Source organism: Jaculus jaculus, chromosome X (genome assembly GCF_020740685.1).
Source record: "Jaculus jaculus isolate mJacJac1 chromosome X, mJacJac1.mat.Y.cur, whole genome shotgun sequence".
Taxonomy (NCBI): Eukaryota; Metazoa; Chordata; class Mammalia; order Rodentia; family Dipodidae; genus Jaculus; species Jaculus jaculus.
In genome coordinates, this window is record NC_059125.1 from 64,488,230 (window position 1) to 64,632,408 (window position 144,179).

Sequence of the window (144,179 nt, forward strand, 5' to 3'; positions counted from 1 at the left end):
CGTTTTCTGTTCTTCCACCCACAAATTTAAGTCCTTTTGCATGAATTTCTTCTTTCTTCACAGTTTCATAGATAGATTTGTTGTTACCATAGTCTTAGCAACCTTGGCATACAGTGTTTCCTTTCCTCATTAAGCTGAGAACTTTTCACCTTTTCACTTGAAGGAAGCACTTTATGGATTTTCTTTGGCACATCTGAATTAAGTAGCTGGTTAGACTTCAGCGAGATTAGAGAACATGAGGGGTGGACCACTCCCTTATGATCAACAGCTTGTAAAACCAAGTGCTGGAACTGTAGGACTCTGATGACTGGTCAAAGGAAAGGGATTTGTGTCTTATCTGTGGCCCTGGGAGGAGCTGTGACATCCTGAACTGCCCCAAAGGTCATTAATTGAAACTATCTAAACTTGGTTCCAGGAGTTCTGAACCATAAAAGATTACTGTATAGTAAATGGCTTCCTGATACAAAACAAGGATTTACCATTGCCTCCTCCTTGACGAATAAATCCAAATTGGCCTATCACATGGATAGGAAAATGCTCCTCAGGAAAGCTGTCAGTTCCAGAGATTTTACAAATATTATAAAGCTTGCATAAGATGTAATTTGACACAGTGGTTTCTCTCACCATTACTGATCCTCACCCCTTGGGAGCATGCCCTGTATAATTGTCTCTTTGGCCATTGTTCTCTCTCACCCTTGAGAGTGTGCTGTTCTCCACTGGACAGTAAACACTACCTGTCTTCTGTACCACTCTCATCTGCATTGTTCCATAGAGATTTCAAGGGCTGAGTAGCCAAGGTGAGTCTACAGCAAGATCCCAGTGACAGAATTGCCACTATCACTACTATTAGGCTTTTTTTGGGGGGGTAATAATAAGTAAAATAAGGGTTGCATGAACACAAGTGCTGTGTACCAAGACAGTTGATTGGATAACTGAAGTGGCTACTAAGTGACTAACATGTGGGCAGAACATACAGTATATGGACAAAAGGATGGTTTAAGTCACCAGTGGGATGGAGTGGGATGGTGTGAGATTTTACCATACTAATCACAATGAGGCATAATCTGAAACTTATGAATTGTGTATTTCTAAAATTTTCCATTTAATATTTGGACCTTGATTGACCATGGGCAACTGAAACTTCAGAAAGCAAAATTAGAATAAGGGAAGAACACTATAGCTTATAAGTTATTTCTTTCTTATTTTCTTTCTTTTGAGGTGGGGTTGCTGACCTGCAATTCAATATATAGTCTTAGGGTGGCCTTGAACTCATGGCAATACTATTTCTACCTCCTGAGTGGGATTGAAGTCTGGCTTTAATTATTTGAGAGAGAGAGAGAGAATGGGCATGCCAGGGCCTCTAGCCACTTCCAGACACATGTGCCATTTTATACATCTAGCTTTCATGGGTACTGGGGAAATTGAACCTGGGTCCTTAGGCTTCAAAGGCAAGCACCTTAACTGCTATGCCATCTATCCAGCCCTAATTTGGGTATTTCTATTACCTACCCACTGTACAGATGAGGAAAATGAAGGCCCAGGAGGTTAAGTAACTTACAAAAAGGTTATTCAAGTAGAAATAGAAGCATGAGGATTTGAATCCAGGTTTCTCTGACCTTACCTTTGTTGCATTACTATAGAGTGATAAATCATAAGGACAATGTAGAGATAAAATAGCCCAAACTGAAGGGGAAGAGGGATTTGTGTCCTGGAAATAGCCAGAAGGCAAGGGGGTCATGTAATGCAGGTTCTGGCTATAAGCTAGAGAGCATGAACTTGATGCTTTAGGCAAGAGATCAATAGAAGATTCTAAACCATGAAGTGGTATGAAGTATGATTTGGTTGGGTTTTTCAATGCTCACTCTTGCTGCTGTGTGAGGAACAGAGTATGGGATACAGGAGTAGAAGCAAAGAGCACAAGGATGAAGTCTGTTGCTGTGATCCAGAAGCAGGATTATGGATGGCTGGGACCAAGGTGAGAGAAGTGGATGTGGAAGGCTGATGGGAAAAGGACTAGGAGAGTAGTTGAGAGGCTGTGGATGCACGTGGTGAGAAGCATAGAAACCTGTCTGGGGTGTGGGCAGAGAGAAGCGAGGAAGAGCAGACCTTGGTGGTGAGGAAGAGTGAGAACTGACATCGTCCTTCCTCAAGTTATGGAAGAAGAGCAGTGTGGGTGTGGACTGGGAGGACAGAGATGGGCTCTGAGAAGTGCTCAGATTTGTCATAGTTTCTACAGAAAAATTACAATGCTCAATGAGTAGATGAGAAGAGATTGCAATGGGAATTTTGAGGTTCCTTGCCAATATGCCAAGGCACCAAAAAATGTAGGGTACCACAAAGGGTAAGGTTGAGAGAGACTATATTAGATTAAGAGAAGGAAAAAGGAAAAATTGCAAAGAGCTCCTGCCATGAGGAGGGCAGGATCAGGTAGAGAGCCCATGTGGAAGTAAGGGGGGGCTCTCCCCTCATCTCAGTGCAGAGGGAAGATTTCCCAGAACCTGGAAGTTCAGGAGAGATGATCAGGCAACCAAGAGAGCTTGTCCCCTGGTAAGGGTCTATTTATAACCTTATTGTGATGGACTTCACCTTCAGGATCAAGTGAGCCACAAGGAGGGCTGATTGGTCTGGGCTAGGGCCTAGTTCCGGAAGAGGCCAGCCATGATGCTGAGTTCCGAGAGCTGAGCTTGACCAACCACAATGTCAGGATTAGATTAAAATTCTAGGAAAGGGAAACTCCTTTCCAAGAGAAGCTCAGGTTCTTTGTGGAAAAACAGATCTAGGGAACTCCTTTAGTCAAGAGAGAAAGAGAAGCCAGATTCTCTGATCTCAAACAAAGTGGAGACAGCAAGGGCATACTTAAGGACATTCCCGCCTTTACTTTCAGGGGCCCAGTCACCCTAACTGCCTCAATATGACAGTGTTAAAGGTTTCTGAAAATATTCCCTGCCTACTTTATATGATAAAGAATGCTGTGATAGGGTAAGTACTAAATTTGGGATTATATTGCCAGGGATCTTGTGTTAGTCAGCTTTTTGTCACCATGACAAAACAACAACACACCTGAGATCATTTATAAAGAGGAAAGATTTCAGCTCACGTTTTTGGAGTTTCTAGTCCATTGATTCAAGCATCTTCACTTCATATAATCTAGGGTCTCATGTGCACAATCCAATCAAATTTTGTTCTGTTTGGACTTTCCGAGTGTCCCATATATTTTAGAATCATCTCTAGATATCATGGCTACCATTCCTGGTTGTTCTAAGCTTTATTTCAGTCCATATTTATAACCTTGAGCCTACCAAGACTCCTACCTAGGATCTGTCACAAAGAGATAAAAAAGCCAAATGTTCCCCCAACTTGCTATTCACTTGTTATTCACCTTCAAGAATTTTTTTTTTAATTTTGGTTTTTCAAGGTAGTGTCTCACTCTAGCCCAGGCTGACCTGGAATTCACTATGTAGTCTCAGGGTGGCCTCAAACTCATGGTGATCCTCCTGCCTCTGCCTCCCAAGTGCTCAGATTAAAGGCATGTGCCATCATACCCTGTGACTGTCAAGGTATTCTTTTGTTGTTGTTGTTGGTGGTGGTGGTTTTTCAAGGTAGGGTTTCACTCTAGTCCAGGCTGACCTGGAATGCACTATTTAGGCTCAGGGTGTCCTCGAACTCACAGTGATCCTCCTACCTCTGCCTCCCGAGTGCTGGGATCAAATGTGTTAGCCACCATGCCCAGCGACCTTCAAGATTTTTGCCTGGTCCATGCATCTCCACAATTTTTCACAATATTCATAAATCAATTTTTCCCAAGATACTCACTTCTGGTGCTTACCACTTGCTCTGGGACTAAGTGCTCTGCTTTGGTCTCAACTTGATCCCTTTAGAGGCCAACTGCCACATTCCACAGTGAGTTGCAATGTCCAAGTAGGGGTTCCACCATCCTGCAGTTTCTCTGAAATTTCTCCCTCATTAGGCTAGGAGAGCTGAAGTTCGTAATTCAAGGAACATTTATGGAATTGTTGAAAATTGAGGGGACCCTTGACATCTGGAGACCCAGCCGGAAGAATCTAGTTGGGCTATCATTCCAGGGAGTATGCCCTTCTCTTTTCTATGTGTGGCCCACTCTTCAACCTGCATGACCTAGTTCAAATGTCACTTCCTCTTGAAGTACTTCCAGCCCTTCCAAACTGAGCCAACCTGATATTACCTCAACATTGTTGACCCTTCTTGTATTGTCATGGTCTGTGGATGTCTCAGTCACTCTCCTAGATGATGGCTTATACCCCTCGTCCCCAACACTAGCACAGGACCTGGCCAGAGCAGATCCATGGGAGCTATTGACAGAATGCCTAAATGGCAGGTGGAATGTAGGGGGCGGGTAGGTGAATATATAGATGGACGGATTTCACTTTAGACCTCTTGTCCCAAAGCCGGAAAGCTGTGCCCCACACTCACAGTGCTCGATAGCTGTGATTTTGACAGGTCCTTTATCCCTGTGTCCCATATCATCAGCACTAAGCAATGCTATGACTTTCCTAAGTAAGTGAAGTTACTCAAGGCTGTCTGGCTCCCAGAGTTGATTCCAGGAGCCAGAGTCCTAGCTCACTGTTAGGCTGTCAGGGCTGGAACAGGCTGCTGAGCTAGCACCACCTGCCCCATGTCACTTATCCCACAGGGCTGCAGCACTCGTGGCAAGCTGCTGCGTATGCGTGTGAGAGAGCCCGCGCATGCGGCGCGCGCATGGATTTTCGGTGGGACTTGAAAGGATCCCTCTCATTGGCTGCCGAGGGTCCCAGTTGCAGTCTGTGAATCTCTAGGCTGCTAGCTCTGCCCTCCCCTGGGAGGCAAAGCAGGTGAGGGAGGGGAGAGTGGAGTGAGGCTTCAGGTGTGTCTGCCCAGGAAGCAGGTACGCCTGGTGGCCACATTGGACATTCCAGAGGCATGTGGCTGGGCTAGCGCCAAGCCTGCATCCCAGCAGTCTTGAGCTCTGCCCAAATTTCCTCAGGTTTCTCTTAGGACTAGAGCCCAGACCCCACTGGCTACGGTCACTTACAGGACTGAATCCATCCCCCAGTGGAACAGGGAGCTGTATCACTTAGAATTCCTGGGTAGCACATTCCTTCACTGGTCCCTGTAACACTCCCGGATAAGGCTCTGTTATTGGCCCCCTCGTTCCTGCAAGCGTCTGCAGATCCAGAGAGTGAGCAGCAGCAGGAATGACAGCACTGAGAGCAGAGGCAGCCAGGGGCAGTAAGGGTGGGCGGGCAAGTGGGGTCTCGGAGGGTGCCGGGGCTGGCCCCATGCGCAAACGCAGATGAGATGGGGGCTGCACTCATGGCTCGCTAGGGTTTCTTTTAGGAACCTGGGCTGCTCGACCTGAGAAGAGCGCAGAGCAAAGGGGAGGGGGAAGACAGAGAGGGAGGGAGATAGGCAGGCAGGGAGGGAGGGTGGGAGGGAAGGAGAGAGAGAGAGAGAGAGAGAGAGAGAGAGAGAGAGAGAGAGAGAGAGGGAGGGAGAGAGGAGCCAGTTTCCTAGCAGGCTGTAGTCCAAGTGAGAGGGTCAGATCTGGACAATAGTGTGCCAAGGGCACAAGTGAGATTTGGAAGAGCCATGTGTGTGAGAAGCAAAGCTGAGGTGATGTAAGCACCTGGGGAGGAGCACAAGCCCAGGAGGAGGAGGAAGAGGAGGAGGAGGAGGAGGAGGAGGAGGAGGAGGAGGAGGAGGAGGAGGAGGTGGTGGTGGTGGTAGTGGTGGTGGTGGTGGCGGCGGCGGCGGTGGTGGCGGCGGCAGCGCGTCAGCGGCCACGGTGGCTGCCAGTCCAGAACAGAATGATGGGCAACTCTCACCACAAGCAACCGAGGAGTAAGAGCCAAAGCAGGATGCATTCAGCAACAGGTACTTTTTTTTTCCCTTCCCTCCCTTTTTCCCGGGCTCCTCCAGCCAGGGCCTCCGGGGCTCACAAGGCCCCTGACCCTAGGCGTGACTTGCAGGGGCTGGTAGGGGGGCGGGGAGAAAGGCTGAAAGAGATGCCGGTGAACTCCCAGCTCCCCTGCTCCAGTGGCAGGCTGAATTGCATAAGTCTGAGCTCCCTGTGCAGGCCGGGGCTGAATCCTTCACCAGAAACCCCGTGCAGCCTCTGGAGGGTGGCTGGAGTGTCTGGGAAGTGAGCAATGTGCAAGTGACTGAAGTTTATTGCTAGCACTGTGCTTTCTCAGTGGAACCATGCATGGCTTACCCTTCAGGAGTCTCCTTTGTTATTCAAACCTCCTGTTCCCCTCAGCCCCCAGCCCCACCTCACACGTGTACACCTACACCTCTCCTGGCTGTACTTCCAAGGCTGCCTGTTCTGAGTGAGCCAGATGAATCTGTTTCTTGCTGTGTAATGCCCTGCCCCCCACCTCCCTGCCCCAGCCCTCACTGATCTTCGCTCCCTGAGTGGACTGAGAGGAACCTTGGGCAGCCTTAACTTTGTGCTCTGCTTTACCCCTTATGCCCCTCTAGACGTGGACTCAAGTGTTGCTGGCATAGTTTTCTCCAACACCTTCTTCATAGATGTCCACGTTATGGAGATCAGAGTCTGGAGACAACTTTTCTTAGCTTGCCTTTGCAAAGCAGTATAAGAAAAATGTGGAAGAAAGCAGCTGCTCTTGTTCCATTCACACCCCCACCAACTTTTCTTTCTTTTTTTATTGAGATCCTGGGGCTGGAACCTGGAAATCACAGGTTCTAGGCAAGCATTCTACCACTGTGCTGCACCCCCAGCACAGGGTGGTAGCACCCTCCTTTTTTAGTGCCCCCTTGCACATGTCTAAGAGGAGCCCCTAGTTTCCTCTGTGCTCATTTGGGAGACTAATTCACCATCTAGGCCAGGAGGAAAGGAAGGAAAATTTCTGGCAAGTTTAACTCAAGTTTACCATAAAAAGTAGTAGATGAGTTGATGCTATTCTGAAAGCATGAGATGTTCAGGCCGAGAGAGTTACCTCTGCCTGTCCCTGGAGACATAGCTGGCCATGCACTAGAGGGTCCTAGTGGCATTCTTAGAAGAGAGGAGTCTCACAGTGTGTTTTTGTGGGCATCTACAAGAAAGCATTTGAAATGTGCTGGTAGACCAGGTAACCATGTCTGGGGCCTGCCAGGTAGGATAGGTGTTTGTATGAAGTCCTGGGAAGGCTGAATTTGGTTGAACTCCTATGGTGGTTAAGTCAAGGTTAAACATTCAGGTTATTGGAGTCTCTTTGGAATCTTCTGGGAACACACTTTTCTAAAGCCATTATTAGCAGATAAATGGTCCCATATCACCTCAGAGAACCTGTTTCTCTGCCATGGAACTGGAGGCTCACAACCTGTAAGTGGTACTGAGTGATGCTCTGGACTTCCTGATCTAAGAACCTGAAGGTAACTTTCCACTTCCTGGTGCTCCAGATCCAGAAGTTACTGGCTGTTGTTCCATTGCTTAGAAGATGTTTTGCATGTTCAATGCATGCTTCAATCCAGGGTCATCTGGGAGTTATGGGAGCAGTCCTTGGCAACTTAAAGAAGTGTCCTTATGACCACTTCTCCTCCCTGTCCCTTCCACCTCTTAGCCCTTACCTTCCCCCAGTATCATGCTCAAGTATTATCCCCAAGCAATCCCAGAAGCCTGAAGGAACACTGGTTCCTATTGGGCTGACCTACAGAAAAACAGTGTTTAGTCCCTGTCATCATCTTTGGCTACTCTTGCCTATTCTAGATCTACTTCCTGACCCATTTGACCTCCTCCTAGCCACAATAGTAATTTTTCCTAGCACTCTCTTGCTGTGCTAATTTGGGGATAGATCAAGAGTGTCCCTCAGATGTCCAGGTAGATTCCAGGTGACCTAGAGTATTATTGTGGGTGGTAGAGATAAAACATATGTATAAATATAAATATATATATGTATATATATTTATTTATTTAATGTGTATTAGAAAAGTGTAAGTTTTATATCAAACTTATGTTTTCTAATTGTTTTATTAGGGCATGATTAAGTGTTTTAAAGGAAGTTCTTTTAGATAAAAATGATTAAAAATAGACAATAAGTTATAATGCTGCATGCAAATAGCAAAAGTTGATAAACTGGAAAAAGGGTGCTTGAGGTTAATTTCGAGGATAAAATGTATATTCCTTAACTTAACTTAGTGACCTTCCATAATTGGGCCCCACCCACTTTACCTACCTTTTCTGCTGTCACTTCTCACCTTGAACTTGATAATCCAGTCATGTTGAACAATTTGTCCTTTTCCAAATTCATTCATTCATCATTTCTATGTTTTGTGAAATGTGTTTTCCTTTACCTGTCTTCTCCTGGCAATTTCCCAGTCATCCTTCAGAAGCCTCATCCAATGTCACCTCTTGTTTGAAATCTGACTGGTCTCCTTCCTCCATACAAAATTAATAACAGAACTCATCACTCTCTCCTTATACTATCTTTGCTACTGCTGTCATTTTGTACCTATTTATTTATTTAATTTTGAAACACAATCTCACCATGTAGCCCAGGTTGGCCTTGAACTCAGTATAAAGTCATGAGTGACACTGAACTCATGCTTTTTTTGCTTCAGTCTCCCTAGTGCCAGGATTACAAGTGTGTGCTGCTACTCCTGACATTGTATCATTTATCTATCTATCTATCTATCTATTATTTATTTATTTCAGTGCTGGGGGATACAAACATCCTTCCAGGAACCCAAACTAGGAACCTGGGAGTTACCCTTCATTGTACTCTCTCCTTCAGTTCTTGCTTAAATTTTTCACTAATGCATCTATCTAACCATCCACCCAATAGTTATTCATTGTTGAGGTTTCCTCTGAGGCACAGCCATTCATCATTTTGCCCCACTGTTAATATCTGAGCTCTGTTGGGAATACTGAAAGTTGAACACAGGACCTCTTACATTGCTAGGCAAGTGGCTCTATCACTGAGCTACACTCCTAGTGCTATAGTTGTTGTTGAGTGTTTACCTCCTTTAATCACACACAAACTTTTAAATGACTATAACCTGAAAGAATGGGAGAAAGCTATTGATTAGGACTCTGAAGGCTTGATTGGAATTTCTTGCCTATGAATAAGCAAGGTTATCTTAGGCAAGTTCTTACCTTTGTTACCTTCATGATTAGGCTGAAAAAAAAATCTAGGAATCCTTAGAGGAGACAGACCTTTATTAACACTCACAGGATGGTTGGGAGAATGTGGTATAAGCTAAGTAGGAATGCTTTTCAAAAGTTAAAGTTGCTTTTCAAATGGAGAAAGGTGATGATAATAACAGAAGGGGGGCACTGTGGGTCTTTGCTCCTAAGCTGGAAGCATTAGTGGGCCCTGCATGTTTGAGAGACACCAGGAGAAGCCAGGTGAGCCGTCTCAGCAGCTTGTGCAACTGGATGAGAGAAACCAGCTGCTTAGCAGGAAGGGTGGGGGCAGGGAGAGACAGTCACAGCATATGGAAGGAACTCCAGTCCTTAGAGCATAGGTTTGCTTTATGGAGGGAAAGCCTTATCTGATAACCTCATAATATGGAATTGATTTCTCACCAGCTTTCCAGCCTGTCACCTCTGCCACTCTGTGATTCTGTGCTTGGTGTGTGTGTGGTGGTGGGGGGATATATGCTAATGAAAATGTGACTACTCAGCATATGCATACAAAAGCCATTCATTTGAACTAGTATCCCACAGAGAAGTGAAAGGGGACTGGTATTCATAGCACGCCCATTACAGACCAACACTTTACATCCACCATTTAGCCTTCAGAATAACTACCAGGCAGGGATTATTGATGCCATATTACAGATGAGCAAACTGAGACCCAGAGGGAGGGCTGCCACACAGTCTGATAACAAGGAAGTTGTATAAATGGGTTTTGAGCCTGAGTATGGCTGCTTGTTAAGCCTGTACCTATTGAGGTATGCCATGTGCTCAGTATCTTTGCAGCTGTGGCAGGAGTTAGTAACCCTGGAGACAGGGTGTGGTGAAGGGAGGGAACCATGGCTCCGTTCTGGTAGGATGAGCAAATCTCTATAGCAACAAAGACTGCAATGCCCAGCTTGATAGAAGCCCCATCATATGTCTGTTTGATGATACGTTTGTCTTGTTGGAATAATTGAACTCACTAGAGGCCCTGTGATGGTTCCAGAACCTTGAGTGAGGTTGCCTGAGCTAGCAGGAGGGTGAGATTCTTGGATTTAAACCTAAACCAGGTGATGAAAGAGCTTTCAGTTCCAGAGACAGCCAGTTTCAAGCTGGTTTCCATGATCCCCTCCCCCAAGCAGATGTACAGTGCTGTGATCAAGGTGACCTGTGCTTCAAGATGAAAATGAGTCCACTGTTATCTTCTCTGTACCTAAACAAAATAAGATCTTCTGCTTACATTACAAGGTATTTTTTAACAGTTGACCTGGCCCTTTCATCTTCACAAACTCATTTAATTTTTACCAGCCTTGATATCAGTATGATGGAAACTAAATGGCAAAGGCTTAAAAGGAAGTCCATTGACCCCTCCCCCCACCACGCACTTCTCTGAGAGCCTTTTTCCTAAAGGCATATTTTCAAACTAGACTAAATTAGTCCATTGGAAGGTATGGAAGGAGTTAAAGTTCTAGGTCAATGAAGAAAATATCCTGATGCTCCTTGCCTCCCACACCTGGCAGATATTGTTGCAGCAGAGACATGGGCACTAGGGGATGGGGTCAATTATGATACACTATAGTTGCTTTTGCATATATATACATAACCAAATACCTGACAGTACAAATTATTTTTCCCCTATTTCATCCTCATCTTCTATCTTGAAAGAACAACTTAAAAGAGGAAAGATTTGGGCTGGAGAGATGGCTTAGTGGTTAAGACACTTGCCTACAAAGCCTAAGAACTCATGTTCGACTCTCCAGGTTTCACATAAGCCAAACACACAGTGACGCAAGCATACAGGGTTGCACATGTGCACAAGAGGGTGAATGCATCTGGAGTTTGATTGTAGTGGCTGGAGGCCCTGGCATTCCAATTCTGTCTCTCCCCCACCCCCCGCTTGCTTATAAAAGGCAGTCTGCAGGGCTTGCCTAAATTAAAAAAAAAAAGAGAGAGAGAGAGAGAGAAGAAAGATTTATTTTGTCTCCTGGTTTCAGAGGATTCAGTCCATGGTCACCACACCCTATGTGCTTAGGTCAAATAACATGGTGATGGGAGCATGTTGGGAGCAGGCTTGTCTCTGTGGTCGACAGGAAGCAGAAACTAAGAAAGGGACTGACCAGGTATAACCCACGAAGGCACTCTCTTCCTCAACCCCTGCCACTAACTTCCTGCAGCTAAGTCCCACCTCCTAAAGTTCCTACCACCTCCCCAAATAGCACAACTAGCTAGGAATTAAGCATTCAAAACCTAAACTTATGGGGGCCATTTCATGTTCAAAACATAACACCCACATTTCCTGAGCCAGAAGTAGAAGGAAACAAAAAGAACGTGTAAAAAAAAACAGTATAGGGCTGGAGAGATAGCTTAGTGGTTAAAGGCACTTGCTTGCAAAGCCTAATGGCCTGGGTTCAATTTCCCATTACTCATGTAAAGCCAGATTGACAAAGTGGTGCATGTGTCTGGAGTTTGTTTGCAGTGGCAGGAGGCCCTGGCGTGCCCATACTCTCTCTCTCTCTCAAATAAATAAAAACATTTTTTAAAGTTTTGTGGCTGTGCTTGCTTGCAAAGCCTGATGGCCTGGGTTCAATTCCCCAGTACCCACATAAAGCCAGATGCACAAAATGGCACATGCATCTTGAGTTAATTTGGCAAAAGGCCCTGGAGTGCCCATTCCTTCCCTCTATAATTCTCTCTCTGCTTGCAAATAAATAAAAATGTTAAGTACAATGGCCAGGCATGGTGGTGCTTGCCTTTAATCCCAGCACTTGGAAGGCAGATGTAGGAGGATTGCTGTGAGTTCAAGGCCACCCTGGAACTACATAGTGAGTTAGTTGCAGATCAGACCAGGCTAGAGCAAGACCCTACCTTGAAAAACCAAAATAAACAAAGCATAGCAGCCACTGTAGTGTCAAATGACAGCAGAATGGCTAAGTAAATAGGGAGCATCCTTCCAGACTGAAATATAGTTGAGCCATATGAGAGCTGATTATGAAAATTGCTGAACAGCATAGGCAATGCTTATAAGAACATATCACATACGAGAGGTACAATACAAAACTTTCTCTATGCTATGAAAAGTATATCTGCACATGGTTAGGAATAGGAAAAGAATTGTGGAAAAATTAAAACTTTCTATTAATACTGTTATAATATTATTTGTGCAAAGAATAATAAAAACCATTAACCTATAGAGCAATTATGCTGATAAATCTTCTGTCAAAACAAAAGACCAAATCATACCATTTCTCTGAGCCAGAAAAAAAACACCTGCACTTCTTTAATCCCAGCCATTGGGAGGCTGAGGTAGGAGCATTGCTGTGAGTTCGAGGCCAACCTGGGACTACATGGGGAACTCCAGGTCAAGACCCTACCTCGAGAGAGGAAAAAAAAAAAAAAAAAAAAAAAACACCTGAAATACGTCATTACAAAACTAGGTGTTTTTCTTTGGAAAAGCGGCAGCCACAAGGAATGGGAAGATGCAGTGGAATTAGTATAGGAAGCCTCATGTTTGAATATAAACTCAGGTCTTTACATTGGATCCTTGGAGGAACTTATTTCATCCCTTATTTTCAGTTTCTTTATCGACAATGTGAAGATAATAATAGCCATAACTTACAGAGCTGTAGTCAAGAGCAAATGATCCGAGATGCTTTAAAGGATCTTGTGAAGTGTAAAATACTGCTTAGTTGAAAGCCTTACCATAGTATGTATACAAGTACTTTGAAGCAAAAGTATTAGGTAATGCTATGGTTAGGATATGGTTTAACTATGTCTCCTAAAGGTTCATGTGCTGGAAGCTTGGTCTTTAATGTGGTAGTGTTGAGGTGATGGAACTTTCAAACAGTAAGAGCTAGTGGAAGGTATTTCAGTCACTGGGGGTATGCTCCTATAAGAGATTTATGTACTTCTCATGAGACCCCAGTTAGTTCTCACAGAAACATGTTGTTATAAAAGAGCAAGCCTGGTCTCAGAATCCTTCTGGCTCCCTCTCTCACCCGTGAGCTATCCTTCTAATACATGTTATTATGTAGCTAAAGAATTCCTTACAAGAAACACAACAGATAAGGCCACTCAATCTTGGGCTTTCAGCCTCCAAAAGTGTTAACTAAATAAACCACTTCTTTTATGCAGCACCCAGCCATGGGTATTCTGTGTTAGCAACAAAAAATGGACTAATATAGGTACTGTTATCCATTGTTTCCCTCCATTGACAAGAAAGCCATCCTGGTCCTATGCTGTTGTTGGCTTCAGGTAGAAGCTATCTTCTTTTATTCCTGATATATTATTTATTTATTTATTTGAGAGACCAAAAAAAAAAAAAAAAGAAAGAGGCAGATAGAGAGAGAGAATGGGTTCATCAGGGCCTCTATCCACTGCAGACAAACTCCAGATGCATGTGCCACTGGTTTGCGTGGGTCCTGGGGAATTGAACCTGGGTCCTTAGGCTTCACAGGCAAGCGCCTTAACCACTAAGCAATCTCTCCAGCCTGGCAGCTGTCTTCTTAAGCACTGGGTTTCATAGATTAATTAAGCAAGTGAAAGGTTTTTTTAAAAATATTTATTTATTTATTTGACAGAGAAAGTGGGGGGGGGGAGAAAGAGAGAGAGAGAGAGAGAGAGAGAGAGAGAACGAGAATGGGCGTGCCAGGGCCTCCAGTCATGCAAATGAACTCCAGATGTGTGTGCCCCCTTGTGCATCTGGCTAACGTGGGTCCTGGGGAATCGAACCTAGGTCCCTTGGCTTTGCAGGCAAACACCTTAACCACTAAGCCATTCCTGCAGCCTTTTTTTTTTTCAAGGTAGGATCTCACTCTAGTCCAGGCTGATATGGAATTCACTATGTAGTCTCAGGGTGGCCTTGAACTCATGGCGATCCTCCTACCTGTGCCTCCCAAGTGCTGAGATTAAAGGCCTGCACTACTACACCTGGCTGAAAGTTTGTTTTTAACCTTGGAAGGAAATACTCTGGAAATGTTCTGGGTTGTTTTCTTTTTTCTCAATTTTCTCAAATGGTCAGTGCCTCATTCATAGGATGATCATGAGGATGAAATGAGGTGCTGCATATAAACTGCTTGCTGTGTAGTAAGCAAGTAGTGTGCATGAGCTGCCATCATCATCACCCAAGACTCTCAGTGGTTAAAGGCACTTGTTTGCAAAGCGTGCAAACCTTGCTTCAATTCCGCAGTACTCATGTAAGCCAAACACAAAAAGGGGCACACAAGTATTTGGTGTTCATTTGCAGTGGCAAGAGGCCCTGGTACACCTGTCTGCATGCATGTGCATGCACATACAAATAATTTTTAAGAAGACACAGAGTAAGAAGGTTCTAGGGGCAATCTGATTTCAACAGAGGAGTCTTCAGGAAGCATAATGTGTATACATAACAATGACTACATTTTTTTAAAAAGTAGGGGATAGAGAGAGATGGCTCAGCAGTTAAAGATGCTTGCTTGCAAAGTCTGCTTAACTGGGTTTGATTCCCTGGTACCTACATAAAGCCAGATGCACAAAGTGGCATGTGCACCTGCAGTTCTTTGCTAGTGGTAAGAGACCCTGGTGTCTCTCTCAAATAAATAAATAAAAATATTTTAAAAATAGAAATTTAAAAAAAATTGAGCCAGGTGTGGTGACACACATCTTTATCCCAGCACTTGGGAGGCAGAGGTAGGAGGATCACTATGTGTTTAAGGCCACTCTGAGACTGCATATGAAATCTAGGTCAACCTGGGCTAGAGACCCTACCTCAACGCCCCCCAAATGGTGTTAGAGATGGAACCCAGGGCCTTGTACATGCTCAGCAAGCACTTTATCACTGAGGCATATCCCTAACCCCATGATTATCATTATTTTTGCATGTCAATATTGAAACATTCCATGGAAAACTCAGATATTTTGTCTCTATCGTGTTGGAACCCAGGGATTTAATGTAATTTAACTTAATTTAATTTAATTTACAATACTAGGAAATCCAGGTATTTTAACAAAGGTGTGATGTGTGTTTGGAAACCACTCATCTTCCATAAGCCTTTCATTTTATAAACTCACAGAAGTAAGATGACGTTCCCAAAGTTACCCAGCTATAGAGATTAATGTGAGCAATAGTTCAGCTGCTCTCCTACCACTTCCAGTATTGCTCTGGAGTCATCCTTGTGACCTCTGGGATTTTATTAGTACCATGGTGCAGACACTGGCCCATGTGGCTATGGCATGTAACCATTACCCAACTGAGACTGAAAGAAACTCAACAGGCCTCTCACATTGACAATAGCTCATAATGATACAGGAGCCTGGCGTGGTGACACACACCTTTAATCTCAGCACTCCGAAGGCAGAGGTAGGAAGATCACTGTGATTTCAAGGCCAGCCTCACACTACATAGTGAATTCCAGATCCGCCTGGGCTAGAGTGAGACCCTACCTCAAAAAACTAAGAGAGAGAGAGAGAGAGAGAGAGAGAGAGAGAGAGAGAGGAGAAAACGATGCTAGAGATGACAAAGATGCCTCTACCATGAGGTCTTACGCATGGCTTTCAGATGATCTGGGCTAGTGCAGCCTTCAAAATGCCACCAGTGTCCCTATGGAGTAGATAGGCTTGGATTAAACCCTCATTTCTCACTACAGCACATTTTCTATTTCAGATGATATATGTAGGTATGGGGTCCTAGGAGCATGATGAGGCTCCCTGTTACTCCCTGTCATTTGGGTGGAGTTTGTTCTTTGAGTCCAGTTTCCAGAATTGAGGGGGGTAGCACAGACCCACACCATTGAATTCCTTCTGGGGCCAGGATGGGGATGGGAAGTGCTATTCTGGCTCCATCAGCTTGTGTCAGAGACAATGTGCTATAGCCATCTGACCACATAGGAGATGAAAGATGTATACATGGCTTTGTTTTTTTTACAATATTCTGACCCACCAACAAGGAAGTAAGGACTCATGTGGGAACTGCCGTCTTTCTTGCTGAAGGCCTTTTGGGCATTGGGGTCCTTACTCCTGCTTCTGGGACCTGGCCTTGGGGACTTCTGTCTTGCCAGGCCTTGCTTCTCATGTCTTCTTGGACATCTGCCACAAACGTTGGTTCTGTAACCAGTTCCCATCTGTTCCCTGGGGGGCTTCAGGATCTGGCTTGAGAAATGGGCCATGGGCTGGAGAAATGGTGCAGTGGATTAGGCACTTGCTTGCAAAGCCTGGAAGCATGGGTTCTGTTCCCCAATACCCACGTAAAGCCAGATGCACAAGGTGGCACATTCACCTGGAGTACGTTTGCAGTGGCAAAAGGCCCTGGTGCTAGCTCTCTCTCTCTCTCTCTCTTCTCTTCCTGCTTGCAAATAAATTAAAAAGTACATTTCTTTTTCAAAAGAGAAAGAAACAGGGTCCATGTCCAAAATAAGGAGCAAAATTACAAGGGTTGGTTGAGTTCTCTTTTGGTAACTACCCAAATGATAGTTATACTCCACAGAGCTGAAGAGAGTACTGCTGGGTCTGGAGATAAAGATGGTTCTCCAATTCCCACCCCCAGCACACAAAGTCTGTTATATGGAAACACCAACTGTTTCTCTGCCCAGAGGCAGTAGTTTACCTTTACCCTGACACCAGCCAAAACCTGAGGTAGGGGAACAAAAAGCAAAGATTGACTGGGAATCTAACTGGTAGAGTTTTCAAGTCTCTAATACTGCCACTCTGGATACATGTAATGTCAGCTCTCGTCACACCAACTGTAGCCAACACCAGCCCATGGAGGCCTGGAGTAAGAAGCAGCTGCAGGCAGGGAGGAGGGTGACAAACTGGACCATGCAAGGCTGGCCAGAGGTCATATAAAGTGGGAGACCCAAGTCAAGAGTAAGACCAACATTTTAGAAGAAAGGGCTTCCTAAGTCTTGAGTGGAGGCTCAGGGTACAGGTCGGAGAAGGTTCTAGGAGGGACACTGGAAAACATAGGCCATCTCTAGCTAAGCTTTCATTGAGCCAGGTAGTCATTTTGCACATACTAATGCCTTCAGTTCACATAACACCTATATAGTATATGTGCTTTTATTATAACCTAAAGGGGATATAGAGATATGAAACTGAAGATTATGTAACTGATCTATAGATCTGAGACTTAGAAAGGTTAGGAGGTTTGCCAAAAGGCCTGCCACCAGTCACCAGTCAAGTATGAGGCTGGTATCTAAGTCTGGGCTTCTGCGTCTGTTGTTTTAGCTCCTATGCTAATCTGTCAATGTGAGGGAGGTAAGATGGTCAGGCTCTCTTTGCCTTCTGCAGTAGATAGGTATTAACACTAGATTTCAGTATATTCCAAGAATTTATGTAGCTGGGCATGGTGGCACAAGCTTATAATAACTGGCACTTAGAAGATGGATCATGAATTTGAATCCAGTCTGGGGTACATAGTGAGACTATCTCAAAAACCCAAAATTATACATCGTTCTTAACCTGAGAAGACATAAAACAACACCGAATGCCTGAGACCCCACCCTTCAAAAGTTCTGGTTTCACTGGCCTCAGATAAAGTGCAGCCTGTAGGGAACAGAGAGTAGAGTAGACTGATGGGGTTCACAGTAGCACCTCAACTTGAAAACACAGATTACTTCCATCCTGACAAACATCTGATGCCCATTTATAGCTCTGCCTATCTTTCTAGATCTAGCTCCTTCCTCTCTATCCATGACAAAACTTCCTGAGAGGTGTCCCCAACTCCTTGGCATTTTCTGCTTAACCTGCTTCTTGACAAAGTCATCTTTGCCAATATCACTCCTTCGGTGTTACTGGAGTGAACATCACTTCTTGGGTATCAGCCGGTGACATTCTTGAATGCAGTCTCTCATTCTCCAGTAGCTTTTCTACCATAATGTAGAAATTGGCCCTGAGGGTGGGAGACTGATGCTTGGCCCTGTGCTGATATCAATTCAGGTGAATTCCCTCAGGGGAGGCCTCCAGCTGTTTCCCAATCTCTGTATTCCTGGCAGAGACAGGCTCTTTCTACTCTACAAGCAAGAACCCGTCATGGCTCTCTTCTGATTAGAAGATAGTAGCTGCGACACAGGCTCCAATCTCTGGCCCATGCTCAGTTCACCAGGGGAGCCATTTAATGCTGAGTAACAAAGGACTCCCTTTGTAATCAGCTTCAGGCCCACATGTCTTGTTTCTGGGTCCTTGCTGTTCCAAACATACAGAAACAAATTTGAACAATGTGTTTTCAGTGTTTTATTTTATTGTATTGGTTTTTTTGAGGTAGGGTCTTGCTATAGCCCAAGCTGACCTGGAATTCACTATGTCGTCTCAGGGTAGCCTCAAACTCACGGCGTTCCTCCTACCTCTGCCTCCCAGAGTGCTGGAATTAAAGGTGTGCACCACCATGCCCAGCTATTTTCAGTGTTTTAAAGTCAGTAATTCTCTCATGTCTTGTACTTTGGGAAATAGACTTTGCTAGAATCTTTGATCTGCTGCCTGGAATGCAGGTGGGAGAAGCAGTAAGGACAGTCAGCAGCCTTCTCCTGGTATCATGGGGTTCAAGGCTGGACTCAAGTCTCATTATTCTCTAGCACTTGGGCCTTAAGAGAGCCCCTCTCCCTTGCTGATCCTCAGTTTTTCCCCTGTTAGATGGGACTGGTCATCTAGTTTCTTTGTCCATAGTGAGGATGATAGATGATACGTGCCCAGGTAGGAGCTGGGGAAATTGAACTGAGTTATATCCAGACATAATTCACAGACTTGTTCCAGACCAAGAGAGAAAGTGTGTGTGCAAAAGAGACTTGTAAAAAACAAGGCCTATCTCTGTGCATGTCTCTCCTCTGGGAAGGAAGGGGCCCACACAGTGACAATAGACTAGGGGCGCTGACTCAGACAGCCAGTTCCTGTTCATTTCCCCTCTCAGCAGGACAGCCGCTGAGCCTGAGTGGGAGGTCAGCCCTCCATGCAGCTGGAACTCAGGTCTATGGTTGAGACCTAAGAACCTTTCCTAGAAAAAGACTAGAGCAACTCACAGATAGCGCCCCTCCCTGGTTATTAAGGGAAATGGGATAAGTGGGGCTATGGGTGGAGGACAAGGTGCCAGAACAGAGAGAGAGAGAGGAAACTCCCTTTTTGCTTTTCCTGGGCTTGGCTGCCCAGGAACTTCCCTGGGCAAAGGAGCATGTGATTGATGAGGCCAAACTGACCCAGTCAGAGTACTGGGAAACAGCTCAGGAAGAGACCCTGGGCGCTCTACTGAGGAGCCTGAGGATAGGGTTCGGAACAGCAGCTCCTGGTGTGGGCCTGCCACACACTTCTCTGTTGCATGAGGATTGGTTGAAGGTGGATCCTTGGGTATCCACACCGCCAGGATGGAGAGAGCCGAGCCTCTCACCCTCTTCTGGAGCCGGGGAGGTGAGTCTTTGGGGAAAGAGTGAGCAGTGCGTGCCTACCATGCTGAGGAAGGAAGGAAAGAAACTGGGGCTTTGGTTAAGGAGGAGCTGTGCCTCAGCGCCATTGGACTTCCTGGGAGGGAGTGGGTCCCTTAGTACTAGACATGTGCAAGGAAGGGCAGGAGTGCCATTCGGAAGAAATGCTATACATGGGTCTACAATTGGGTGACTCTGCATGTAGAGTGGGTGATGTGATCATATTCCAACTCTGATATTCTGGGACCCTAAAAACGTAAATAAGGAATTGTGTCTGTGCATGCTTGGGCATCCCTTATTTTTTTTAAGTCAGCTTATTGATTCTGAGGCTTTATCCCTTAGTTCAATTTCAGTCAATCTTGGAGCTTAGCCCACCTCTGAGACTCTTACTAAAGTGACGGATTTGTTTTTGCAATCCTAAGGCACAGTCTCTGAGAGAAGCAGGAAAGCGGTGCCTATTCCTAGTCATTTCCACACACAGTTCCTTCCAAGGGATCAAGTGCTTTCTAGGGATCAGTTCAACCCAGACCTCCTGGCACTAAGAAAGAATGAAGTTCAGGGTCCTGTGTCAAACTGGGGGCACTCTCTGGCTTCTGCAAAGAGGTTCAGCCAGGGTGGGGTATGTGAAGTTACGGTTGTGGTGGCATAGGCAGCCAGCAGGACAGACTGTGAGTCCATGGGACATCTCTGGGGTTCTAGCCAGCCATTTATAGCTGGAGTATGTTCAAAAAGTATTTATGAGCTAGTGATTCAAAAAGCAAAGTGATGCAATCAAAAGTTGTGTGAAGACCTTATGTGCAGCTAGACATGGAGAGGAATCAAAGGAAACTGGTGTTTAGTCTTCAGATATTTAAGAGGCTGTTACAGGGTAAAGTGACTAGATGGAATCTGCATGGGGGTCTCAGGTGATACAGTTGAGTCCTGTGGACAGGGAGGAATTTCCTAACAGACTCCCCATGGCTGTAATGGGGAGCCTTAAAGAAGAGCAAAGACTCCATACCCTTGAGCACAGTGCTTTCTCCTGAGTCAGGGCATGAGTCCTTGAGCAAAGGGCGTGTGCCTCAAAGTGAGAGGGAGGAAGGGGTAGCCCTCACCTATAATGTAGGCTCATCACACACTGAGGTTGGCTCCCTCCTCCCCCCCACAGCTGCTTCCCTCGTCTAGGCCCCCTCATTTCCCTCCCTCGCACTGTACTCCCTGCTTCCACTCTCCAGCACCTTCTCCACTGCAGCCAAGCAAGTCTTTAAAAAACAGACCCGGCTGCTCAAAATCCTCCAGCAGCCTCCCATCACCCACTGGTGCAAGTCCCCATTTCTTTCTCTTCTCTGTTGTCTCCTTTCTACTCTAAAAACAGAACAGAGATAAGATCATTTCTCTAATACGGCTCTGACATTTCATAAATCTATGTCCTAGACAACTGGAAAGGGCTATATTTAACCTTCTGTCATGTAGCTTTTAATGGAGGGACTTGCTGAAGGCCCTCCCTTCTAACGCCACAGGAGACCTGAGGCTTGCCTTTGTTCTGCAGCAGCAGAGCCTAGCCAGCAACCTGGAAAGACAGAACAGGCCCATCCCTCCAAAGAGCCAGTGAGACAGCCAACTCTCTGCCCCCCAGGATTCACCTACCCCTCTGTTACTAGATGAAGGAAGACCTGTTCTACCCTCTGAAGTGTGCCCCTTAGCTTTAAAAAATAATGGTAGATTTTGCTTTTATTTATTTAAGAGAGGGAATGGGCACGCCAGGGCCTCTAGCCACTGTAAACGAACTCCAGATGCGTGTGCCACTTTGTGCATCTGGCTTACGTGGATCCTGGGGAATCAAACCTAGGTCCTTTGGCTTTGTAGGCAAGCACCTTAACCACTAAGCCATCTTTCCAGGCCCCTCCCAGCTTTCTTATCTGCAGATACTTGACAGGCTCCTCATTGACCCTGTGCTGGACCAACAGAGCCTGGAGGTAGGGACTGTAAACCTGAGCTGGGGGAAGGGGCTAAGAGATAAGAAAATGTGTTGTCATGGATCTTGTTCTATCACAGGAGGTTTGGAAAAAGTGATGCTAAGTACTAGAACATTGTATATGTTGCCTCGTATGGCCCTCACAACAGTCTTCTAGAGTAAGCCCGGGTTATACTTCTGTGAGGAGGCTAGGGCTTACATGAGTTAAGGACTTGCCCAAGGTCACACCTAGAAAGAAAATACCAGAAATGGGAGCAAACCTAGACCTGTCAAAATCCAAAGTCTATCACCTTTGTGCAAGCCCAAGTTGTCCCTGGTTGAATTGGCTCTGCCCTTTGGAGCAATTCTTATGGAGTCCCTTGCAAGCTTTTGCTATGTAACCCATCACCCAGGCCCAGGCTCACCTCAACCTCTGCCCCTAGCCAAGAAACCCAGGTCAGCAGTTTGGGGATTTTTGTTGCTGTTTTGTGGGCTTTGATTGGTTGGTTTTTGAAAGAGGAATCTCACTCAAACATAAGGTCCTCCTGCCTCAGCCTTTTCAGTGCTGGGACAGGTATGTGCCATCAAGCATGTCAGTGTGAGGTTCGTGATTGTTTCCCTGCTCTCAAGCCTCCTGGGGTTGGCTTCTCCCACACTGTTCTCTTATCCCTTGCTCCTGGGACCAGTACTGAAGTAGTAAGTTATTCTTTTTTCCGCATCTGCCCCCTAGACTGTTAATACTAACACCTTCTGTGGTCTGTGACAAATTTTGTCCCAGTTTCCCAGTTGCAATGTAGGGAGGAGATTCTCTAAGGGCATTTCCAGTTCCAAGAGTCTAGGATGTCCAGGGCCCTGCCCCTGACCAGCATCTCCTCCCCCAACTTGCTGCCTTCTCCTCAGTACTGTGTTGGGATGAGGGTCACCACAAGCTCAGGTTTGGAAACATTTGCTGAATCAAGTGATTGTACCAGAGCCAACAGGCAAAATGACAGCATGATAATAATGACCATGTGTACAAGGCTCTTTAATGTTTACCAACTTTTCACAGTGGGCAGAGTGGTATGGAGGGGGCTTCAAGGTGATCTTAATAATACACAGAAGAACTGCAAAGAACACTGAATTACATGGTGAGAAAATGATTCTCTTTCCTGCATTCTGATTACCTTAAGGAGAAAGTCTCAGTATGCTGCTGTTCTTAATTTCTAGAATACTCACAAATCTTCTGCCCTAACAAAGCAAGGCCTACCTCAGACTCAAAGACAGGAACAGGGACAGTGTTTTTCTTTTTTAATTTTATTTATTTGAGAGAGAGAGAGATAAAAAGAGGCAGATAGACAGAAAGGGCACACCAAGGCCTTCAGCCACTGTAAAAAACTCCAGACACATGCACCACCTTGTGCATATGGCTTTAGTGGGTCCTGGGGAATTGAACCTGGGTCCTTTCATTTGGCAAGCAAACACTTTAACCACTAAGCCATCTCTCCAGCCCCTCTACTTGGAGTTTTAATTACTGTGTTCTATTTATCTTATTTCTTTTTACAGTTAATTTCTTTTTTCTTTTATTTTTTAATATTTTACTTATTTATTTACTTGAGAAAGAGAGAGCAAGAGAATGGGCATGCCAGGGCCTCTAGCCACTGCAAACAAACTCCAGATGCATGTGCCACCTTGTGTATCTGGGTACTAGGGAATTGAACCTGGGTCCTTGGGCTTCCCAGGCAAGGTCTTAAGTGCTAAACCATCTCTCCAGCCCTTATTTTTATTTTTATTTTTGGTTTTCCATGGTAGCATCTCACTCTATCCCAGGCTGACCTGGAACTCACTGTGTAGTCTCAGGGTGGCCTTGAACTCACAGTGATCCTCCTACCTCAGCTTCGCTTCCTGAATTCTGGGATTAAAGGTGTGTGCCACCATGCCCAGTTTACAGTTACTTTCTAGTTATAGTAAGTGGTTCTCCTTTGTCTTTTTTTAAAATAAGATACTTTTATTTATTTATTTGCAAGCAGAGAGAGATAGAGAGAAGAGAGATAGAGAGAATGGGTGTGCCTGGGCCTCTAGCCCTTGCAAATAAACTCAAGATGCATGGGCCACTTGTTGCATCTGGCTTTACATTGGTACTGGGGGATCAAACAGAGTTGTTAGATTTTGCAGGCAAGTGCCTCAACTGCTGAGCTATCTCTCCATCTGTTGTTTGTTTGGGCAGGGCTGAAAATTAACCCAGGGCCTAGCACTTTCATGAACTCTACCTCTTCAGCTCTTTGGTTTGGTTGCCACTTAAAATTTCTCTTATTATAAATGTGTTTATTTGTTTCTTCATTTTGAGATAGTTTCATGTAGCCCAGACTGTCCTCAAACTTGCTATGTAGCTGAGAAGACTTTGAATTCCTCATCCTCGTTCCTCCATCTCCATATTACTGGGGTTACAGTCATGAGCCATCACACTCAGCTCTATATAAATGTATTTAAGCAAAAAGAAATCATTTAGGGTCCAGAGGGAGGACTCAGTAGTTAAAGGCATATAGTTATAAAGCCTGGGTTTGATTCCCCAATACCCATACAAAGCCAGACACACAAAGTGACACATCTGTCTGGAGTTTGTTTGCAGTGGCAGGAGGCTCTGGCATGTGCATTCTCTCCCTCTCTCACCCCACTCAAATAAATAAAAATATTTTTAAAAACCATTTAGAGAGGAGCCGGGCATGGTGGCACATGCCTTTAATCCCAGCACTCAGGAGGCAGAGATAGGAGGATCGCCATGAGTTCGAGGCCATCCTGAGAATGAAGAGTGAATTCCAGGTCAGCCTGAGCTAGAGTGAGAGCCTATCTTGAAAATTTAAAAAAAAAATCATTTAGAGAAAAAGGAAGTAAGTCTTCCTCCAGATTTCCAGGTCGAATTCCCTTATCACCACATCCATGTCTCTATTGTAGGCCACCTCATATGCTGTACTCATTTATTTATTTGTTTGTTTGTTTGTTTGTTTATCTAAGACAGAGAGAAAGAGACAGAGAGGGAGTTTGGGCACACCAGGCCTTCCTGCCACTGTAAACAAACTCCAGACACATGCACCGCTTTATGCATCTGGCTTTATGTGCATACTGAGGACTCAAACCCAGGCTATCAGGCTTTGCAACAAATGCCTTTAACCTCTGAGCCATTTGTTTAAATCTTCCATCTTTCAGGTTACAAAAGTTCAGAAGGAAAATTTGAAGAGGAAGGGATGAGAATAAAAATGTAATTACGAGTGAGGCCTATGACAGTGACTGGGCCCTCGGGACTGTCCAGCTCTTGTGATCATTTGAAACTAACGCATCCCATATTCAGAGCTAGAACTTACACAAGCCACAGACCCAGCCTAGTGACTGAATGCCTTTGAGGGGCTGTGGCAGTTCACAGATAGGAAGTTCATTGGAGTGCCTTTAGGAATCCGTAACTGGAGTATAAGAGAAAGATGCAGGATTGGTTTGAGAGACAAGTTGGGTCAGTATGGCATATTAATGCCAGCCTCAGCTGACCCCTTGGAACCTCTACAGCTGTGTTGGCCAGTCAGAGTTCTTCCAAATTAGGCTGAGGGGATCATTTATCTGCTCTCCTCTCCTTTCCTCTCCTTTCTGAGGGACACCCCTGGCACAGGCAGCACTATCTGAAGAGGGGACCATGCACTTCCAAATAAGGATTAGCAACCCGCATCAATCTTGCTGACCAAAGAAATAAGGCCTTCAATCATGAAGAGGAATTTGAGTGGCATGTCACAGCACCCTCCACAGAGGCCTTGTAGTTACCTTTTTGTTGCTGGAATAAAACATCTGACCAAAAGCAGCTGATGGAAGAAAAGTTGTTTATTTTGGCTAACAGTCACAAGGGAAAGCTTTATGGTGGCAGGGGCAAGATGATAGAGCAGAGTCTGGACATTACCTCCTTGCCACAGCAGGTTGACAACAACAGCAGGAGAGTGAGCCAAGTTCTGTGAAGGGAGAGCTGGCTATAACATCCCTAAGCCTGCTCCCAACAACACACCTCCTCTAGCAAGATTCCATCTCCCAAATTATTATCAGGTGGGGATCAAGAATTCAAAACACATGAATTCTGGGGAAATCCCTAACTCAAACCACCACAAGCCTGGTCAGAGTCCCTAGGGCTTTGGTGCTACAGGGCCGGGGTGTGTGGGGGGGTGTTGAAAGAGAACAGTGGTTTGGAAGACAAAATATAGCTAATCAAGAGTTGGTAGACAGCTGAACCTGATGACACAGGCCTATAATCCCAGTTACTTGGGAGGCTGAGACAGGAAGATTAGAAATTCAAGGCAAGCCTGGAAAGCCAAGAGAGTTCTAGTACAGCCTAAGCAACTTATTGAGAGCCTCATCTCAAAATCAAAAGTAATTTTTTTAAAAAGTCAGAGATATAGCTCAGTGGTAGAGAACTTGACTACCATGCGTGATGCCCTAGGGTGAATCCTTAGTACTAGAAAGAAAGAAAAAAAAAAAAGACTCAGTGCCTGGCAGAGCCCAGTAACTGTAAAGTGAATGAGTGGGCATGATATTCCCATCTCTGTTCTTATAAGCCACAGAGGCAAACAAGCCACGGGAATTTCTGGTATTATTAGGGCAATAAATATGTAAAGAGACTGTTCTAGAGCCTTGTGCTAAGTGCTATTCCTGTGGTGTGTACCAAAGACCAAGCTACTGCAGCACTTTGTTCTTACTTCTCTCCTGGAGGCCTTTCCCTTAAGGCATGATTATTGGTCTCAATCGATACATATAAGTATTAACATATAGAGATTTACTTCAGATCTCAATAGAGGTCAGATCCCTCAAGGTGGGATAGCCACCAGTACAGTGTGCCATCATAGCCTGTGCCCGTCCCCTGCACTGTCTGCTCCTCCCAAACACATGCATGCACTCACGCACACACAGTCCTTTGCAGTTGGCAAAGTGCTTGTTACATATATTTCATCTTGACACAGGCCTACAATATAGCAGCATAGCAGTGACAGAAGAAAGAAGGTTTCAACCTTTATTTTCTTTAACCTGCCTGGGATGCAGTTCAGAAATAGATGTATTCAAATCATATGTATATCAGTGACACTTTTTTATTCTGGTTTTCTTTTTCCTATACATTCTTAGCCACCTGTGAAATTTTTCCATTGCATTCATCTGTTCTTCCATATCTTGTGAAAAATTGTGACCAAAATCAAGTTAATTCCTTTTATGCTATGGGGGTGTATAGAGGTTTTATATTTTTTTCAGCCTTAAAAAAAGCAGGTGTTCTTGCCTTGAAACATGAAAAATGTATGGAATCAAGAATATATCTAATTTTTGTCTGATTTTATGTGTGGCTACACATGAGAGAGCTTTCTTATTGAGGCAGTGGTGATATAGTGTGAAGAAAAGGCCACTTAGAGAAGTTGGATCCTGGGCAGTTCCTTCTCCTCAGCTGTTCTCTCCCCGTACCTTGTGTCTCCCCTTCTCCCCAAACCCAGTTCAAGTACCTTTCTTTCTCTTTATTCCCTACTAAAAGATTCCTAGGACCTCTCCTCTCAAGTGCCAGTGAGTACAAACTTTGGGGGTGGAATAAAGAGAATTCTTCCATCTCTCCTCATGGGTCCTGTTAGGGTGGCCTTGTCTCAAGAGTTTACTGAAAGCAAAGCTTTTCTCTAGAATTTTCCTAGCAGATACTCACACTGTAGACCTAACAGCTTTTCTATACTCAGAGGAGAAAAATCTCCACGTGTTCCCAGCAGAACAAAAATGCACATATTCTGTGCCTATGCCTGTGACTCATATGACTTCATTTCCTATCACAGGCACCTTACCCTAATTTGAATTTCCTTTCTCTTTGAAACTCCCATAATACCTTGTTGGCTTCATTGGTTAAGTAAAGGGGGAGGTCATTTCTACTCATTTCCTTTACTTCCTTGTAGGGAGCATGCAATAAGTAATGAGGGCCAAAAGTGGAAATCAAGGTTCCGATTTGGGCTTTAAGGATTAGCAAAGTAAATAAATCACCCTTATCAAAGTGTAATATTCAAAGAATCAAAAACATGAATCATATTTAAATATGTAATGATCAGCTATCAAAGATTTAGCTCATTGATGTAGGAACCAGCATTGTGGTAAAACTAACTTTTAAAAAATTTGACAGTTAAACACAGAATTACCTCAAAAGTTAATGTAGCAATTCCACTTGTAGGTATATATGCCAAAGAATTGAAAATTGACTTAAGCAGATACCTGAACGTGAATGTTAATAATAATGAAAAGTTTAAAATAACCCAAATGTAGCCGAGCGTGGTGGCACATGCCTTTAATCCCAGCACTTGGGAGGCAGAGATAGGAGGATCACCATGAGTTCAAGGCCGCCCTGAGACTACATGGTGAATTCCAGGTCAGCCTGGACCAGAGTGAGACCTTACCTTGAAAAAAAAAGTCTATTAATAAATGAATAGATAAACAATATGCTGTACTCATACAATAGAGCATTATCTGACCATAAAAACAAAGTTCTGACAAAGCTATGGTTCAGATAAATCTTGAAGACATTCTGCTAACTTAAAGAAGCGAGACACAAAGAACAAGTGGCCTGATTCCCCTTAAATGAAGTATATAGAATAGGCGAAGTCATAGGGGAAGAAGGTAGAATTAGAAATCACCAGGGTATAGAAGGAGGAAGAAATGCGAAATGACTACTTAATGAGCACAGAGCTTAAGACGATGAAAACTGTTGGATATGTATCATAATGATCATTTGCAACATTGTGAATATAATTAATGTCATTGAATTTCACACTTAGAAATGCTAAAAATGAGGACTAGGTTATAGCTCAGTGGTAGAGAGTCATGCCTAGTATGTGCAAGCCCTGGGCTCCATTCCCAGTGCACATACCCCCAAAAAAGAAATCCTTGAAAAGTTTACCTTATGGATATTTGACCTCAGTAAAAAATAGTAGGGCCTGAGGAGATGGCTCAGCAGTTAAAGGCATTTGTTTGAAAAGCCAAATAGCACTGGGTTTGATTCCCCAGTATCAATGTAAAGCTCTGGCACACCCATGCTCTCTCTCTCTCTCATAAATAAATAAAATATTTTAAAACAAAAAATACTAAAAATATGGGCTGCTATGATGGTTTAAGGATTAAAGGTGCTTCCTTGCAAAGCCTGCTGTCTCAGGTTCATTCCCCAGTACCCACATAAAGCCAGATACACAAAGTGTCACATGCAGAAGTAGATTGCCATGAGTTCAAGGCCACCATGAGACTACGTAGTGAATTCCAGGTCAGCCTGAACTAGAGTGTGATCTTACCTTGAGCCCCCAAAACTATATAAATAAAATTTTAAAAAAGAAACCAGGCATGGTGGCACACACCTTTAATCCCAGAACTCAAGAGGTTGAGGTAAGAAGATGACCAAAGTTCAAGGACCCAGGTTAGCCTAGCCAGAGTGAAACCATGCCTCAAAATTAAAAAAAAAAAAAAGTAAGCTGGAGCTGGGCATGGTGGCACACGCCTTAGCACTCTAGTGGCAGAGGCAGGAGAATCATTGTAATCACTGTGAGTTTGAGACCAGCCTTGAAATGCAGTGTGAGTTCCAAGTCAGCCTGGAGTGAGACCCTACCTCGAAAAAAAAAAATGTGTCATATGCATCTGGAGTTCATTTGCAGCAGTGGCAAGAGGCCCTAGTGCACCCATTCTTTCATTTCTTCTTTTGCTCATAAATAAGCAAATATAATTAAAAAGTAGTAAAAGGGGCTGGAGAGATGGCTTAGCAGTTATAGTGCTTGCCTGTGAAGCCTAAGAACCCAGGTTCAATTCCCCAGTGCCCACATAAGCCACATGCACAAGGTGGAACATGTGTCTGGAATTCATTTGCAGTGGCTAGAGGCTCTGGCATGCCCTTTCTCTCTATAGCTATCTGCTTCTTTCTCTGTATGTCCAATATAAATAAATAAATGAAATTAATAAATGTAGTAAAAGTGTTTAAAAGACTACAAAAAGAGGGCTGGAGAGATGGCTTAGCGGTTAAGCGCTTGCCTGTGAAGCCTAAGGACCCCAGTTCGAGGCTTGATTCCCCAGGACCCACATTAGCCAGATGCACAAAGGGGCGCACGTGTCTGGAGTTCGTTTGCAGTGGCTGGAGGCCCTGGCGTGCCCATTCTCTCTCTCTCTATCTGCCTCTTTCTCTCTCTGTGTCACTCTCAAATAAATAAATTAAAATGAACAAAAAAATACTTTAAAAAAAAGACTACAAAAAGAATGTTAACTAAAAACAGAATAAATATAAGAAAGGAAAGAAAGGTGGACAGCCAATATTGGTATTGGAATGGCCACTGGTTAGAGGATTTTAATCTTTCTACCAAGTGTTTTGGTCCTGATTCAGTTTTGTTCCTTTTTTTGTTGTTCATTATCTTGTTTGTAATAGGAAATAAACTTTATCTCTTCCTCTGACAAAAAAGAATGTTGAAATAAGATGAAAAAGATAAATACAAAAGTGCTACAACATAATATAACTAATATTTGAGGATACTTTTCCTGTTGAATAGAATTAGGTTTTTTATTTCTACTACACAAAGATCACTTTTTTTGTTTTTGTTTCTTTGTTTTTGTTTTTCGAGGTAGGGTCTCACTCTAGCCCACGCTGACCTGAAATTCACAATGTAGTCTCAGGGTGGCCTTGAACTCACGGTGATCCTCCTACCTCTGCCTCCCGAGTGCAGGGATTAAAGGCGTGCACCACCACGCCCGGCCACAAAAATCATTTTTTAGGGGCTGGAGAGATGGCATAGTGGTTAAAGCAGTTACCTGCAAAGTCAAAGGACCCAGGTTTGATTCCCTAGGTCCCACATATTTCAGATCACAGGGGGCACATGCGTCTGAAGTTCATTTGCAGTGGCTAGAGGCCCTGGCGTGCCCATTCTCTGTTTGTCTTCTATCTCTCTCTGCTTGAAAACAAAAATTAATCATTTTTATTTTATCACTCTTGTACAAGTTAACTTGTAATTTCAGAGTCTTGGTCTTAATCAGCAATGAATAATAATCAAGCAGCCATGTGGATCTTAGCTTCCTTTCCTCCTGAAAGGCTACTTAGTGATTTTTCTCTGCTTTTTTGTCAAACTTCAGTTCTTTTTAATTTTTTAAATTTTTGTTTATTTATTTGAGAGGAAGAGAAAGAGATACAGAGGGAGTGACTATGGGTATAACAGGGCCTCCTGCCACTGAAAATGAACTCCAGACACATATGCCACTTTCTGCATCTAGCTTTATGTGGGTACTGGAGAATCAAACCCAGGCCTTCAGGCTTTGCAAGTAGGCACCTTTAAATGCTGAGCCATCGTTCTAGCCCTAATATATTTTATTTTATTTTTTATTTATTTGTGTGTGTGTATGAAAGGGAGAGAGAGAGGGAATACAAGCACACATATGGGCACATGGGGACCACTTGCCACTATAAATGAACTCCAGACACATGCACCACTTTGTGCAGCTACTGTGGAGTCAAATCCAGACCTTCAGGCTTTATAAGCAAACATCTTTTTTTTTTTTTTTGGTTTTTCGAGGTAGGGTCTCACTCTGGTCCAGGCTGACCTGGAATTAACTCTGTAGTCTCAGGGTGGCCTTGAACTCACAGCGATCCTCCTACCTCTGCCTCCCAAGTGCTGGGATTAAAGGCATGCACCACCACGCCCGGCTTAAGCAAACATTTTTAACCACAGAGTCATTTCCCCAGCCCAAACCTTTTTTCTTAGTATTTTAAATAATGCACAACATCCATGTGTATCACCATAAAAAAGCCTTAACTTGAGCTAAAAGGACTGACTCTTGTGGACATTAGCATCTTGGTGACATCTGGGGTCACTTCTCAGACCCACTTGGATCCATATTGTATGTAATTACCAGGCTGACTTTCAAAGTGTTGTTTCCAGTATATTCTTCCTCCGCATAAGAATTGAAATGACTCCTGATATAGCCCACATTTCCCAGACAGGCATGCAGAAGAATCTGTCTAGAGATTTAAAAGGAAACTCTCAAGTGTCCTCCCACTTGGTGCCAGCCCAAGGATGGCAGCCCATATTGACCCCCTGGCTATACTGCCATTGCCTACACACTTTTACAGACATGCCCACTCTAATTGCTGTTGGCCATCTCTTAGCCTCCCTGGTTATGGCTGTGTCTCGTGAATTTCAGCAATACATGCATTGCTGTTATAAACTTTATTTGTTATTTATACTACTTTATTTTTTTATTTCTTTTTAGAGAGAGAGAGAGAATTGGCATGCCAGGGCTTCAGCCACTGAAATTCAACTCCAGATGCTTGTGCCACCTAGTGCACATGTGCAACCTTGTGCTTGCCTCACCTTTGTGCATCTGGCTCATATGGGATCTGGAGAGAGATCAAACATGGGTCCTTAGGCTTCACAGGCAAGCACTTTAACTGCTAAACCATCTCTTCAGTCTTCAGCCCTCTTTTTTTTTTCTTTTTCTTTTCTTTTTTTTTTTTTTTTTTTTTTTTGAGGTAGGGCCTCACTCTATCCCAGGCTGACCTGGAATTCTATCAATCCTTCTACCTCTGCCTTCTGAGTGCTGGGATTAAAGGTGTATGCCACCACACCCAGTTTGTCCTACTTGTTTGTGGTCTTTTTTGATGTTTTGTTTTTGAAATCGATCCCCACTATATCGCCATGACTTGCCTGGAACTCACCATGTTGACCACACTGGCTTTTAACTTGCAGCGTTCCTTCTGACTGGGATCAGAGGCTTGATCTACCATGCCCAGTTTATTTGTTTGTTTTATTTTTTATTTTTTATTTTTGTTTATTTTTATTTATTTGACAGCAACAGGCAGAGAGAGAAAGAGGCAGATAGAGAGAGACAGAGAATGGGCGCGTCAGGGCCTCCAGCCCCTGCAAACGAACTCCAGATGCGTGCGCCCCCTTGTTCATCTGGCTAACGTGGGTCTTGTGGAATTGAGCCTGGAACCAGGGTTCTTAGGCTTCTCAGGCAAGCGCTTAACCTCTAAGCCATCTCTCCAGCCCTGTATTGTTTTCTAACTTTGAAAACTTTCTTCCCTTTTCACTTTTCACAAGCTTTTCACTTGCTCAAAGCTGCAAGATTAACATGCTAAAGAAAAGAGTTCTTCAGTATACCACCTCAAGCAGCCTTCATTTCCTGCTTAAATCTGTTCTAATTCTTTGCTACCGTTGGCCTCACATGGAGATGATGGCTTTTGTCTCCCTCCAGCATGAAGCCTCATGACTTATTCTTTGGTTGACTGTCTTTTCTTAAGAAGCTGATGGCTTCTTGTTTGTCCCTCTAGTGTGCACGGAAGCACTGAAAACACACATCCTGTCCACTGAGGATTTATAGTTTGGCTAGGAGAACAAAAGATGGGATTCTAGATGTGTCCGGAGCATATAGGACCTCTTAACTGCTTTCCACTTCAGACACCTTAAACAAGAATCCTCAGTACCATTCAGTTTCCTTGCTAATGAAATAATAATGATAAAACCTGACCTTGCCTACTTCAAGAAATGAAGGAAATTCAAAGGAAGCCTTATTGTGCAAGTATTTTGTAAACAGTAAAATGATGTCCATAATAGTCAGATGATTCATTAAAGTTAAATAATGCAAAAAGCAAAGTATGGTGGTTCACACCTATAATCTTGGCATTTGGAGGCTGAGGCAGGAGGATCAATGCCAAACTGGGCTACACAGCAAAACCCTGACTCAAAAGGCAAAAAGGTAGGTGTGGTGGTGCATGCAATCCCAGCGCTTGGAAGATAGAGGTAGGAGTATTGCCACAAGTTTGAGGCCACCCCGAGACTACATAGTAAATTCCAGGTCAGCCTGAGCTAGAGCAAGACCCTACCTCAAAAAAGAAAACCAAAAAATAAAAAAAAATAACAACAAAAAAAAATTAAGGGGCTGGAGAGATGGCTGAGAGGTTAAGGTGCTAGCTTGCAAAGCCTAAGGACCAGGCTTCAGTACCCCAATACCCATGTAAAGCCAGATGCACAAAGGAGGCCATGTGTCTGGAATTTGTTGATAATGGCTAGAGGCCCTGGCATCCCCATTCTCTCTCTTTCTATCTGCTTCTTTCTCAGTCTCTCTCTCAAATAAATAAGCAATGAAAGATGGTATAATAGAATATGTTACAATGCACTTTCTCAGCTCTTAATAGTCCTTGCAGTACTCAAGTTCAGAAGTGCAAGGAGGTGCCTGTTAAGCAGTTCTAAAGGGGCTGGGTTTTGCAGTTGCAGATGGCCTGTATTTCTTTTTTGTTGTGCTGGGGATGGAAACCAAGTCCTTACACATGCTAAGCAAGTGCTCCACCACAGACCCTGTATATGGTCTCTGTCAGATTGCAAGACCAAGGGTGTGATAAGGTTTCTTTGGGAGGCAGGATGTGAATGTAAGGATCCATGCACAATGAAGGAGAAGAAGCTGTCCCAAGAAGTCAAATGTCTTTACAATTGATGTCCCAAGAGTGCTAGACAAGACAAGCACAGTTACTGCCACTTCCACCACTCCACTTCTCAATCAGAGCCTCTCTTACTGCTTCCCATGACCTTGTTTTCCCCACTCCATGTGGCTTTGTTTAGTTTGTCTCCCTGGGCACACCCTGGCTTCTGGAACCCCTTCCTGAATGTATGCATCACATCCATGTTCCCTAAGAGAAGGGCTTTCAGCGGGTCAGTAGTCAGTCACTTTTCAATCTGGACCATCCCCATCAGTCTGAGTCTACAATACAGAGCTCCTCACAGGCAGGCAGAGGCTTTCTGGTCTACTCATGTATCACCTAAAAACGACTGCCTAGCACAGAGTAGCCACTCAACAAAGTATTTGCTCAATGAGTACATAATAAATCAGACTTTAGGAACCACTCCTGTCCACTTTATTCAGGAGGGGGTTGGGATGGGGTAGGCATGCAGTGCAGTCTGGGCCTTCTCTCTGACACATTAGGCTGAAGTCAGCATATATTTTTTCTTTTCTTCTTAAATTTATTTGTGTATATGTGTTTGTGTGTATGGGCATGCCAGGGTCTCTTGCTGCTGCAAACAGAAGCCTGTCTGGCTTACATAGGTGGTTGAGGAATTGAAGCTGGTCTGGCAGGCTTTGCAAGCAAGCACCTTTAACTGATGAACCATCTTCCCAGCTCCTATGCATTTTTTTCTGTTACATTTTTTTAGGCAGTATCTCATTATGTAGCCCAAACTATCTTTAAGCCATCTCTCCTGCCCTTGTTTTGTTTTTTAATAGCCCTTCTGGCTTGTGTCCATTAAACCCTAGCAAATGTAAATGTGTTTGCATTTTTTGAGATAAATTTGGACTTCTCAAGTCAACACACTTTCGGGCATCACCAACAGGTTCACTTACTCATAGTCATAACTGTGCGGGTTGGGGGGGTGAAGCTAGTTGTTCAGCTTCAAAACAAAATAAGGCATCTCATCACTTTACCAATGTTCCTTTCAAATACTTCCTGAATGATCTCTCCCTCAAGTCCTACAACCTGCTCTCTATTCTATTCTCTGGAAGATTTTCCCATTTTTCTTGGAATTGGTTGCCAGAAAGGCACTGGTCCTGCAGATATGGGACTCTGGCTAGGTCCCCACCTGGCAGCAGGGAGGCTCTCTCCATCTAATATGAAGGCAGCTACAAGTTATCTTCCTTATACATGACCCTGTGCTGTTAGCAGCATAATTTTTTCAGTCCAGGAGTATAGAAGGTGCATGAGGAAGGAGCCTGCTTCCTCCCCAAGTCCATGACATTTTATGGGATAGGTGACACCACTGGTTGATTCTCTGCCCCAACACCCATTGGCAGATACTGGTGATAATGCCAATTTCACTGTATTCCTAATAGTAGGGCAGTAAGCAGTCTTGTGCATTTCTCTGCATGCACATGTTTGAGTATTCTTGAGGTTTAACTTTATGAATGTGCAGTTACTGGATCAAATAATTTATGAGTAATTATATTGAATAAATACCAAAATATTGACTTTAGAATAAAAAGCTTAAGAGGCTGGGGATGTAGCTCAGTGGTAGATCACTTGCTTGTCATGCACAAGGCCCTGAGTACAATCATCAATATCACAAAAAAGTAATAACCCCACCTTGCACTCACACGTGTTCACCCTGGAGAAACAGTCACATACGTGAACAGTAGCACATATAACATGAATATTGGTGATAGCATTGTGGTTTAGTTGTTGCTATTGTTTTGACTTGGTGTGACAGTATCTCTAAATATCCTGGGCTGGCCATGAACTCTTTTATTTTTTGGTTTTTCAAGATAGGGTCTCACTTGAGCCCAAGCTGACCTAGAATTCACTATGTAGTCTCAGGGTTGCCTTGAACTCACTGTGCTCCTCCTACCTCTGCTTTCCAAGTGCTGTCTGCCTCCCAAGTGCTTGGATTAAAGGCATGCACCACCACGCCCGGCCTCCATGAACTCTTAGTTACCCTCCTACCTCAGTCTCTTGAATGCTTGGATTATAGGCATGCATCCCCATACCTATACTATGATAGCATTGTTTCTAAGAGGAAAGAGAGGATAGAAGAATAAATAAAAATGTATTCAACCAATAACCCCACTGAGTGGGGAGTGAGGACATATAAAAGTATAAGCTTTTATAAAAATAAAATAAATGAATTCAAACAATAGGATACTATATAACACCAACATGTCTGAACCAGAGCTGCCTGTGTCAACATGAATATCTCTCACAAGCCCAATGTGAAGCAAAAAATCAGATTGCAATAGGATATGTACAATTTGATGTGGCTTATACAGTTTACGAACACACAAATCAGTATTCTATAGCTAATTATATGAGCACATACACAGTACATTTTATTTATTATTGATTTATTTATTATTTATTAGGAAAGAGAGATAACAAGGGTGAGTATGGACATGCCAGGGCCTCCTGCCACTGCAAACACACTCCAGATACATGTGCCACTTTGTGCATTTTTTTTTTTTTTTGGTTTTTTGAGGTAGGGTCTCACTGTAGCCCAGGCTGACCTGGAATTCACTATGGAGTCTCAGGGTGGCCTCGAACTCACGGCAATCCTCCCACCTCTGCCTCCCGAGTGCTGGGATTAAAGGCATGAGCCACCACGCCCAGCGCATTTGGCTTTTTACATGGGTACTGGGAAGTAGAAACCAGGTCATCAGGCTTTGTAAGTAAGCTCCTTTAAAAAATATTATATTTAATCATTTCCAAGCAGAGACAGAGAGAGAGAGAATATGCATGCCAGGCCCTCTAGCCAATACAAACTCCAGACTCAGGCACCACCCTGTGCATCTGGCTTATGTCAAGTTTGTACTGAGGAATCAAATATGGGTGCTTAGACTTCACAGGCAAGCACCTTAACAACATCTCTCCAGCCCGCAAACAAGTACCTTGAACTGCTAAGCCATCTCTTCAATCCCAAACAGCACATTTCAAAACATGCATGAGGTTCAATGATATCCAATTTCGGATGGTGCTTCCTCTGTACAACTCGGGAGGGGCAGGAGCATCAACTGGGCCTATAATAGTTTATTAGAAAAAAAGGTTTGGGAGCAAGTATGGGTAAATGCATTTGCTCTTCATACTTTTTAAAAAACATTTTTGTTCATTTTTATTTATTTATTTGAGAGCGACAGAGAGAGAGAGAGAAAGAAGCAGAGAGAGAGAGAGAGAGAGAATGGGCACACTAGGGCCTCCAGCCACTGCAAACGAACTCCAGACCCATGTGCCCTTTGTGCATCTGGCTATCGTGGGTCCTGGGGAATTGAGCCTCGAACCAGGGTCCTTAGGCTTCACAGGCAAGCGCTTAACCGTCTCTCCAGCCCTGCTCTTCATACTTTTGCATAGCTTGAAATGGACCATCCAAAAAACTAGAAGGACAGCAAGGTAGAGATTGCTTCTGCTGCTCCTTGTTTTTTGTTGCTCTTTTTATTTTATTTTTTTCTTGGGATTAGGAAACCGAGGCTCAGTAAGGTTCACAGCCTCACCAGGGGACGCTCTTTTGTTCATGGGCACATGGGGCCTTGGAGAGATAGATAACTTCCACAGGACGAGACCTCACTTTGATTCATTGAAAGTTTCTTCTCCCTAGACACTAGTGAAAACCCTTTGGTTGGACCACTTAAGTAACATAATCTTATCCCACAAGGATGGCAACCTGATTTTTTACTACTGTTACCCTCACACTGGAGCCTGCCTGCCCACTGGGGGACTCTGGATATATTGGACCAAATGTGAAGAGTGCTTAAGGGGAAATGTTAGATCCAATCTTAGCTTTGGCAACACTCTTTTCCATGCACCATTGCAGTACAGTGAAATAGCAGCATCCCAAAGCTTATTCTAGAACCAAAATTTTGCTGTAATGCCTCCTGCAAGGAGGGTTGCCCAGTGAGATGTCACAGTGAAGCCACCCAGCCTTATCAGTACCACTTGATCTCAAGAAGAAGCCAGGATGGGAAGGGCTGTCTCTCAGTGCTTGGCCCCTGTTGCCATGGCCTCTGTTACCATGGTTTCCCAAACAGTTTTGCTTATGATTCCTCTCAACTGGTTGCATGCATAACTGAGCAGGACCTAGAAACTCTCTCAGGCAAACTAGGAAGAAAGCTGCTAACAAAAAAGATGAGTAAGGAAGTAATTAGGCAAACACATAGAAAGAGTAGGTGGAAAGAATTCGGTGTGAGGTGTAGAAACAAATCAGGCTTTTTTCCTTAGGATTTTTTTTTGTTTGTTTGTTTCTTAAGGTAAGGTCTCACTCTAGTCCAGGTTGACCTGGAATTCACTATGTCTCAGGGTGGTCTCAAAGTAGGAATTTTTTTTAAATGTAATGAACCAAAGTGGCTGGGTCCGAATTTGCTGAGAAATGCCCATTATATAGCTGACATGTGGTACAGGTACAGAAGCTCTGTGCCCTGGATTTCCCAGAAAAGTCCCAGTTTCAAGTATTCTATTCTATTTGTCAGACCAAGAATCCTGGTTTTTGATTCAGAAAATAAGGTCACTATAGTTAGATTGGCTCTCTATGTCATCCAAGAAAGCCTGATTTAGAATCCACCCCCCTCACTGGTTGGCAGGTAGTCCCCACAGGGCTTGCCTTGAGCTCTGAGGGCCTGAGTGAAGTGGCTTCTTATTCAACAAGAAATTTCAAATTGATCTGGACTCCACAGCCCTTTCTTTTCTCAGGTCTGAAGCTCTCCAAAAGGGTGTGACCAAAAAGACCTGGGGTTGTGGCCCCCTCAGGCCTGGATTTCAGTATATATACTTCATTAACCCTACTGATATTGACAATACTGTGAGTCTGTGTCCTCATCTGTAAAATAAAGAACAATAAGAACTACGACACATGATTATTCTGAGCACCAAATAAAATGTTTGCTACTTTTAACATACTGTACATACTGTTAGCTGTTGACATCCACTCCTCCAAGCCAAGCTATGTGGTCACAGCTATAATCCCAACACTTGGGAGGCAGGAGGCTTGCCAAGAATTCAGTGATAGCCTAGGCTACATAGTAAGTTCTAGGCCAACCTAAGCTATAGAATGAGACCCTATTTTTTAAAAAATCCACTCCTTCATTCAACAAATTAATGTGTCTTATATGGCAGGCATGAGGCCAGGCCCAGGGACATGAAGGTGATCAGAGAGACTGGCTTGGAGCTTTCAACTCAGAAGGGTAGGCAGACTTTAGCCAAAGATTCATCCCATGTGAAGTACAAGTACAAGTAAGATATGGAAGGAGAGCTCTTTCAGTTTTATTTTATTACTGATTTTTTTAGGTTAGCATGCAAATTAATGGTTTTATTATGTTGCAGTCAGGTTCGCATTGCTGATAGAAATCACACAACCAAGAGCAGCTTGTGGGAAAAAGAGGTTTATTTTGGCTGACAGGCTCAAGGGGAAGCTCCATGATTGCAGGGGAAAATGATGGCATGAGCAAAGGGTGGACATCACCCCCTGGCCCACATAAGGTGGACAACAGGAACAGGAGAGTGTGCCAAACACTGGCAAGGGAAAGCTGGCTAGAATACCCATAAGCTCTCCCCCAGCTGCCTCCAAGAGGCTTTAATTCCCAAATCTTCATCAGCTGGAAACCTAGCGTTCAGAACACCTAAGTTTATGAGGGACACCTGAATCAAACCACCCCACATATTCATACATGTTATAATTTATTCTTAATCATCCCCCTTCCCAACTGCCCTCCTCACATGTCCTCTGACCTTATCTGAGGACATGGCTCAGTGACAGAACCCTTGTTTAACATGAGTAGCTCTGGATTCTATTCCTAGCATCAATAAGTAAATAAACAAATATTAAAATAAATAAATAAATATTGACTGTGAAGCCAGGCTTGGTGGCACATGCCTTTAATCCCAGCACTAGGGAGGCAGAGGTAGGAGGATCGCAGTGAGTTCAAGGCTACCCTGAGACTACATCGTGAATTCTAGGTCATCCTGGACCCTACCTTGAAAAATGGAAGAAAAATTAAAAAGCCGACTGTGGCTACTGAGTGGACTCAGAAGTCAGGATAAGGGTCTGAGGGGTACTTAGGAGGCTTCTGCCAATGACAGCAGCTTGGACTAGGGTACTGGTAGTTCCAGTATGAGGCATGATCAGGTCTGGATAGATGTTAAAGATGGAATTAATAGAACGTGGTAAAGGACTGCCTCTGGGGAGTGAGGAGGAGAAAAGAATGTATTTTTGTTACTGTGTCCCCATGGTTGGGGTGTACTTGGAGCCTCAGACAATCCCAAAGCTTCTGAGGAGCACTGCATGGATGTGGATGTGACATTTCTCCTCTTCTCTTCTTCTGAGGAGCAGTATGATGCCAGTCCTTCAGTCCAGAAATCAGTCACTTGGCTTCATCTTTTTGTGTTTAAAAATTTTTACTTTTGTAAAGAAGAATAAAGTCAGGTATGTGGCAATTCTGGCCTTATGTTGAATGCAGATTTTACTTCAAAGTAAATTCTTCACTTCCAGCACTTGAATGGGATGCTACTTTAAAAATAACATAGTTTCCATTAACATGGGGTGCTGAAAATATTCTTTAGATGATCTCCTGGGAGCCAGTATGTGTTCTTTGAGCCAGATTCCTTTCAGACCTTTAACTCAGGAGCTTTTGTTCCAAGAGGCCCAAAGAGAAGACCTGAAAGGAGAGGAGAGTAGAAGGGCCAAAGACATACTTGAGTTCCATAACAATCAATCACACTTAACTCCAGTTAACCATGCTTTAGAATATCCAAGGGAATTTCACACCATTATTTATTGTCATATTTTGCAAGTTTAGGACCAGAGCAATCCAGCACGTTTTTTATTGTTTGTTTGGTTTATTTTGTGTTTTTTTTTCTTTTTTTGCTCCTTACCATATTGAATGCTTAAACCTTTTTTGAGAGGGGTGGAAGCAGGCTTTGTGATCAATAAAAACGTTCAAATAGACATTCAAGACCTTTATTTATTTGAAACAATTTATTTCATGTGCATTGAGAGTCTATGAGAAAATGTGCTATTTTCCCACACCACTTGTCCCCTACTCACATCCACAGGGCTTTCATTTCTCAATCCTTGCAGGCTCACCCTTCACAAGCTATTATCTGCCTGACAATTGGTGGAGACCTCTTGTCTTTTCTTCCTCTCTCAATTAAACTCTAAGGACTGAGGTTCCCATCTGCCTTGGAGCAAACAAATCTGTTGTGATACCTGTTTCTCAGAAACTGGAGAGCTTTTCTCCTTTCTCCAACCTCTGTAGTTCTCTTTTCAGAACACTTGACCCTCTTAGCAATTTTTAACTGCAGGTGGCAATTAAATTGCTTTCCCAAACTTAGATCAATTCATCTCATCAAAGCCCCCACCCTCTGCATTTACCCTGACCCTGGCCACCCCTGAACTAAAAAAGCAAAAGAAAATCGCCAGGCATGGTGGTAACAAGCCTTTAATCCCCGCATTCAGGAGGCTGAAGTAAGAGGGTTGCTGTGAGTTTGAGGCCAGCCTTGGGTTACATAGTGAATTCCAGCCCAGCCTGGGCTAGAGTGAGACCCTGCCTCAAAAAGAAAATCATTCATAAACACACTTCCCTTAGTTGGTATTTTTTACCTCATAAGCAGGCCTATGTCAATATGAATGTGACAAAATTACTAGGGAGAAATAGCAGAATATTCTTCCTCTGGTCTTTGTTTCCACTGTCGGTAGGGCTGGCAGTAGAGGTGTTTGAAGTTTAGTGTTACCCAACATGGCACCCTTTCACAAATTCTTCTTAATACAAAGGTAGCTGGCCATGCCAAAGCTTCCAGTTCAAGCTGAGTCAGGGACCAACAAAAGAGGAAGAATGGCTTTTCACTCAGAGATCATTGTGAATTTTGAAAGTGAGAGAAAAGAGAAGATAAGGAAAGAGAACAGTATAAAAGGGATAAGAAAAGAGAAAATAAAGGGGGTATTTGCAAGAGGAGAAATAGAACTAAAGCTGTGAAAAGAATAGAAATTCCTGAGGCTGGAGAGATGGCTCAATGGTTAAAGGCACTTACTTGCAAAGCCAGATAGCTTGGGTTTGATTCCCCAGTACCCACATAAAGGCAGATGCACAAATTGGCACATACATCTGGAGTTTGTTTGCAGTGGCCTGCTCATGTACTCATTCTCTCTCTCTCTCTCTCTCTCTCTCTCTCTCTCTCTCTCTCTCTGATTTATTGCATTTATTTTAATAGTCTTGTATCAGTTATTCTAGTGTATTATCTTAACATATGAATCATTAGCCAGGTGTGGTGGCGCACGCCTTTAATCCTAGCACTCTGGAGGCAGAGGTAGGCAGATCGCTATGAGTTCGAGGCCACCCTGAGACTACCTAGTGAATTCCACATCTGCCTGGGCTAGAGTGAAACCCTACGTCAAAAAAACCAAAAATAGGGGCTGGAGAGATGGCTTAGCGGTTAAGCGCTTGCCTGTGAAGCCTAAGGACCCCGGTTCGAGGCTCGGTTCCCCAGGTCCCACGTTAGCCAGATGCACAAGGGGGCGCACGCGTCTGGAGTTCGTTTGCAGAGGCTGGAAGCCCTGGCGCGCCCATTCTCTTTCTCTCCCTCTATCTGTCTTTCTCTCTGTGTCTGTCGCTCTCAAATAAATAAATAAATAATTTAAAAAAAAAAACCAAAAATAAAATAAAATAAAATAAGCATATGAAACATTAATGTATTTCATGTATTTAAAAAAATTGAGGTAGGGTCTTAATCTACCCTACGCTAACCTGGAATTCACAGTGTAGTTTCAGGCTGACCTCGAACTCATGGCAGTCCTCCTACCTCTGCTGGGATTAAGGGTGTGCACCACCATGCCTGGTTCTCATCTATTTTTATTCTTGTGGTTTTGTTGGAAAACCTGAAGGGTTTCGGGTGAAAAGTACACATCAAAATTTTCCCCTCTCCCCTCTCCAAGTCTTTATCATTCTTTCTAAAGGCCATCAATGGGCAGTTACTTGCATGTCATCACAGACTTATGCCCTGTATATATAGACCTGTGCCTTTTCTGTACACATAGAATGATACTTTACATAGTGACCAATGCCTTGCTCATGTTTGTTTGGTTGGTTATTCTTCAGGGTGTTGTTTGTTCTGAGACATCTTGCTATATAGCCCAGGCTGGTCTCAAACTTGTGTCACCTACCTGGCTTCAGCCTCCAGAAATCTGGAATTACAGGTGTGCATCACCATACCCTATTCTTGCTCCCCCCTCGCACACTTTGTAGTACTGAGGATTGAACCTAGGGTCTCACATATGCTAAGAAAACACTTTATATGCTATTATATTCCCAACTCTCTATTTTTCCCCAGATCTCTATTTTTTTTTTTTTTACAGAGGGTCTTCCTAAGTTCCCCAAGATGCCTTGCACACACTCTGTCACTCAGGCTAGCCTTGAACTTGTGAACCGCTTACCTCAGCCTCCTGAATAGCTGAGATTATAGACATGTACCATCATGCCCTGCCCTTGCTACACACACCCCTTTCCAATTTACCATTAACTCTAAAGTTTTCTTACTTCCTCCTATTTATTTATTTATTTTTATTTAGTTAATGGTGGAGTTGGAACTCAGGGCTTCACATGTGTGAAGCAAGTTCTCTGCTACTGATTTATCTATACCCCCAACTCTTATCTCATTGTGTAGATATGTACAATGTACAGTACCCTTACATTGTTTAGAAATATTTAAATAAAATAAAAAGATTCAATATCACAAAAAGAGAAAAAATTCAGTACCACACTAACCATAAAGACAAGACACAAGGAATTTTTAAATTTCTAGTTATAACTATCTATCTATCTATCTATCTATCTATCTATCTTACTCCCACAGATTTGAAATGCACCTTTATTATGTTTTTATATGTTTAGGAGTTTGTTTTGGATTGTGCATGTTATTTCATTCATGTATTTGTCAATTTTGGCACTATTATCTCCCATTTTCAGTGGTCACATTAAAAAAGTAAAAAGATGTCTATGGATATAGCTCAATGGTAGACCACTTGTCTAGCATGTGTGAAGCCTGAGTTCTACCCCTAGCACCACAAAAATGGTTAAAAAGCGATGAAATGAATTTTAATGATATGCTTTATTTAATTAACCCAATATATAAAATAAATTATGTGAAATCAATTTTAAAGGTATTAACAAGACATTTTATGTTCCTTGTTGCATTCTAATTCTCTGAAATATGTTGTATGTTTTACAGTTCCAGACAATTCAAGTGCTTAAGAGCCACACATGACTGGTGGCCACTGTAGTGGATAAAGTTAAGTAAAGAAGTCCAAAATGTCACACGTGAGCCTCTAGGTTTGGTGAGAATGAATTAGGAAGTTAGATTCTGAGGACAAAATTCTTCAGCCTCACCACTTAGATCAACTTCTGAGGCCTCATGGAGACCCTGATTCAATCCTCCATGCTGGTTAGGTATAGAGCAGAATCCAAGCCCCTACTCCTCTCCACAGCCCTGCTGGCCAGAGATCAGGAAAGGGCCTGCCACTCAGGAGGTCATGTTCTCAGGCTGGCACAGGTTCCCCTTTCTCTGCCTTCAGAACTGCCTCTGTTCATAACTTCTTTCATTTCTCTTATATTCAAGACCCAATGACCATTTCCTTTTTTTTTTTTTTTTTTTTTCAAAAGCAGAGTTTGTGTAGCAACAGGGCTCTGAGGTCTAATGCTGGGGTCAGGGAGGGTGTGGTGGGGAGGAACCCACATGTGGCTTACTCAACAGTGAGATCTCAACTCAAGTGGCCCCACAGCCACTGTGGTCCTGAGCAGCAGTGGTGGCAGCCATGGCAACACAGCCTAGAGCATGGAGTGGTGAGCATGGGCACAGTTGAGAACTGTGAGGGGATCTGAAGTTGGGGTTGGCACCTGATGGGTGTTGGTAGTGTGGGAGGTAGCAGTTACCTGGAGAGGCCAAAGAGATGGGATGGGAGGCCAGCTTTGGCTCAGTTTGAGCCTGCCAGGCCAGATTTGAGAAGCATTTAGACTCCACAGAAGGCTTGAGGTCTGGTCCCTTGTGGTTGGCAGGAAGCTGAGAAATGTGATTATCCTCTACAGGCCACATGCTGTCCCTGGGCAAAGGCGGTGGCCTCATGCCCACCATTAATGATTTCTAAACCAGCCCTCCTCATCAGCCTGCCTTCCCAAACTGGCCAGCTACCAGACTGAGTCTGTGGTTAGCCAAGGTTCAAAGTAGTTCTATTGTAGGAGAAAAGAAATTCTTCCTTTGGCACCCTAAGATGGAGCTCTTGGTCATCAGCACTGCCCACAGTGTCCTCATTGCCTCTGAAGTGCCTGGATATTGTTTGGTTCTGCCTTTTAAAAATTTATTTATTTATTTATTTATTTATTTATTTATTTATTTATTTATTTACTTGCAAGCAGAGAGAGAAAGAGAATGGGCATGCCAGGGCCTCCAGCCACTGCAAAAGAACTCCAGATACATGTGCCCATTGTGTATCTGGCTTACGTGGGTCCTGGGGAGTTGAACCTGGGTCCTTTGGCTTTGCAGGCAAATGTCTTAACTGTTAAGCCATCTCTTCAGACCCTTGGTTCTGCCTTTTGCTTCCAAAGCCCTAAAACTAAAACTTGTCACCTTGACACTTTGGAACCTTCCTCTGAAGACATCTGAGTACCCAATAGTCTCCTCAACTAAGAAAAGGTCACAAGTAAGATCAGCCAGGGCCTCCTGAGTTTATGATGGGAGATGATCTCACAGCCTTGTATCTCCCCATGGCATTGCTTTGAGGGTCTTTCAAGTGAGAACATCTTCCCTTGAGAATCAAGAGCTTGGGAATTGGTATTGGACAGACTTAGTTCAAGTCTCAACTCTGTTATTTTCTATTATATAATCTTAATCAAAAGCCATTTGCCCCTTTAAGATTTAGTACTCAGCTGGGTGTGGTGGCGCATGCTTTTAATCCCAGCACTTGGGAGGCAGAGGCAGGAGGATTTCCATGAGCTCAAGACCACCCTGAGGTGGCTTGAGCTAGAGTAAGACCCTACCTCGCAAAAACAAATATATGTGTGCGTGTGTGTGTGTGCAATGTGCATATGTGTGTATATATATATATATATATATATATATATATATATATATATATATATATACAGTAAATATATAAATATATGTACATTTAGTACTCCACTCTGTAAAATGGGGCTAAGAATACCTTCCAGGAGTGTGGTAAGAAACAAATGAAAGCATGTATTAGGTTGAACCTTATGAAATTGCCCAAAGCAATTTTATGTGGTTTCATCTAATATAAGAGTGCTTTATAAAGTAGAAAGCACTGTAATAAGGAGTCCTAAATAAGTGCCTTTATTCTTAAGAGATAGAATTTGAAAGTCACAGAATATTGTTTTTTCAATAAGTGACTAATCCCTTTCATTGGGGTATATGCCATGCTAGCAGTAGACACTTCTCTGCCAACCTGGGACTACAGGCATTTTTGGGGAGCATTTTGACTTGGGAAGTGAGGACCAGATACTTTTAGGAGACAAGATTGGTAGATGGAAAGTCAAATATATAAGCATTAGGGTGCCTGGCTCCTAATAGCTCCTACCTGGACATGGTCTGTTCACAGAAGCATCCTCAGTGGGAGCATTCACTCTCTGGCTCCAGTTTCAAGGCAAAGACTGTCCAGGATGGCCCTTCCTTCCCATAGAGCAGAGTCATGAGGGTCCCAGGTAAGGTGCCTAGAGAAAAATTAAAAACAGCTTCCTGCCAATTTTTCCTTCCCTGGTGGCAGCTGTCAGACCCAGGTAGTATCCTTTATAAATGTCCAAGCCCAATAAAACTTGCATTTGAAACTGATCACTTCAGTGGCCATGATGGAAGAGGACCATGTGATACATCTGTAACTCAGTTCCAGATATACCAGAGGGGACTGGAAAGGGTCTTGAGAAACATGCATCAATTGATTCTGCACCACGTGTCCCACCCAGGCCAATATGGACCACTGAGACATTAAGCAAGCTTCTATAGGGTGTCCACTCAATTTTTCACTGAAGCCAATTTAGGTAAGGAGTTCTTTATTGTACAGGACTATCCCATGCATTGTAGGGCATTTTATATATGGTAGCTAAAGAAGAGTAGAGAGCATCCTGTTCACCTGAGAGCCACATGATCTCTGGCTTCACCAAGGTCCAGAAGGGCCTGGGCAGAGTGGTGGCCTCTGCATGGCTCCCAACGGCATCTTGATGGTGATTGTTTCAACTATCTGCTCCATGAACAACCTGATGGCTATGAGCAATTCCATGAACCTAGTGTCTGGGTATTCCTGCTTGGGCCAGTGGAGGCAAGTAAAGTCACTCAAGCCAGGCAGGTGCCTAAAGGTAAGAAGACCAGGGAAGATGCCCCCTGGAACTGCACAGATGGGTTCTGCTCTGGGAAGGCAGTAAGCTGTACTACTTTCTCTGGACCCTGAGCCTAGCCAGCCTGTGGTAGAGTTTCCACATGAAGAGTAGAGCATCTACCAGGGTGTACATAGGATGTATGGCATTTGGTCAAGTAAGTAATAATATTCAATCTAAGCTATAATACAAAGTCCCCATAGCACAGAGGCTCTTCACCAGGTTTCTGTGCACTTGACTAGGGTAAAAATGACAATTTTCCCCCACAAACCTCTAGCTGGAATTTAGTCTTTTTTCCCCTAGGACCTAGGCAATACACTACAGTAGCATTAGCAGTACCTATGACTTTATCTCCAATAAAATTGCATACACACACACACACACACACAGAGAGAGAGAGAGAGAGAGACATTCTCTCGAGGTAGGGTCTAACCCATGCTAACCTGGAATTCACTGCATAGTCTCAGGCTGGCATTGAACTCACAGCAATACTCCTACCTCTGCCTCCTGAGTGCTGAGATTAAAGGTGACCACAAGTGCTAGGATAAAAGGCCACCACACCCAGCACACAGATATTTTTATATCTCCCCACTGCTGCTGCAACTATCTTGAAATCTCATTCCACTCACGACTACTTGAAAATCATACTAGTTACTGGGGCCACCACTAGATTCTGTTGTTTAATGTGTTACTAATGAAACATGGGTTACTTTTGGCAGCTTTTTAAACTTATGTAGACAACTTAAAACCCAACTAACTTCCTTTGTAAACCTGTGTGTTTCATTTTCTGCTTGTAAAAACATTCTAAGATGGGGCTCATAGGCTTCACCAGACTCCCAAAGGAATCCAAGCCATGAAAATATTAAGAAATCCTGTGTTAGAGGTTTGGCAGGAAATCAGCCTGGTCGGGGGATGGCCTTGAATGCAAAGATAGGAAGTATGCACTTGTGTTCTGCAGGTGCTGAGGGAGGGGATGATGAAGGATTAAGAGTATGAGACTGCCCAAAATGATGCTGAAGCCTCTCCAACCTGGGATTGCAGAGATGACAGGAGGAAGGTCAGATGACAGTAATGGAATAGAGTTCTGTCTTTAATACTTAAAAAAATATATACTCAGGTGAAGATGTCCCTAGGCTCTGGGAAATGAAAGTGGCAGACTGGAAGTGCAGCCATGGCAACAGAAGAATTAGTAAGTCATCGTTCATTTTAGATGATCAGGGAGGCATTGGCATAATTGCAGTCACCTACTGAGGAAGAAAGGGCAGTGGGAGAAGGAGGCCAAGGCATGGGACTGTCTTCCCCAGGGAACAGATTTCTAGACAGAGGTTTGCATGCTGGAAACTACCTGCTTATTTGTTGTTTGTTTTCATTGTTGTTTTGTTTTATATTTTGAGACTTGCTATGTAACACTGATTGCCTGGTACTCACTGTGTAGCTTGAGCTTGCCTTGAAGTCATAGCAGTCTCCTCATTCAGCCTTATTAAACAGTCCCTTGAAGGGAGTAAGGGTGGCAAGACTCAGAGGCCAGAGTTGAACTGCAATATACTTGCACCATAGACCTCTGCCCAGCCCAGCCTGTGGTCTCAAGCAAAACCAGGCCTTTCTTCAGTTCTTTCCACAAGCTATTAACTAAATCCTGGATGCAGTTTGACCCCAGGAAAGGAGAGTTACCTTGGAGACAGTCAACTATGAGCCATACACCAGCACCCCTCCCAGCTGGGGTTTGAGTGCCTTGGTCCTGCACCAGAGCCAGGCAGCTCAAGGTCTGCTGTCCCAGCCCTGTAGGAAATACAACTCCTCCACCACCACCCAGTCCCGTAGGCCTCTTGTGAGCCACACCCTGTAGCCAAGATCATTTATAGGAGTCCCAGGGACAGTGAGCCTGATTCCCAAAGGACCTGCAGTCCTTGATACCTGTAATTCAGAACCCTTAGCCTCTCCTCTAACTGCTTCCACGTGGGGACCAGAGGGAACTGAGCCGTTGCCATCTTTGGCATAGTATGTGTTTAAGAGGTTACCAGCTAAGCACATCCACCACCACAGAAGTAAGCTCTGTGGCCTCTGTGTCCCTCCCTTCCTTCTGAGGTGACCCACATCTCAAAGAGAGGATGTCACCACATTGAGGTTACAGCCCTGTTCTAAGGCCTGTGGGTTGCCCAGGAAACCTGATATTGTTACAACCACCAAGAAAAAGGAACTTCATTTCAAAGAGAGAAACAAAAAAAAGTTGACTTTTGATTTTAACTTTCATGTCCTCATACCAAATAAAGGTAAACCAAATAGTTACTGAACTGACAAGGTACAAGCTCTCCCCAGACTTTGAAACGTAGAATAACTTTAGGAAACTTGAATCCAGAGGAATTCATTTATTTAGGCATTTATTCATTCATCACGTGCACACGCACACATACACACACAAAACAACTAGGCTCTGCATTTGCAAATGAGTAGGCCAAAAGTATGACCTGATAGTCAGGTTTTTTGTTTTTTTTTTTTTGTTTTTTTTTTGCTCTGTACAGATTAAAAGTAATTTAAGGGCCAAACTTGATGGCACATCCCTATTATCTTGGCACTCAAGAAATAGGAGGATCTCAAGGCCAGCCTAGACTAAATAATGAGACTGTCTCAAAAAAATTAAGGGCCTGCAGTGTTCCTCCATGGTAGATGATGTGCCTCAAATGTTCAAAGTTCTGGTTTCAATACCACACTTAAACAAAGTGTTAGGGGTTCAGGATAGTCCTTAAACCCCAAACCCTAGGTTCACACTTGCACTTAGCCAAAGAATTGGGCAAACCAAACTGAGTATAATTATTAAATTATTATATTTATTGAAGGAAGTACAGAACCAAGGGGAGGAAAATAAATACAACCAAGTGATCTGAGAGCCCACATGGTGGGCCTGGAAAAACCATAAAGAGACAGAAAAGAAAATACAAAGAGCTCTTGCCATGTAGAGGGCAGAAGGGGATAAGGAACCCATGTGAAAAGTAGGGGTTAGAGTATTCTCCCCTTGTCTCAATGAGGAGAGACCAGAAGCTGGAGGTTCATTAGTGGTCAGACAGCCCCAGAGAGTTTACCTCCCCACCCCAGCCCCACAAATGGATTTATAACCTTATGGCGGTGGGCCCTACTTTCTGGCTCAGGTGAGCCAGAGTAAGGGCTGATTATTCTGTTAGGGGCTGTCTCAGGAAGAGGCTATGACGCCGAGTTCTGGGGGCTGAACATGACCAACCACAATGTTAGGATTCAATCCTAGGAAAAAAGACCTCCCTCCCAGGAGGAGCTCAGGTTGTTTGTGGAAAACCAGATCTAGGGAAAACATACTTCGCTCTCTAGCAAAGTAGAGACTGCAAGGGTACTTTCAGGTGCCCAGTAATCCTAACTGCCTAACAAAGCTACCTAACTCCCTCTCAACACCGAAATGATTGAGTTGACAATGTAATTGGTTTTGTTTTATTTTATTTATTTATTTATTTTATTAACAACTTCCATGATTATAAACATCCAGACCCATGTTTCACCTTGTGCTTCTGGCTTCATGTGGATCCTGGGGAATTGAACCTGGGTCCTTTGGCTTTGCAGGCCTTACCTGCTAAGCCATCTCTCTAGCCCTTCTTTTTTTTGAGACAAGGTCTCTTGTAGTCCAGGATAGCCCTGAGCTCACTATGTGGCTGAGAATGACCTTAAACTTCTGATTATCCTGCCTTCACCTCCCGAGTTCTAGGATTATAGGTATGTGCCACCACGCCTGATTTTATGTGGTGATGGGGCTAAGACCCAGAGCTTTGTTGTTTTCTACAAAGCATTTTGATGTATTTATTTATTTGGAGAAGAAGAAAAAGAGAATGAATGAGAATGGGTGCACCAGGAGGGCATCTTGATGCTGCAAACAAACTCCAGACTCATGCACCACTTTGCATCTGGCTTTACATGTATGGGAAATTAAACCCAGGCTTTACAAGCAAGTACCTTGAACCACTGAGTCATATCCCCAGCCCCCAAACCCAGGGCTTTGTGCATCTATTTTGTGCAAACACTCTACCAACTGAGCTACATCCCCAGCACTTGCTTTGTTTTGCTTTTTTTGTTTGTTTGTTTGTATTGTTTTTTTGAGGTAGAGTCTCACTCTAGCCATGCTGACCTGGAATTCACTATGTAGTCTCAGAGTGGCCTCAAACTCACAGCAATCCTCCTACCTCTGCCTCCCGAGTGCTGGGATTAAAGGTGTGTGCCACCACACCCAGCTGCTTTTGTTTTTTGAATCAGGGTCTCACTCTGTAGCTCAGACTGGCCTGAAATTCACTATATACAGACACTGGCCTAGAACTCTTGTAGATCCTCATGCTTCAGCCTCCTGAGTGCCAGGAGTGAGCCAACACACTAGGCTGCCACTATACTTTTGAAAATTTAAGATGTGGCCACAATGGAGACATCAACTAAAGCTGAGGCATACTGCCCTCTGGTGGGTGGGCAAGTGATCTCCCAGCTCACTTCAGGCCCCTTCAGCCTACAGTTTAGGTTTTCAGGAGTCCTAAGCGTGGCTGAGCCGGATGCCAGGGCTGTGATAATACCACATGTTGTCACTCTGCTCATAGGGCTGTTGTCTTCACTGTCCTCTGTTTTAACCAATGCTTTCATTGTGGCTATATATTAGATATTTTAAAGCGCACTGGCAGTCTGGGGTGGTTGACTCCTGTAATCTCAATATTCAAGAAGCAAGATCAACATGAGTTCAAGGCCAACCAGTGTGCATAGTGAGCTTACTGTCTGGTATGGAACTTCAAGGGCCCATGAGTACCACTGGACAGAAGCCAGAGTGCTGTGGAGCTTAGGGAACAGTGGTAGATATTGTCATGTGAAGTGGAGGAAGCTTCAGAGACTCTAAGAGGTTGAATGAACTACTCTGAAGTACCAAAGGGAACAAGGGTGGAGAAAGAGGCATTCCAGAACAAAGAAAGTTATGGGGCAGGAGAATTGGGCTTCTAAGGAAGTGGCATGTGTGAAGTAGAAAGAGGGTGGAGGTGGGATTGGGAAGCTCTTGCCTGTTCGGATGAAGACCTGGCCTTTCTCCCCCCAGTGGTATTTTTGTTTGTTTGTTTGTCTTGTTTTGTTTTGTTTTGCTGTGTTTTGTTCTTTGAGGTAGGATCTTGCTGTAGCCCCGGCTGACCTGGAATTCAGTATGTAGTCTCAGATGGCCTCAAACTCATGGCAGGCCTCCTTCCTCTGCCTCCCGAATGCTGGGACTAAAGGTATGCACCAACACACCCGGCTCCCTGGTGGTTTTGAGACAAAGGGGTGATCTGTTTGTCTTGGTTGAGTCTGGTGGCTCCCACAGTGGCCAGATTTCAAGAGAGCAAGATCCACCCCAAAGGAGGAAAAACAGCAGGTAGGTGGGAGATTCTTGTGGTTGCTCAGGTGATTTGGAGGAAGTGCCAGTGATGGAGGGAAGGAGAGAGGAAGAAATTTTAAGGGATTGAAGAAGTCACATTGACAGGTCTGGGTGACACCTATAAGAGGGGAATTTTGTACATTCTGGCGTATGGGGATGCTCTGTGATCCCAATGATCCTGCATGGCTGCCCTGTTTTCAGGACCTTGTGACATTGACAGCATTTATCCATTCATTAACTCCACCCAAGCTCAAAACCAAAGATGGCCCACCTCTCCTACTAGACTGTCTGGGTACCAGGCAGAGAATTAAAGTGTTTCACTAAGATTTACTTATCCAGTCATTATAGCCAATAAGTAACAGAGCAAGGATTTGAATCCATGTAGTCTGCTCCAGATCAGAGGGGCCACCCAGCACAAAGACCCTGTGCTGACCAGCCTGAGCTAACTGTGGCAGGCTAGTAGCATACATGCTGCTCCAGTGAGCATCCACACCCAGAATGCTTAAGCCTTGGATGGCCCTTTGACTTCAGGGGGCCTGAGGATATGATAGCCAGGAAGAGAGGAGGGAAAGGCTGAGTGGGGGTTACCAGCATGGTGTGCAGTGAAGGAGTGAAGTCAGGTTACACTGCATCCCATCACTGCCCCAAACCACAGACTCTCCAATCGCTTTTAGTTGTGCTGTACATCAAATCTAAGTTCCTGTAGTGTGGCCTGCAAGACTTTAAGGTAATGTGGCTCTTGCTCACCTCTGCAATATCTCTTCCTGTTACACTCTCCCTTGGTCACATTCCATTGATGTACTAGCTCTTACAGTCATTTTTTCCCACTCTAGGGCCTTTGTACTTGCCATTTCCCCTGTCAGCCAGGCTCTTGTTTTTCTCTCTTTGTGGCTGCTTCCTTATTGTTCACATCTCCTGTTTCAATATGAACTCCATCCTCTTCACTCTTGTATGTCCAATGTCTATGTGCCCACTACACAGAAGGGTTTTGTAAGTACTTGTTGAATGAACTCATTATTTTGGCTCCTACAGTGTGTCAGACCCTTTACAAATATGCACTGAATCTTTGAAAACACCCTTATAAGTTAGATGTGATTATTATCCCTGCTTTGTAGATGAGCCACAGAGAAGTGATGTGACCTGTCCAAGGTCATAGGACTTAAAAAGAGATACAGCCAGAGGCATGGTGACGCACGCCTTTAATCCCAGCACTTGGTAGGCAGAAGTAGGAGGATCACCGTGAGTTCAAGGCCACCCAGAGACCACATAGTGAATTCCAGATCAGCCTGGACTGGAGCAAGACACAATCTCCGGGGGAGGGGGGTAGAGCTGGGATTTGACCTAGGCTGAATTGCCTATAAATCACCAATGTGTTTTCAAATAGGAACTTAATTGAGAAGGTTCTGGGCTGTCTACTCTGTACCATTTCAGATGACTTCCTCAGGAAGGAACCAAAGCAATTCTGGTGGTCTGTCAGCAGTGGTTGTTGTTAACTACCCTGGTTGTTCCACGTTTCATTTTTGTTTATTAAAAGCTCCAGAAATATCTCAGAAAACAAAGCAGAATTCTGTGTTCACTCAGTGATAAGTAGCCTCATTCCAGTGGGAAGTGTAGCCGAAACCCACAGGACTGAACATCCCCCAGGAGGATAATAGGAACAGAGGCATAAGATGCATACTTCCAGCCTTGACAAGTTTTCTTGGCCAACTTCTAATTTGCCTAGCTCCTTGCTCCTCAAAGCAAGATATGAGAACTTGGAAGTGTGTGTGGAATGTGTTCTGCATCCCAGCCTGCATTTTAACAAGATCCCCTGGGGATTCAGGGATTCCTATTCACAAAGAGTTTTGCAAAGCACTGGCCTAAAGGGCAGCCTCTGAGAATAATCTCACCACCAGACTGAGGATCCCCAAGGACAGGCTAGAATCTTGGTGTTGCATCCTTAGGACATGTGGAGGGCTAACCCCGATTAATTTCTAGTAATGCTCATTGAATCAGGTCGCCTATAGCCAGCCGCAGATGGAATTATTTACTATACACTGCGACTTTGCCCCTGCCGTTACCCCTCCAGTCCTATGGTCCCATGAGGGAGGGACTACTACATAGGTCCTAGACTTTGGGCAAGACCTTGAATAAGTTTGTTTCCTCCATGTTCTTCCATCCTCCTACACCCCAAACCCTTAAGAGGGAACTTCTGAGGATCCCATACTCTGTTGCTTTCCTCAGTGAGGATGTGGCTTCTGAGGCACACCTGGCCACCAAAGTCCCTGTGCCACTTATCAAACGCACCATGGAAATTCCAGCCTCTCCCAAGGTGCAGGAGGTGTTGCCAGGTGCTGGCTATCAAGCCCTAACTGCATGTGGAACCTAAATAAACCCCCGTTGATATGGAAACGGGTCACATTATTTTAAGAAAAAAAAATGCTCCTTCATTAAGTCTCGTTGTTATAGAAACCAGAATTAGGGGAAGTAACTTGGCCATGGAGGTGAAATGTTTGGGGACTGGGAGTTTTCCAAATAGTGGAAAACAGTTTGTGAACACGTCTCCCTGGCCTTTGACTTTGCAGAGGGAAGGAGGGTAAAGGCCAATTGAGGATCCCGCTGCCCCAAAGGGATGGGCCGCTCAGCTGGGCCTTGGCAATGGGATGCAGGCTGAGGCATAGAGCATTAAGTGAGCTCACTGGGAAGTCGTCAAGACCATGGTTTAGACAATATGCAGGTGAACGTGCCATTCAGCCCCAAGGGGAGTATCTTAACTACTTAGAACTAGGGGAAGGCAGACAGAGGCTAAAAAAATAGCAATAACCGCTCTTTATTGGATATTTAGTCTTTAGCCACTGAGATATATATGTGTCTCATTATTTTTCAGCTTTCCAGGTATGGAAACAGTATTAACTCAGAGAGATGACTTGCCTAAGAGGTGATGCAATAACTGTAGCACTAGGACTGGAATCAATTCCACTTGTGGCCTCTGCTGCAATCAAGGAATTTTTAAGCTAGAATCCTGAACCAGACTATTATCTTATGCCACTGTAGTACTCTTGTCATTGCTGTGAACCCAGTACCTGACAAGAAGCAACATAAGGAGGGAAGGATTTCTTTCAATTTACAGTGTGAGGGGATGAAGTCCATCATAGCAATGAAGACATGGAGGTAGGAGCATGAAGCAGCTGGTCACATTGCATCCACAGTCAAGCCCGGAACTAAGAATGCTGGTGCTGAACACCCTTTCTCCCTTTTATTCAGTCAGGGGCCCCAGGCCATAGAGATCCTCTGACCTCAGTAAACCTAATCTAAAAAATCTCTCACAGACAATCCCAAAGATTAGCCTCATAGGTGATTCTAGATCGAATCTAGTTGACAATAAAGTTTAACCATCACATTCACATTCATTATTCATTTAAAAACCCTCCATGCCAGGCCCTGTGGAGACCTCAGACATCAACTTGCTTTTTTGCATTAAAGGATTCCAAGGATTCTTCTGAGGCAGATAAGCCTTGTGGTAAGGTGGACATGAAAGAGCCCACCCCTGAAGTTGCCAGGAGACCACATAAGTGGTAGGCCCACCACTTCCCAGAACGGCCTTAATCCTCCTTTCTGGGCTCCTTCTTCCTTTCAGATTCTGAGGGGCTCCTTAGACTCAGGAAACAATGGCCTTTGAAGTGAGGAGAGGACTTGAGGGGCTCAAGACAAGACAGGACAGGAGTAGGAGCCCTCAATTATATAGAATTAGGAAGCTGATTTGCAGGAAATGGGGGAGCCAGAAGTGCCAGCCTACACCCAATATTCTGCTTCCTGCCTTAGAACTGTGTGAAAGGCATGTGAACCACCTTGACAACTACAGAGTTTGTGGGGTGTTGCTCCCCCCAGAAAGAGCAGGCTTTATCCCTCTAAACCAAGCCATTGTGGGCCAAATTCTAGATTTTTCTTAGTATGTAGCACAGATTGTTTCTTCTTTTGAAATTTCTGGTTAGCATTAAGAGTCTTTGCCTCTCCTCTCTCTGCCCTAGAACAGGGTACTGCTGTGAGATGGTCACCATCGTGCTGTCTGCTCCTTTGATCAGAATCTGGCAGCCAAACCCATGATATGGGCTGAAGCCTGCCAAACAGGGGCCTAGTAAAGGGCCCCTCACTCACCCCAGACAAGCTTTCCACATTTGCTGTGGATGGTCACCATTCTGGTACTTGCAGCTGTTGTAAGAGAGTAAAATTGTTTAGCAATTGAATATTTTCATTCTCATTTAAACCTCACTGTGAAGTAAATGTCATGTCCCTGTCTTTTTGTCTATTTATTTCTTTATTTTGAGGTAGGGTGTCACTCTAGCCCAGGCTGACCTGAAATCACTATGTAGTCTCAGGGTGGCCTTGAACTCTCTGTGATCCTTCTACCTCTACCTTCCAAGTGCTGGGATTCAAGACATGCACCACCATGCCCGGCTTAATTTTTTTGAGGAAAGCCCAACAGACTGCCTTTTAAATTTTTATTTTTATTTTTTAGAGACAGCAAGACAGAGAGAGAAATGGCACACCAGGGCCTCCAGGACTACAACCAAACTCTTGCGCCATCTAGTGGGCATGTGCCACCTTGCACTTGCCTCACCTTTATGCATCTGGTTTATGTGGGATCTGGAGAGTTGAACTTGGGTCTGTAGGTTTCGCAGGCAAATGTCTTAACCACTAAGCCATTTCTCCAGCCCAGACTGCCTTTTTATAATGAGATAGTGAGAGACAGGGACAGAGGGGGAGAGAGAGAGAATTGGAACATCAAGGCCTCTAGCCACTGCAATAGAACTCCAGATATGTGAGCCCCTTGTGTGTATGTGTGACCTTGCACGCTTGCATCACTGTGTGTCTGACTTATGTGAGACCTGGGGAGTTGAATGTAAGTCCTTTGGATTTTCAGGCAAGTGCCGTAACCACTAAGCCATCTCTCTAGCCTTTTTTTTTATTTTTAATTTTTTTTATTATTGACAACTTACATAATTATAGACAATAAACCATGGTAATTCCCTTCCCCCACTTTCCCCTTCACAACTCTACTCTCCATCATATCCTGTCCCCCTCTCAATCTGTCTTTTATTTTGATGTCATCATCTTTTCTTCCTATTATACTGGTCTTGTGTAGGTAGTGCCAGGCACTGCAAGGTCATGGATAATTTTTCATGTTTTAAGACAGGGTCTCACTAGCCCAAGCTGGCCTCAAACTCACCATGTTCTTTCTCTGGCCTCTCTAGTGCTGGGATTTATAGGCCTGTACTACCACACCATTTTCTATTTCATACAAGACAAAACAGAGGCTTTCACAGAAGTGACACACCCAAGCTCACAAAACTAGGAAGTCACAGAGTTGGGATTAAAAACCTGAAGGATGGGCTGCAGAGGTGGCTCAGTAGTTAAAGATGCTTGCCTGTAAAGCCTGGGTTCAATTCCCCAGTACCCACATAAAGCCAGATGCACAAAGTTGCTAATATGTCTGGAGTCCATTTGCAATGGCAGGAGGCCATGGAGTACTCATATTCTCAGATGGATAAATAGATAGCCAGATAGATAGATGAGAGATAGGCGCATACATACATACATACATACATATATATTTAAAAAAGAGATGGGGAGGTAAAATGATGGAGAATGGAATTTCAAAGGGGAAAGTGTCGGGGGGGGGGAGGGAATTACCATGGGATTTTTTTTATAATCATGGAGAATGCTAATAATTTTTTTTTTAAAAAAGAACCTGAGGGTCTCACCCCGTTGCTGCTTCCTAAGATGAAATCACCAACCAGAAAACTGCCTTCTGGCTCTATAGCTGCTTCAGTTGGGTCAACCAAGCACTGTTTATGTTTAGCCCAACGTTGTCAAACCTACTGTCCACTAGAATCACCCAGAGGAAAATGTGATTAAGAAACTATATTTGAGTAAGGCATGGTGAGACATTTCTGTGATTCCAGCACTCAGGACCAAGACTTAGAGGCCAGCCTAGACCCATGTCAAACAATCAAAAGTAATAATAGTAGCGCTTTTTTTTTTAAATTTTATTTATTTATTTATTTATTTGAGAGTGACAGACACAGAGAGAAAGACAGAGGGAGAGAGAGAGAATGGGCGCGCCAGGGCTTCCAGCCTCTGCAAACGAACTCCAGACGCGTGCGCCCCCTTGTGCATCTGGCTAATGTGGGACCTGGGGAACCGAGCCTCGAACCGGGGTCCTTAGGCTTCACAGGCAAGCGCTTAACCGCTAAGCCATCTCTTCAGCCCTAGTAGCGCTTTTTTTAATGGCTAGGATTGTAACTCAATGTTAGAGTACTTGCCTTGCCCCCCCCCATAGAAATCTTTTGTTTTATTTCACGAAGTTTTTAAGCTTTTATTTTACATATATATGTTTATGTATATAGTGATATCCAGTAAAAATCCATGACCAGAAGTCAGGCATGGTGGTGCATGCCTTTAATCCTAGCACTTGGGAGGCAGAGGTAGAATCTCACTCTAGCCCAGGGACCTGGTACTCTGGGCTAGAGTGAGACCCTACCTCAAAAAAATTCATAAGCAAAGTATTCTCATAACTTCAAAACATTCGATCTGATATATAAAAAATAAAATTACACATACTAATGAGGTAGTGTTTTAAAAGTTGTATGCATTAGATAATATTTAAATCAAGTTAAACATATCCAGTTCCTCAAACACTTATCATAAAATTGTACCTGCTTTTGAAGAATGGGTTGCAAAAAGCCAGGCATGGTGGCACATGTCTTTAATCCCAGCACTTGAGAGACAGAGATAGGAGGATCATTGTGAATTCAAGGCCACCCTGAGACCACAGAGTGAATTACAGGTCAGCCTGGGCTAGAGGAAGACCCTATCTCAAAAAAAAGTTAAATTGGAGGGGCTGGAGAGATGTCTCAGTGGTTAAAGTCTATTGCTTGTGAAGCCTGACAGCCCAGATTTGATTCCCTACTACCCACATAAAGCCAGATGTACAAGGTAGCACATGCTTCTGGAGTTCATTTACAGTAGCTAGAAACCGTGATGCACTTATCCATACTCTCTCTCTCTCTCTGCTTGCAAATAATAAATTAATTTTTTTTTTTTTTTTGGTTTTTCAAGGTAGGGTCTCACTGTAGCTCAGACTGACATGGAATTCACTATGTAGTCTCAGGGTGGCCTCGAACTCACAGCAATCCTGCTAACTCTGTCTCCTGAGTGCTGGCATTAAAGGTGTGCACCACAACACCCAGCTAATAAAACATTTTTAAAAATAAAAAGTTAAATTAAAGCATCATAGATGATGCATACCTATAATATCAGCACTGGGGGGGTTACAAATTGTAGGCTAGCCTGGGATATAGCAAGATCCTGTCTGAAAAAAAAAAAAGAAAAATTTTAGTGGCAGTTTCATGGCAGTATTTTAGTGGCACAAAAGGGCTACAAGGACTCTGACCTTTCATACTCCACTTTCCTCTGGATGAATAGTGGACATTTGCAAAGACAATTGAAATGAAATTCATGTATTAATCATTCCATATGTGTTTATGAAGCCTCTATTATAAGCCATAGGCTGTAGATATGCTGGTGACCAAAACAGCCAAGGTCCCTTAGCCTCAGAAAGTTTACAGTGCAGTGTAAGGCACATACAGTAAACAAAATCAATAAGCAAGGAAAGTTTCAAATGGTGGTAAATAAGTGCTATGAAGAAAAGCAGAGTGAGATGGCTCATCACTAGGATGGGAACACCACAATAGGATAAGAAACACCTATCTGAATAAAACCATCTGGGCGGGGCTGGAGGGATGGCTTAGCGGTTAAGGCATTTGCCTGCAAAGCCAAAGGACCCAGGTTTGATTCCCCAAGACCCACGTTAGCCAGATACACAAGGGGGCGCATGCGTCTGGAGTTTGTTTGTAGTGGCTGGACGCCCTGGCCTGCCCACTCTCTCTCTCTCTCTCCCCTTCTCCCTCCCTCCCTCTTTCTCTGTCAAATAAATAAATAAAAATAAAATATTTTAAAAAAACATCTGGGAAGAAAGTGTTCCAGGTAGAGGGAATAGTGACTGCAAAAGTCCTGAAGTGGGAATGGGCCTGGCCCATTAAGGAGCATCATGAAGGTCCTTGTGATGGGAAAAGCACAAGCAAGGAAAGTGAAACATGATGATGGATCACCTAGGACTTTGCACTGAAATCTAGTGTGGTGGGAAGCAATGGGAAGGACTGTCATGCTAGAAAGCCATGATTTAGCTTTTTCTCTACTAACAGTTAAAATTCACCCATTTAAACCCAATGCTTCTTAGTATATTCTCACATATGTGCAGTTGCCACCACTATTTGATTCCAGAACATGTTTATTATCCCCAAAGGATTCATTTCACTCATTAGCAGTCACTTTCTACTTCTGCCAAGCCCCTTCAATCCCTAACTCTAGGAAACCACTTGTCTGCTTTCTGTCTGTATGCATTTGCCTATTCTGGATATATCATATAAGCCAAATCACGCCAGTGGACTTTTGTGACTTACATTATTAGCATAATGTTTTTTAACACAGGCCTTTAATTCCAGCTCTCAGGAGACTGATGCAGGAGGATCACTGTGAGTTCAAGGCCACCCTGAGACTACATAGTGAATTCCAGTCAGCATGGGCTACAGCAAGATCCTCCCTCAAAAAACACACCAAAAAATCCTTTTCTTTTCTTTTCTTTTCTTTTCTTTCCTTTCTTCTCTTTCTCCCTTTCTTTCTTTCTTTCTTTCTCCTTCTTTCTTTCTTTCTCCTTCTTTCTCTCTCCCTTCCTTCCTTCCTTCCTCCCTCCCTCCCTCCCTCCCTCCCTCCCTCCCTCCCTCTTTCTTTCTTTCTTTCTTTCTTTCTTTCTTTCTTTCTTTCTTTCTTTCTTTCTTTCTTTCTTTCTTTCTTTCTTTCTTTCTTTCTTTCTGATAGAAGGAGAGAGACAGAAAGAGAATTGGCACACCAGGGTCTCTAGCTACTGCAAACAAATTCCAAATGCATGTACCACCATTTGCATCTGACTGATGTGGCTTCTGGGGAATTAAACCTGGATCCTTAGGCTTTGTAGGTAAACACCTTAACCACTAAGCAATCTCTCCAGCCAAGCATAATGTTTTTAAGGTTCACCCACTCTTTACTATGTATTCACATTGCATTCTTTTTATGGCTGAATAATGTACCATTACATAGATATATCACATTTTGTTCTTCCATTGATATGGTGAAAAATATTCAAGTGGTTTGCTACTTTTTCCTATTATGCATAATGATGCTATAAACATTCATTTAAAACTTTTTATGTGGATACATGGTTTCATATGCCTTGGGTAAATGCCTAGGAGTAGATTCAGGGTTACATGATAATTCTTTATGTAAGATAATTTTGTTAATTATTTGAGGAGCTGCCAAGCTGGTTTCCATAGAAACTGCACTATTTTCCTGCATTCCCACCAACACTTGTTACCATTTGATTTCTGATGCTGGCTATCCTAGTGGCTATGAAGTGGTTCTCATTGTGATCTGGTTTTCATTTCCCTAATGACCTATGAGGTCAAGCACCTTTCTGTGTGTTTATTGACTATTTGTATATGCTTTGTGGAGAAATATCTGTTCAGATGCTTTGCTCATTTTTATGTTATTTCCGTGTTTTTTCTTTTTGGTGTTTTGAGACAGGGTTTCACCTTGTAACCCTGGCTGGCCTTCAACTCATGATCTTCCTCCCTCCATCATTCAAATACTCAGAGTACAGCTGTGTGCCATCATACCTAGCCATTCTCTTTTTATTATTGAGTTGTGAAAATATATTTATGATATTCTAAATATAAGCCCCTTGTTAGGTATATGATTGGCAAATATTACCTCTGTTTTGTGAGTTAACTTTCTTTTTTTTTTTTTTTTTTTTTTTTTTGGTTTTTCGAGGTAGGATCTCACTCTAGCCCAGGCTGACCTGGAATTCACTATGTGGTCTCAGGGTGTCCTCACTCAAACTCATGGCAGTCCTCCTACCTCTGCCTCCCAAGTGATGGGATTAAAGGTGTGCGCCACCATGCCCAGCTAACTTTCATTTTTCTTGATGGTGGCCTTTGAAGCTCAAAAGTTTTTTAATCTTGATGAAGCCCAATCTATCTATTTTCTTTTCAAAAGTTACTCATGTTTTCTTTTGGTGTCATATTAAAGAATTTATTGCCTCATCCCTGAATGAATTTTGAGAACAAGATTTCTTTGATTGCTGTGCAGGGAACAGATGGGAGGCAGAGCTGTAAGAAACAAAGCAAGAGGTGGGATGTCAGCTGCAGGTTGAGAGCTAAATCCTCCATGGTGGCCTGGACCCAGGCACGCTGGCATCCCAGCCTCATTTTCTTGGATTTCTTTTGAGCATATGCCATTCCCTGTTCCTTTCTTGCTTTGAACCTGATTGGTCAACAGTGGCAATTGGGAAAACAGGCACTGGATCAGGTCAGAAGGTCATCTGGATCGCCTTCAGTGGCTGAGAGGACCTCCTGTTCTGTTCATTCAATGTAAGACCTGAGAGGGGGACCTTCATCTCTTTGGACCTCAGTTTTCAGGTCTCTACTGCCTAAGGAAGCTGGACTGGGCCTCTCATTCCCTGCAGGCTTTTGCATCTTCCCTTCTCCAGTCTCACAAGGCAGCTGAGCCTAGCTAGCAATAAATATTTATTGTGCTAGCAAGAGAGAATCTAAGCACACTGCAAGACAATATTTACAGTAGGATCCCATCTTTGTTTGGCATAGTTTGAAAACTGGAAAATATACCTAAGGTATCCACAATGGTTGTCTCTGGTATGTAGAACTACAATGTTATTTTCCTATTTTAGTTTGTGTGTTCTGATTTTCAACTGTGATAAGCTTGTTTCTTTTCTTTTCTTTTCTTTTTTTTTTTTTTTTGAAAATAGAAACAAAAAGCCAGGCGTGGTGGTGCACGCCTTTAATCCCAGCACTCAGGAGGCAGAGGTAGGAGAATTGCCATGAGTTCGAGGCCACCCTGAGGCTCCATAGTGAAGCCCAGGTCAGCCTGGGCTAGAGTGAGACCCTACCTTGAAAATACCAAAAAAAAAAAAAGAAAGAAAGAAAAAGAAAAGAGAGAAAATAGGAACAAAAAAATAAGCATCACGGAAAAGTTTAAAGGTAACGATTTTTTTTAGAGGGAAAGTGTCTAGAAATCATTAACAGGCAAATGGAGCAAGAGAAGTAGCAGTGATCAGGGGCTGGAGAGATGGCTTAGTGATTAAGCACTTGCCTATGAAGCCTAAGGATCCTGGTTCAAGGCTCAATTCCCCAGTACCCGCGCTAGCCAAATGCATGAGGTGGCGCATGTGTCTGAAGTTGGTTTGCAGTGGCTGGAGGCCCTGGTGTGCCCATTCTCTCTCTCTCGTTCTCTCTCTGTCTGTCGCTCTCAAATAAATAAATAAAAATTAAAAAACAACAGTATAAAAAAAAAACCTTTAAAAGTAGCAGTGAGCCATCTCACCTTTTTGTGGTAGAGGCCTCTGAGCTAGGAAGCCAACTGTGAGGCTGCCATTAAAGCGCAGGAACCCTATTGAAGAGGCTCTTTGGATTTCCATCTGTGGAAAGTGGGTAAGAAAGCAGGATTGTGCCAATGGAGACCTTTAAACTGCAACCCTGTGCAGGATCTACATAGAACATCAAAACAACCACTGCTTGACAGGGATGACCTTCATGAAGGACAAGACCATAGGCAGGTACTAGGGGGACTTGGCTTCCTTCCTCCCTCCCTCCCTCCCTCCTTTCCTTCTTTCCTCCTTTTCTTCCTTCTGTCCCCCTTCTTGTGCAAGTGTGTGCAGGATATTGAACCCAGGACCTTGCACATGTAAGGCAAGCTCTCTACAACTGAGATGCATACCTGTCCAGAGGATATTGAAAAAAGACAAAGCTCACAATTTAGCTCAGAGGCCTGGCTGTATCTACCACTCTGATCTCTGTTCCTGACTTGAGTCCTTGGGCAGTGACCTTTGAAGGTCTACATGGAATAACTTTTAGCTTAGGCACTCCCCAGGATCCAGGACTTTCTTGGACCCTATGACCATTTAACTGCTAGAATGCAGGCAGTAGAAGTACTCCCAGCCTAAGTCATCAATGAGGAGACCTAGGTTCAGAGAGGACAGCTAGGTTGAAGCAGTCCCAAAGCCAGATGTGTCCAACTCCAAGGTACCACCCTCTTTCTTTGGGAAGACAGCTACTCAAACTTGCCAGCCATTTGTTTCCTTGCCAAACAGATAAATCTCCCTCCTTGTTAGTGCTGAGGTACCCATGCTCACCAATCAATTTCCAGTTGAGTGGGGCTGTTGGCCAATCTTATCTTAATGGGGGCCAACATTATGGGGTCCTTACTCTTCTACTAGGCTCTACTCTTTGGAGTGACAGCTTTCTTCTACCAATGACAAGTATTAACTTCCTCATCTTTGGGGAACAGAAGAGGCTGCAGGCAGTCCGGCTGAGTTAATCTTGAATTAATATTATTAACCTGTGAGATCAATTGGCTGTAGGTACCAGGCAAGTGGCAGCATGGGCATTAATTCAGCAGTTGTCAGGCAGCCTCACAGACAAGAACTGATTTATCAGTCCTTTTAGTGGATAGGATTGAATTTAGCTAATAGTTGCTGAGGCTGCCATGAATAAAACACCCTCCTTGTGATGTGGTAGATATCCTGCAAGGCTGAGGGAAGAAAAGAGGGCAGATGATAACTTTATGGCCATTCTAAGGATCAATTTGGGTTCTAGGAATCTCTGACCTGTGTGTCATTGTTAGGGGCAGCATAGTCCAGGACAATGGTGCTCAAAATGTGGTCTGTAGCCAGGTGTGGTGGCGCACACATTTAATCCCAACATGGGAGGCAGAGGTAGGAGGATTGTCATGAGTATGAGGCCACCCTAAGACTACATAGTGAATTGTGGTCAGCCTAGACTAGAGTGAGACCCTACCTCGAAAAAATATGTGGTCCTTGAATGAGTAGCATCCTCATGCCCTGCGAACCTGGTAATGTGCACATTCCTGAGCCCTAGCCTAGATCTCTTCTCCTGGAGTATCTGGAAGTGGTGCTAAACAAGCTGTTCTAATGCCCTCCTGAGAATTCTCATACACATGAAACTTTGAGACTTGGAAAAGGAGTTATGAGCATAAACACTAGTACCAGGTGGCCTGAGTTATAGCTGCATGACCTTGGACAAGCCCTCTAACCTTTCAGTGTCTCAGTTTCTTCATCTGTGGGCATAAGTGATATAATAGCACCTGATTCATAGGGTTCTTGTGAAGATTAAATCTGTGCCTAAAACAACGTCTGGGACAACTGTTATTGTTGGAAATAATAGAGCCTGAGACTTCTGTCTGTTCCCTCACTATGACAGTGATTCTAACTGAATCATTAAGTTCCTGTGATTTGCTAAGTTTTATAAATATATATATATATATAACAAAATTTTGTCTTTACTATAATTACATTTATGTATAAATACATACGCATATGGACAAAGTGAAATTATACAAGATTTAATTCTCTTTTCAATATTTTATCTTTTATTTATTTATATGAGACAGAGAGAGAGAATGGACATGCCAGGGTCTCTAGCCACTGCAAACAAACTCCAGATACATGCACCACCATGTGCATCTAGCTTAAATGGGTTCTGGAGAATCAAACCTGGGTCCTTAGGATTTGCAGGCAAGCACCTTAATTGCTGAGCCATCTCTCCAGCCCATGATTAATTCTTTAGTCACAAACAAAGATAATATATCTTTGGAATCAAAGTAAATAAACTCAGACATAAGAAACTTTTAAAGGATCATGAATAATCAACCAATAGTCAGAGTTGTAGTCAAGACTACTCTAGAGGACTTGAAATGTAGGGCTGCTCTATGTGAGAGGGGTGGTCTAGCCCACATAAGGACAGGAGAGTCATTCCGGGCTCTTCAGGTAAAATTGCAGTAGAATCAAACTCAAGGTCTCTGGAAGTGAGAAAGGAAGGCATGTGAACAAGACTCTATCTAAGAATGTGAAAATGACTGATCCCAGGGAAGACATCTGGTGGAGGGCATATACGGCTGGGTGGTAGACTCAGCAGAGAGAGAGAGAGAGAGAGAGTCCATCTAAGAGACAGGGATGTTCTGGAAACTGCATAACCTTACTGATTGCTTTGGGGATGTATAAATGATATGATGAGAGCTCCAAGTTGATCTCCATCTACAAAGGTAGTACAGCTGGCTCTACTCTATCTTGCCATATCCGTATCTCCAGGTCCCAGGAGTCTAAATGGGCTGTAAAATCCAAGCACAGGGCCAGGAGAGCTGATTGCAATACCAAGATCCAGCTCAGATGATTGGGGTGAATGTGTGGTAAGCTTGAAGCTCCAACCACATGTGCTACTTTTTATAAACAGCTTTTGTTTATTTTTATTTATTTATTTGAGAGCAACAGAGAGAGAAACAGAGAGAGAGAGAGAGAGAGAGAGAATGGGTGCGCCAGGGCCTCCAGCCACTGCAAACGAACTCCAGATGTGTGCACCCCCTTGTGCATCTGGCTAATGTGGGTCCTGGGGAATCAAGCCTCGAACCGGGGTCCTTAGGCTTCACAGGCAAGCTCTTAACCGCTAAGCCATCTCTCCAGCCTCACGTGTGCTATTTTTAAGCCTCACTTGTCCATTTTTTCAAATGTTTATTTACTTATTTATTTATTTGAGAGATAGAGGGAAAGAATGGGTATTCCAGGGCTTCCAGCCACAGCAAACAAACTCTAGATGCATGCACCAGTTTGTGCATCTGGCTTTACATGGGTACTGGAGAATCGAATGAGTCCTTAGGCATCATAGGCAAGATCCTTAACTGCAAAGCCACCTCTCCAGCCTCACTTGTCCCTGTTAGACTGTTGTCGCCAGAACAGAGACACTAGTAAGAATTTACTAAGGTCTAAGTATAGTGCTTGTCTCTACAGTATATATTTTCTTCCCACTAACCACTTCACATTTTAGTGATCCAATATTTATTAATACGTAATGGCTGTATGGATCTAATATGATGCACTAGAATGCTTGCAGTTTGTCATGTAGCTACCTTAAATACATTTTCAACCTTTGTTTTGGTGCCCTAGCATGATATGGGGATGAGTTTCTGACTTACCAGGGTTGTTGCTTGGCTGGTTTTTGTCGGTTTGCTTTGTTTTTGGCAACAGCTTTATTGAGACAAAGTATGCTCACACCATAAAATTCGCCCATTTACAGTACACAATTCAGAAACTTTATACTACACTGAAATAAATTCAGAGTTGTGCAGCCATCACCATTATCGATTTTTAGAACATTTTCATCACCCTACTGTGCCCATTATCAGTGACTTCCCATTTCTTCCAAACTCCTCCCCAGCCTTACACAGCCACTGATCTATTTTCTATCTCTATGAATCTGCCTTTTCTGGATGTCATAGAAATGGGATCATTCATTATGTGGCCTTTTAAAACTGGCATCTTCTACATGACTTGATATTTTAAAAGTCCGTCCATGTTTTTATTTATTTTATTTGACAGAGAAAGAGAAAGAGGCAGATAGAGAGAACAAGTATGGGTGCACCAGAACCTTCAGCTGCTGCAAACAAACTCCAGGTACATGCACCACCTTGTGCATCTGGCTTATATGGGTCCTGGGGAATCAAACCTGGGTCCTTTGGCTTTGTAGGCAAGCATCTTAACCAATAAGCCATCTCTCCAGCCCCTTCATTCATTTTTATTAATAAATAGTGTTTCATTGTGTGTATACACTATTATTTATCTACTCATCAGTTGATGGACATCTAGATTGCATCCATTTTGGGACTAGGATAAATGATTGTGAACATTCATATTTAACTTTTGTGTAGGTACATATTTTTATTTCTCTTGGATATATGCCTAGGAATGGAAGTGTTGGGTCATAAGTTAATTCTGTGTTTAACATTTTGAGAAACTGCCATACTATTTTCCAAAATGGATTCACCAGCAACGTCTTCAAGTACTGATTTCTCTGTATCCTAACCAACACATGACTGATTTTTTTTGTTATTATAGCCATCCTAGTGGATGTTAAATGATACTTCATTGTGTTTTTATTTATTTATTTATTTGAGAGGGAGAAAGAAGCAGAGAGAGAGAGATAACACACCAGGGCCTCTAGCCATTGTAATTGAATTCCAGATGCATACACCCCCTTGTGCATCTGGCTTACATGGGTCCTGGAGAGTCAAACCAGAATCCTCTGGCTTTGCAGGCAAGCACCTTAACCACTAAGCCATCTATCCAGCCCTTCACTATGTTTTTTTAATTCACATTTCCCTGGTGACTAACTACATTGAACATCTTTTCACATATTGGTTGGTCATTTGTGCATCTTCTTTGAAAAATGTATTTTCATCAGATCCTTTGCCAATTTTATTTAATCTGGATTATTTGTCCTATTATTGATTTACATGAGATGTTGATGTTCTAGATATGAGTCTCTTATCAGATATGAATATTCAGAAATATTTTTCTCACATCCTGCGTGAAATCTTTTCACATTCTGGATGGAATTATTTATGACAAAAAGTTTTGAATTTTTAAAAGTTTTTTTAAAAAATTAATTTGCTAAGAACTGGGCATGGTGGCACACACCTTTAATCCCACACTTGGGATGCAGAGGTAGGTGGATTGCCATGAGTTCAAGGCCACCCTGAGATAACATGGTAAATTTCAGGTTAGCCTGGGCTGGAGGGAAACCCTACCTCAAAAAAACAAAGCAAAAAATAATAATAATTTGGGAGAGAAAGTGAGAAAGAAGGGGTGCACCAGAGCCTCTAGACACTGCAAAAGAACTCCAGGTGCCAGTGTTACCTGGTGCATCTGGCTTTACATGGGTACTGGGGAATCTAACTCAGGGCCTTAGGCTTTGTAGGCAAGTGCCATAACCACTGAACCATTTCTCCAGCCCAAAGTTTTAATTTTTTTTTTGTTTGTTTGTTTCAAGGTAGGGTCTCATTCTGGTCCAGGCTGACCTGGAATTAACTATGTAGTCTCAGCGTGGCCTTTAACTCATGGTGATCCTCCTACCTCTGCCTCCCGAGTGCTGGGATTAAAGGTGTACGCTACCACACCCAGATTTAATTTTTTTTTTTTTTGAGATAGGGTCTCACTCTAGTCTAGGATGACCTGAAATTCACTGTAGTCTCAGGGTGGCCTCAAACTCATGGCAATCCTCCTACCTCTGTTTCCCATGTTGGAATTAAAGGCATGCACCACCACACCCAACCCAAAGTTTTCAATTTTGATCATGTCCAATTTGTATGTATTTTCTTTTGCCTCAACCTCCTGAATAACTGGGATTATAGGCCTGTGCCACCAGGCCTGGCTTGTTTTAGACTTTTGATGATGTTGTAAATAGATTGGTTTCTTACTCCCTTTTCATGTAGTACTGGTTGTTTGAACCTAGGGTCATGTACACATTAAGCAAATACTCTACTACTGAGCATTCTTAAAAAAAAAAAAAAAAAAAAAAAAAAAAAAAAAAAAAACTATTTTGAGAAATGGGCTCACAAAATTACCCAGGGTGGCTGTGAACTTGAGATCCTTCTGCCTCCATAGTAGCTGGGATTACACACTGTACCACTAGGCTTGGCTTATTTTCTTAATTTCATTTCTAGTTGTTTATGACAAGTCTATATTGATTTCATAGCCCTCAACCTTATCAAGTACTTTTATTATTTCTAATAGATATCTGGTAGATTATTTTAAAACTTCTGTGCATGAGATCATGTTATCTTTGGTATAAATTATTTCTTCCTTTCCAATTTACATGTCTTTTTTTTTCTTATATGATCACTCTGGCTATAACCTGTAGCATAATGTTAAATGGAAATGGTAAAAAGTAGACATTCTCTGGGGCTGGAGAGATGGCTTAGCAGTTAGGGCATTTGCCTGTGAAGCCTAAAGACCCATCTTCAATTCCCCAGTACCCACATAAGCCAGATGCACATGGTGACACATGTGTCTGAAGATTGTTTTCAGTGGCTAGAGATCATGGCACACCCATTTTTCTCTATATATGACTCTTTTTCTCTCTCTCCCTCTCTCAAATAAATAAATAAAAATAAAATATTTAAAAAAGACTAGACACTCTGGCCTTGTTTCTGCTCTTAGGGACAAAACATTCAGTGCTTCACAATTAAATGTGATGTTATTGTTGATTTCTCATAGTCTCCTTTTGTCTATTCCTAGTTTGTTTGCATATTTTTTATAATGAAAGGATATTGAATGTTTTGTAACAATTCATTTTTTTGTGCCTACTGAGATGATCGTGTTGTTTTTGTTTTCTGTTCTATTGATATGATGTATTATATTAATTTGTTTTCAGAGTCTAGGGTGCTCATCAGTACACAGTGGAACTGCACATTAATTTGTTTTCAAATGTTAAAACAATCTTAAATGGGTATGATGATGCATGCCTTTAATGCTAGCACTCAGGAGGCTGAAGTAGGAGGATCACTGTGAATTCCAGGTCAGCCTGGGCTAGAGTGAGAACCTGCCCAAAATAAAAACAATATTGAATTCCTAGGATAAATCCCACTTGCTCATGGAATATGATCCCTTCCACATGTTACTGAATTTGATTTGCTAACATTTTATTGAATTTTTTTTTTTTTTTTGTCTGTTTGTTTGGTTGGTTGGTTGATTTTGGTTTTTCAAGGTAGGGTCTCGCTGAAGTTCAGGCTGACCTGGAATTCACTCTGTACTCTCAGGGTGGCCTCAAACTCTTGACAATCCTCCTATCTCTGCCTCCCGAGTGCTGGGATTAAAGGCATGCACCACCACACCTGGTTTATTGAAGATTTTTGTATCCATATCCATAAGAAATAATGGTCTGTAGTTTCCCTGTGATTTTTTTTGTCATTATTGGTGTCAGAATAATACTGGCCTAATAGAACAAGTTGAGAAGTATTACTTCCTCTCCTATATTTTGAAAGCATTTGCAAATAATTTGTTAATTCTTCTTTAGATGTTTGGTAGAATTCACCAATGAAGCCATCTGTGCCCGGGTTTTTGACTTTGATTACTAATTCAATCCCTTTAGTTGTTATATAAGTTCATTTACAGTTTATATTTCTTCTTTGATAGTTTGTGTCTAAGAATGTAGCCATTTCATCTAGGTTGTCTAATTTATTGATTGTTCATAGTATATTTCTTTCTAATTCTTTTTGTCTCTGTAAGGTCAATTATCATGTCCCCCTTTTCATTTCTCATTTCAGTAGTTGGGGGCTTCTCTCTTCTATTCTTTGTCAATATATAGCTAACAAAAATTGGTTTGAAATCCAATTTGTCCCTCAACCTCCTTCTAACATATGTTTAGGACCCTAAGAACATACATGCATGTCTGTCACAGGCAAAAATAAAGTGTCCTCCTTGTTCTTGCATATATAGCTTTCAGCTTGCACCCAAAAGCATACTTTTCTGTTCCATCTGCTAAGTAAGGCAAATTCATCCTGAATCAGACTCTTTATTAACCAATGGCTGTGGTACATAGGGCTGACACAATCCTACCTCCCCTTGTGGGAATTAAACTCCAACTTTTTCAGTGCATGGCCCTTAGCCAAGTGTTTCTCATTTCTGAATAAGTATGAGGGCCCAGAGAAGAGCAGAGGCATCAGGTTCTGTCCAGGTGGGACTCCGAAGCAAGGCATTGTAAGTAGGCTTGGGGACTGATCTTCATGAGCACTACCTATGTTAAGTTTTGAATGGGAACAGAGGCAAGTAAGAAAAGCTGAAGCCTTCTACCATTCTAACCTCATGTCTCCTTGGTCACAATGCCCAGGACTGTGCTGTACTGGTTGGTACGGAGTCAGATGACAGGTGGGAAAGTCAGGAAGGCAGGACAAAGCATTTGGGATTTTGGTCAAGTGCTGATTCTGACTGATGTTCTGGGGTACCTGACCTATTTGGTAGATTTTCCTTTTTCTACAAGTCTTACTTGGGTGCTAGGATCAAAGCATTTGTTAGTTCAGAAAATGTCTGACAGCCAATAACAAGTCTACTTAAAGATGATTTCCAGACTAATGGGAAATCTCTGTCTCATAAAAGCAGGTCCCAATTTTAAAGAGGAGCAAACCCCATCATTTCCCTGGCAAGGAAATGGAAAAAAAAATAATTCAACTCTGGCTGGGTGTGTGGTGATCTTGAAACGTAACCCAAGTGTGACAACCTCAGCCCCACCCCAGGCTGCTGACTCAGGACCAAGAGGAAGAGGGAGCTGCCAGACTTTGTGATTGCTGTAAACAGTTCTTGAAAGAGAAACCACACACTTGTCTCTCTGCCAGCCCACAACTTGTCCCCAGAGTTGACTGAGCAGCCATTGTCTTTTCTCTGACACCATAGAGCAGGGCTTCTTACTGCTAGCTCTAACAGGTATATGGTAAGACCTTAGAAGGTCTATGAATTAGGGAGGGAATTATTTGATCTTTTCTCCTCTAAATGTGAGCATAAATTTAGCATTTCCTTGAAGTAGTAATGTAAGCAACAAATGATAGTATTAGCTGAATGTGTGATTCTATCATCAACAGAAATCATAAATCTTTTCATATGACATGATTATTATTAGCCAGGTGTGGTAGTGCATGCCTTCAATCCCAGCACTTGGGAGGCAGAGATAGGAGGATTGGCGTGAATTCAAGGCCACTCTGAGACTACACAGTGAATTCCAGGTCATCCTGGGCTAGAGCAAGACTATGCCTTGAAAAACCAAAAAAAAAAAAATATATATATATATATATATAGTTATTATATCTCAAAAATGTAACTAGACCTATCTCCACTTCAATATTTTTAATCTCTAGACTTGCCACTAACTCCTGTGATTTAATCCAGTATTAATAATAGTGGTCCACAAAATGATAAAAAAAAAATGACAGGGCTAGATATGACAGGGCTAGAGATGACTTAGCAGTTAAGGCACTTGCCTACAAAGCCAAAGGACACAGGTTCTATTCCCCAGGACCCACATAAGCCAGATGCACAAGGTGGTGCATGTGTTTAGAGTTCATTTTCAGTGGCCAGAGGCCCTGGTGTGCCCATTCTCTCTCTCTTTCTATCTGCTTCTCCCTCACTTTCATTCTCTCTCTCAAATAAATAAAAGAAAAATTCAAAAAAGGACAGTTTCAATATGACTCGTTTCCTTTGTAATTCTACATATTTTATCTTATGCATATGAAAATGTTATTTTGAGGAAGGTTCCAGAGGTCTGTCCAAACTGCCAGAGGAATCCATGACCTATAAAAGACCCTGCCTTTGATCTTAGAGTTCTCCTACTTCTTAGACCTAGGTTGTTTTATTTGTTTTGAGATAAGGTCTCACTCTGGAGCCCAAACTGGCCTCAAACTAATGGTCCCCCTGCCTCATCCTCCCAAGTGCTAGGATTAAAGGCATGAACCACTATGCCTGGTTCCTTATTGTTTGTTCTTTCTTCCTTCTTTCTCTCCTTCCTTCTTTTTTTTTTTTTTTTTTTTTTGGTTTTTCAAGGTAGGGTCTCACTCTGGCTCAGGCTAACCTGAAATTCACTCTGTAGTCTCAGGGTGGGCTCGAACTCTCAGCAATCCTCCTACCTCTGCCTCCCAAGTGCTGGGATTAAAGGCGTGCACCACCACGCCTGACTTCCTTCCTTCTATCTTTCCTTCTTTCCTTCCTTTTCCTTTTCCTTCCTTTCTCTTTTTCTAAAATTTTTATTAGCATTTTCCATGATTATAAAAACATATCCCATGGTAATTCCCTCCCCCCCACACTTTCCCCTTTGAAATTCCATTCTCCATCATATTACCTCCCCATCACAATCATTGTACTTACATATATACAATATCAACCTATTAAGTACCCTCCTCCCTTCCTTTCTCTTCCCTTTATGTCTCCTTTTTAACTTACTGGCCTCTGCTACTAAGTATTTTCATTCTCACGCAGAAGCCCAATCATCTGTAGCTAGGATCCACATATGAGAGAGAACATTTGACGCTTGGCTTTCTGGGCCTGGGTTACCTCACTTAGTATAATCCTTTCCAGGTCCATCAATTTTTCTGCAAATTTCATAACTTCATTTTTCTTTACCGCTGAGTAGAACTCCATTGTATAAATGTACCACATCTTCATTATCCACTCATCAGTTGAGGGACATCTAGGCTGGTTCCATTTCCCAGCTATTATAAATTGAGCAGCAATAAACATGGTTGAGCACGTACTTCTAAGGAAATGAGATGAGTCCTTCGGATATATGCCTAGGAGTGCTATAGCTGGGTCATATAGCTTTAGCTGTTTTAGGAACCTCCACACTGCTTTCCCCAATGGCTGGACCAGATTGCATTCCCACCAGCAGTGTAGAAGGGTTCCTCTTTTTCCACATCCCCGCCAACATTTATGATCATTTGTTTTCATGATGGTGGCCAATCTGACAGGAGTGAGAGGGAATCTCAATGTAGTTTTCATCTGCATTTCCCTGATGACTAGTGACGTAGAACATTTTTTTTAGATGCTTATATGCCATTCGTATTTCTTCCTTTGAGAATGCTCTATTTAGCTCCATAGCCCATTTTTTGATTGGCTTGTTTGATTCTTTATTATTTAACTTTTTGAGTTCTTTGTATATCCTAGATATTAATCCTCTACCAGATATATAGCTGGCGAAGATTTTTTTCCCATTCTGTAGGTTGCCTGTTTGCTTTTTTCACTGTGTTCTTTGCAGTGCAAAATCTTTGTAATTTCATGAGGTCCCAGTGATTAATCTGTGGTTTTATTGCCTGAGCAATTGGGGTTGTATTCAGAAAGTCTTTGCCAAGACCAACATGTTGAAGAGTTTCCCCTACTTTTTCCTCTAGCAGTTTCAGAGTTTCAGGTCTGATGTTAAGATCTTTAATCCATTTGGACTTAATTCTTGTGCATGGCGAGAGAGAAGAATCTATTTTCATCCTTCTGCAGATATATATCCAGTTTTCCCAACACCATTTGCTGAAGAGGCTATCTTTTCTCCAATGAGTATTTTGGGCATTTTTATCGAAGATCAGATGGCTATAGCTACTTGGGCTTACATCTGGGTCCTCTATTCTGTTCCACTGATCTACATATCTGTTTTTGTGCCAGTACCACACTGTTTTTGTTACTATGGCTCTATAGTATAGGTTAAAATCAGGTATGGTGATAGCACCAACCTTATTTTTGTTGCTCAGTATTATTTTAGATATTTGAGGTTTTTTGTGATTCCAAATGAATTTTTGGATTGTTTTTTCTATTTCCATGAAGAATGCTTTTGGAATTTTGATGGGGATTGCATTAAATGTGTAGATTGCTTTTGGTAAGATTGCCATTTTCACAATATTGATTCTTCCAATCCAGGAACAGGGGATGTTTCTCCACTTTCTAGTATCTTTTGCAATTTCTTGCTTGAGTGTTTTAAAGTTCTCATTGTAGAGATTTTTTATTTCCTTGGTTAGGTTTATTCCAAGGTACTTTATTATTATTATTTTTTTTTGATGCAATTGTGAATGGGAGTGATTCTCTGATTTCATCCTCTGTGTGTTTGTTGTTAGCATATATGAAGGCTACTGATTTCTGTGTATTTATTCTCTTTCTTTTTTTTAAGATAGGGTCTCACTTTAGCCCAAGCTGACTTGAACCTTACTCTATAGTTTCAGGCTGGCCTCAAACTCACTCTGTGCAACTACCATGCTTTTAATTATTTTTTATTGAGATAAAGTCTTTTATGCATAGCAGGCTGGCCTATAACTTGCAATTCTCCTGCATCGGTACTGGGATTACAGTTGTGTGTTGCCACACCCTGTTCTCTTGGGCCTCATTTCTGGACCTAAGGAATGTATGCCACTTCTGTACTAGTGTTATGACATTGAGCAGCTTCACCACTCTGTGCCTTATTTCTTTTTTAAGTGTTTTTAATCTTTATTTACTTGAGAGAAAGAGAAAGACAGAGACACAGAGAGTAAAGTATGGGTGTGTCAGGGCTTCCTGCCATTGAAAACACACTCCAGGTGCATGCACCACTTAGTGCATATGGCTTTATGTGGGTACTAGGGAATCGAACTTGGGTCATTAGGCTTTGCAAACAAGTATCTTAACCACTGAGCAATCTCTCCAGCCCTGTGTCTTTTTTCTTAATCAGACAAAGGACAAATAGTACCACCTACCTTATAAGGCTGCTGTGATGATTAAGAAATTTGAAGCATGGTCCAGGCTAACAAAGTATTATCTATTTTCAGTGTTTGCTAGTTCATATCAGTGAGCTCATCAATAAATTCAGTTATTACTCCCAGCTCTATACTACACACTAAAAGGAAGTGATGGCCCCCAGAGAGATGGTTGCCATCAGCAGGGAGCTCAGTTATGAACAAGCAACCAGCTCTGCAAACTGATGCTTCTTTTTTTTCTTGCTTGTTCTATTACCAGAGATTTTAGAATCAAAGCCTAGGCCCTGGCCACCCCAATAAGCTTTCTAGGCTCAGCTATCAATCCTCAATATGCCAGTTCAAGAGATGAGTAATTGTGAAAAGCTAAGAAAGGGGACTTATTCAGTGAGGCCACACTGAGAAGAGAAACAAATAAAGGGAACCAGTGACCTCCAAGTCCATGAGGTTTAGGTTTCAGTAGAGGGCAGGGATATAAACAATCCTGATCAAGTGGTCCTGCCCATCTTTGACCCATCATTGTCTTGGCTCCAGTCTGTCCTACAAGGTGGTCTGACAAGTTGTCAGAACGGTATGAAATTTCTTCCTGGGAGACAAGTTCCTCCTGTGGCTGGCACCAGGGCTTCTTCCTTTCCCTTCTCAGCATGGGATTCTGAGGAAATCATAATTCTTTGAGGTCCATTGTTTCAATAATATCTCTTCTCTTGCCAGGATGGTTAAAGTGTCTATACTGTCCCATCTTCAGCTTTATTGGCATGGGGAGGCTGTAGACTTCATTTGCATGCTATCAGCACACAGGCCAGCCTTAGAGGCCAGTCCTCTTTCCAAAGGATACTATTAATGCAGACTTCCTATAGGAGGGGGACAAAGTAATCCATGCTCTCACACCAGAGCATCAAGCTCATACACACTGCAGCTCCGGTGCAGCCTTGCTCTTCAATGGAGCACTGGACCAGTCTCATGGTCCATTGGGGCCAGGGTTGGAGGGAGAGTGCAGAAGAGCAGACCTGTGTGGGGAACAGAGGTAGTTTCATGGAGGAAATCATCTTTGAGCTGAGCAGAAGATTGTCATTGGAGTGGAGCCAGTGTTTGCAAATGTTTGTGGGTCTTTTCCATTCCCTCTCCCCTTCTGACCCCTTCCTATTGAGAAGAGTGTCACTGTGATGCTTAGGCCGGACTTGAACTCCTGGGTTTAAACAATCCTCCTTTGTTAGCCTCCCGCCTCCAAAGTTACCAAGACTACAGGTTCACATCACCCTACCAGACATAATTGTGTTTTTGGTGTTTTGGTTTTTTTTTTTTTTTTTTTGAGGTAGAGTTTCATTCTAGTCCAGGCTGACCTGGAATTCAATATGTAGTCTCAGGGTGGCCTCAAACTCATGGTGATGATCCTACTTCTGCTGGGATTAAAGGCATGGGCCACCACACCGGGCACTGAATTTTTAAAAATATTTATTTGTTTATTGGCAAGCAGAGAGTAAGAAGAGAGACAAACAGAATGAAAATGGGCACTGGGGAATTGAACCAAGGTCCTTACACTTTGCAGGAAAGTGCCTTCATAACTGAGCCATCTTTCCAGCCCAATGTTTATGAATTCTTAAAGCACAGAAATTTGATATGCAAAGGCCCCAAAACATGTAAAGGCCTAGTATGTAAGGAAGAAAAGGAAGTGATTTAGTATGGCTGTAGTTGGGACCAACTAGAATAAGGTGGGATTATGGCATGGACAGATGAGTGAGCAAGCATTGGTGGTTGTGTTTTGTGACAGTGTCTCTAGCGCAGGCTGGCCTCAAACTCCCTATATAGATAAGGATAACTTTGAATTTCTGATCTTCCTGCTTCTACCTCCTGAGTGCTAGGATTGCAGACACCTGATTTGGACATGCATAATTTATAACCATTTAGTGACGAATACCAGAATCAAGTCCACATCTTCAGGTCTACCTCTGAGGAAGGAGATCCATTGAAGAACCCATCTGTGAGTTCAAAGGAACACAGCACAAACACACCAAGACCACCACCACCATCACCACCACACAGGCATGTAGAAGATGGTGTGATTAGAAGGAACAGAGATTAAATCAGCAGGGAGCTCCTGATATAGTGGGGTTAGGGAGCAGGTATGGGGGCTATGGAACTTCTAGACACTCTAGCAGCCTCATCTCTGCACAGTAAATGGAGAGAAAGAAATCATCAGGGGCAATGGACCTCCTCAGTTTGCTTGTATGTGGGTTCTGCAAGGCATGGTTACACCCTCTCTCCAAGCCATGGCCAAGGCTTCACCCATCGATTTTAGCCTCTTATATTAACAACCAGGGTAGATTTTCAACACACCCCACCATCAGGAGGATTATTGAGGTAAAGGGCCCCTGCTCTACCTCTGTGTGTGGCAAGCAGGAAGGGGAGGGGGTGCAGGGAGCAAGTCAGGGCCTACTCTCTATTAAAGGAAATACCCACCCTTTTAAGCCTTTAAGAGACTGTTTTCTTCCAAATAGGTCCCAACGTTACCAAGGCAACTGAAAACTCTGGGCTTTATGTTTCTGAACAGGGTCCCTGGGGAGAGATGGCCTGCAGAGTTTTCCCTAATCTGGGCAGGATGCAGGAAGTTCTAGGAACCCACCCCATGTGGGGATATTTTTCACCCCATCACTTGGGTGCTAATCCCCAGGAGGAGTCCACGTTGCCCCTCCCCCAGCCTCATTAGCCAGTTCTGGCCATCAAGGACAGTGGCTTCAGATCCTAGCCAAACCTGTATATCCACTCTATGGTCCATATCTCTCTCAAGATTTGAAACTACTTCTGGGCTGGTTCTTGCTTTGGGAACTGTATAGGAAGGCTTGAAAGCAAACTGGCCAGTTAAAAGTCACTTGGGTTAGTTAGTCTCCAAGGCTAGACTGGCATTAGGATTACCTAGAAAGCTTTTCAGAAATGGAAATCCTGGAGACTGTGATTCCATCAGTGATGGTGAGGGGAAAGTGTAGATAGAAGTTAAGAGTACGGGTTCTGGATGTTGGCCTGACCCTAAGTCAGTTGTCTGATTTTTCAGATCCATTTTCTCACTTAAAGATCATTTAAAGAACAAAATGGGTGGCACATACATTTAATCCCAGCACTAGGGAGGAAAAGGTAGAAGGATTGCTGTGAGTTCAAGGCCACCCTGAGACAACATAGTGAATTCCAGGGCAGCCTTAGCTACAGTGAAACCCTACCTCGAAAAATCAAAAAAGGGGGGAGTGTGGAGAAATGGCTTAGCAGTTAAGGCACTTGCCTGCAAAGCCAAAGGACCCAGGTTCAATTCCAAGGACCCACATGGCACGTGCATCTGGAGTTCGTTTGCAGTGGCTGGAGGCCCTGGCATGCCCATTCTCTTTATCTCTCTCTCCCTCTTCCCTTCTTTCTCTCTGTCTCAAATAAATAAATAATATATCTTTTTTTAAAAAAAAAAGAACAGAATGACCAAGCAAAGGAAGAGCCAAACTTGTCATAGGCAGCAGGCTCTTCCATGCCTTCCTCCAGCCCTTGGAAAGAGGGTTCTGAGTCTCCCTTCACCATTCTTGTCAACCTGCTACTGTCCCCTTTCCCTCCTTGCTTTCTTTTGCTCTGGTATTTTCTTATTGGTGACTTGCAAAAACGCTGTTGTGAGGTGCAGCCTAGCCCCTTACTCCGGACAGCCAGGTGGGGCCTGCCTACCCTGGGGTGGCCATGGCTATCCATGAAGACACAAGGGTCTTTGCTGCCCTGCCCACCTGCCCACACACACTTGAGTTTCATCCACTCCCATTCTCAAGGCTCTTTTCATGAGCTTCTTTGAGCCACCTCTCATGAACTCAGGCTTTTGTAATTGGTTTTCTTTTTTTCAATATCTTATTTTATTTATTTATGAGAGAAAGAGAGATAATGGGTGTGCCAGGGCCTCTTGCCACTGCAAACAAACTCCAGACACATGCTCCACCATATACATCTGGCTTACATGAATACTGGGGAATTGAATCTGGGTCCTTAAGCTTCACAGGCAAGTGGCTATACCACTAAGCCATCTCTCCAGCCCTGTAGTTGGTTTTCTAAACCTGACTACAAGATCTCACCTGTGCCCTTAAAAAAACACATCAGTGCATCCTTCCGGAGGATTTTTGTTGTTTTGTTTTGCTTTGGGCCCCTGATTCCATTTTGGTTGGAATCCTTTAGTCTTGTAAGCTTCATACCATCTACAGGTGCCCAAGTTTTCATGTATACAGTCACTTTATCATTTATGGAACAATCTGTTTGAGATTCTGCCATCTACCATGCCATGCACTGGGCTCTATGGACTCAACACTGGGTGGCTAATCACAAAAGGAAAGTGTGGTCCAAGAGAAGAGGATGCGTCTTGTGTAAGATCCTGAATAGAGTCAGTGCCTCTGGGGTCCCCACAGTGCTGCCAGCTGCAGTTGGTGCATAGTGGACCCACATTTTTTCACTTTTCTCCACCTGCTTTGATTGATCTTTACACAGCCTGGACTTATTTATCCTTTCCTGTCACATAAGAAATTCCAAGGATGCTTGGGGCCTTGTCTGATACCCTGAAACCTAAGAGGGAGCCCCAGTGCTAAGATATCTCATGGCCTGCATATCCCTGTCCTTTCTCAGAAGTGAGAGCCAGCCACATGGTCAGCATTGCCAATGGCCTCTTAGCTGGGCTTCTCTGCAGGAGAGAGCTGCTGCCTGGCTGGTTCCTCTAGACCCTCTAAAGACAGTGTATTTGACCCTAACTCTCCCCTGAGATGTAAGATTTTTGAAGGTTCCTCAGTTCTAAAAGGAGACATAATTACCTGCCTCTCCAAATCATGGCAATGAGATGAGATGATGATGGGGAAAGTGGTTGGTTCCCTCCCTCCCTCCCTCCCTTTCTTCTTTCTTTCTTCCTCTCAGAGGACAGAGGCAAATGTCCCTCTGTAACTAGGGCTGTTTCTCCACTGGAACAGTGAAATCTGGGGGAGAAGACAGAGCAGGAGAAAACCAGTAAATATTCCTGCCCTTTAGACAGTAGGACCAGAGGAGTAGGGGCAGAGAGGAGCTGTTGCAGGAGCTGATGACAACTGCAGGGCTATGAAGTAGCCACCAACTAGCTGTCACCTATACGGCAGTGGCTTCTAAGCCTGTATCCTTATCTTGGAGAGTGAGACTAAAGACAGAATGAATAATAATGGTAGACCCAAAGTGCCTGGCACAGCACTTACAACTAGTATGAGTTCAACAAATGTTCCTACTCCCTCCCCCAGCAAAAAAAAATTCCAATTCATGTCTGGTAATGAGCACATACCAGAATGGGATGCAGGGTTGTTTCTTTTCTTTTTTTGTTTCGTTTTGTTTTGTTTTAAGGACCCTAAAGTGAATGAGCAGAGGATCTTGCTGGCAGGGTCCCTGGGTGGACTGCTCTGGGGATGTGTTACCAGAGCCTCACCAATTAGTTCACTGGAGTCCCATAGCACCACCTAGTGCCCCAAAGTGGAAGAGCCTTCCTTCCAGGTACTCTCAAGTCCTGCACACAGTTGCAGTTGCTGGGCCTTCAGGCTTCAGGTGAGCACCTGAAGCACCTGGGGTGCCCAAGAAGTAAGTATCTGGTGCCTTTTGGCCCTCATCTGTGCTTGCTCAATAACACAGGCAGACATGATCTTTACACACCCTTTATATTTTTTTATTGAGGGGAGAGCTTTAGCACACAGAGCAAGTTCTAATCTTCACCACACAGTAATACAACAGTAACAATAACAATAGTAACATGTTTGTTTCAAAAGGGTTTCCTCCGAGTCTCTGGGCACCCTTGGGCTACTACCCTCATACCCATGCATGCATTTCCCCTTTCCCCCACCCCCTCAATCCAAGGAGGCACCCAAAGCCTCAGGTATCTCTTATGGCTGTCACATCACAACACATATTGAAAATGTGGGAAAGGAGGAGGAGGTCAAAGGAAAGCCCAAGCCTCCTCTGCCCCCAGAGGCCTGGAAACCAGCTCACTGCTCATCCACTCCCTCCCTGGCTGATGTTCAAAGGGTTCAGGGTGAGAAGCACCATGACAACAGGCAGGGCCTGTGCTGAGGGTGTCCTTGGAACTGAGGGTGCAAGGCACCTGTCCTTTGCACTTCTCCACCAGCAGGGCAGGGGCCAACATGTTGACAACAGCAAGCAGGATCCACAGTCCTGAAGGAGAGCAATTTTCTTTCTAGAGCTCTCTTCGAAGGACAGAAGCTAGAAAAAAAAAAGAACAGACAAGAAGGGTCTTTACTCCTGCCATGGTGGTAATGGGGAATCAGACAAATGAAATGTCTAACAAACCAAGAGATGAGATGAAATGATCTAATATGCACAACTGCACAGTGGCAGCCATTTTAATCCCGATGATGAAGAGTCAGCACCATAACCTTGGCTTTGAAAAAAACCCAACAAGAACATATTAGAAGGAAAGGCAGAAAGTGTTGTTTCTGTGTGGTGGGATTCTGAATGAGGTATTTTGTCCCTAAAGGTGTTCTCCACTCTCCATATTGTCCACAGTGACTATGTATTACTTCTCTTTGGAAAAACACTTTTAAAAGTAGCAACAGGTTACAGAAACTTTACCCATCCCCAGACTAACAAACAAATGTGATAAGCAAAAAGACATCTTACCTTTTGCTGATGATAGAGAGCTCACCGTAACCCAGTCTGAGGACTAGGTATCTCTGTGACTCCTCTTCTTCCAGCTCCTTCCTCTGGCATTAGGCCCAAATCCTAGGGCTGGGCTGAGGTTATCTTCAGACTCCAATGAGGAGCAGGCACTCCACTTACTGCTCTCTTCCATCTGGCCAGATACTTGGGCTGCACTTGCCCAACTGCCAAGCACTGTGCAGAAATTTCAGTGTCCAGGGCAAGTTGGGTCAGCAGTTAATTTTGGATGCCATTTTGTGGCCAGATCTGTCATAGTAAATGTGTAGTTTTCACTGCAGAAGCAGTGTTTTCTGGACCCAAGGTGAGCAGCAGGTCTTTTTATGTGGGCACCTAAGTTTGTGCCCAGAAGCTCTAGGAGTGCCTGGGATGTTGTCACCTCTTAAGCCTTGCTAAGTAAACGAACAGGCTGGAGTGACTCCCACGTGAGAGCCATGACAGTGTCAGATGGTGGGGCTGCAATGGGTGCAGTCTCTGTAGAGCCAGCGCTCTTCTCAGAGCTGAGGACTCCTTAGAGTCACAGGAAGTTAAAGAGCGGCTAGTGCAGCCACTGTCCACCACAGCCTTAAGAAAGCAAAGTCTCCTGTAGAAGCCTTTGGCTGGGGCAGCAGTTCAAGATCTGGCAGGGGGAGTGGCCCCTGTCTCTAAGGCATGTCCCTTAGGTTGTCAAACTGAGTTGTGCTGCTGATGCTGTCTTTGCCTCTTCCTCCCTCCCCAAATGCCACCCCTTTAGGTGCCATGATAACCTCCATCCACAGGGGCTGTCCACAAGGGTAGTGTGATAAGAGAAGGCCCCAGATTTGGCCTACCTGTTCAAGACCCTAGTACAGGAGTCTGAGGGAAGGTAATCGCAAGTGCTGAAAGTGGAGTCAGCTTGCCACTATCAATCACAGAATGAATCTCAGTCAGTCAAGCTGTCCATTTCACTTGTGGCTTTGTATACTCACTGGACTGACGTAGGGTCCTCTTCCAGGCCCATCTGCTGGAACTGTGGCTCAAAACAAGCATGTGTTTCTAGGTACACTTCTTGATGCCATTCTGCTTGCTGTCAGTTATATCTAGTAAGTGGCCTCATTGGGGCAGATCAGTGAAGCATTGGGTGAAGTTCTGGTGAGCCAGTCAGGATAAAACACAGGGCAAAGAAATACAGGAGAGGTGAGAGTTGGGAACAACTAGAGGGGTAAACAAGGGTGACCAGTGTATGTATAAGAAGAGGCCCAAAAACCTCTCTCCAGCTGGAGCCAGGACTGAGCAGAATACATAGCAAGAACAGCTACTGCTGACCTCTCCTTTCCCAGGTGGCTTTGGTTGGACACATGTCACTCTCTGGTCATGGTTACAAGATGTTCTGGAATCCTGTATATCTTCTTCAGGTCCTGCAGGTCTGGAACTCCCTTTAAGGACTGGTCAGTAGATGGGGCAGGTATGGCAGCAATAGCAGGGGCAGGGGGTGCAGTAGAAGGGTGTGTTCCCAGTGGCCAACTCACCCTAGTGCTTACACGCGAATCCGGCCACGCGCAGCTCGGTGGCCCCCCTGTCTAGGAGTGAGGCGGAATAGCACAGGGGGACGTCTTCGAATTTGGCGTTGCCCCAAGCGACCTGCACGGCGAATCAGTGGTGGTGAGCTGTAGAAAGGTGAATTGGTACCTGGAAGACCCTCCAGAAGTGGGACTCGATTCTGGTTCCTCCGTCTGCTGGAATGTATTATGGGAGGTGATGCATCCAGGAAATTCTCAGCATGGTAGCCATCAGTGGAGGTGATAGTCTGGGTTGAAGTGTCGACAAAGATAGGCTCTTCCATCTCCATTAGCTCCCCATGTATACCATGGTGGTGGGCAGCATGGGCATACATATGTGAATGCACTTGTACATGCATGTGGTCATGCACATGCTCATACTGGATCGCCTCCCTCCCTTGCTCCTGTTCTGGCTCCTGACCCTCAACTTCAAATGTGTTTTCTTCCTCATCCTTAATCTCATCATCATCATCATTCTTCTTCATCTCCTCTTCCTCCTCCTCCTCATAGTCTTCATCCTCATCTCCTTCATCCTCATCCTCTTCCTCCTCCTCATCATCTTCATTCATTTCTCCCTCCTCCTTCCTCATCTCCTCCTCCTCTCTCATCTCTTCCCAGAAATCCTTCGTGTACTTCTGCTGCCCCTTCAGGTAAAGCTTGTGCCTGCCTGCCTCTTCATCTTCATCCTCACTGTAGCACTGTACAACTCCATTTTCATCCTCATTAGAATTTGAAGCATAAGGGGAAAAGGTATTTTGAACCCCAGGGAGTGTGACTGGCTTAGGAACGCGTACTTTTCTTTCAATTTCCACACACTCAAGAATCAGATCATCCAGGTCTGCCATTTCAGCTGACCATAGGAGTTCCTTTCGGAAAAATTCTGACAGGCCTTTGAGGAACTGGTTTTGGAGGCGGCAGTCATCCCAAGACAAGAACTGGGCCAGGAATTGAAAAGCATCTGCATAGCTGCCCAGGGTACAGTTGCCCTGCTTGAGCTTGCGGATTGCCTTTTTAGCCACGCGTGGCGGGATGGGACCACAGAATTCCTTACGGATTTCATCCAGGAAGCGCGGGAAGTTGGCATGCAGGGAACTTCCTTCCTGGGTGACTGAGATGGCCCAGTCCCTGGCTTCCCCAGTAAAAAAGGAGATCAGAAAGGCCACCCGCTCTGCTCCCCCAGAGAAATGATCCTCATGGTCAGCTATGAAGGTCTCTAGCTGCATCAGGAATTCAGCCAGGTAGACTGGGTCCCCAGAAAAGGGCTCTATGTCAGGACGCTCCAGTGGTGGCAGAAGGGGCTGTAGGGGTGGCTCCTTATCTGTGGAGGACAGCTCCAGAGGGGGCGGGCTGGACGACAGAGGAGGGTCGGTGGACTCGTCGGGGTTAGTGTAGTCCTGGACCACATTAATCAAAAGATCATTCGAGACATACTCTGAATCCGTGGGTGGAGGCCAGCACAAGAAGGGGACCCCTTCATCGGGAGTGGGATCTGTCTCATTGAGCAGGAACTCAAAGTTCTCCTCCGCAAGGACAGGCACTATGGGCATTGGCCAGCGGATGTAGCTCGAGACATTGCCCCGCAAAGAATTAACTTCGGCCAGGGCTCTTCCGAGCTGCAGACCCAAACTGGCGTTCTCTCCACGAAGGGCATTTAATTCTTCTCGCAGGGCTATGTTTGCCAAGCGGAGGCTATGGAGATTTCCTACCGCCTCGGACATCTTAACTAGTTTGGGGGTGGGGGGGAAGCTTGTGTATCTGGCAGTGGGGGCGGGGAGCTATGGGCCGGGAACTATGGAGGAGGCCGAAATGCGGCGGCGGGCGCGGGAGGATCCCAAAGTGAAGACACCAGCGGGTCTGGGCCACACCCACCGGGGCGAGCACCGCGAGTCCCGGCGGCTTGCCGGCGCGGGACGCGTTACCTCGTGGCCGGGGTCGGCGAGGGCGGGAGGCAGCGTAGGGCCAGGACACGTCAGGCGGAGGACCCGGGCGACGCGGTTGTAGCGGCGGCGGAGTGGGTGGATGCAGGCCAAGCGGAGAGAACGGACTGCGACAGGAGGTGTGCAGGAAGAATCTTGCGGACCGCGAGCCTTTGCCTTTTTAAGCGCGGCCACGCACGCCCCCCGCAGGGGCGGGTCTTCGCGGAGCGCGGGCGCCCACTGGCCGCGCACGCACGCAGCTCCCCGCCTCTCGGCTGCGTCTCTCACTGCCTCTCTCCTTCCCTAGCTGCAGCTAACTCGAGTCGGGAAAATGCGACAGCGACTGCCCACTCGAGGTCGTCATGGCGACAGCCAGTGAACGTGTTCCTCTCCTCGGGCAGGCCCCCGAGTGTAGAGGAGCTGCTTCGCGAGGCGCAGCTCAATCTCCAGAGCCTGTTGCAAGGTACTGCGAGGGAGGGGGGCTGCGCAGCAGCAGGAGGGAGGCAAAGAAGAAAGAGAACAGGGACCAGCGAAAGCAAAAGACAGAACAGCCCCAAACCTAGGAAAAACAACGCATCCATTCTCCATCTCTTTTCACCCTCGAGACTGATGATGCTAAAAGACTCTGTTCTCAGAAATGTCCCCCTCTCTCCGACTTTTCCGTTCAGTCCATAAGTGGAAAGGCAGGGCAGTGAGTCAAGTTCTTCACAAACAAGAGACTCCCTCAGTGGGGTCTACATTCCCTCCAGCTCCTCTTGTCACGTCGTTCATGCCTTGGACTCCTGGCACCAGAAGACAAAGAGGACATCTGTAATGTCTCCCAATCTGGGCTCCACTCACTCTGCTCTTGCAATAACCTCCTAACCAGACTGAGCTTCTCCATGTAAATCACATGTCTGAATTGGGGGTGTAGTTCAATAGCAGCATGTGCCTAGCATGTACAAGGCTCTGGGTTCCATCTCTAGCATCACCAAAACAAATTTTATACACACACACACACACACACACACACGCACATATATATATATATATATATATATATATATATATATATATATATATATATATATATATATAATCTTACCACCCTTCAGTTTTCCAGAAGCATCTACCATAGAGCTGCATCCCCCAAGAGGTGCCCAGCAGATATGAAATGTATACAAAGGTCTTGTCAGCTCTTGGTTCTCTATGCCAGCAAATATTAACTTCAATAGAGAAGAGAAAACAGCTGGTGGGTCTTGCAACTGGACTGCAGCCACAATCCCTACCTTCCTGCGCACAGCAGGAATGGCATTAGGGAAGCAAGAGGCTGAGGGACACCATGAGCCTTGTGTTAAGACAAGAAAGCATTCCCATGCCAGAAAAAAAATCCAGTGTGCTCAGTGTTATTGCCACAAGCAGAATTAGGACCAGTGGGTAGAAACCCAAAAAGAGGCACATTGTACCCCCACGTAAAGAACTTTTTTGACATGCTTGATAGCCCCAGTCCAAAGGAGGGAGTGCCCCTTCCCTTCAGGTGTCTGACTTGAGGTTGAAAAAGCACCTGGAAGGGCTGCTGTGGAAGGAGTCTTAAGCATAGGAGTCTTAAAGGAGAGAACCCTGAGAACAAGCCCCAGTTTCATGTTTGTGTCTTGTTTCAAATGTACATAACATCGTGAATGATTATTCTGAACTCTCACGTTCATTTGTTCATCTAAGCCATCACTTCTATCAAAGCCATTCAAATCTTACACATCCTTCTTGTTTCCTCTTGATTCCTATAAATTTTGCTTCTTCTTTGTCATTATCTTCCATTTACTTCTCTTCAGCCCTCCAAGACCCAGTCCCACCCACAGTGAAATCAGACATAGAAAAACTCAAATGGGAGTTCTTGAAGCAGGCATAGTGATACAGGCCTGTAATCCTTGAGAGGTTGAGGCAGAAGGATCTCAAATTTAAGGCCAACCTGGGCCACAGAGTGAGACCTTGTCTCAAAGGAAACAAAGGTCTTACAATTCAAGGCAGAGCACCAAACCAGACTTCCCAGTGCAGATCTGTTCTTGCTTCACAAAGATTGTTTGCTTGATAGTTCCATAGAACACTTAAAGAGCTGCAGAGCTTCAAACCTTGTAGCAACAAGTGTCTACATTCTGAATGTCTGCTCTGAGTTGAGCTTTTAAGATGGGGGTCGTTAAGACGAGGCTTGGTTCCCAAAGCAACACAGCTTGAAATCATTCACTTCCTTTCCTTCTCTACCCTCATGCTCCCAGGAACTGGGCACTTTTCCATTTCTGAATCTAGTGGTCCGGAAATAGCCCAAAGAAGCAATGTGAGTCAGGCCTGGCCTCTAGTGCATGGCTCATGGCCCTCCCTCAGTCCATTTGGCCGAAGCCCCCTAGAGTGTGTCTCCACTGTGCTATTTTTCAGAAGAATATGAGGAACAGTACTCGGAGGCCAGACTTCTGGGGCAGACCTTCCGCTCTTCTGATGAGGCCCCTGAGCCCACTCCCAACCCAAGGCCCCAATCTGCCAGGCGTCTGGAGTTTGTATTGATGGTGAGTTGCCTCTTCCCCAACCTGGGAGAGCCAGCATACATCCACCAACAGGCAGAGCACCTTGAGCTGCTTATGTTACCCACTGGATGCTGCTGCTCACCTCTGCTCACCAGCAGGCCCGTCCTGAAGGCCTCACTGGAATGGGCCTTGCACAGTGGGTGCCTGGACAGGCAGCTTATCCATGCTTTCCTGCCTCCTAAATGATGCCTCCAACCACTGTGCCTAAACAGCCATCCTGTGGCGCCAGCTCCTCACCAGTCAGAAGCACACCCTTTCAATCACCTTCTCTCCTAACAGCCTGCAAAACGGCAACTGAGTGAAGATGAGACCACCACCCAGGGTGTGAGGGCCCCTGAGGCCTGCCTGAGCCTGTCTGCAGCCGACAAGCACACTGTTTGGAACAGCCCCTTCCCTCTGCCCATCCTAGAGGAGAAGCGCTGGCCTCAGCCCTGCTCCACGCAGTCTGACCTTGTGCCCATCAACATCTCTGGTAGAGTTGCTTAGCACCATCTGTTTGCTTTCCTCCACGCACTCCAGCCCATCCTTTCCAAATGCACCGGGTGCTGGGAGGGAGGGCCACTCTCTCTGCTACTGGGTCACCCTGTTACAGACATGGCAATCACCAGGGAATGGAGGCATGTAGACAATGGGGCTGTGGCTACTCTTCCTTCACTTCCCATGGCACTGCCAATGTAACTGATACCATGTGATAGCAAACAGCTTTCTAAACAAAATGTGCTGAAACTTTTTTAGGAACTTGGGTGCTTTTCTGAGATTAAGTGGAAACAACGTTGTAAGGTTTTATTGGTAGGGTTGTTTTTGTTCTTTGCTTTAAGGAAAGATAATGTCATGTACCCAAAGCTGGTTTTGGTGTACACAGAGAATATAGAGGAGGGGAGTCAGAATGCAGGTGGTAAAAAAAGGAATGGCACACTAGGGCACGAAAGAAAGGTCATGTGGCCTTTTCATTAGATACTAGATCTGCAAAGGAAGTGGACATCTTAATTCATTTGTCAACTTCATCAAGAAAAGAAAGTATGAAGCCAGGTGTGGTGGTACATACCTAATCCCAGCACTTGGGAGGCAGAGTTAGGAGGATCACTGTGAGTTCAAAGTCACCCTGAGACTACATAGTGAAGGCCAGGTCAGCCTGAACTAGAGTGAAACCCTACCTTGAAAAATCATAAAACCAAAATAAAGGAAATATGGGCTCAGCATTTAAAGGTACTTGCTTGCAAAGCCTGATGGCCTGGATTTGATTCCCCAGTACCCATATAAAGCCATGTACACAAAGTGGTGCATGTATCTGGAAATGGCTTGCAGTGGCAAGAGGCCCTAACATGCCCATATACTCTCCCTCCTTCCATTCTTCCTCTCCCTGCCTCTCTCTCTCTGCTTAAAAATAAATAAATAAAATATTTTTATAAGAAAAGTTTGTAGAAAAAGTCAGGACAAAAAGATCAAAAGGGTCTCAGGATGACTTTCAGAGTAGGGAGATAATGTATGTATCCCATCCAGAGACGTGTGGCACATAATACATTATTCATTCCTACTCCCTACCCCATTGGAAAGAGGACATTTGTTTCAAGAGACAGAGCAAGGAACTCAATAATCAAGAGCACTGGCTCTACAATGTTGGAAAAGTTTGGTGAAGGTAATGAAGACTACTTCGTCCATGGGTGGCCATGCTCCTTGGTTATGGGCTTTTCCACTGCCCCTAGAGTGGTCTTAAGAAATGAGAGGCAGAAAGTAAGGTCCACAGCCTAGAAAATGTGCCAAGAGGAATAAAACTAATGATAAGAGACTCATATTGGGTACTCTGTGTCTAAGCATCTACTTTATTTTCTGTGAGGTTGTCCCTAAGTTTCATCTGTGGACCCATCTGCTGGAGAGGAGGATGCAGTAGTGTGGCTTGGAGGGGAGGGTCTACTTACCCAGCTGCTAAGTGAGAGATAGGGAAGGGATCTGCATACTTACCCCATGACCCACCTCACCTTGACTCTGCTCCAACAAGTTCCCAAGAGCCAAAGGCCAACCTAAACCTTTATGAAAGATAGAGGCCAGTCACTATGAAACTGTCAACTTTGGTAAAATGTAAAAAGTTCTAAGACAGACTAACAAACTGCTTCCTACACGTTAGGAATCAGTGAGACCGCTTCCTAAAGACATCAGCCTTACCTGGCCCTGTGAAGAGTGATGACAATCAAGCTGGGTGTGGTAGTACTCACCTATAATCCCACAGCTCAGAAGTCAGGATGATCATGAGTTCAAAGCCAGCCTACACTCAACAAAAGCAATGGCCATAGGTATAGCTCAGTCATAGTGTACCTGCCTAGCATATAAAAGGCCCTAAATTTGATTCCCAACACTCCCCCAATAAAAAAGAACAAATAATATCTAAGCTCAGCCCATCCTTTAGCACCCTGTCTAGAGATCTGAATCATCACCTGAAGGCTTATAGATGATGCTTCTACCCAGGCCCTATTCCCAGAAAGTTAGGTGTTCTAGAGTGAAGTCAGGTATTGGAGTTTCAAAAGCTGCCTGGTTTATTTCAGGATGAAGCCAGAATTGAGAACCACTGCCCCAGTCCACCTAAGATTTACAGGTGACCAGGGTGTGGCCTGTGAAACCAAGCATTTGTGCCCAGCACTAAATTGGGAGGGATAGGGAAGAAGGGCTGCCTGCCTGGATGCTACTCATGCTCACTGCTACTGCCATCATGCCTTCTCTTCTACCTCAGGCCAATTTCCACTATACTTTAAACAGCAACCAAGATGCACCCAAGTGTCTTTATTTTGGCTACAGGGCAGCAGTTTGATAAACATGCAAGTTTGCGACACTCGTTGTTTAACACAGAGACAGCCGTGAACCCCAAGTCCACCCTGAGGCGGAGGCGGACCATTATTGGATTCTCTAACCCTTCCCAGCGAGACCAAGGTGACCCTAATACAGCTAATCCCCAAACCCTCCCCCCTGGCCTCCCACCAGTTCTGGCATGCAAGTGGCATTGTGACACTAGAGAACAGGAATAATTCAGGGCAGAGGGGCTTTTTGAATGTCCTGAGAAAGCAACATGATAAATTAAGGCTAGCCGAGGGCCTTTGTCAAAGTCAGCAATTGAGTATGGAAAGCAGGTTTCCCCAGCTAATAGATATATTATATTTTTCATTACAAATGTAATATAAGCACATGCCAAAAACCATAGTATTTGGCAAGCAGAAGCAAGAAGATTGCTTCAGGTTTGAGACCAGCCTAGTCTACATAGACAGTTCTAGGCCATCCAAGGACTAAATAATGAGAGACTACCTAAAATTTTATACACACACACACACACACACACACACACACACATGCATCCATCCATCCATACACACACACATATGTAAATATGTACCAGGTTAAGACAGGGAATCATTAAAATTACTGCTTAACAGAACCTTGACAGCCATGAAAGGAATGCTATCCAAAAAGCATAGACCAGGGCTGAGAGTATAGCTCAGTAGTAGCGCATTTGCCTAGCATTTGTGAGGCTCAGGGTTCCATCCTCAGGCTGGGCTGGAGCAAAACCCTACCTCGAAAACAAAAAGAAAGAAAAAGAAAAAGAAGGAGGGAGATATGTATGAGCCCTGGTCTCTCCACTTACTATGAAGCCTTGACGAAATTCTATAATCACTGAGCCTCAGCATGTTTATAAATTAGAAATAATGAAACCAACCCATTATAGTCTTTGTGAAGACTAAGAGCTGTTTATGTAGTCTGCCTACCCTATGCCTGGGATATGGTCAGCATTCAACAAATGTTGGGCATTATTAGTATAAAATATTACTATGAATATTATAAGTACGGGGAGTAATAATGATGATATAACAGTCATCGTGATGTATATGAGAAAACTTCTAGAGATTTAGAGCGTCTAAATTGTATTCTAAGTCTTTTATGTTTCAAAGGTTAAAAGTGACAGATGCTAGTAATGCACAGGCCATTAGTGTTCTGTTTTGGCATGCTCCAGATTCACTTTAGGGGCTGCAAGTCACACGGTGCTGTCTTTACTCAGTTTAAAAGACTCAACTCTCATCTCAGGGTTGATGAACACTGAGGTCTAATGGTTTCATGAGCCTGGAAAGAAAATAAAAGAAAAATTCCCAGTAGCCCCACATGACACTTCTACTCTAAAAGGAATCATCAAAGCTGAGAAGTTTTTAGCATCCATCTGGGCAATTCAAGGACACCCTGTGACTCACTGTGTAGTGATGGGCAAGAACTCACCTTCCCCAGCATCCTCATCTGTGAAAAGAAAGAAGCAAGGAATTCTGATCAAGCTCTTAGGAAATGTTTCTTGGCAAAAAAAAAAAGATGCTCTTGTCTCAAAACAGCTGATGAAGGACCCTTTGCTGCACCACTAATGTTCTATGTTTTCCTCTTCCAGGTCACAACAACAGCTCAGCAGGCAGTGTGGCACACTCTGCCACCTCAGATGCCAGGCCCAGCCACTCCACTGTACAAAGTGTTCATGGAAGAGTTGCTATTGGACAGGAAGCTCGATTCCCAAATCTCACTTCACCAGGACTGAGAAATCCTTGTAGTGAGCCTGGAGCCCCTCACCAGGCACACAGTGGCCCAGACCCCCCTGTCATGGAGAGTATGGGAATGGTATACAGCGTCCCCAATTCTTGCAATGGACCAACAGAATCAACATTCTCCACTTCCTGGAAGGGAGAAGCTTTTGCATACATGACTCCAAGTGCCAGCAGCCAGAACAATCAAGTCAATGAAAATGGAAAAAATCCTCCCTCTGGGAGCTCTTGGGTCTCTCTGAACACACTTCCACCTCTGGTCCCTAAGGAAGTGGCTACCCTCTTTGTCACCCGTGATAACTCTGCAGTATGCACTGGGTTAGCCAGCTACACTGAGCACCCTACTCAACGAAGGCAAGTACCAGAAAGGCCCCCCAAGATTGGCCTTCTGGCTCGTGGTACCTCAAGGCTGGAGACAGGCCCAGGAGGAGCCAGCAGATTCCGTGAGAGGTCACTATCTGTGCCTACAGACTCAGGTACCGTCTCCATGGACTACAATGAGGAACAGAAGGCCAGTGAGGCCTGCGCCCTGCCTTATGCCAGTACCAGTTCAGAGGGCAGTAATAGTGCTGACAACATTGCATCCCTCGGGGCTGAGCAGGAGGCCCGACACAGAAGGCAGAGGTCCAAAAGTATTTCACTCAAGAAGGCCAAAAAGAAGCCCTCTCCACCTATGCGCAGTGTCTCTCTAGTCAAAGATGAGCCGCCCCTATTGTCAGAAGGTGGCTCAGCACTGCCCAAGGATCAGAGGCCTAGGAGCCTTTGCCTGTCCTTGGAACACCAAGGACATCATTCATCTCAACCAGATGCTCAGGGTCACCCAGCTGTGCCAATTCTCAAAGATCCAGAAGGTACACAGTTTTCCCACCACTGGTATCTTACTGACTGGAAGTCTAGTGACACCTACCAATCATTGTCTAGCTCCAGCACTGCCACTGGCACCACAGTCATCGAGTGTACTCAAGTACAGGGCAGTTCAGAGTCTCTCGCCTCCCCCTCCACCTCCAGAGCCACAACACCTTCTCAACTTTCCATTGAAGTGGAGGCCAGGGAGGTATCCTCTCCTGGAAGGCCCACTGGACTGATGTCCCCCTCTAGTGGGTACTCAAGCCAGTCAGAGACACCTACACCTACTGTCTCCATGTCCTTGACCCTCGGCCACTTACCTCCTCCAACCACCAGTGTCCGGGTACGTCCAGTAGTACCTGAAAGAAAGTCATCACTGCCGCCAACATCACCAATGGAGAAGATTTGCAAGTCACGGCTATCATTTGACCTACCATTGACCTCTTCAGCCAACCTGGATCTGTCTGGAATGAGCATCTCCATCCGCAGCAAAACCAAGGTGAGCCGCCATCACTCCGATACCAATTTTGGGGCCAAACTGGCACAGAAAACTAGTCCTAACCAGCCAATTATGCCCATGGTTACTCAGTCTGACCTTCGTTCTGTTCGCCTGAGATCAGTCAGCAAGTCTGAGCCAGAAGATGACATTGAGAGCCCAGATTACTCTGAGGAACCTGGAGCAGAAGAAGTCTTCTCCTTGCCAGAGAGAAAAGTGAAACCTCCTGTAGCTGAGAAACCTCCGCTGGCCCGAAGGCCTCCAAGCTTGGTCTACAAGCCACCCCCTGTCCCTGGAGAGTACTCACTGACTTCATCTGCCTTGGCTATGGCCCCCAAGAGCTCCATTCCACACATGAGGCCACACCCCCAAGACAGCTATACCGTGTTGCGGAAACCAAAGTCATCTAGCTTCCCTGGTGGCAGGAGTCCCGGGGAATCCATGGCACCCTCGGCTCTTATTTTCACGCCCCCTGCCAGTTCCTCTGGTGCTTTCTTCTCAGGAACACATCAAACCACCCAGGCGAGTATGGAGGATGAGGGCTCCAAGGTGAGAGCCCTGCCTGAAAGAATTAACCTCCAGAGCCAGGAAGAAGCTGAGAAAAAAACAGGCAAGATTCCACCTCCAGTACCAAAAAAGCCCAGCATGCTATACCTGCCTCTCACCTCCCCTGTAGCTCAGATGGAGGCCTATGTGGCAGAACCTAGGCTGCCTCTCAGCCCCATCCTCACCCTGGAGGAAGATGCCAAAGGTCCCCCATCTGGAGATGACCTGAAATCACCTGGTCAAAGGATGACATTGGCTCTTCAGGTTGACAGTGAAAAGGAGGCAAGCTCTCCAGGTTAGTAAACTGCTGGCTCTTCCTTTCAATTCAGGAGGGATGAGGGTGAGGTCACAGTGCCAAAGACAGAGCAGATGCCCCAGGATAGCCATATCCATAGGGGGCTCCTCTGACAGATTTGGGCTACTCTGAATAAAACCTGCCAGTTGGCCTAACCATCCTAGAGATCAAGACTGACCCAGGTCACATCTCCAAGGCCACATCTAGGCCAGGCTACCCTTGGCTCAGGCACTAAGATAATAAAATGAAACAAGGCCTTAGTACACTAGGTCTTCAGGACCACATCTGCCCCTTTGCCCACTACTTTAGTGGATGGTGCTTTTCATTGGCTGCACTAAATTCACATTCATGCACAGGACTCAATACCTTCCCAGACCAAGTTCAAGTGCCCCCTGATGGGCTTAGAGAGTTCTGAGACAATGGACTGTTCTATGACCTATACTCTTTCACAGTGTCTTCCAGAGGAAAGAGAGCATTCTTCTTGGGATGGTGTGAGTCTAATTCTTCCCTGACTCACAAGACTAAACTAGTTAATGATTCTAGGTCTTTTTATTCCTATAACTTTGGGGGGAGGTTTTTCAAGATAGGGTCTTGCTCTAGGCCAGGCTGGCCTGGAACTCACTATGTAGTCTCAGGCTAGCCTTGAACTCACAGCAATTCTCCTACCTCAGCCTCCCAAGTGCTGGGATTAAAGATGTGGGACACCACACCCAGGTTTCTATAGCTTTTTAAATTGTAAAATATACATAACATTTGCTTTTCTTTTTTTGGTTTTTTGGTTTTTCAAGGTAGGGTCTCACTCTAGCCCAGGCTGACCTGGAATTCACTATGTAATCTCAGGGTGGCCTTGAACTCATGGCGATCCTCCTACCTCTGCCTCCCAAGTGCTGGGATCAAAGGCATGCTCCACCACACTGGCCCATTTTTTAGAAAAAAAAATATTTTATCTGGGTTGGAGAGGTGGCTCAGCAGTTAAAGGTACTTACTTGTAAAGTCTGATGGCTCGGGTTCTATTCCCCAGAACCCATGTAAAATTCTGATGCTCTAGGTGGCACATGGGTCTAGAGTTTATTTGCAATGGCTGGAGGCCCTGGCAGCACCCATACCCATCCTCTCTCTCCCTCTCTCTCCCTCCCTCCCTCCTTCTCCCTCCCTCCCTCCCTCCCCCCCCCCCTCTCTCTCTCTCTCTCTCTCTCTCTCTCTCTCTCTCTCTTAAACAAATAAATAACATTTTACTTATTTATTTATTTATTTATTTGAGAAAGAAACAGATAAAAAGAGAGAGAATTGACTCACCAGAGCCTCTAGCCACTGCAAACAGCTTCCTGTAGTTTTGTTTGTTTATTTGGTTGGTTTTGGTTTTTTTGAGGTAGGGTTTCACTCTAGCCCAAGCTGACCTGGAATTCACTATGTACTCTCAGGGTGGCCTCAAACTCTCAGTGCTCCTCCTACCTCTGCCTCCCGAGTGCTGGGATTAAAACCATGCACCACCATACCCAGCTTCCTGTAGGTTTTTAAATTGTAAAATATACATAACGTTTGCCAGTTAAAAATATTTTATTTATTTATTTAAAAGAGAGAGAAAGGCAGAGAGAAAGAGAAAATGGGTGCACCAGGGCCTCTAGCCACTCCAAACAAACTCCATATGCATGTGCCACCTTGTGGCATCTGGCTTTACGTAACTGGAGAATAGAACCTGGGTCCTTAGGCTTTGAGTTAAGTGCCTTAACCACTGCTAAGCCATTTCAACAGCCCTCACCCCCCTTTTTGAGACAAAGTTTCAATATATAGCCCAAGCTAGCCTCAAATTCACAATTTTCCTTCTTCAGCCTCCCAAGCACACAATTCATTATTCTTTAAGTACATTCATGTTATTGCATAATTCACCGCCAGAACTCCTTTAATCTTACAAAAATGAAAATCTATACCTCTCCAGCAATTCTGTGTTTCCTCCTCCCCCTGAGCCCTGGTGACCACTTTGTTACTTTTTGGTCTATGAATTTGACTATTCTGGATAATTTCATATAAGTGGAATTGTACAGTTATCTTATTTGTGATTAGATTACTTTACTTAATGACCGAAAGGTTTGTCCATATATCTCATCCTTTCAAACCCTTAACACCAAACATCAAAATATTATGAACTTCTTTAAGTTGATTTGGACTTTCATTATGTTAATCACTATGATTAAAACAAGCAGATAAAACAAAGCCATGGATTATTTTTCAAATATGCTTCCACTGGTTCCCTCATAATCATACAGGTCCCCTTCCCATCTACTGGGTAAGAATATTGCTTTATGTTGTTCTCAGCTGCTTGATTTTTTTAAAAAAATAATGAATTTGAAACAAGAGGAGCTAAGGATGTAGCTCAGTGACGGAAAGCTTGTCTAGCATGTACAGGATCTTGGGTTCCAACCCCAGCATCAAAAAATAAATAAATAAATAAACAGATCCAGATGTGGTGCCATATGCCTTTAATCCCAGCACTTGGGAGGCAGAGTTCAAGGCCACCATAAGATTACATAGTGAATTCTAGGTCAGTTTGGACTAGAGTGAAACCCTACCTCAAAAAACCAAAGAAAATAGAATAAATAATAAAATAAACAGACAAAGGCTGGGGAGAAGGCTCAGTGGTTAAAGGTGCTTGCTTGCAAAGCCTGCAGGCCTAGGTTTTGATTTCCCAGTACCTGCACAAAGCAAGACACATAATGTAGCACATGTGTCTAGAGTTCTTTTGCAGTAGCAAGAGGCCCTGGTGTGGTACACTCTGCCTCTCTTAAATAAATGTAATTTAAAAAAAAAATAAACACATGGGCTGGAGCGATGGCTTAGCGGTTAAGGCACTTGCCCGCAAAGCCACAGGATCCCAGTTCGATTCTCCAGGACCCACGTAAGCCAGATGCACAAGGGGGCACATGCATCTGGAGTTCGTTTGCAGTGGCTGGAGGCCCTGGAGCGCCCATTCTCTCCCTCTCTTTCTCTCTCTCTTCCTCTTTCACTCTCTCAAATAAATAAATAAAAATAAACACAGAAATAAATAAGGAAATAAGAGAATGCCTAAACCATTTGCTGGGCCCATTAAAAACAGGGACCTGGACCAGTCTTTACCATAAGGCAAATCACTAACCTTTTGAACTTCATGTTACTACTCTGAAACATGATGACATTAAAAATCTGTACCCTGGGGCCCGGCGTGGTGGCGCATGCCTTTAATCCCAGCACTTGGGAGGCAGAGGTAGGATTGCTGTGAGTTCAAGGCCACCCTGAGACTACAGAGTGAATTCCAGGTCAGCCTGGGCTAGAGTGAGACCCTACCTTGAAAAACCAAAAAAAAAAAAAAAAAAATCTCTACCCTGGCTGAGCGTGGTAGCACATACCTTTAATCCAGCACTCAGGAGGCAGAGGTAGGAAGGATTGCTGTGAGTTCAAGGCCAGCCTGGGCTAGAATGAGACCCTACCTCAAAAAACCAAAAAGAAAACTCTCTACCCTGGGGCTGGAGAGATTGCTCAGTGGTTAAGGCACTTGCCTGCAAAGCCTAACAACCTGAGTTTAATTCCCCAGTACCCATGGTAAAGCCAGATGCCCAAAGTGGCATATGCAGCTAGAGTTCATTTGTAGTGGCTGGAGGCCCTAGTGTACCCACTCTATCTCTCATCTTTCTATCTCCCCACCACCAGAGTGGTGACACACCCCTTTAATCCCAGCATTCAGGAGGCTGTGGTAGGATGATGGCTATGAGTTTGAGGCCAGCCTGAGACTACGTAGTGAATTCCAGGACAGCCTACCTCGAGTCCCTATCTCAAGAAGCCAACCAAACAAACAAAAAATCTCTACCCTGTTGCCCATCCGGAGTTGCTCTAATCAGCAAGTGAAGTAATATGAAATCGAATGTGCTTGGTCCTATCTATTATGGTAAACGTCATTCTTGCTGGTTCTTATGCCTAGGGAGTTCTGTGGAACCAAGCACCAAAGAGAAAAGTTTAATCAGTGATAAAACAGCTGAATGGATTGCAGAAGAGGATGATGACGTATTTGTGGCTTCACGTACAACTGAAGATTTATTTACTGTGATACACAGGTTTGAATCATTTTTCCCTCATGGTAATTGCAATTGCCTTCCCTTTTTCTACTTAAGGAAAAACTTCTACCTCCAAGCAGGTATTAGAATTGCAACTGGTGATTAATTCCAGATGCCCACATATATGAACACAGTTCAGGGCCTCACATCTCAAATTCACTGACGTCTTTGAGTAAAGAGGAGGGAGGGAGAACTGGGGAGGGGAAGACCAGGTGCTTAGAGAGAGGCCCCTTGTCTCCTAGCAACTGCTTAGCCTATTGTGGCTCCATCTGCCCTCTCACAGCTCTGTCTACAGTCAGAGACATTTAACCCTTTACAGAATTCTTTATACAACAAAAATCCCATCAAGGAGTGACTTAGGATGCTGAACACCATAATGATAGTGGGGATTTAGGTAGAGGGAGGATGAATAGATGGGGCTCAGAGGCATGAGGCAGGGGCTTAGTGACAAGGAACCTGGATCTAAGAGGCCAGCTATCAGAACTGGAGTACCAGTTCAGAACAGGACTAAACTCCTCCTAGATGTCCTGATTCTGTCTCTGAACTATTGACCTTGACTCCACAAATTTATCTTTAAGCCTGGGCAGGACTGAGCTTTCAGGCACAGACCAAGTAACTCCAGTTGTGGGCAATGAAAGGCATGTGGAGGACAGGGGCTCTAGGGGTTTAAAGCTGAGAGAGAAAGTCAGTTAATGATGTTTACAAGATTGCCATATTCATGTTCTCCATCACATCCCTAGCCAGAAGCTTTCTTTGCTAACTGCCTATTCCCCAAATTCACTAAGGCTAGACTCTCTCTTGTTTAGGTCAAAAAGAAAGTTGCTGGGCTGGAAGGAGCCTGGGGAGGGCTTCACAGGCAGCAGACCCAGTTCCCACTCGCCAATGAAGAACACAGATGATTCTCCCATCAGTGAGTCTGCTGCCACCACAGCGCCAAGTGGCAGTGCCAGCCTAGATGCTGGCAGAAATGATGATTTCAAGGCCTTGCTCCAGAAGAAGGGAAGCAAGACAACTCCCAGATCCCGTCCCTCAGCGGCAGAGCTGCTGAAGACCACTAATCCACTGGCTCGAAGAATTATTGCACAGTTTTCAAAAGACTACGAAGTCACCGATAACCCCAGTACCTAATAGCCCTGTTTTCCACATCAGGGTCTACTTACTAGACTTCAGTAGAGAAGGAGCAAGACAAAGGGTTTTAGAAAGGAATTGTGGGAGTAACAAAATAGCCTACATTTCTTTGACATTTACTCACACTCTGGATGGTAGAGAGGCCAGCATAACTAGAGCTGAGATCACTGGGCACTTGAATCAGCTTCAGACAGTCCCCACTTTCATGCTTCCTCCCTTGCCATGACTGACTATCAAAGTCCTCCTTATTGTCCCCCAGTGGTGTGCACTAAAGAAATTCTCAGATGCAAGGGTGTGTGTGCCACCTTTTCAATGTCCCAACTGCTTTGTCCATGAGCTCCTGTCACTGAGAGAGGCACAATGGGAGAGCAGATTGGGAGCTGCTAAACCAGGGGTGGGGGCATAGGGTGCCATTTCTATTGCTAATTATCCACTGTCCTTTGGGGAGGGGGCTTTGACAGCCCTGTGTACAGATACAGAAAGACACTGAGGCCTCCTCAATCACAGTGTGACTCTCCTCCAGCAAGAGTTTCGCAGGTGTACACTTAACTTCAGCATGGGGTTGATTGGATGGCTTTTGTGGTGCAAACTATGAATGTGACTCAATCCCAAAACTTCATGCCTTTTTCAGTTCGATTGTCTATGCGGAGATCAGGGTGATGAGTTTTAATAATTTTTTAGGATTCCCCCCATTAGCTAGAAAAGGTCAGGACTTGGGTGGCATTGGATGAACCAAGCTTGTGAGTGAATGGGGCATTTATTCACTCACATCTAGCCAAGATAACTCGCATGTGCACCTTGAGATCCTTCAAGTATCTGTCAGCATGGGTAGCCGGGATATGTGCCCAGCTCATGCTGAACTCCAAGTACTCTTGTTTCATTTGCACGTAACATTCGTTACAGGAAGTAATTAGATGAAAGATCAGCATCATCAAAGGCTCCAGGCATAGAGAAAGTAACAGCATCTTGCCTCACACCATTCAATTGAAATGGTGCTTTGTGGTTGTTTGGGTTTTGTTTAAAGGAATTCTGACTCTGTTCCACAAACTAAGAACTTGTAGACTAAAAGGCTCCACCCCAAATCTAAAAGGCAGCTTTTCAAGTTGCTATGGCCCATAATACAAAAAGGGCTACCTTTTTCTATGTATGTTCTGCTGTTTGACTAACTTTCAGTTAACCATGCTGGAGGAACAGTATAGTAACTAGGGTAAATGGAATGCTGAAAGAGTTCCAGATCAATCATCATGACACTTTCCCCTCCAAAGCTAATTGGCACAAACCATTCTTGTCAACTCAATTTTGTAAACAAAGCAAAAGCAGTGATTCATCTGATTTACATATGTCTGATTTCTGAAGGTCTGGGGACAAAATAGGCAAAGCACTAAACAACGAAAACATGCTGACCAGTGTTGGGAAAATCATCTGCTGGTCCTAAGAGGCCAAAAGAAAAGTTAAATGAAATTGAAGCCTGCTGCACAAAAAGTATCCCCTGACCCCTTCTTCCTACATGACTTAACCTGATAGATCCCTTGGTCAATCTGGAGAATGTAGTAAAAGTTCCAGAGATTCTAGAGACAAGCAGCTCTCAATTTTGATAGGTCACATTCCTCACCAATGGGAAGCAAGCTCTTACCTTAACTACCCACACTCCAACCAGACAGAGCAGCTAAAAGAAAACATGTTTAGTACTGAAAAGACTTGGGCTTCTCAAGTAGAAGCCCTAGGCCTAGCCCTTTGGTTGGTCCTGTTCTGAATTATAGACTAGTGAAAATAGGCTAGGCTCACCAACTCCCATGCAACAAGTACTTCTCTCTCTCTCTCCCTCCTGCCCTCCCTCCCCCCTTTTTGATCTAGAAAGAAGCCACTTAAAATAATACAAAGCTCGGGAAGTCTCAGCTATTTTTGAACTATTTGGTTTGAAGGTCTTAACCAAGTGCTGTAAGTTTTGCCTGAAATAAAATAAGATTAATTCTTAGATTTGGTTTATATATGAATGTTAATGTTTATCATCCCCAAATCAGAATTCCAAAAAATGAAGACATTTCCCTCTGTAGGGAAATAAAGAAGTGCTTTGTGATTTTACCTAATTAGAGCAAAAGGCTGCCAGGGCCTGCTCCTTGGGAACCATTTCGCATAACAGAACTCTAAAGTACGGGAATATGGGACTCATTTACTTTTTCTGATTTCTCTGGAAACTTGTTTGTTCCTTCTAGCCCTTCCACCTTGCTACCTCTGGAAGTTCTCCCAAAAGATTCTGAAGCTGAATTTTCTGACACCTTGGTGTTTTCCAATCACCTAAATTCTTGTTTTCTTCAACAAAACTCTGTATGTGTGGAAGTTTTAGAGCATCTTCTGCATAATCACTATGAGCTTCAAATTCCCAGTTTGTGTCCCATTGTCAGAAGAGGATTTGAAGCAGACCATCATGGAGAATATTTAGGACTAGGAATATTCATTCAATCTTTTGTGAAAGCAGGTGGAATGAGTACCAAACAAGGAATCAAATTGTAAATGAATTCTACTAGTCATTAATTAGCATAACATGAACTATCTTTCCTACTCCTAATACCCAACCTTTCTCCTGTCCTTAATATCATAATACCAACACTCTCACCCCCAGAACTTAGCATAATGTGTGTTGCCTACCACAGCTGGAGGACAGGGTGGAAAGTCCTTCTCAGGAAACTACTACTACCACCATACTAGTACAAGTAAGGATGAGAGTTATCTCTAGAGGTAGAAGATACAAAATGTTGGTGGAAAATGAAATTGGCCCCAGGTCAGCTTCTACTTCAAGTCATTTGTATCCCATGATTTCCCTCCAATTCCAACCAGTAGTAAGTGGCTGTGCTAAAGTGGCTTCAGTCCAGTCAAGGGTAGAGGAAGCCATCCCCTAAAGAGACAGTTAATGGGTATCGTAAGTGATTTGCACTTGCTGGATATTCATTACATGTTGTGCTTTAGATGTGTATGGTAGAGAATAAGTTGGCTCTGCTGGTGTGTACTGCTTGGGCCACCTGGGCCTCCCAGTATGCTCCAACTTGTCCCTCAGCCCCAATAACCATGAACTGCACACCTAAACCAACAGCTCAGTCATGAAGAAGGCAAGGCCACAGGACAAGGACAGTCAGCTCCTTCACATGAGCTTAATGTCCACATGATGACCAGCTGATCTTGAGAAATGATCTTGAATGTGCAAAGACAGGAGAGTCTTCAAGTCCCTACTCCCCACCAACAAGCATTTTGTCTGATGTCTACTTTATCTAGACAACATATATCCAATTTCAGTTTCTATGTACATGCCACCCTCAGTAGATCTGCCCATGTGCCTGCCCCCCTACTTCATCCCTGAACCAGTCAGGAAAAAGCCAATTGTGTGCTCAGTACTCTGTTCCCCACTGCTTCTGCCTTCTATGTTTGCCAAGTCTGACAAAATGGTGAGCTTTTACTTTAATATGATTTGCCAGGGCCAAGACTAGGGTGAGGCTATCGAAGTGCCAAGGGTGCAAAATTTAAGGAGATGCCCACTCTCAGGGCCCTGCAAGTGCCTTACCCTTGTCCTGGTCCTGTGATTTGCACTTTGTAAATTAGTATCAGTTGCTCTTCTTCCAGTTATGGTTCTTGGATAGGATGGTAACTTCCTATCTGTTGTTGTGCCAAATGTTCTTGCTATTGTTCCATTCATTGTCAGAAACCTTTATATGCCTAGCCATTAAAGAATCTTCAGTATTACCTGAAAACATAGTTGATTTCTAAGTAACCTGCTCCACATGGCAGATTAGCACCCAGTTCAGTAGACACACCATGGGCACAGCCCTTCAACAAAACAGTGAGTGAGTTGGAGGTCTATCCCTTCAATCCTCTGTCTTCTTTCTGTTCTGTTCTCCCTGGTCCTTGTGGCCCAGCACCAACTCTCCTCAGTGCCTCCTACTTTGTTCTCCTTCTCTAAGAAAAAATGCTCTCAGGAAAGGGATAAACTCATTTACTTTGAGATAATGAGGCTTAATGCTACCTCTTCTGAGGGTTGTTTGCATTTTAACAGGGGAAAAGCCTTAAGCCAAAGGAATGAAGTTCTACTAGTAGAATGTTAGGCATCAACTAGTTGTAGACATATATTTTTCACCCTGGAATGGCCAGATTCCCTGAAAGCTAACTTAGAGTATAGAAATATCTTTGTCTCCTGGAATCACCGTATTTAGTAGCTGATGGGCAATTAAATTATCTGGATACCCCATACTATTCTATATGATTACTACTAAGGACGTCTCATCAAAGGCTATAGAAAAGCCTTTGAGAAGGCCTAAATCAGTCATTCATATTGTACATTAACATATTTGTGTAAATGAAATTAATATTACCATTTGGGTAAAAGAACACAAAGGTTTAAGGAGTTTGTGAAAGTGTGTCCTATTTGTGAAAGGCAAAACTGTCCAATCCATGTCTCTGATGTTAGTCGTCCAGTATTGGTGATGATTACTAAATTTATTGGTGATACAACTTATTAAACACAGACCTCTGCTCCCCCCCCCACCATATTATCTCTGTTATGTGCTATGACTTCAGCTTGATGTAAGAATGAGACCATATTTAAACCAGAGCTTCCAGTACCTTCAACGCCTTTGCATGTGTTTCAACTATAAGTGACAAAGATAGTAAGGATTTAAAAGGACAAGAGAGTAGAAACGTACAAAAAAAGTGTCTTTGTTGAAAGGCAGCAAATAGTATAATTATTTTAAAATGATATGAAGTAATCCAAGTCTTAGAATATTTTGAAATAGATGTGTAGAGGACTAGAATTGTAAATGGTAATAGACACATATTTGAGGCACTTTAATAATTTTAGCAAAAAATTGCATGATAGATTATGTGAAATAAGTATTTAGTTTTGTTCAGTAAAGCCCCAAATCTAGGCCAGTGGTCCTAGAACTAGAAACAGCAGTAGCTTCCCTGGAGAGAGAGAGAAGGAGAGAGAGAGGTAGATTATTCCATCAGTCACCCAAATCACTAGAGCCATGTCTCTCCAAGAAATCCCAACCTTTCCCTCTGTTTTGGCTGTCATTAAAGTTACCAGTCTCTAGCCAAGAGATGGATTATCATCATCTTGATCAAGCATGCATTATTTTTAATTTTAAGAAATTATCAAATTGAATCGACTTGTTCAACTGCAAAGCCTTTGATTTGACTTAACCAGAATATCTGGCCTGTTTTGTTGTTGTTGTTCTTTTGTTTTGTTTTTGTAATTCACAAGTAAGACAGAGGGAGGGAGGATTGTTGGGTTTTTTAGTATTGCTGGTCCTTAAGTAATTTTTCCTCCCTATGATGGCTGTTCTCCAGGAGGGCTCTGGCAGAAGTATACTTGATTTTGAGATTCTGCCTAAAGTGTAGAATTTGATAGCAACAAACCCCCAAACAAAAACTGAACCAGAACAACCAATTAACCCTTTTCAGCCTCTTTGTAATACCAAGCTTTATATAAACTTATTCCTTATGTGGTGTTGAGCTTTTATAAATGTTGAATTTTATAAAATGTTATGCATGCAAACGCGGCATTGTGCTCATTGTACCAGTCACCTTAAACCTGCTCCTTCCTCCATATGTACGATGGTGAAGAAATACCAATATGTATGTTTTGATGTATCCTGATCAATTGTAAATTACAAACCTTTTCATTACTTTTTAAATGAGCTATATTTACTCTGGCTAGTAGTTAAATTTTTATTCTTTTTATTATATTTCATTGCTACGTTTTTCTACTGACTCCAAAGCTTACTTTGGGGGAAATTTTCTTATTTCCAAATTGTTGTATTTATCTTGTTTCTATATTTATCTATAGTCAAAGAATGTTAGAACTGAAAGGGACCAACCTCTTTCATTTCATGGATGAGGAAATTGAGGCCCAGAAAGGTCAAATGGCTTACCTAGGGTCACAAACTGAGTCGTGATTCAGGGCCAAGCCTCAATTCCATGGCTTCTGCCCCTGGCAGAGTGTTTTGTCATTTGAAGCACTACATTTATAGAAGATCCGTAGCTGGCTTCATCTTTAATGACTCATGAATTTCCCAGGTATTTCAATGGAAAAAAATTTTATATATATATATATATATATATATATATATATATATATATATATATATTCTGCATATCTGCTTTAAGGGAACATGCTCAAAGTTCTTTAGTTCATGAATCCAAAGATAAGTCTGATTTTTAGTTTAGAACCTTTGTTTCCTTCCACATTCAGTATCTGTGCTCTACTTTGTATAATGGATGTTTTCCCTAAAGGCTGTGTGAAAAAAAAATGGATTTTTATAGATCAATTTTCATTTTTAGTAGGAAAGCTTCTCTATGTAAGGGAGTCTTCTAAGGACTTCTTTTGAAAAAAACCAAGACTCTTCTTATCATCATTCCTTAAAGTCCCTAAGTTTTAGTATGAATTTTTGTACTCGGTGTTTATTTAAAGTAGGGCAAACCAACATTAGCTTTTCTAGAATTTACTATAATCTTCCCTTCCTAATCTTTTTGAGAAATCTTCAGATGCTCATGAGCTACTCCATTATTTTCTAGAAACTTCAGCTGGCTTGACATTTTGCCAATCCCTGGGCTCAAATTCCATCTCTATCGTATCAGACAATAATAGTTTCCTAGTCACTGTTGATCTCTACATTTAGCCTGTTTTCCAGAACATTTGTTGCCTGAATGTACCTTAGTGTGCCCTTGCTTTAGTTATTCTTGGGCCTCTTTCCATAGTCCATGCACACTTCACTGTTCCATGGACTTGCAAAGCATTGCACCTTGAGGGCTGTTATAATCATATTGAGCAATATTTATAGTTCTTTCTATTGTTCCTTAATTTCTCCTGGACCTCCTCTAGTTTCCCTTCTCAAGCATGCTCAGAGGCTTCTTTCACCAGAAACTAGTATTTTTGCCATCACCTGTATCAGGGATTGATAAACTTTTTTTTTTTTTTTTGGCAAAGGGCCAGAGAGTAACTGTTTTAGGCTTTGTGGGTCTGCAGTATATTCTTCCTTGCTGTGACTGTTCATATGTGTGTTTTACACTCCTCAGAACATGAAAGAAAACATACTATTAACTCATAGGCCATGCAAAATTCAAACTGGATTTGATCCACTTGTCATACTTTGCTGACCCCTCATTCAGGCTGCTATTTCTGTGACTTGCCCCATGTAATAACTGGGTCATGTGTCAAATGCTGTAGCTAACTGATCTGATGTCTACGTGCATGTGAACAGGTGGAGAGGTCCTACATATGCCAGTTCCTCTCTCTCTCTCTCTCTCTCTCTCTCTCTCTCTCTTTCTCTCTCTCTCTTTACCATCTCTCTCCTCTCTTCTTACTTAGAAACCCTCATTCTCTTCTCTGAATATGTCCTTGTCATTCAGTGTGCCTCTATTTCCCCAGGTTTTGGGTAAGCTGGTGGAAAAGAATGGGTTTCTAAGTTTTCTGAGTTCTGTTGTCCTGTCAGTGCTCACCCGACCTTGAGCAACACTGTCTTATCACATGCTGCCATCACAAGTTTAGGGCACTGTCATTCAAAAGTCTAGTAGCACAGGCCATAAGATTCTAGCCCAGTTTGTGATTTCCTAGAAGAATCATCAGGCTCCTGTTTCCACAGGCGGGTTTTAAAAACAGCATTCATGTGTCTGTTTCCTACTGTGGTTTGGATCTGGCAATAGATAAAGCCCACGAACCCAGCAAAGAACCAATAGAGTGCAGGAGGTAGGTTGTGCCCACAGTCTTCCCCTGACTTCAGAGCCCCTACTTCTCCAGGATAGGCACCTAAGGACGCCTCACACATTCCCACAGCCAGTGGGCATTCAACATACCACCTCCTCCTGTTTTCTTCACCTCTCCTTCCATGCCACTCCTATCTCCACCCCTCATGCTTTCAGGAGTCTGAGCTCAGATTCACGTTCTCACACTCACTGTGACACATCAGGAGATACCAGTGGCCCAAAGGGTGTGTGCTTGTGTGTGTTTTCTCCATCTGGCTGTGAGGTCTGTATACACCAATGAATCATACATACATTTGTGTGTGGGGGCACATGTGCACAACATCCAGTGTTCTCATTGGTTCTCTAGTCCAGGGCCATGTCAAAAGAATGGCAGGAGTTCTGAGGTATCACTCCTCTTGTTATTTGAGGCTTTCTTTCCACTGGCTTGTGTTGGCTCCTTCTCATGTTGTCATTAGTATTGAATGTATGGCCCAAGACAATTCTTTGTCCAATATGGACTATAGTAGCCAAATGTTGGACACTTCTGATTGAAAAGAACTCTCTGTGACACCCCTGGACAGACCAATATCTATAGAGGCAGCACTGTAATTGCACATGGACGACTCAGTCATTCAAACATAAGCCCTTGTGCTGCAGCAAGAAAAATAGCTCACCAGGTTCACTTTTCAGGCCCTCTAGTTTTATGCCTATCATTTGAGCCCAGGGATATACCCAGTTCCTAAAATTTAAATTAAAAAAAATCAAAGACATGAGTAACTTTCAGGATGTCCTTATTTCAAGAACCCATGGAATGTTTCCTTTCTGCCTTCTCTTTGGGATTTCCAGAATTAGGAAGGGAAAGTTGCAGGGTTGTGCCTTGGGCCCTAAAGAAATACAAGTACTATGCTGGCCAAAAAGATGAGGACTGAGGATTGGCCAGCCATACTTTGGCATCAGGGGCTAATTTTTATTAGGTTAGCGCTTACAGGTGGTGCTCCCTGGGCTAGCAATGCACTGAAGACAAATGGGAGATAGAAATGTGCAGAGCAATGTTTTATACTGAAAGGCAGAGATAGGGCCACCCCCCAGTGATGGGACTGTGTCTCTGGATTCAAAATTCTAGGAGGGCATTAGCCCAGTCTTTGTAGGATTCCAACACAAAGTAGAAGGGAGCCCTCTGTGGGGTGATATTGCAAACAGGATTTCTTTTCTTTCTCTACCTTTTTTTTAAGGATTCATTACTGGCTTGCTACCAGCAATTGAACTGTGTTCTTTATATAGCTAGAGCTGTTTGTGTCTTCTTAAATAAACTTTTTTTCTGTTAAAATCATTTTCTGATTCACCCTCTGGTTTTCACTGTGACAGTGATGCCCTAATTCAGTGATGAGTCCAGTTCATGAGCTTGTGTTACCAGCCACATAAATATTACTGAGCCATGCTCACTTTGCCTACTCACAGTATGCCATTCACAGAAGTCTTAAAGAAATGCATAAGACAGGATGTCCTTGGATGTCAAAAGGTTGTCCATTGGATACCTGGGCACAAGTGAAGAAATAATAGAAGTGTCCTTTGAGTCCCCAAAAAGCAAATCAGGCAGCCATTATCACCATGACACACAACACCGGTGTTATCTACAACTGAGCTGTTGGAAGACTAATAACACATTTCTTGGCTGCATGGCCTCCAAAATTTGTGACTTTTTGTTGTTTTGCAATGCTAGGGATCAACCCCAGGGCATTACACATACCAAGCAAGCACTTTGTCACTGGACTAAAGTCCCAGTCCAAAAATAGTGGTTTAGAAGCCAGGTGTGGTGGCGCATGCCTTTAATCCCAGCACTTGGTAGGCAGAGGTAGGAGGATCACCATGAGTTTGAGGCCACCCTGAGACTACATAGTGTATTCCAGGTCAGCCTGGGCTAGAGCAAGACCCTACGTTGAAAAACAAACAACAAAAAAAGTGATTTTGGCCGAACATGGTGGGTCACACTTATAATCCCATCACTTGAAAGGCTGAGGCAGGTATAGATTCCCATGAGTTCAAGGCTAGCCTGGGCTAAAGAGTGAGACCATGTCTCAAACAATAGTGACTTTATAAAAAGTCTTGTTAAAATGCAGTAAATAAAAGCAAGTGGAAGAACATTTATTCAGGTCTTCTCTCTCTTTCACTTGGGGATCATATAATTGAGTTTGGTGCTCACAAACCCTAAGAGCCCTGAAAAATATGTGGTCCACAATAACTTCCAGAAACATGGTTTGTCAAACCATGGCCTTAATACATCTGAGCAGGTGATTTGTATTTAAGGACTTCATTTCAAAGATTCCAGTTTATCTGCTCATAGACATGATGTGGGGCTGCAGATGTGGAAGTAAGCACCAGTGGTTTCCAGCTTTGTTCTCTGCCTCAGTAAAAGCCACTCAGCAAGGGGAACCATAGTGACTGATCAAGAATGAAAATCCCAGACCACTCAAATCACTTCTATCCCTCAAAATAGAGTATATGGTCCCATCATGCAAATGGTGACCACATATATATATATATATATATATATATATATATATATATATATATATATAAGTTAATTCCTATCTAAAATGGTCTTTGGGACTTAATTCCTATCTAAAATGGTCTTTGGGTCTGGAGGGATGGCTTAGAGGTTAAGGCGCTTGCCTGCAAAGCCAAAGGACTCAGGTTCAATTCCCCAAGACCCATGTAAGGCAGATACAGAAGGTGGTGCATACATCTGGAGTTCATTTACAGTAGCTGGAGGACCTGCATGTCTATTCTCTCCCTCTCCTGCCCCCTCATAAATAAAAAAACAAATAAATAAATCTTTGTTAAAATGACCTTTGAAGCTAGCCATAGTAGCACATACCTATAATACTTGCGGAGGCAGGAGGATCCTGGGTTCAAGGCCATCCTTAGCTACATAGCAAGATACTATCTCAAAAATAAATAAATAAATAAATAAAAGGAGATTTCTTGACTGGGTGAATTCTTGTAGCCCCCATCCCTGTCTTTCCATGCCTTAGCACTAGCTTGTGATAACACCAGTCTGCACTTCCTGAAAGACACAAGAGAACTACAAACAATCTATAAAGCAAACATGCAAAGGGAGGGTGCCAGGGCCACAGAAGGGGGCTGGCTATAGGTGGGTTACATGACAGGGACTGCCTTAGTAGGACCCTGCAGTTCATTCTGGGGTTCAATCTGGCAGGGTCAGAAATTCTGTCAACTGTGCCAGGAGTTGGAGATGCTTTTAGATATTGAAGCACTCTGAAACATCACCAAAGGCAGGTGGTAGTATGACTCTTAAGGGACAAAAAATGTACCCCTTCAAGCAGAGGTCATACATGGAGGCCTCCAGACTAAGTGGACTCACACATTTCCACAGTACAAGGTTGTCAGCCATTTTTAACAAATCTTTGACAAGACCTGATATCTCCAGTTTACCTAGTTCTCAACACTTCTAGATGTGTTAAACTAAGCCAGCTCCATTCCCTGAAGGCATTTGAAAGTGTGACTCTTATATGAAGGTGTTGTCATGGGTTGGCTCCGTGGGAGGTGGCTTCTGAGATGGAGTTTACTATGTGGATATTTCCAGGGAATGCCCTGTGGATCCACATCTGTGGAAGGGAGGGGAAGGAAACAGGATTTGGCAAAAGCAGAGAGCAGCAATGCCCAAGAGGCAAAGTTTTGGCTTCATTTCATAGCTAAGTGGTGGGTTCCAGAATTCAGATGATTTGTCAGGGCCTGAGAGGTAGCTCAGGGTTAGTGCACTTGCCCAGGATACAAGAAGCCCTGGGCCCCAGCACTGCAAAAAATTCACATGTTCTATGCTAGGCCACTAGACAGACCTTCATACCCTGTTTCAGTGGAGCATTGGCTCTGGACCACCCCACAAGAGACCCAAACTTGAGTGTCTCCAGCCTGGCTGATGAGCTGGCCATCAGCAGGGCTGTCCCTGAGGCCAGCAGAAAAATATTCTTCATTGACAGCACTACCAGTAGCTAGGCTGCAAGACCTACCTCAAGGGGGTTCTAGGTAATAATTTCTGTGTTCATCACAGACATATTTCTCTTATGAACACTACATGCTAAACAATGACAAATTGTTTCTTTCTGATTCCCCTTGTTATAGACCTTGCCCACTCCATACTCCAGACCAATTAAAGTTCATTTGATTAGGTGTATATCTATTTTTAAAGTATAGTTGCCATCTTGGGCACATGATAGCAACCTTAACTGAGCTTTGATGGCCACAAGCCCCATTAGTATCTGTTAGCAAACCTTCTCCAATGAAATGGCATATTACATATGCAAATGACTAAATGGGCCTATTATAAAATACTGTGAATTGTGCTGGAGAAATGGCTTTTTAGCGGTTAAGCACTTGCTTGTGAAGCCTAAGGACCCCAGTTCGAGGCTCAATTCCCCAGGACCCACGTTAGCCAGATGCACAAGGGGGCACATGTGTCTGCAGTTCGTTTGCAGTGGCTGGAGGCCCTGGCGCGCCCATTCTCATTCTATCTATCTATCTATCTATCTATCTATCTATCTATCTATCTGCCTCTTTCTCTCTCTGTCAGCTGCTCTCAAATAAACAAAAATAAGAACAAAAAAATTTTATAAAATACTGTGAATTGAGACAGGCATGGTGGCACACACCTTTAATCCCAGCACTTGGGAGGCAGAATTAGGAAGGTCACCATGAGGTTGAGGCCACCCTGAGACTACATAGTGAATTCCAGGTCAGCCTGGGCTAGAGTGAGACCCTCCTTAGAAAAAACAAAAATAAAAAAAAACTAAAATAAAATACTGTGAATAAAATAGTTCTAGTGTCTATTAAGCACCTATAATCACCCAGCCCGCCCTTCCCATCCTCTCATCTGATTCTCTTCTATTCAACACCTATGTGATGAGCTCCTTCTACGTGCTGGGTGGAGAAAGCACTAGGTACTAGACTAGAGTAGTGACCAGTGCACACCCCATGCCCACTTTCATGTTGCTGGCTATCAGCAGGACTGTCCCTGGGACCAGCAGTAGTGGGCTTCACATTCTTTTTTTTTTAATTTATTTATTTATTTATTTATTTGAGAGCAACAGACAGATAGAGGGAGAGAGAGAGAGAATGGGCGCGCCGGGGCTTCCAGCCTCTGCAAACGAACTCCAGACGCATGTGCCCCCTTGTGCATCTGGCTAACGTGGGACCTGGGGAACCGAGCCTCGAACCGGGGTCCTTAGGCTTCACAGGCAAGCACTTAACTGCTAAGCCATCTCTCCAGCCCGGCTTCACATTCTTGTTAGCTGCCAGTTACCACCCTGACTCTAAAGCCATCTAGTCACTTCCTTGCTCAGCATTCATTCTACATGGCTCTAAACCATCTCTTCAATAGTGCCCATTTGATCCCCAATTCAACAGTGCCCATTGGATCCCTAATTCTGAAGGGTGATAAATATGCCAATAGCCCAAACAGAAAGCCTGCTTAACACCTTCATTAACTGAGATCTGGCTGTCTCCTAAGAACCACACTTCTGTAGTCTTCTCAGGGAGTCCTTCCCTCCCCAAATACTTCATTCAGCACCTGGAGGAAGGGCAGGCCCCTACCTCACTTCTCTTTCTATCTCTGGAGCTTCCAAGCTGTGGAATGCTACTAACACAATGCCTATCTCTTACAGCCCAGCAACTCCACTGCGGGGGATAGATCCTAGAATAAATGTGCATACAGAACCAAAAGGCATCAAGGAGGTTTGTAGCAGTATTGTATGTAACAGCGCAAAACTAGAGACAACACAATATCCAAGGTAGAATGGAGCCAAGTGTGGTGGAACATGTATAACTCCAGCACTTCAAACGTTGAATCAAGAAGGCTGTGAATGGGCTGGAGAGATGGCTTAGCGGTAGAGCGCTTGCCTGTGAAGCCTAAGGACCCCAGTTCGAGGCTCGGTTCCCCAGGTCCCACGTTAGCCAGATGCACAAGGGGGCGTATGTGTCTGGAGTTCGTTTGCAGAGGCTGGAAGCCCTGGTGCGCGCATTCCCTCTCTCTCCCTGTCCCTGGGACCAGCAGTAGTGGGCTTCACATTCTTGTTAGCTGCCAGTTACCACCCTGACTCTGAAGCCATCCCTTTCTCTTTCTCTCTCTGTCTGTCACTCTCAAATAAATAAAAATTAAAAAAAAAAGAAGGCTGTGAATTAGAGATTAGAGTTTGAGGCCAGCCTAGACTACAAAGTGAGACCCTGTTGTTGTTTTTTAAGTAGAATGGAAAGGCTATACACAGTAGGGCATGCCAGTAGTTCCAGCTACACTGGAGGCCAGAGCAGGAGTATTACTGGAACCCAAGAGGTTCAAAGTCAGCCTGGACAACATTGTGAAGCTCTGTTTCAAAACAAAAGAACCAAAAAGAATAGAATGGGGAGAAATTTTGGTTTTCTTTCAGTAAATTTGGTTTTCTCAAAGTAGAGTCTTGCTCTAGCCCAGGCTAACCTGGGACTCACTCCCAGACTAGCCTCATACTCACAGTGATCCTCCTACCTCTGCCTCTCAAGTTCTGGGTCTAAAGATGTGCAGCACCACACCGAGCCAGAATGGAGAATTATGGATGATTATATGATCACACACAGCATGCATGAATCATGCAAATACAAAACTGAAAAGGTTGGGAATGAAGTTCAGTTGGTAGAGTACTTCCCACTGGGCGTGGTGGTACACACCTGTAATCTCAGCACTCAAGAGGCTGAGGTGAGAGGATCTCCATGAGTTCGAGGCCACCCTTAGACTTCATAGTGAATTCCAGGTCTGCCTGGGCTAGAATGAGACCACACCTCAGGAAAAAAAAAAAAAAAAAAGCCCTACCTTTGATCCCCAGCACTTCATATACCAGGGTGGAGGCACACACTGAAAGGCCCAAGAATTCAGAAGCCCAGAAATACTATCACGCTCCAAAGGGAGCTTAAGCGGGCCCCTGCATACCTCAAACTCCAGGCTTTACTCTCTGTTGGAAGCAAGTAAAGAATCCCTCTTCTCATTATATCAGAGCCCGCTCCTAATATAAAACTAGGTAAAAAGGGCATGAGATAGCCCTCAAGGATGGGAAATGAGTAATGAAGTGAACCACTTATTTGGTTTCTGTAAATAGCCCACACTGTAAGCCTTAGTAGCTCGCACCATAAGCTGTAGCAGCCTGCCTCAGACCACCAAGGTCATAGGAGACTGATACCACACTCTGCTACTCCCACCCAAGGACCTGCGCAAATGCTGACCTCCAAGGTCATAAGAGAATGATTGGTCCACGAGGGGCTTGAACAAATTAAACTAATTGGCTTAGAAACTATGGGGTGACACAAACTGACTGGCTCGCACCCTGCAGGCTCCTGATATTAAAAAAAAATGATTGGTCTAATGCATAGGCTTTGTTAGAAACCCTATAAAAACTGTCCCGTTCCTGCATTCGGGGCTCTGCAGTCCTCTACCCCTGTGCGGTGTACAACTGTGGGCCCCAGCACGCTTGGAATAAAATCCTCTTGCAGTTTGCATCAAGACCGCTTCTCGTGAGTGATTTAGGGTGTCGCCATATCCGGGCAGAGCGTGGGGTCCCCCTCCTGGGGTTCCTTCAACACCAGTAATTTTAGCAGTCCAAAGGTAGAAGCTGAAAGAGCAGAAGAAAGGGCATTTGCACAAGACTGGGCCCATCAACATTCTATGATGGATGGTGGAGGAGATCCTGAGGCCCCTACCCTTCCTTGAGGAATTATTGGCAGTTGATGGTTGCTGGTGGAAGGGAAGACATTTTCTTTACTATTGTGGCCACTGATAAATTGTCTGTTCTCTGGTAAATAATCCCCTACCCTAATTAAACTCAGTAGGTCATAAAAAACCATCAAACTAGAAGTGGAGCTAGTTGTGAAGAAGAAAGGGGTTCATAGGGAGAGGAACAAAAGAAGATAGTGGGAGTGAAAAAAATTCCCAAATAATAAAAAAAGTCAGGTGTGGTGATGCATGCCCTTAATCCCAGCACTAGGGAGGTAGAAGCAGGAAGATCACCATGAGTTCAAAGCCACCCTATGGCTACAGAGTGAATTCCAGGTCAGCCTGGGATAAAGAGAGACCTTACCTCGAAAAACCAAAACAAAGTTCAAGGTCATCCTGGGCTACATAGTTCAAGGCCAGCCTGAGCTACAGGAGACACTGTCTTAAAAAAAGACACATGGAAGCAATGTATATGTGCATCTAAATATCACATTATACTTCATATTATAATTTTTAAAAATTTTTATTTTATTTATTTGAGAGAGAAAAAGGCAGATAAAAAGAGAGAGAAAGAATGGGTGCCGCAGGGCCTCAGCCACTGTAAATGAACTCCAGATGCATGTACCACCTTATGCATCTGGCTTACATGGGTACTGGGAAATCTAACCTGGATCCTTTGGCTTTGCAGGCAAATGCCATAACTGCTAGGCCATCTCTACAGCCCTATTATGTATAAATCTTATGTTTGTATTTACCAGCTAAAAATAAATTTAAGGGCTGGAGAGATGGATCAGCAGTTAAGGCACCTGCCTTCAGAGCCTTACAACCGTAGTTAGATATCCCATTACCCATGTAAAGCCAGATGAACAAAGTGGTGCATGCATCTGGAGTCCATTTACAGTGGCTGGAAGCCCTGGTGTGCCCCTTCTCTCTGTCTATCTCTCTTCTATCTATCTCTGCTTGCAAATAAATAAATAAGTAAATAAATAAAAATGCATATATATTTTAAAATAAATAAATTTAAAAGCCAGGCAGATGACACACATTTATAATCCCAGCACTTGGGAGGCAGAGGCAGGAGAATCACTGTGAGTTTGAGGCCACCCTGACACTACATAGTAAATTCCAGGTCAGCCTAGGCTAGAGTGAGACCCTACCTCAAAAACCAATTAATAATAATAATTAAAATTAAATTGATAAATTTAAAACCAAGTGTGGTAGAGGTAGAAGGATCACCTTATGTTTGAGGCCAGTCTGAGACTACATAGTGAATTCAAGGTCAGTCTGGGCTACAGCAATACCTTGAAAAACCAAAAATAAAAAATATAAATGAATTAAATTAATCAAAATAGGGCCAGGGAAATGGATCAGCACTTCAAGGTGAATGCTTGCAAAGCCTGCCATCCCAGGTTCAGTTCTCCAGTACGTATGTAAAGCCAGATGGACAAAATAGCCAATACTTCTGGAGTTCATTTGCAGTGGCAAGAGGCTCTAATGTGCCCATACTCACTTTCTCTGTCTTTGCATTTAAATCAATAAAAATATTTTTATTTTTTATTTTTAGTTTTTCAAGGTAGGGTCTCACTTTGGCTCAGGCTGACCTGGAATTCACTATGTAGTCTCAGGCTGGCCCCGAACTCACATCGATCCTCCCACCTCAGTATCCCAAGTGCTGGGATAAAAGGCATGCACTACCATGCCCAGCCCAATAAAAATATTTTTTTAAATATAATTTAAGCTGAGAGAGGTGGTACATTACTTTAATACTGGCATACACCGTGGTCTATCCTAATTATTGACCTCATGTCTGAAGAAAATGTGTTGGAAAGCAACAGAAGAAGAATGGAAGAAGTAGAGCACGTTGTAAGGAGTCCTACCCTTCCTTTGGCTCTTACATCCTTTCTGCCACCTCTTCTACAAAGGACCCTGAGCCTTGGAAGGTGTGAGACACTTCAGTGCTGAGCACTCCTCTGTCACTTCTTCTCAGCACTATGGTTCCTTCTGAGTCATCCCCAGGTCACTGCCATCTGAAAAGAGAAGCTTCTGTAACCAAAGGAGAGAGTAGCATTAATATATTGGGTATGAACATTAAGAGAACTGGTTACCAGGCAGTTTGGTGAGCATAGTATGTATATTTAACCAGACAGCAGCAAAAGTTACACCCCTAGGGCTCATGACTACCCCTGTTGTAGGTTGTCAGTATCAGGAATGCATTCCCTCCCATGGAGCTGGCCTCCAGTACAATTAGAGAGCAGTTGGTTTCCCTCAGAACAGACATGGCACCATTGCACCCGTTGGCTCATTTGGCCTGGCTGGCCAAATTTAAGGCTTGCAGTGTCCACTGTTGAGCATCTCCACTGGTGATTTCTCTCTCTCCCATCAAACTGCATACACTGTAGCTTTTTCCAGCTTTCTGTCAGCTAGTCTACTGGGTCCTCTATTCTGTTCCATTGATCTATATGTCTGTCTTTGTGCCAGTAGCATGCTGTTTTTGCTACTATGGTGCTATGACATAGGTTAAAATCAGTTATGGTGATACCAGGCCTTATGTTTGTTGCTCAAAATTGTTTTAGATATTCGAGGGTTTTTTTTTTTTGTGCTTCCAAATGAATTTTTGGATTTATTTTTGTGAAGAATGCCATTGGAATTTTGATGGGGATTTCATTAAATGTGTAAATTGCTTTTGGTAATATTGCCATTTTCACAATATTGATTCTTCTGATCCAAGAACAAGGGATGTTTTTCCATTTCCTAGTGTCTTCTGCAATTTCTCGCTTGAGTGTTTTAAAGTTTTCACTGTAGATATCATTTGCTTCCTTGATTAGGTTTATTCCAAGGTACTTTTTTATGTGATTGTGAATGGGAGTGATCCTCTGATTTCATCCTTTTTGTGTTTGTTGTTAGCATATAGGAAGGCTACTGATTTCTGTGTGTTTATCTTGTATCCTGCTACATGGCTATAAGTGTTTATCAGCACTAACAGTTGGCTGGAAGAGTCTTAAGGGTCCCTTATGTATAGAAGCATATCATCTGCAAATAATGGTAACTTGATCTCTTCCTTTCCAATTTGTATCCCTTTTATGCATGTCTCTTGCCTTATTGCTATGGCTAAGACTTCCAGTACTGTATTAAATAAAAGTGGGGACAGTGGACACCCTTGTCTTGTTCCTGATTTTAGTGGAAAAGCTTCAAGTTTTTCTCCATTTAGTATTATGTTGCCTATAGGTTTATCATAAATAGCCTTTAGTATGTTGAGATATGTTCCTTCTATTTTCAGCTTCTGTAGGACTTTTATCATGAAGGGATGTTAGAGTTTGTCGAATGCCTTTTCTGTGTCTAATGAGATGATCATATGAATTTGTCCTTCAGTCCATGTATATAATATATGATATATATCAATTTGCATATGTTGAACAATCCCTGCATCTCTGGGATAAAGCTTATTTGGTTGGGGTGAATGATCTTCCTAGATATTCTTGGATTCTGTTTGCCAATATTTTGTTGAGAATTTTTGCATCTATGTTCATGAGGGAGATTGGTCTGTAAGTGTTTTGTTGTTGTTCTATCCTTGTCTGGTTTTAGTATTAGGGTAATGCTAGCTTTGTAGAAAGATCTTGGTAGAATTCCTTCCTTTTTTATTTTACAGAAAAGTTTGAGAAGCATGGTGTTAGTTCTTCCATAAAGGTCTGGCAAAATTCACCAGTGAATCTGTCTGTGCCTGGACTTTTTTTAGTTGGGAGGTTTTTTATAACTGCTTATATCTCCATATTAGTTATAGGTCTATTTAAGTGGCTAATCTCATCTTGATTTAGTTTTGGTAAGTCATATATACCAAGGAAATCATCCATTTATTTCAGATTTTCAAACTTAGTGGAGTATATGTTCTTTTTTTTTAATTTTTTTATTTATTTTTTATTTATTTATTTATTTGAGCGCGACAGACACAGAGAGAAAGACAGATAGAGGGAGAGAGAGAGAATGGGCGCGCCAGGGCTTCCAGCCTCTGCAAACGAACTCCAGACGCGTGCGCCCCCTTGTGCATCTGGCTAACGTGGGACCTGGGGAACCGAGCCTCGAACTGGGGTCCTTAGGCTTCACAGGCAAGCGCTTAACCGCTAAGCCATCTCTCCAGCCCTGTTCTTATAGTATGTCTGTATGATTTTTTTTTCCGTATGATTTTTTGAATTTCTCTGGTATCTGTTGTGATAGTGTCTTTTTCATCTCTAATTTTTATTAATCTGTGTCTCTTCTCTCTTCCTTTTGGTCAGATTTGCTAAGGGTTTATCCTTTAAAAGAACCAACTCTTCATTTCATTGATTCTTTGGATTTTTTTTTTTTTTGGTTTCTATTTCATTAATTTATGCCCAAATATTTATTATTTCTTCCCACCTACTGATTTTTTGTTTAGCTTGTTCTTCTTTTTCCAAGGCCTTAATGTGAAGCATTAAGTTATTTGTGACCTTTCTAATTTCTTAATATAGTCACCTAAAGCTATAAATTCCCTTATTAGGATTATCTTCATTGGGTCCCAAAGGTTTTGGTTTGGTGATGACCTGTCAATTGATGAGAATGGGGTGTTGAAGTCACCCACTACAACTGTGTTTGGTGTTATCTGTGACCTTAGTTCTAACACCATTTGCTTGACAAAATTAGGAGCCCCCATGTTAGGTGCATATATGTTTAGGATTGCAATAGCCTCCTGTTGAAGTGTGCCTTTAATCAATATGAAGTGAGCTCCCTTATCTTTCTTAACTAATGTTGTTCTGAAGTCTACCCTGTCAGATAATAGGATAGCAACCCCTGCTAGGTTTCTAGGCCCATTTGCTTGAAACACTGTTTTCCAACCTTTCACCATAAGATAGTGTTCATCCTTCATAGAAAGGTTAGTTTCTTGGAGATATATATACCTCTCTCTCTCTCAAATAGATAAAATGCTATACCTCATGCATGCTAGCAAGCACTCTAATATTCAGCTCCAGCTCCAGTCCATAACTAGATGTTTTTAAAGACCCATGGTCCATTTCTGAGTTAGTCAATGCAGGAAAAGGACCATCCTTGGGAGAGCAGCATGTGAAAGAAGCTCAAAGAAGGAGCTTCCAGATTTCCAAGAATAGGTGGATAACTCAGCTGAGTCTCAGACAATTGTGTCCTTGCATCTGTGATGAGAAGACTCTTGTACAATAGGGGAAATGAGAAAAGCACAACCAGACAGGAAGAAATGCTATCAGGAAGCAAACATATGGGGAAATGTCTACTCTCCCTAATGAGCAAAGATACACACAATTCAAAACACTGAAGGGCCATTTTTTGCCAATTATAGTAGTAGCAAAAATTAAGGGGAGGTGGAAGAAGTGACAGTATGTCAAGCTGGAAAGAGTACTGAATGGATGCGTGGTTACTGGCTGACTGCTAACACTGAATAAATATCACCCCTTGAAAATAAAAACTGGCAGTATGCACTAGGGAATTTTAAATGTTCATGCTGTTTTACTCAGTAATCCTACTTCTGGGAGTCTATTCTAGCAAAATTATGCCAAGGAGAGAAAAGGCTGTATGAATGAATCTTGACGTAGTTCTCTAGTCATTTTCTATACTCCCAACTGATGCCTTAAATGACACAGACAGTGTCAAGGATACATGGGTGTCTAGTAAGCCCCTCAGGTTTCATATGTACAAAACTTAGTCATAAATCCCTCAGTCGCTCTAGAACCTGTTTCTTCTCAGATCCTCTCTCTCTCAATAAATACTACTACTGTCCATGCAAAAGGCCAAAACCTAGGGATTGCTCTTGGCTCCTCCTACTACCTTACTTCCAATTCACCAGCCAGTCCAGTTAACTCAGTATGCAAAATGTGGACTGGAGAGATGGCTTAGTGGTTAAGGTGCTTGCCTGTGAAGCTTAAGGACCCAGATTCAACTCCCCAGTACCCACATAAGTCAGATGCACAGAATGGCACATGCATCTGGAGTTCATTTGCAGTGGTTGAAGGCCCTGGTACACCCACTTCCTGTCTTTCTCTCTCTCATAAATGAATTATTTTTTAAAATATTAAAAATGTAGCCAGGGCTGGAGAGATGGCTTAGCGGTTAAGTGCTTGCCTGTGAAGCCTAAGGACCCCGGTTCGAGGCTCAGTTCCCCAGGTCCTACATTAGCCAGATGCACAAGGGGGCACACGCGTCTGGAGTTCGTTTGCAGAGGCTGGAAGCCCTGGCGCGCCCATTCTCTCTCTCTCCCTCTATCTGTCTTTCTCTCTGTGTCTGTCGCTCTCAAATAAATAAATAAAAAAATTAAAAAAAACAACTTTAAAAAAAAATGTAGCCAAAGGCATCTCACTGCCCTGTCATGGTTATCACTCTGATCTACACTACTGCCCACTCCATCCAGATTCTTTTATTTTATACTTATTAACTTACTTTTTTATTTATTTATTTTTCTTTTGAGGTAGCATTTCCCTCTGGCCCATACTGACCTGGAATTAGACACAGGCTGACCTCAAACTCACAAGGGTCCTCCAACAACAGGCTCCCAAGTGCTCAGATTAAAGGTGTGTACCACCATGCCTAGCTTTTTAAAAAAAATTTAATATATTTTATTTATTTACCTGACACAGAGAAAGAAGCAGACCGAGAGAAAATATGGGCATACCAGTGCCTCCTGCCACTACAAACAAATTCCAGATGCATTTGACACTTTCTGCATCTGCTTTTTGTGGGTGAAGGGGTATTGAATCCAGGCTACCAGATTTTGCAAGCAAGTGCATTTAACTGCTGAGTCATCTCTCCAGCCCTCCACCCAGATTCTTGCAGTAGTCTTATGGTCTCATGCCTGCCTACCTTCTTCCTGATCTTAAAAGCAACAAATTCTCCCTCCTTGGGGCCTTTGCACTTGCTGAACCCTGGGCTTCTTTGGGTTTTAGTCTCAAAGGCACACTGAGGAAGCATCTATGATCTATCTATCTAAAGCGGCTGCTCTCCCAGCTTCTGTTCTTCATTACCACCCTGTTTACTCCTGCCCAGTACTTGCTGCAACCTGAAGTAGTGTGAGATCTGGATTTGCATAGGACCTTGTGTTCTATCTTTTCTACCTGGAATCCAAGCCTCATGAGAGCATGTACATGTATCTGATTCAGTGGTGCATCCTCAACACCCTAAGGGTTCATGTACCAGGCACATGTAAAATGAATGAGTGTATTATAAAGGCTCTGACAAGTTAGCAATAAAGAAATCTTTTAAATATGGTACTTGCAAAACCTAGCTTGGGAAAAGAAAACATTTCAGGCAATACTGGCAGAAGTATTTTTTCATATCACAGTGTAATGTACTGAAAACAACACAGTTGTTATATTCAGGCCAATACATGCTCTAATCTTGGTTCTGCCTCTCACTAGCTATGTCATTTTCTGCAAGTGAATTTGTGTCTCTGAGCTTCAGTTTCTCCCTATATTTTTTGCTTTGTTTTTGTTTTAATCTGTACTGAGTATGAACCTCAATGCCTCAATTTGGCAAGTGCTATACCGCTGAGGTGCATCTCCAGGCCTTGGCTTTTGTTTATTTTATTGAAATATATATATATATATATATATAATGTATATATATATATGTATACATAATATTTTGATCATAATCCCCTCCTATTATTCTTTTGTTCCTACTCACCCATATCCCTTTCATCTAACCCCTTCTTCTTCCCAACTAGCCTCTCTTTTCTTTTTTGTCACTTTTCTGCCATCCTCCATCATCCATGATGACATGTTGATGGGCCCAATATTATTCAGGTTTTGTGCAGATCACAAATGCAATGGACACTGTGAGGTCCTGAATGCAATGGCCACTTCGTGTCTGCAAGACAGTGTTCCAAAGCACTGCTCCCCATCCTCTGCCTCTCACTTTCTTTCTGTGTTCCTGAGCCTTGGCAGGTGTGATCAAGCTGTCTCATTTAAGTGCTGAACATTCAACTGTCACTTCTCAACCCTTTGACAAGCTTTAAGTCTCCTTGGTAATCACCATCTGAAAAGAGAGGCTTCTCTATCCAAAAGCAAGAGCAGCACTAACATGAGCATAAACATAAATACCTAAGAACAATTTGGTAGGCACAATATATCCATTTAGCCAAACAACAGCTTCTTCACTAGGGCCTATGACTTTCCCAGCCATAAGCTTTCAACTAGGTATTCAGTACCAGGCAGGAACTATCTCTTGGCTTTTTATTTGAATTTTGTGTCCTGTCTGTATATGTGCATGAGATGTATGCATATGTGTATGCCCCATGCAAACATATGTAGAATCTAGAGAAAGATGTCAGATGTCTTCCTCTATTGCTCTTCCACCTTATTTCCTTGAGAGAGTCTCTCACTGAATATTGAACTTTCAGTTGTGGGTGGGATTGGCTGAGCAGTGAGGCTCAGCTATCCTGCTTTCTCCCCTCAGTGCATGGGGTACAGGAATGCATGATCATACCTGGCTTTAAAAAAATATGTTTTTGCCGGGCGTAGTAGTGCACACCTTTAATCCCAGCACTCAGGAGGCAGAGGTAGGAGGATTGCCATGAGTTCGAGGCTACCCTGAGACTCCATAGTGAATTCCAGGTCAGCCTGGGCTAGAGCGACACCCCACCTCATAAAAACAATAAATAAATAAATAAAATATGTTTTTCCAGGTGTGGTGGTGCACACCTTTAATCCCAGCACTTGGGAAGCAGAGGTATGGGAATTATTGTGAGTTCAAGGTCACCCTGAGATTACCTAGTGAATTCCAGGTCAGCCTGGGCTAGAGTGAAATTCTACCTCAAAAAACTATACATATCTTAGGGCTGGAGAGATTGCTTAGTGGTTAAGGCACTTGCCTGTGAAGCCGAAGGACCCAGATTTGATTCCCCAGTACCCATGTAATCCGAGGCACAAGGTGGCACATAGATCTGGAGTTTGTTTGTACCGACCAGAGACCATGTTGTGCCCATTCTCCATCCCTCCCCCCGTTTCTCTCTCTCTCTTTCTCAGAACTTTTTCTCTCTCTCAAATAAATAAATAAAATATTTAAATAAATAAAATGTTTTTATTTATTTCAGAGAGAGAGAAAGAAAGAGAGACAAAGAGAAAGAGGCAGGCACTGCAAATGAACTCCAGACCCATGTGCCACTTTGTGCATCTGGCTGTACGTGGGTACTGGGGAATCAAACCCAGGATGCTTTTCAAGCAAGCGCCTTAGCCGCTGAGCCATCTCTCCAGCTCCATGTCTGCTTTTGTTTTTAACTTATAGAATATTATTATTTTTATTATTCATTGATTTTATTTATTTTTATTTATATATTTGTCACAGAGAGGGGGGATGGGCATACCACAGCTTCTAGCCACTGCAAATGAACACCAGATGCATGTGCCACCTTGTGCATCTGGCTTACATGGGACTTGGAGAATTGAATATGGATCCTTGGGCTTTGCAAGCAAGCACCTTAACCTCTAAGCCATCTCTCCAGCCCTTCACTGATTTTTTTAATAAAAAGGTTGTACTCCCATACCCCCTCTCAACTGCCCCAGTTTTGCTGAGGGTCTTCTTCTATGGGGTTACTGGTATTCTTTGTGGGGACCAAGAGGCCTCATTCTCTACAGGGTTAGGGGAGACAGTGTCTCAGGCTATTCCCTCCTACCCTGAGGCTCTTACAATCTTTCCACCCTCTCTTCCAGTATGTTCCCAGAGCCTTAGAGGGCAATGCAGGGATATGATTTAGTGTTGCTTTCTCTGTAGCCTCTGGATTTCGGATCTGTGTGCTTTGTTTTATTATTCAAGTTATGGTCTCACTATAGCCCAGGCTGATCTGGAATTCACTATGTAGTTTTAGGCTGACACACTCCTTTAATCCCAGCACTGGGGAGGCAGAGGTACAAGCATCACTGGGAGTTCAAGGCCAGCCTGAGACTACATAGTGAGTTCCAGGTCAGCCTGGGTTAGCGTGACAGCCTACCTTGAACAAACAAACAACAACAACTAAATATATATATACATATATATAAAAGCATAGCCAGGCATAGTGGTGCAGGACTTTGATCCAGCACTCAGGAGGCTGAGGTAGGAGGATCGCTGTGAGTTTGAGGCCACCCTGAGATTACATAGTGAATTCCAGGCCAACCTGGGCTAGAGTGAAACACTACCTAAAGAAAAAAAAATTAATCCCAGCATTCGGAAGGCAGAGGTAGGAGGATCGCCATGAGTTCGAGGCCACCCTGAGACTACATAGTGAATTCCAGGTAAGCCTGAGCCAGAGTGAGACCCTACCTCAAAAAAAAAAAAAAAAAAAAGAACAAAACAACAACAACAAAAAAACCCCACAAAGAACAGCCCAGTGTGTGGCGGTGCATACCTTTAATCCCAGCAAGACCCTACCTATAAAGAAAATACATAGGTGTAAACATAAGTATTTAGAGGGCAGTTTGGTGGGTCAGATAACAGTAGTAGTTTCCCCACTAAGGCTTATGATCTCCCAAGCCATAGGGTTTTCATTAGCAGCCATATACTTTTGACTAGGTTTTCAGTATCAGGCATGAATTCCCTCCCATGGAGTGGGCCTCAAATCAAATTAGAGAGTAATTGATTACCCCCACAACAGACATGCCACTATTGCACTAGTGGGCACATCCTACCTGGGTGGCCAATTGTGTAGCTTGCAGGGTCCATTGCTGGCTATGACCAAACTACAAATGCCTTTTCTCCTCCAGCAGGCTACATAGTACTTTCTAGTGCTAAATGACTGCTGGTCAGCAGGGAGGAGGCTTCCAGCTCAGTTCTAGCTTGATTTCTCAATGTCATACTACAGAAGTAAAGCAATGTTTTCAGCAATATAGCCTTATCATCTACTTCAGGGAAACTAAGAGCTTGGCAATAGTCTGTACTGTTTTGGGAACCTCAAGAGCCTTGCTGACCAATACCTCACTGAGAGGCATCTCAACCCTTTCACTGAAATTTTTCTGTGGCAATCTATGGCTTATGGACACAGCATTTATACCCTGTAAATGGCACTTTTGCCATTTCTTCATATTTAAATTTTTTTTTATTTTATTTTGAGAGCGACAGACACAGAGAGAAAGACAGATAGAGGGAGAGAGAGAGAATGGGCGCGCCAGGGCTTCCAGCCTCTGCAAACGAACTCCAGACGCGTGCGCCCCCTTGTGCATCTGGCTAACGTGGGACCTGGGGAACCGAGCCTCGAACCGGGGTCCTTAGGCTTCACAGGCAAGCGCTTAACCGCTAAGCCATCTCTCCAGCCCCATTTCTTCATATTTAAATGGAACTAACAATAATAGACTTTCAAGATGGCTTACTATGTGTTTAGTGTAGTGCAGGTTGCAAAGCATCTCACCACTGTCACATGGTGTAAAACCTTCAGACTGGACGGCTTCACTGGACTGATGGTAGCAAAGGGGAAAGAGTCCTGGGACTATCTAGGGCTTAGATAGCGGGTAGAGAAAGAGTAACCAAGAAGAAACCCAAACTGTAACCTGCTGTGAAAAGAGCTCTAGCCTCAGCACTTCTTGGGCCTGCAGCCTGTGTATCATGGGGTGTTGAAGCCCAGCAGCACAATGTGGGAAGTTCTGGGTCATTCTCCAGTAGTGGACAGGCAAGCTACAAAATGGCATACAAACCGGGCGTGGTGGTGCACACCTTTAATCCCAGCAGAGGTAAGAGAATCGTCGTGACTTGGAGGCCATCCTGAGATTACAGAGTGAATTCCAGGTCAGCCTGGGCCAGAGTGAGACCCTACCTCAAAAAAACAAAGAAACAAACAAACCATACAAGTGATGGTTGCAGTCACGCTCACCTGTGTGCAGAACTCTCCTAGACATGTGCTCAGGAAACATTTGTTGGATGCATTAATGAATTAAAAGCACTTTTTTTTGTTTTTTCAAAGTAGGATCTCACTCGAGCTCAGGCTAACCTGGAATTCACTATGAAATCTCAGGGTGGCCTCGAACTCATGGCAAGCCTCCTGACTCTGCCTCCCAAGTGCTGGGATTAAAGGCGTAGGCAACCACACCTGGCTTTGAAAAGTACTTTTCTTTTTTTATTTTTTATTTTTGCTTATTTTTATATATTTATTTGAGAGTGACAGACAGAGAGAGAAAGAGACAGAGAGAGAGAGAGAATGGGTGCACCAGAGCCTCTAGCCACTGCAAACGAACTCCAGATGCATGTGCCACCTTGTGCATCTGGTTTACGTGGGTCCTGAGGAATTGAACCTCGAACCAGGGTCCTTAGGCTTCACAGGCAAGCACTTAACTGCTAAGCCATCTCTCCAGCCCCTGAAAAGTACTTTTCTAAGGGAATCAACAAAAATAACAGCAATTGCTAGTAGTGACATATGATTAAAAAATAGTCTTTCCAGTTTTTCTGCAATGTTTTGCTCTCTTTTGCTAATGGGGCTTTGCCAGTCTGGTGCAACCATCTGTCTGTGCTACATTCAGGGATACTGCTCTCATATGCCCCGTGGGAATCGATTCTGCTTGTTTGTCCCTGGCCTGTTTGATTTTATGTTTTCTTATTTTGATTGTTTTGATACTGTGGCCCAGGCTGACCTGGAACTTGCAGCAATCCTACTGGCAAAGCCTTTCAAGTGCTGGGATTACAGGTGTTTGCCTGACTCTTTAATTTCATTCAGTCACATCAACAGATACTTAATGGAGCACATCCAGCCTGCACAAGCTAGGAAAATGGTTAATATAGGAGCCCCTCATTCTCACACTGCCACAACCCAGGAGTCAGGTATATAAACGGCACACAAAATCTACTTCCCTTCTGTGCCTCTTAGTCAAGCTACTTCTAGACTATAACCCTTGTGTGATGACATTTTCATGCTTCTGTTCAGTTCCTCCCAACTTCCAGCTATGGTCCCAGCTCTGACCCTATAACTAACCCACTTAGGAATCTATATAGGCTAAGTCGTTTCCACCAGCAAATATCTGGAATAAAAAGTTCCACGGGCTGGAGAGATGGTTAAGGCGCTTGCCTGAAAAGCCTAACAACCTGGGTTCAATTCTCCAGTGCCCACATAAAGCCAGATACACAGCGGTGCATGCATCTGGAGGTCGTTTGCAGTGGCTGGGGGCCCTGGCATGTCCATTCTCACTCTCAAATAAATAATGTTCCAGTGGAAGGGCTGGGGAGACAGCTTGGTGGGTAAAGTGCTTGCCTCACAAGTATGAGTACCTGAGTCCCCCCACCCCTGAACCCATGTAAAAATCCTGGCATGGTGGGTTGCAATTTTAATGACAGTGCTGGGGAGACAGAGATGGAAGGATTCCTGAGGCTCGCTGGCCAATTAGTCAAGCCACATTGGTGGGCTCCAGGCCAATGTGAAACTGTGGGTAGCATTCCCCTGAGCTTGTCCTCTGGCCTGCATACACAAACAGGTGACCTTCTCTTCCTCACACACACATGCACACATAATAAATAAGAATATTGTAGGGCTGGAGAGATGGCTTAGTGGTTAAGCACTTGCCTGTGAAGCCTAAGGACCCTGGTTCGAGGCTCGATTCCCCAGGACCCACGTTAGCCGGATGCACAAGGAGGCGCATGTGTCTGGAGTTTATTTGCAGTGGCTGGAGGCCCTGGAGTGCTCATTCTCTCAATCTCTCTCTCTCTCTCTCTCTCTCTCTCTCTGTCTGTCTGTCTTTCTCTCTGTGTCTATCACTCTCAAATAAAATAAAAAGTGAACAAAAAAAAATTTTTTTAAAGAATATTGTAAAGGTTTCAGTGGAATCCCAATCAGGAAGTTTTTTCTGTGTCCCTCTATGGACAGCCTATATGTACCCTTGTTCATCGCTGTTAGATGTGTCTGCGTGTGTAGGCTCATGCAGATGTGATCCTTGCTTCTCTATTTTCTAGATTAGCTCTTGATAGGGCTTTATTAGGCTTTGCTAGAGGCAGACACTCACACCATCACACGCATACAATCTACCATGACATCAGTTTGCAGAGCTTTCATTATAATAATACAATGTGTTCTGAAAAGAAAAAAGAAAAAACACCGGCTTGCCCTGCAAACAGAATCATTGTTTATGTTTGATAACAGTGTGCTGTGTGCCAGGCATTGTTCTGGGTTCACTATTCAGAGTAGTTCATTTAATCTTCTTAAAATTTCTATGGGGGATAGAAAACATATGATATGAAAGTGGAAGCGGAAAGGCTTAAACGGGGGTGGGAGACAGGGAAATGGGGTATAGGAGAGGAGGGGGAGGGTTAACCAAAACTAAGGATATATGAAAATGCCACAAGTCAACATGCTATTTCACAAGCTAATAAAAAATAGAAGTTAAAGCCGGGCGTGATAGCGCACAGCTTTAATCCCGACACTCGGGAGGCAGAGGCAGGAGGATCGCTGTGAGTTTGAGACCATCCTGACACTACATAGTGAATTCCAGGTCAGCCTGAGCTACAGTGAGAACCTACTATGGAAAACCAGACAGTAAAATAAAAGTTAAAGCTGGGCATGGTGGTCTATGCCTTTAATCCAAGCACTCAAGAGGCAGAGATAGGAGGATCACTATATGTTCGAAGCCATCCTGAGACTACAGAGTGATTTCCAGGTCAACCTGGGCTAGTGAAAGAAAAAAAGGTGTGGGTTGGGGTGATAGCTCAATGGTGAAAAGTGCTTGCTTGCAAAGCCTGCTGGCCCAGGTTCAAGTCCCCAATCCCCACATAAAGACTTTCCTACTATCATATTCCAAGATGCAAAACATTGACACACCAGAATGAGACATTAGACCAAGGAAACTTCATATGCATTTTGGAGATGGCATTTTGTCGAGGTTACAAAAGAATGGCATATCTAACATGGTTGAAAAAACTTACTATCTTGAAATATTACAGATGTAATACTAATCCCAAAAGAGATTAGGAATGTTATCATATTTCCAATCTGACCCTCCCCACGAGTCCTGTAATTAATTTCACTTAAAAATACCATCTTATTTGTTTGTTTGATTTTTTTCAATGTAGGGTCTCCCTCTAGCCCAGGCTGACCTGGAATTCACTATGTAGTCTCAGGCTGGCCTGGAACTCATGATGATCCTTCTAACTCTGCCTGCTGAGTGCTGGGATTAAAGGCATGCGCCACCAAGCCAGGCTAGAATATCATTTTAGCAGAACAAAAATCTACCATAAAAGCCTAGCGTGGTGGTGCACGCCTTTAATCCCAGCACTCGGGAGGCAGATTCAGGAGAATTGCCGTGAGTTCGAGGCCACCCTGAAACTAAATAGTGAATTCCAGGTGTGATAGTTTGAATAGATGGCTCCCAATATATTCAGCATTCTATTAGTTTGTAGTTTGCATCTGCAGCCACCTGGCTGGAGGCGCTGTCACTGGGGGGATCTTAACGTGTGGTGGTGGGTTTGAGATTTCAATCTAAAGATATGCAGTGTGCCTAGCTGGACTTCCTGAAGTGTGTTGTGCTGTGTGACTCCTTTGGCTTGTGCTTATCTCTCTCTGCTTGGACCTGTGAAGGCAGGCCAGCTTCTTCTGCCATTATAAAACTTCCCCTGGATCTGTAAATTCAATAAATCCCTTCCTCCATAACTGTGCCTGGTCTGGAAGTTCATCTCAAAGAACCTAAAGCTGTCTGCAACACCAGGTTAGCCTGGGCTAAAATGAGACTCTACCTCAAAAAAAAAAAAAAAAAAAGACCATATCAACACTGTGCCATGGCATTTTTCCTATAAAGCCAGCCTGGCAATAAGCCATGTGCCTTGGTACAGACCCATAAAACATGCATTTCTGAAAATGGCTAGGGCACATAACAGGAAGATCTTGATATACGGTTAGCTGATTAAGTAACCAAGGTAGAATATTTTTTCATGTTTTTTATGAGAGAAAGAGAGAGAGAGAGTTGGCAAACCAGAGCCTCTGGCCACTGCAATTGTACTCCAGACACATGCGCCACCTAGTGGGCATGTGTGACCTAACTCTTGCATCACCTTGTGCATCTGGCTTGTGTGGGATCTGGAGAGTCGAACATGGGTCCTTAGGCTTCACAGACAAGCACCTTAACCACTAAGCCATCTCTCCAGCCCCCAAAGTAAAATCTTTAGCAACTGGTGGTTAAGAGCTCAGTAGCAAAGCACTTGCCTAGCATTTTCATGACTATGAGTTCGATTCCCAGAAAGGCAAAAAGTGTACTGTAAAGCTGGGCTTGGTGTTGTATGCCTTTAATCCTAGCACTCAGGAGGCAGAGATAGGAGGATCCCTGTGAGTTTGAGGCCACCCTGAGACTACCTAGTGAATTCCAGGTCAGCCTGGGCTAGAGTGAGACCGTACCTCAGAACCGCCCCTCCCCCTGCAAAAAAGCGTACCGTAAAAATAATTGATTAAAGGCACAAAACAGGTACCCTTTAATGTGATTAGTGGGAGTGTTGCCTGGTCCTCTCTCCTTGTAAGGAAGTTTGACAGTTATCAAAATTCAAAATTGGGGGTAGAGAGATGGCTTACCAGTAATGGAGCTTGCCTGCAAAGCCTAAGGACCAAGGCTTGATTCCCCAGTACCCACATAAGCCAGATACACAAGGTGGTACATGTGTCTGGTGTTCGTTTGCAGTGGTTGGAGACCCTGGTCCACTCATTCTCTCTGAATCTGCCTCTTCCTCTCTCTATCCCTCTGTATAAAACAAACAAATAATAAACTTTAAATGAAAATAGGGCTGGAGGGATTGCTAAGTGGTTAAGGCACTTGCCTGTGAAGCCTAAGGACCCAGGTTCTATTCCCCAGTACCCATATAAAGCCAGATGCAGAAAGAAGCCCTGATGCACCATGCTCTCTCTTTCTATCTCTCTCTGACTCTCTAATACATAAATTTAATTAATTAATTTAAAAATAAATGAAAATAATCAGGCATGTTGGTGTATGCCTTTAATCCCAGCACTTGGGAGGTAGAGGTAGAAGGATTGCTGTAAGTTCAAGGCCAGCCTGGAACTACATAGTAAATTCCAGGTCAGCCTGGGCTACAGAGAGAACCTACCTTGGAAAAACAATAAATAAATAAAATGAAAAACAACTGGATATAGCACAGTGGTAGAATACCAATCTAGCATGTACAAGGCCTTAGGTTCAACCTGAAGTAGCACATAAATAATAAATCAAATAAAAAAATTTAAATGAGCTGGGCGTGGTGGTGTACACCTTTTATCCCAGCACTAGGGAGGCAGAGGTAGGAGGATCACCATGGCCAGCCTGAGACTACATAGTGAGTTCCAGGTCAACCTGGGCTAGAGTTAGATCCTACCTCAAAAAAAAAAATTTAAAAAAATAAAGTGTATAGTCCTTATGGTATATGCCCAGGAGTGGTATAGTTGGGTCATCTGGGTTTTTTCCCCTTTTTTTTATTTATTGTTTTGTTTTGTTTTGAGGTACGGTCTCACTCTAACCCAGGCTGACCTGGAATTCACCAGCATCCGCTAGGGGTCTTCATGTAACATTTCATGAGGAAGGACAGGGAAAAAGTAGGGGAAGATAAGGAATGAATGAAAGGGAGGTAGGGACAGGGAGAGAGCCTGAACTCATCCTTTTATAAAGAAGCCATTCTCTGTTATGGGGGAAACCAACCCACTCTCTAATTGGACTGGAGGCCTGCTCCATGGGAGGGAATACATCCCTGATACTAAAAACTTAAAAGAGGGGTAGTCATGAGCCCTAGGAGTGTAACGTTTGCTGCTGTCTGGCTAAATGTATATACTATGCTCACCAAACTGCCCAGTAAGCACTTCTCTCAATGTTCATACCCATGTATTAATGCTACTCTCACTTTTGGTTAGAGAACCTTCTCTTTTCAGATGGCAGTGACCTTGGTATGACTCAGAAGGCACCATGGTCCTGAGAAGTGACAAAGGAGTGTTCTGCACTGAAATATCTCTATCACACCTTCCAAGGCTCAGGGACCATTGTGGAAGAGGTTGCGGAAATAATGTAAGAGCCAAAGGAAGGGCAGGACTCCTTACAACATGCTCCTCCAGACACAAAATGGCCTGGATATCCATGACCTCACAGTGCCTGACACTACCTACACAAGACCATCATAATAGGAAGAAAAGATCATGACATCAAAATAAAAGAGAGAGCCGGGCGTGGTGGCGCACGCCTTTAATCCCAGCACTGGGGAGGCAGAGGTAGGAGGATCACCGAGAGTTCAAGGCCATCCTGAGACTACATAGTGAATTCCAGGTCAGCCTGAGCCAGAGTGAGACCCTACCTCGAAAGACCAAAAAAAAAAAAAAAAAAAACAAACAAAATAAAAGAGAGACTGATTGAGACAGGGAGGGGATATGATGGAGAGTGGAGTTTCAAAGGGGGAAGTGGGGGGAGGGAGGGAATTAACATGAAATATTGTTTACAATTATGGAAGTTGGAAGTTGTCAATATAAACAAAACTAAAAAATAAAAATAAAAATAAAACAACAACAAAAAGAACCCATTCTCACTGGGTGTGGTGGTGCACGCCTTTAATCCCAGCACTTGGGAGGCAGAGGTAGGAGGATTGCTGTGAGTTCAAGACCAGCCTGAGAATACATATTGGCCAGGTTAGCCTAAGACAGAGTGAGACTCTACCTCAAAAAAAAAAAAAATCCCTTCTATCAATAACAACATTCCTGTGATAACAGCATCAATCCACTCATGAGAGAGCCCGTGTAGCCTTAAAACCCAAGATCCCACCTCTATTTAAAACTTATTTATTATGTTTCTGGATTATATATGTGTGCATGTATGTGTGTGTGTGCATTTGTGGGGGGATTACACCTGTGTTTGCACGTGGATGTGAACATGTGTTCATGTCCTTCTAAAGGCCAGAGGACAACCTCAAATGTCATCCTTAGGAATATTTCCCGTCTTTTGTGCAAGAGGGTCTCTTATTGGCCTGAAATTCACCAAGTAGGCTAGACCAGCTGGCCAACGAACCCCAGGGATACTCCTGTCTCCATCTTCCCAGTCCTGGGATTATGTGAATGGGATCTGAACTCAGGGGAAGCACTTTACCACTGAGCTATCTCCCTAGGACTCATTTTTTTTGTAATGATCATTCATTAATTCATCCACTGCTCTCTTTTTTTGTTGTTGTTGTTGCTTTTCAAAGATCACCCACGGGCTGGAGAGATGGCTTAGCGGTTAAGCGCTTGCCTGTGAAGCCTAAGGACCCCGGTTCAAGGCTCAATTCCCCAGGACCCACGTTAGCCAGATGCACAAGGGGGTGCATGTGTCTGGAGTTCGTTTCCAGTGGCTGGAGGCCCTGGCGGACCCATTCTCTCTCTCTCTATCAGCCTCATTCTCTCTCTGTCTGTCCCTCTCAAATAAATAAATAAAACAGAAAAAAAAAGATCACCCACAGTGATTCTCTTACCTACCTCCCAAGTGCTGGGATTAGAAGCGTGCACCACTCATATCTTCTTTTCTGAACCTAGGGCCTTGTGCATGCTAGGCAATTGATGCACTACTGAGCTACATCCACAGCTGATCTCACCTCTTAATACTGATACGATGGGAATTAAATTTCAACATGTGTTTGAGAGGAGATGTTCAAGCCATTGCATGTTACTGCTTCTCAGCAAAGCTGCCAGATGTGAAACAGGATCTATGGTATTATTGCATGTATGTGGGGTTCAACACTTCCTTTTCCAGGCAAGGCGGCATAGTAGGGACCAGATTCATCCTCATGCCTGTAACAGCAAATAGGCAGAATAGATAAAACTATAGAATATGATTTTCAAGACTCTGGACATCAGAAAATGAAGGATAGCAATCCCAGAGGGATAGGATACAAACTGGGTGAGCCTCGAGCTGCTGTTGTGAGAGTTTCCAGGCTCTGGTGAGGAAGGGGGAGCCATGGTGGGGTCCTGTGGTCTATATGAGTTCAATGAATGAAACCAAGGATGCAAGGAGCCCAAGGCAGCTACACTTAGCAGGACAGTGGTTCAGCAAGAGAGAAACCTGGAGACCAGCCCAGGATATTCTTTAAGTAGTCACATGAGTGATCATAATGAATTCCAGGTCAGCCTGGGCTAGAGTGAGACACTAACTTAAAAAAAAAAAAAAGGGCTGGGCGTGGTGGTGGTGGCGCATGCCTTTAATTCCAGCCCTTGGGAGGCAGAGGTAGGAGGATTGCCATGAGTTCAAGGCCACTCTGAGACTAAATAGTGAATTCTAGGTCAGGCTGAGCTAGAATCCTGAGCTAGAGTGAGACCCTACCTCGAAAAACCAAAACAAAATAAAAAATAAAAAAGAAAGAAAAGAAAAAACAAGAAAGGACTGGAGAGATGGTTTAGTGGTTAAACACTTGTCTGTGAAGCCTAAGAACCCCGATTTGAGGCTCGATTCCCCAGGACCCATGTTAGCCAGATGCATAAGGGGGTGCACGTGTCTAGAGTTCATTTGCAGTGACTGGAGGCCCTGGCGCACCCATTCTCCCTCTCTCTCTTTCCCTCCCTCCCTCCCTCCCTCCCTCCCTCTTTCTCTCTGTCTGTCGCTCTCAAATAAATAAATAAAAATAAAAACTGGGCTGGAGAGATGGCGTAGCGGTTAAGCGCTTGCCTGTGAAGCCTAAGGACCCCGGTTTGAGGCTCGGTTCCCCAGGTCCCACGTTAGCCAGATGCACAAGGGGGCGCACGCGTCTGGAGTTCGTTTGCAGAGGCTGGAAGCCCTGGCGCGCCCATTCTCTCTCTCTCCCTCTACCTGTCTTTCTCTCTGTGTCTGTCGCTCTCAAATAAATAAATAAATAAAATATATATAAAAAAATAAAAACAAAAATATTTTTAAAAACAAAGGAAAAGATCACTAAAGTTCAGCCTTGAAAAACACCAAAAAATAATAAATTGAGCTGGGCATGATGGCACATGCCTTTAATCCCAACACTCTGGAGGGAGAGGTAGGAGGATTGCTGTGAGTTCAAGGCCATCCTGAGACTACATAGTGAATTCCAGGTCAGCCTGAGCTAGAGTGAGACCCTGCCTTGAAAAAACAAAAAACAAGCAGTTAGGTATAGGTGCAGGGGAAGTGGTGACATGAATACTACTACTCTTATGGCTAGCCTCACAACCAGTTCCATGGTGATGGAAACATACAGTGATCAATCAAAACCCACCAAAGCAGAAATCCAGAAGCTACAGAAAACACTAAATCAGACTGCCACGGGTCTGTTATTGCAAAAGTGGAAAGATTGCAAGAGCCAGAGTGGGTAGGAATGACCAGAGGCAGGGTTCCCCTGATACCCCACAGGGACTGACTGAGACCTTTATGACCTCACAGTGAATACCATAACCACATTGAGGAGGACCCCAGGGAAACTGGAGGTGGGGTGAGGGGATAAAAGTGTATAACCTGGCCGAGCATGGTGGCCCATGTCTTTAATTCCAGTACAGAGGTAGGAGGTATGTTTATGCCCAGAGATTAGGGTTGTTCTCATTTTTGGTTAGAAAAACTTCTTTTTAATTTTTTAATGTTTTATTTATTTATTTATTTGAGAGAGAGAGGCAGAGAGACACAGAACGAGAATGGGCGCACCAGGGCCTCCAGCCACTGAAAACGAGCTCCAGACTCATGCGCTACCTTGTGCTTTTGACCTACGTGAGTACTGGGGAATCAAACCTGAGTCCTTGGACTTCTCAGGCAAGCGCCATAACTGCTAAGCAATCTCTCCAGCCCAGAAAGCCTTATTTTTTTCAGATGGCAGTAACTACCAGGGAACCCCAAGATTTGCCAAAGTGGTAAGGAGTGACACAGTCACGTGCTCAACACTGGATGAGACATCTTTATCATACATGTCAGAGCTCAGGAAACATTGCAGATGAGGTGGTAGAAAAAACATTAGCCCTGAACACACTAAGTGACTAGAAAAAGCTTCTCTAATGGAGATAGCTATGGATAGTAAAGAGACTCAAAACTCATCAAAGTGCTAAAAATATGATGCTGTTGAGAACTCTGCACTAGGGTTCAGTGGTTATAGGTCCTTGCTTGCAAAGTCTGTTGGACCAGATTCAGTTCCCCAGTACCCACATAAAGCTGGACACAAAAAGTGGCCAACCATCTGGCATTCATTTGTAGTACCAAGAGACCTTGGCATATGTGCACACATGCACAAATAAAAATATTTTCAGGCCAGGTGTGGTGGCGCATGCCTTTAATCCCAGCATTCGGGAGGCAGAGGTAGGAGAATTGCCGTGAGTTCAAGGCCACCCTGAGACTACAGAGTTAATTCCAGGTCAGCCTGGACCAGAGTGAGACCCTACCTCGAAAAACCAAAAAGAAAAAAAATATTTCAGGCCGGACGTGGTGGCGCACGCCTTTAATCCCAGCACTCAGGAGGCAGAGGTAGGAGGATCGCCGTGAGTTTCAGGCCACCCTTAGATTCCATAGTGAATTCTCGATCAGCCTGGGCTAGACTGGGACCCTACCTCGAAAAAAAAAAAAACAAAAAAAAATTCAAAAAAGAGAATTCAGTGCTAAATGAGACATCTCTATCACACCCTCCAAGGCTCAGGTAGGAGTACTTTGGGGCACTATACTTCTGACATGTACTGACTGGAACATTCATGATTTTACAGTAGATGTCATTATCTCTACAAACCCTACTCAATACTGAGCCCATCAATATTTTGACATACACAGTGGAGGAGAACAGGAAGAATATGTCATCAAAATAGAAGAACTACACTCGGGAGGCAGAGGTAGGTGGATCACTGAGTTCAAGGCCACCCTGAGACTACACAGTGAAGTCCAGGTCAGCCTGGGCTAGAGTGAGGCGCTACCTCAAAAACAAAAACAAAACAAAAATAGAAGAATTACTACTCAAAAAGAGAAGGGGCTTCAGTGGAATAGAAGTGTGGGGGGACAAAACAGGATAATGGCAGAGGACTATGATCAAATTATAGTATGTTTATGTATTAAAAGTCTCAATAAAGGGCTGGAGGGATGGCTCAGTAGTTAAGGTACTTGCCTGCAAAGCTAAAGGACCAAGGTTCGAGTCTCCAGGACCCATGAAAGGCAGATGTACAAGGTGGCTCATACTTCTGGAGTTCATTTGCAGTGGCTACAGGCCCTGGCGTGCCCATTCTCTCTCTCTCTCTTTCTCTCTCTATCTGCATCTCTCTCTCTCTCTCTGTCTGTCAAATAAACAAAATAAATAAATAATTTTTTAAAAATGTTTTTAAAATTCTCAATAAAGCTAGATGTAGTGGAACACACCTTTAATCCCAACACTCAAGAGGCAGAGGTAGGAGGATCACAATTGCAGTTCTGAAATATCAGTTTCTGATGAATATTCATGTCTTGTTAATATTATATATTCTATTATATCTCTTGGCACAAATTAATTTTCTTATTCAAAAGAAAGACAATAGCTGGGCATGGTAGTACATGCCTAAAATGTCAGCATACAGGGAGGGAGAAGGGTCACAAGTTCAAGACTAGTCTCAGGTACATGGTGTGTATAAAACAATGAAAGAAAGAAAAGGGCAGTAATTGTTATTTGAGAAAGAAACAGCAACAAAACGCCAGCTTCCATAAATGGTTAAGTCTGCACCAGTCTGTGGAGGCCAACTGTGGAGAAGCCTGCAAAGCAGAGTGACAAATTAACTGAACAGAGGGCAAGGGGAGCCGAGAGGGGGATGATTCAGTCTTGAAACCATGGTAACATCTTCTGGAGTGTGCTAGTGACTCACAGCCAGTAATGGCTGCCAGATGTATTTTCTACTAATTATCTCCTCTGACTAAGGCTTCTACACATTACATGAACACAGAGGCAGGAAGGGAAGCTGGCAATCCTCTTCCCAAAAGAAAAGCTCACAAACCTTGGCCCAGACTGACAGCCCTATCTTACCTGCTCCGAAACCCAAAGGCTAGTTTCTTATTTATAAGATCCCAGCAGAGCCTATTCTGATAAAGAAAGCTTGAAGTGAAAATGCACAGAGAGCGGGGTGTGGTGGTGCACGTCTTTAATCCCAACAACTCGGGAGGCAGAGGTAGGAGGGATCGCTGTAAGTTCGAGGCCAGCCTGAGACTACATAGTGAATTCCAGATCATTCCAGATCAGCCTGCGCTAGGGCAAGATCCTATCTTGAAAAAACACACAACAACAACAACAACAAAAAAAAAAGCACAGAGACCTAACTGATCCCATTCATAAGTGGCCAGTGCATGGGGAACTCCCCAAGGGCTCTGTGGCCAGGAGCAGAAAAGGGTCAGGTTTAGAAAACGAAACCTAGAAAATAATCAGTACATGGTAGGTGACATTGATGACCTACAAAAGTAGCTGCCACCATGGCAAATGGCAGGAGCACTGCTGATATGACTGATGTGCCTTCCTGAGTACATCCAGTGGCTAAAGACTTATCAACTTCATGCTATTGTACCATGACATTAAATGGCTATTTTTTTTTTGTTTGATTGTTTTTTTTTTTCCCAAAAAGGACTTCAGAGGGCTGGAGAGATTGCTTAGTGGTTAAGGGCACTTGCCTGCAAAGCCTAAGGACCCAGGTTTGATTCCTCAAGACCCATGTAGGCCAGATGCACAAGGTGGCACACATGTTTCTGGAGTTCCTTTGCAGTGGCTAGAGGCCCTGGCATGTCCATTCTCCCTCCCTCTCTCCCTCTCTCTCTCTCTCTCTTTCTCTCTCTCTCCTTCTTTCTTGTTCTCTCTCAAATAAACAAAATATTTAAAAAAAATAAAGGACTTCAGGGCTGGAGAGACAGCTTAGCCATTAAGCACTTGCCTGTGAAGCCTAAGGACCCCAGTTCAAGGCTCGATTCCTCAGGACCCATGTTAGCCAGATGTACAAGTGGGCGCACGTGTCTGGAATTCGTTTGCAGTGGCTGGAGGCCATGGCACACCCATTCTCTCTCTTTGCCTCTTTCTCTCTCTGTCACTCTCAAATAAATAAATAAAAATATCTTTTAAAAAATTTTTAAAAAGACTTGAGAGAGAAAGACTCCATCCTTCTTTGTCTAGTATTATCTAAATGAAAGATCTAAAGTTTCTGGAAGGCATGGATATTTTAGTACCTAGGAAAGTAGATTTTCCCCCCAGGGGCAGTGTTGATTTGAGACAGCAGAAAGCACCCCAGAAGGCTGAGAAAATAGTTAGATGGTAGAGCACTTTCTAGTATGAGGCTCTGGGTTCAATCCTCAGTATCACAAAAAGAAAAGTATCAAAACAAAACAACAAAAAAAATCAATGGAAATTTAATATGTACTATGAGCTAGCAGCTTTTTTTTTCCTTTTCATGGTTTCCTTCATGTTTTTTGTTTTATTTTGGTTTGGTTGGTTGATTTTGTCTTTGTAGTGCTGGGAATTATACTCAGGGCTTTGTGCTAAGCAGGTGCTCTACCACTAAGCCACACCTACATGCCAATCTCTTCATTTTCACCACCAACTTATTTACAAAATGCCACTATTGCCATTTTAGAGAAGTGGAGTCAGGGGAATCAAGAATTATACCTAATTTTCGGGCTAGAGGGATGGATTAGCAGTTAAGGAACTTGCCTGCGAAGCCTAAGGACACAGGTTCAATTCTCCAGGTCCCACACAAGACAGATGCAAATGGTGGCACAAGTGTATGGCTGAAGGCCCTGGCACACCTATTCTCTCTCTCTCTCTCTCTCTCTCTCTCTCTCTCTCTCTCTCTCTCTCTCTCTCTCTCTTTCTCAAATAAATAAATAGCAATCCTTGAAAAAAAAGAATTATACCTGATTTTGGGGTTGGAGAGATGGCTCAGTGGTTAAAGGCACTTGCTTGCAAAACCTAACCACCCAGGTTGGATTCCTCAGTACCCATGTAAAGCCAGATGCACACAGTGGTGCATATGACTGGAGTTTGTTTGCAGTGGCAGGAGGCACTGGTGTGCCCATATTCACTCTCCCTTTATCTTTCTCTCTCTTCTACAAATAATTGAATATGTGCATATGATATATTAAAGAATTGTACCCAATTCTTGTGGCAGAGTTGGACTCTGAACTCAGGTCTGTGTAACTCCCAGTTGGTAACTCCCCAGTATACCATGTTGTTGAGGGCTTTGCAACCATCTAAATGAAATCCACTAACACCTAGTTCCTCATGCTTTCCATGTATGCTCACCATGACAGCTCTCCAGAGACCATGAGGCATAGAAGAATACTGTGTAAGAGGTCTGTAGACCTAGTTATGCCTCAAGATAGGGCATAAAGTAGTCTCTGGTGTACACACCAGTGCACTGGGCATGTATACTCTGGCATGTGCTCACCTCTATCTGCTGTTCTGGTCTTCCCAGGCTACAGAAGTATGGAGGCCAGGAGAAATAGCCCCACATAGATTGGGGCATGGGTAATGCACTGTAGCCGGGGTAGAGAAGATGTTGAGGAAGGAATTTACTCTATCCCCACTGTGGTGGTTTGAGTCAAGTGTCCCCCATAAAATTAGGTATTCTGAATGCTAGGTTTCCAGCTGATGGAGATTTGGGAATTAAAGCCTCCTGGAGGCGGTGTATTGTTGGGGGCAGGTTTATGTGTATTATAGCCAGTTTCCCCTTGCCAGTGTTTGGCACACTCTCCTGTTGCTATTGTCTATATGATGTCAGCCAGGAGATGATGCCCACCCTCTGCTCATGCCATTGTTTTCCCTGTCATCATGGAGCTTCCTCTCAAGGCTGCAAGCCAAAATAAACATTTTTTTCCCCACAAGCTGTTCTTGTTCAGGTGATTTCTGCCAACAATGTGAACCTGACTGCAACAGTAAAGTTGATACTGAGGAATGGTATCATTTGCTGCTAGACACCTGACTGGGTGCCTTTGGCCTTTGGAGCTGATTTTCAAGAGGAATGTGGAAAGATTTGAAACCGTGACCTTAGAGACACCTTGCAGTGCTGTAAGTACAGTTTGATGGACTATTCTGGTCAGAGTTGAAAGACTTGAATGCAGTAAGAACCATGGACTGTGAGGTTTGGCTTATGAGGGTGAGAAAGAGCTTTGCTTGGACTGGGCTAGAAGCAATTTGTGCGAGAGGCTTGCTGTTCTGTCCATGTCCTGAGAATTTCTGCAGGGTTTCAGTGCATAGAAACAGACTGGTATGTGCAGAGGGATACAGCACAAAAAAAGAAAGAAAGAAAGAAAGAAAGAAAGAAAGAAAGAAAGAAAGAAAGAAAGAAAGAAAGAAAGAAAGAAAGAAAGGAAGGAAGAAAGAAAGAAATCTTTGGGCCAAAACTTCTGCCTGTTCAACTGCAATTGTATAAG

The 144,179-nt window shown here is 43.7% G+C and overlaps 2 protein-coding genes across 3 annotated transcripts; one reads left to right on the forward strand and one right to left on the reverse strand.

Annotated features, from left to right (window-relative positions):
- The first annotated feature begins 19,361 nt into the window (after positions 1-19,361).
- Nhsl2 (NHS like 2) lies at positions 19,362-107,182 on the forward strand. 2 transcript variants are annotated; one of them, XM_045141084.1, is made up of 8 exons: positions 19,362-19,495; positions 87,290-87,445; positions 89,389-89,516; positions 89,814-90,006; positions 92,322-92,453; positions 93,943-96,273; positions 100,223-100,355; positions 101,162-107,182. In XM_045141084.1, exons 1-8 carry the CDS (start codon positions 19,453-19,455, stop codon positions 101,481-101,483), a joined length of 3,438 nt encoding a protein of 1,145 aa, XP_044997019.1. In that variant the 5' UTR covers positions 19,362-19,452; the 3' UTR covers positions 101,484-107,182. The 2 variants fall into 2 exon arrangements, with proteins under 2 accessions (XP_044997019.1, XP_044997020.1); XM_045141085.1 differs by lacking the exons at positions 89,389-89,516; positions 89,814-90,006; positions 92,322-92,453.
- On the reverse strand, positions 82,519-87,200 carry Rtl5 (retrotransposon Gag like 5). The gene is made up of 2 exons (XM_004660938.2): positions 83,514-87,200; positions 82,519-83,096 (listed from the first exon to the last, which is right to left on the reverse strand). Exon 1 carries the CDS (start codon positions 86,782-86,784, stop codon positions 85,045-85,047), a length of 1,740 nt encoding a protein of 579 aa, XP_004660995.2. The 5' UTR covers positions 86,785-87,200; the 3' UTR covers positions 82,519-83,096; positions 83,514-85,044.
- Positions 107,183-144,179: the final 36,997 nt, after the last annotated feature.

Bases quoted from the DNA above. Each gene is read 5' to 3' on its own strand.
- Nhsl2 (XM_045141084.1), top strand. From the start codon at position 19,453: ATGGAGAGAGCCGAGCCTCTCACCCTCTTCTGGAGCCGGGGAG. The intron at 89,517-89,813 runs GTGAGTTGCCTC...CTCTCCTAACAG, and splicing joins GTCTGGAGTTTGTATTGATG to CCTGCAAAACGGCAACTGAG. The intron at 92,454-93,942 runs GTGACCCTAATA...TTCCTCTTCCAG, and splicing joins CCCTTCCCAGCGAGACCAAG to GTCACAACAACAGCTCAGCA.
- Rtl5 (XM_004660938.2), bottom strand. From the start codon at position 86,784: ATGTCCGAGGCGGTAGGAAATCTCCATAGCCTCCGCTTGGCAAACATA.